The sequence below is a fragment of the Corvus kubaryi genome, unplaced genomic scaffold, assembly GCF_017639235.1.
Source record: "Corvus kubaryi isolate FWS band 111438036 unplaced genomic scaffold, C.kubaryi_AGA036_p1.0 37392, whole genome shotgun sequence".
Lineage (NCBI taxonomy): Eukaryota > Metazoa > Chordata > Aves > Passeriformes > Corvidae > Corvus > Corvus kubaryi.
In genome coordinates, this window is record NW_024581131.1 from 13,874,584 (window position 1) to 13,977,580 (window position 102,997).

General features: G+C 45.1%; 5 protein-coding genes and 1 long non-coding RNA gene across 10 annotated transcripts; 3 read left to right on the forward strand and 3 right to left on the reverse strand.

The window, feature by feature from the left end:
• The first annotated feature begins 395 nt into the window (after positions 1-395).
• LOC121669441 (embryonic protein UVS.2-like) lies at positions 396-15,508 on the forward strand. Its single transcript, XM_042038394.1, has 11 exons — positions 396-510; positions 664-688; positions 1,586-1,723; positions 3,031-3,148; positions 3,697-3,875; positions 7,527-7,608; positions 8,524-8,651; positions 10,367-10,482; positions 10,911-11,136; positions 12,232-12,350; positions 12,916-15,508. Exons 1-11 carry the CDS (start codon positions 442-444, stop codon positions 13,144-13,146), a joined length of 1,431 nt encoding a protein of 476 aa, XP_041894328.1. The 5' UTR covers positions 396-441; the 3' UTR covers positions 13,147-15,508.
• On the reverse strand, positions 10,173-17,415 carry LOC121669445. Its single transcript, XR_006017770.1, has 3 exons — positions 17,084-17,415; positions 15,273-15,342; positions 10,173-12,470 (listed from the first exon to the last, which is right to left on the reverse strand). It is a non-coding gene; the product is annotated as an uncharacterized LOC121669445 (long non-coding RNA).
• Positions 17,416-17,586: 171 nt separating this feature from the next.
• ZFYVE19 (zinc finger FYVE-type containing 19) lies at positions 17,587-35,595 on the forward strand. 2 transcript variants are annotated; one of them, XR_006017769.1, is made up of 12 exons: positions 17,587-17,804; positions 18,358-18,479; positions 21,096-21,149; positions 21,666-21,826; positions 23,037-23,182; positions 24,071-24,185; positions 24,732-24,941; positions 25,434-25,513; positions 26,205-26,315; positions 27,722-27,864; positions 29,260-29,427; positions 34,268-35,595. XR_006017769.1 is itself a non-coding variant. In XM_042038395.1 (11 exons), exons 1-11 carry the CDS (start codon positions 17,751-17,753, stop codon positions 29,330-29,332), a joined length of 1,269 nt encoding a protein of 422 aa, XP_041894329.1. In that variant the 5' UTR covers positions 17,587-17,750; the 3' UTR covers positions 29,333-29,791. The 2 variants fall into 2 exon arrangements, 1 of the variants encoding a protein (XP_041894329.1); XM_042038395.1 differs by lacking the exon at positions 34,268-35,595 and having other exon boundaries at positions 29,260-29,791.
• PPP1R14D (protein phosphatase 1 regulatory inhibitor subunit 14D) lies at positions 34,576-41,298 on the reverse strand. Its single transcript, XM_042038396.1, has 4 exons — positions 41,116-41,298; positions 36,902-36,997; positions 36,684-36,716; positions 34,576-34,684 (listed from the first exon to the last, which is right to left on the reverse strand). Exons 1-4 carry the CDS (start codon positions 41,296-41,298, stop codon positions 34,616-34,618), a joined length of 381 nt encoding a protein of 126 aa, XP_041894330.1. The 3' UTR covers positions 34,576-34,615.
• Positions 41,299-49,964: 8,666 nt separating this feature from the next.
• SPINT1 (serine peptidase inhibitor, Kunitz type 1) lies at positions 49,965-68,686 on the forward strand. Of its 4 annotated transcripts, XM_042038530.1 has the most exons (11): positions 49,965-50,121; positions 50,304-50,776; positions 58,342-58,493; positions 59,894-60,032; positions 61,147-61,317; positions 61,988-62,014; positions 62,938-63,063; positions 63,982-64,032; positions 64,805-64,975; positions 65,661-65,717; positions 66,752-68,686. In XM_042038530.1, exons 2-11 carry the CDS (start codon positions 50,347-50,349, stop codon positions 66,946-66,948), a joined length of 1,521 nt encoding a protein of 506 aa, XP_041894464.1. In that variant the 5' UTR covers positions 49,965-50,121; positions 50,304-50,346; the 3' UTR covers positions 66,949-68,686. The 4 variants fall into 4 exon arrangements, with proteins under 4 accessions (XP_041894464.1, XP_041894465.1, XP_041894463.1 ...); XM_042038528.1 differs by lacking the exon at positions 49,965-50,121 and having other exon boundaries at positions 50,136-50,776; XM_042038529.1 differs by lacking the exons at positions 49,965-50,121; positions 63,982-64,032 and having other exon boundaries at positions 50,135-50,776.
• Positions 68,687-87,082: 18,396 nt separating this feature from the next.
• On the reverse strand, positions 87,083-94,043 carry RHOV (ras homolog family member V). Its single transcript, XM_042038673.1, has 3 exons — positions 93,641-94,043; positions 90,250-90,308; positions 87,083-89,922 (listed from the first exon to the last, which is right to left on the reverse strand). Exons 1-3 carry the CDS (start codon positions 93,834-93,836, stop codon positions 89,482-89,484), a joined length of 696 nt encoding a protein of 231 aa, XP_041894607.1. The 5' UTR covers positions 93,837-94,043; the 3' UTR covers positions 87,083-89,481.
• Between the last annotated feature and the right edge of the window lie 8,954 nt (positions 94,044-102,997).

Here is a 102,997-nt window from a genome sequence, read left to right on the forward strand (position 1 = left end):
GCAGGGTATCTCCTGACAGCAAGCTACAGAGTTACTATTACAGGTAGTCAGTGTGGATGGATCAAAGAGTTCCTTGAGATGGAGTTTTTCTGTCAACAGACTGCTGCTGGATATCCTGTCCCTTGGTCAGCAGTGAGGGGACCTGCAGCAGCTCATGGGTTCTTCTTAGAATTAAAGATGAGTCACTTTAAGGTTACTGAATTTTCTTTCCTATTGCTCCACTTCCTCTGTTTTTTAAAGATAAATAAGAAATGAGAGCCTGGAAATTCTCTTGAGAGGTCCTGCAGCTTGTTTGTTTTGTGAAAATACTTCTTGTTATTTAATTTTGTTACTCTTGTTAACAACAGCAGGAGCTTTCCCATAAAACTTGCCCCAAGTAAACTAATCACAATTTTGAGAACTGAGCTGCAGAGCAGAGAACATTATCTTGGAAACTTGAAGATGAAGTACTTTTTTCTGCCAACTCATTTAGCATTTCTCTGTAGCTTTGCACTAAGTAAACCTGTCCAGGTGTGTCCCTGCTCTGGGATGTTGAGAATTTACATTGCTGCTGCTGAGTTGCTCTATCTTAAAATTAATTAGAAACTCTTACTGCTGTGATTCTACTTGATAGAAGTTTTCTGCTATGGAGATGAGCATGTACTAAATTTTTTTTTTTTCCAGATAGCTACAAGAAAGAATGACTTAGGTGAGTTTGATTGTAATTATTATATAAATAACTACAGGTTTTGGTGGAGCTGCATCTGTATACCTCAATATCATTATTTGGTATATTTTTCTCTTTGAAAATGTTTTTTTTTCCAGCATCAGTGGAAGACAATTCACAGAACTCAAGTGTGTTTAAAAGTCACATTCAGTGTGATTTTTTATGTTGTTGCAATAAAGAAGTTAAGAAGAATTATTGAGCAATTGCTACATGAAATGCTCTTTTCCATATGTAGCCCTAGAAAATCAGAATATTTTTCACTTTGTTGTCTTTCCTTTGTGATATATAGCACTTTCCTGTCTGCAATACCCAAGACTGTTGTAATTTTTTGGCCTAATACCAGATCCCTTTTGTCTGTGAGAAATGTATTCCCAGTGTTTTAGAGTCAGAACTGAGGAGCATGTCACAATGTCTCATGTCAAATTCCCAGTTAACTTGGAAATTAACAGCTTGCATGCATTCAATATGCATGATAAAAACAGTACTCTCTTTTGTATGATTAATACTATTTTTACAGAGGTCAGTTATGATTTTTCTTTAATTCCATAGGGTCTGATGAAGAGAACAATGACTTATAATACTTAGCATTCCCCTCTGAAAGCTCCCAAAGCTTCGTAAGCTAAAATTTATTTAGTCACGACTTTGATTACAGCTGCACCATAACATTTATATTAATACTAAACTTTTCTATCCAGGAAGCAATGCAGACCTAACCAGTCTTAGCATACTAATCCTTCCTCACATTATTAGGAAATGAACTTCAGTGAAAGAAATTTCCAAAGATACAAAATCTTGGTTAGTGTGTACCTCGTTTCCCTTTCTGCACATGTATTTGCCTTCTCAGTGCCTTGTCTGTTCTTTATTTTCTACATCTGCCAGGTAGTGAAATAGCTGTGTATGAAGGAGACATCCTCTTGAGACGAGGGCGACGCAGTGCAATTAACTGTGAGAGTTGTTTATGGCCCAAGTCACAAGATGGACTGGTCAAGGTTCCAGTTAACATCTCTTCTGATTTCTGTGAGTGTATGTAAATGGATGCTCTAAAGTTAGCCTTGATTTTCCAGACCCTATGTTCCCTATTATTTTATGTTTCTGTGGCATGCACCAAAAGCAACCTTTGCACAAGCGAAATTTATTGACACGTCTCTTTTTCTATCCTGTTTGCCCTATGGAAGTTTGGCTTAGACTCCAAACAGATCACACTAAAATATGTGGTTACTTGGGCTATAGTCAGGTAATTAATTGTAATTTCAAATATTGGCTTGTTCCCACTAGCTACAATGTACTTTGATATTTAGAAAGTACATTAGAAGAAGCATAATTTGTTCACATTATGAAAGTATTTTTGTCAAAATTACCACTAGGAGCATGTTTTTGAACTCTATCATTTTCTTTCAAATCTCTCCTAAAAATATTCCCACATTAGAACCCCTGTAGAGGCAAAAATGGAGGAAAAATCCTTGGAAATATTTTTTCCTTTGTTGATTCCCTCTAGTCAGTCAATAGCTCTGTCCTGTGCAAAAGGCTGCAGGAGTGAATTCCATACAGATCCTTCTTCAAAGATCTTACCTTGAGAGAAAATGGCATGGAAGTGAAATACAGCCTGAGCCTGATTCCTGTTCCTCAGGGAAAGGAACTGAGAAAAGCCCAATCTCTGTGTTATCTAGGCTGCTTCTCTGCCCATGTGCCTCCAGAACTGTAGTATGTACTCTTGTGAATAGGTGAGGGCTATTCCCTCTATCTCCCTCTCTCCAAAGTTTAAATATTAGGAAATTGAGATATGCATCAGTTGTAGATGATTCATAACTGAGGAAGCCAAATTAGGCCAAAATGTTCCAAAATAGATAAACACTCTGATCTTTATTTGGTACCTGAATAGAAACACTGTGATCTTCAGAGCCTTGGCTGTCTAAAGTGATTCCAAGGGGGCTGCGGAAGGCATTTGTTCTTTCTGATAAACAAAATAGGGGTTTGGTGCTTGGCTACAATCAGCTGGCTCATTTGGGATACTTTAGTCCAACTATTTGTATCTGAAACTCTCTCATTTCTTCTCTTCTGTCTAATGGAAGGAACAATGCCAATCATTTGCTTTCCACCAGCTGTCTCCTAAATAATATGCATATGGGATAGGTGTAATTGTTACACTTCCCCATAAAAGTCCAATCAGTCTGAAGATCTCTGAATGTTTTGTGCCCTTTTTTCACTATACTTGTATGATAAAGAGCTAATGTGTGCTGTGAAGTTTTAAAGCAATGCACCGCATCAATGCACCTTGGTTTTTGATTAACCAAGAAAGATTTCTCCTGGCCCCCTTCTCTTTCTAGCAATAACAGAGAGGTCTTGGATTGCTGATGCTTTGCAAGAGATCTCCACACTGACCTGTGTGCAATTTGTAAATCGCACTACAGAAAAAGACTATGTGTATGTTGAACGAGGGCAGAGGTAAGCTCCTTGTCTCCTGAGAGTGGCAGCACTCAAAAGGTGTTTCAGATTCTTTTCTGGTTTGTTTTGGATTTAAGTAATTGCTTTTTTTAATCCTAGCAGTAAAGATTTAGAGAGCAAGTGCAATTTTTAATTTTTCTTTAGATATACTGGTTGTTACATCAGCTAATAGGCTGCAGGAATAAATATATGTGTGTATTTAAAGATAATGGGGTGTAATTCAAAATAAAAATTTTTCTTAATTGTTATAAAAATTTAAATAAGTAAAATTGTTTCAGGTTTTTGCTTAACACTTTATAATGCTTCGCCTCAGTTTGATATAGCCAATTTACTGGTTTAAAATTTGCCATCATCATCACAAAGGCTTTATCTCCCTCCCACCATGTCATTTGGCAGCTTTCAGAAGTCTAGATATCTCGTGCCAGTGACTATTTGCATGTCCCCTTCTGTGGCTGCGTATCTAGAGAACCTTCATGACATTATCAATACATCTATATATTTGTATTTGCTAAATGTGATCCTTTTAGCTATTGATTGCTTGTTCTTAGCTGCTGGTCGTACTTTGGAAAGATTGGAGGACGTCAAGCAGTGGGCCTGGTGAAAAATGGTTGCATGGATAAAGGAGCAATTCAGCATGAAATGAACCACGCTCTGGGTTTCATCCATGAACAGGCACGGAGTGATCGGGACAGGTTTGTCAAGATTATGTGGGAACACATAGTGGCAGGTATGTCCACTAAATCGTAAGAGAAAATTTATACTTACAGTTAAAAGAGAATGTTTCTCCTTTAACATTCTCCTTTAACAGTCTCCTTTAAAAATGCAAAGAAGAACCATGATTAATGCTGGCTGAATTGCAGCAGCAGCAGCAGCACATTCAGTGTGATGGAATTTCTTGTTCAGTGTTTGTACTAAGGGAATTTCTGTGGCTACACTTATGGCAGTGTGGCAGATGCAGCCTAAAAGTAGCTCTACGTTCTTATTTTGATTGCCATCTTGAGCCCAGACCCCAAAATACCAAGATCATCAGGAATACAAAATGTTGTTGCAAAGACTTGGCCAGGAGGCAAGACTATGGGACCCTTAACTGAGGGGGGAGGGTGAAGTGTGACATTCGAGATCATGTTGGGGAATCACACAGCTCTATCTTGGGAAAGCCACGGAAATAGGGGCAGGCAGCCAGTAGGCATCTCGGCAGTGAGTGAACTGCACATATCCTAAAATGTGTATGAACAAGAGACTCAATGTGGAGACATTAGATACACATGCAACCATTAGCATTTGCAAAATTTTGGGACTTGGCTTGATGTGAGAGGAAAGACTGCAATTATTTTTGTGGACAGGATCACATACACATGAAAAGAAGGAGTCATGGGGAGCAATTGGACTGGTAATTCTGTAGAGGAAAAACAAGTGGATACTGTTTATGGAAAGGAATGCAGAATGAATAGTCTGGGCATGTGCCCATGATCTGTGTGCTGGGAACATGGGCTCATATACAAGAGCTCCAGGCTCTGGGGAGGAAAGGGTAGACAGAATGGCAGGAGATCCAAGGGAAAGTGAGAAAGTGGTACATAGAAGGAAAATAGCAGAAGAAAGTATGCAGGCAATCACTTGTCTGATAGCTGTTAGAGAGCTGGGCAACCCATAACAATTGTAAAAATGCCATAGTCTATTTAGTTCATTATAGAAACTAATAGTAAATGAGGCTGGACAATTGAATACCAAATTCTATTAAGTCTCTTCAACAAATAAGATACTCAATTACTCAGTATCATGCACAGCTGAAAATATATCCATCTTTTTCTCCAGATGGAACTTGATTGTTTTTATTGCAAATTCCTAACACACTGTTCTCCAAACTTTCTTCAGCTATTCCCATGATATCTTAAGTAAATTCCATTTGTGTTGTTCTTTACTGAGGTTTCAGCTCCAGTGTTAAGGTGTAATTTTGCTGTGAGTTGTTTGCCATTGTACAATAAGGGTGTGCCATGTTTGAAATGTTAGCACAGGATGTGCTAGGAAAGAGAAGTTGAAAGCTTGAAGTTACATATACTAAACACACATCATCTTACACTAGTTTTTCAAAGGGAACTCCACAGATTCAGATGTCATAATTCCTGAAGGATACAGATGTAACCAAGCTCTGATTCAGGCAGTGTCATGAAATGATAAATTGGGGGAAGAGGTAAAGAGGACAAGGCTATGCCAAAGGAGATGAGGTATATCATCGGTGTTTTAAGTGTACGCCATGGGTGGAGAATGAGAGATTGGTGTGGCAAGGGAGTCTGAATGCAGAGTGTGCAGCTCAAGCACTGTAGGGAAGAAATGCAAAGATATGCAGGGAAAAGGAAATGGAGAAACAGTTATGTTTATGGAGGACTGCTAATGTACATCTCATGTAAAAACATGCTGCTGTTAACAGTGCTGATGGCAGAGCTCCCGCTGACCTTGGTGGTGCAGAACTAGACCTGAAGACCTTTTCCAGCATTCCAACTCTCACACAAGCTGTTTTTCTCCTTCCAGGACTTTTGTATTGTAGATGTTTTCTGGGTTTTGTTTTTATCCAGCAATTTACCTTGGAAGCCATCCTACTTCTTTGTTTTGATAAAATGCAGCCTGATCAGTTGCTGTCCACTTAGCTACTTGAAACTCAGCTTGTTTTTCCCAAACTTTTGGGAAAAAAATATATTCAGAGTCTTCAGCCGCAGTTTCCTTTGCAGCTCTTCTGAGTCATTGCATTTATATTCTGGCAGAGGTAGATTCTTTTCTTTTTTTAGAGTAGAAAAGATGGGGTGAGTCCCCAAACGTGTGTAGGTCTAGACAGACAGATCTCTTTGGCATGTGATGAGGTAGGTAGTAGTTTGCTGGCAGCACCTCAGTCCAGCCAGGATGCTGTTGCTTTTTCTTTATTTAGCAAACCAATTCAGCAAAGCACTTCTGTGCCAAACAGTAGCCATATGCTTCAATGTTTCACCACGTTTGAACTGTGTTCTCTGTTCATCACCTCAAAAAAAGCTGCACACTTGCTGATAATTCTTTCTGAAGTCAGTGTAGTAGATAAGAGCGACTGAGATTAAAACAGAGTCAGGAAGTCCAATGCTGTTGAGAAACAGTTTAAGCCTTAACTGAGTTTTAGAGCTATGAAAAGCTCCAAATTCATGTTTATCCCCAAATTTTCTATTAGTTGGGATTTCAGATCTTCTTTTTGCATCTCTTAGCCCTCAGCCCAGGACCAGTCTGAACAACATTACAGGCTGAGACTTGCTCTGGTTGCAAGCCTGCCAGCTGAGTTGTGTAGACCTCAAGGATGTCCAACTCTGAACTCCTGTCCAGATGGTCTGTGGTTTACAAACACATTTGTAGTTACAATAATGAAGGTACAGAACTGGAAAGGAGTGCTCAGTGGTTAGGGCTTTAGTCTTAATGCCAGGCTGACTGCATTCAGCTCCCTGCTCTGACTGCTTGCTTGCCTGTCTTACCATGGACAAGAGATCTAGGATGTAATTCATATTCATGATCTCCAGTCCGTGAGTAAAAGAAGTGCCTTCTTCACATGAAACTCCCTCCAACTGTGTCTCTCTTTCTTTCCCTCTCCTCTGACTATCCTGGAAGCCTTGAGGAATAGTTTCATTGCCTAACTTGAAGAAATAAAGCTAGGTGACATGAAATCCAGTCTCTGTCCCTGGGCCCCAGCTCTGTAACAGTGTAACACTTTCTTATCTCATATTGGCTTTTTAAAGCTAAACAGATGAAAAGTGGTAAAATGCTCAGCAGCTATTCTGACAGAATTTGTTTCTCTGCTTCATGTGAGTCACATCACTTCACTGTAGTCACTGCTGATGGGTTTGACCAGAGACAAAGCCACAACATGGCTGGTAGCATGAACTCTGGGGCAAGTAACAGGTAAAATGTATCCCTTTCTTTTGTGGCCTTATAACCTGTGGTGGAAGGACTCAGCAAGACATCACCCATGCATAGCTCTGAATTTTTCATCTAGGTGGTCAACTACATTTCCCTCTCAAGGGATGGATGCAGCTTTGGGGACATAGGTTGGATGCTTATAGTATTCAAGATAATGCACTGAAACGTATTTGGAGACACGCTAATGAAGATGGACAGAGGAATACTTTTGCTTGAAGAGTAAAATGTATTCATTGATTATATCAAAACTTATTTGATTATATTCTGAAACCTACTAGACTGTAAAAATGGTTTTCCATGGATTTCAAAAATCTCTGGTGGTTTTGATAGATCCAAGATCTCATGAGAACACGTATTAGTATCCTATGTTACTTTCAGGATTATGACAGCAGGCAGTGTACTATTAGAGCAGTAATAATTGTTCTGACTGAAATGTTGCTTTCCTACCTTACAGGGGAACAAGGAAACTTTGGGAAAATGAATTCAAAAAACCTGGGCCTTCCCTATGACTACTCTTCAGTGATGCACTACGGCGCGTAAGTTGTTTGCTGAGATGTCTTTTCAAAGGCACAAACAGCTTTCAGATCTTCTGCTCAGATCTAGGAAGGAGTTGCTCTGTGCAGGGAATGAGTTTTGCTGTTCATTTAAAATTGAGTGCATGGACATAAATAAGGGTGAGCACACTTCCTTTGTCAGCAGGATTCTTGGAAAACAAGAATTGATACGGATAGAAACAAAACATAGGGCAACATTTTCTTCCACTGTACTCTTGTCTCTTGCTAAAGGTCTTTGACATGGCTGAGGCCCAAAGTCTAACTCTACTGAATCACTGATCTAAACCAATTCTGAAGTTCAAATTGTTTTGTAAACGTAGTAACAGCTGATCATAGACAACAACATTTAAGTATACAGGCAAGAAAGACGGAATTTTTTTATATCACTGAGATATTGTATGCTGCCTTATGTTAATCTGGGAACACTGTCTAAGGTTGCATTTTAGTCCATAATGTCAAAGCTTGTATCATGTACCTTCTCCTTTATTTCCACAAGCAAGTAACAATTTCTGAACAAAATCCTGAAACAAAACTTGACCAGCAGAAGGCAGGAAATTGCAGATAGCAAATAGACCATTAGTAACTGAGACAGAACTATTTCTGCTCCTCTGCCTCAGGAACCATGAAGGTGGGATTCAGTCCATTTTGCTGGGCATTGGTGAAAGGCCTTTTCATTCAGGACAGTGCAGCTTTTTCTGCTTGCTTGCTTTCAGCTGCTGAACACCAAATATCTGCCATGCTGGTCCTCTTCAGGGAAGACCACCTGGTCTCTGAGAAGCTTCTTGTCCATTTCCATTTAAGTTGTGTTTATGGGGTACATAGAAAATGATTATACAGTTAGAGAACTTCCCTGTCTATGGAAAGCAATCTAGAAATGTGATTTCCTTGTTTCTACAGGTATGATTTCTCCAGCGCTCCAGGAAAACCAACTATTGTACCAGTTCCTGACCCCTCTGTACCTATTGGGCAGAGAGAAGGGCTGAGTAACTTGGATGTAGCTAAAATCAACAAGCTCTACAAGTGCAGTAAGTGCTGTAGATAGAAGGCATGTGAAGACACCTGATGTCTGTAGGCACTGACAGACGTCCCCCAAAGGAACGTGGCCCAAGGTCCCTTCAATACATCTTTCTCTCACCCTGTAACAGGAAACAGAACTGTCCCTGTGCTGAACTGCTGCCTTCTTGGCTTGAATTATTTTCAATACTTCACTCTCATTTTCGGTTATCCCCACCGCATCCCTGCTCTTTGAGATAAACAAAATCCATCAAAGAAATCATGGTTGCTACCTCTGTCAGATTCTCATTCCAGGAAAGCTCTGAAGGTTGCAAAGCATGTAAGCTCTCCTCGGCCATGAGTATAGCTTAGAGTCATGTGCATCAGTAGGGCCAGCAAATTTGTGATTTCTCTTAATTACAAAATGACTGCAGGGCTGTAAGCACGGGTGCCATTCAGCCTGATCAGAACACCTCTGAGGAGAAAACCATAGGCATTTTGTATAGATATCTACTTTCTTGCCACATCCATTTCTTAATTCATCCCTGTGGTATCTTAAGGTCTAGAAATACCTAGCATTCTCTGTAAACAGGAACTCTTGAGCTAAGATGCACAAAGCAGCTGTAACATGCTCCTGCAATGCACAGGTTTTGCCTTAACTCCCAGGACAAAGGCTAATTGACTTACATGGTATTTGACTTTTCTGGGATGTTATTCAATTAATTTCCACCAAAACAGCTAGAAACATTAAAAAGACCTAAATATTAATGTCCTAAATTCAGCTCTTGTGTTAGAACTTAGTTAAATAATTAGCATTTAGAAGGAATCAGCGTTCCTTCAGTGGGATTGTTAGGTACAGAAATCATTGCTGAGTGGTTCCTCCAAATTCGCAACTGCAGATAAGACAAATTTACAAATTAAGTGTCTCAAAGATAGTGATAACAAGTATCTAGTGATATTTATTCTTGACAGTGGGGCTGGGAATGAATCACACTTCAATACCTTTACTATGTAATTTCATAATTAGATCTGTATGTTTTGGAAGGAAAGGACTAAATTTAAAAAAAGGAGAAAAACTTGGGGACAAAAAAACCCACAAGAAGTCTGGTTGTCTCAGGAAGAGCAGGGAGCAAGAGAAAAATGTCATAAATTCCTATGAGCAGATGTCATATATTCATACTTTGTAATTTGGGGAGTTACATAAAGTGCAAAAAATGAAGATGTAGAAAGACAAAAGACAGATGAGATCAGACTTTGTATACCGGTTACTATGTCAACTATGTAGGTTGGCTTCAGTGCTCTCTGTTAGTGTTTTCCCCCAGTGACTACCTCTCTTTGCTTTGACAAAATCTTGTTTTCAAACTTGATGTTTGCACACATTTTTGAATACACACAGCTGCTGATGGAAATTGATGTACTGCTGTCATTGAAAGTACTTCTGTGATTGAAGTTAAGGAAGTTCTCAAAAGATCCAGGCCTTTTTTAGTAAACTAAAATACGTGAGTGAAGCCCTATTGTCTTTAAATAAAACATCAGTAGCTGAAACAGGTAAGTACTTTACCTACCTTTATTTCACTTGCAGGTTTTCAATGGCTTTTACACAAGGAACATCAAAACAATTGTAAGCATTATAATTAATTTATACAAGCTTGACTGCTGCAAATGGTTGGAGAGACTTGTCAGGCATTTCAGGAATACTTTTGTGCAGTTTTCATTCTCTTCAACACTGTTTGGTTCTTCCCTTCAGATTGCTGTAGCTCTGTGTTGCCTAAACCCAAAGGCTCGTTCTCCTCTGTCAATTACCCATCCCCATACCCGAACAACAGCAACTGTCTGTGGTTGATCCGCATCCGTCGAAGTAAGGTAATTTTTATTCGGAGAAAAAAGGTTTGACCCACAGTATCCAGGCTACAAAGCATTATTTTGTTACCATGAGTAACCCCTGGGAGTCAGTTTCATGGACCAAGACATTTATTTTGTTACTCATTGAATGAAAGTCTCAACAATTTTCATAAGACTTAAGACTATTAGAGGGATTATTCAACTCGATTTTTATCCAGTTCAGATTGGATGGCTTTTCAAACACAAGCAGTAGTGAAACATCAGTCTCTGGGATCTCAGTACTAGGATAGCTAGGTGAAATTCTGTGCTCTTTTCATAAAGAAAGTAAAGTTTCAGTAATACATGGATAGTAAAATGAATATGAAGGTTCACTTCATATTCAAGTAGATAGTTTGAGACTTTTCCTGTGTATAACATTAAACCCAACATCTGCTTTTTTGTTTCTCAAGATTTTCCTGCAGTTTGAGGCTTTTGATCTCCAACACTCCACAGACTGTTCTTCTGACTATATAAAAATTTACAACGGGAACAGCAAGAGCTCCCCTGTCTTGCTGGACAAGTACTGTGGGAAGGGCCCACTGCCCTCCTTAGTGGCATCTGGATCGACAGTGCTGGTAGAATTTGCAAGCGATGAGAGCATTACAGCCACAGGATTCAGAGCCTCCTACAACAGGGGTATGAACACTCCTTTACAAAGCTTCGAGAACAGCATTAGCAGTATTTGTATGGAAGAAGTGTACATTTTTACTATACCTTACAGAGTGGGTCTTTTCACTGTCATTCTTTACACTTTCACAGCAATCGGAAAGGCAGAAGGCCAGGCAATGATGGGTCTGAAAGTTCACAGGAAGCAGAAAGTGGGATGTTGCACGGGCCTCGTGTTAGTAATCCTGAGATCCCGCTCACATTCTTCTGAGAGCTTGTTAGACTTCTTCATATCTCCAGAAAAATGTCTTTAAATAAAAACAATGCAATGACTGAAATTAATAGGAGCAGTGCAGCCAAAAAGCACAAAGACTGCAGAACTCAACAAGAGACCTCACCCAATGAGATGCAAAGCCAGTATCTTGGCAAGATGTTATTTAAGGTTTTGTGGGATTTTATGCAGTGGGAGAGGTATTGACCTTGGGTACCTTACACTTTCTGAATTAAAAGCTTTTATTATGTACACGAAACACAGTGCTTCCTGTAATCGCTTGAGGGGTGTCTTTTTTGCAAACACACAAATGCATTATGGACTGCCAGACCAAATTCTGTTGTGCTGGGACATGCTTTCAGCAAGAAGGCAGTAGCCCAAAATTGCCTTATTTCAACTGAAAATCCAAACTTCTTTAAAGTATAAATTGAAGAAGTCTTAGAAATGTGTTATTTTTACTCTTTTTGCTTTATTCAGTTGAATAATTTCTAGAAAGCACTAGATCTAGCTTGATATTGCAATCTTGAATGCTTGAGCTGGTTCTTTTCTGAAGGGCAGTTAGTGCCATGAGAATGCTATGCTAATACATAACAGTCGATTGGAAAGTCAGATACAGCTTTAGATGCAGCTGTTCCCTGTCCTCCAAAGATTCTTTATCAGACACGTTTCTAGTTCCTTCGGTACAGCTGCTGATACAAATACTAAGTGAAGAAATAAAGTACTTCAGCAGCAGATTTTCATGGTAGCACATTTTTTCTTGGTTTGAAGAAATAACAGAGTAGGGTGTAAGCAAGCTCATTTCTGCTGACAAAACGCTCTTGTTAATATATCTGGTTCTCTCCTTTACTCCTCAGTGAATTGTGGAGCCACTTTCAGAGATTCAAAGGGAGTCATCACCTCTCCAAACTACCCCAGTAAATACCCCAAAAACCGAGCATGTTTCTGGGTCATCACTTCTCCAGTCGGATACAAGGTAAGGCACAGATGAATTCGTTTGTGGGTTTCATCACTGTTCTCTGATGAAGCCTCTGTTTCCCTTGAAGAATAAGAGCTGTGATGTCACTTTTTCAGCAGACATTCTCAGAGTAAAAATCTGAAAGCAAAAATTCATTTTAAGAATTTATGCTGGATCCTCGTATCTGAGGTGCTTAGTAAGGGAAAACCTTTACACATGCATGTGAACTCTTATGAATCTAGCCTGTACCAGCAGGCTTTGTTCAAAATAATCCCTAGGTAAGAGCTCCCACTCGAAAACTGAAACATCACACAGGTGCTGTTTTTATATTTCTCTAGAGGAAAGAATGTGAAGCGTAGAAGATCAATCTTGTCCCTTGCTTCTCCTTCCAATCCAAATACTGATGAACTAAGCAAATATTTTGCTACTAATTTGCATTGCCATATGGGATCAGGATGTGGTGCACACACAGAATAAAAAGTGGTGCCTGCACACAAGGAATTTAGGCAATTTATTGTTAAGAAATGGGTAAGAGGAAAGGTTGTAACCTGGAAGCAAAGTGCTTTGGTTGTATTTTCTCCAGATATCTCTCAAAATGTTATCCTTTGACCTGGAATATAGTGACAGATGCATCTATGACTACTTGCTCATACATGATGGAAGCCGCCCTACATCACCTGCAGTTGGCCCTTATTGTGGGACAGAGAAGGTTGCAGACTTTACTTCCACTGGGAACTTTGTGCTGGTTGAATTCCACACTGATTTAGTGTGGGAGTTGCCTGGATTTGCAATGAGTTATACATTTGGTAGGTAAATACAATACAGATGGGGTTTGAAAAACACAGAATGAGAGTAAGAGTCCAGGTAGCCACAGGTCAAAGTCAAGATGCCACCAATTTCAGAAAAAAAAGTATAGCCTGATACCTTTAACAAGCTTGAATTTTGACCTCTTAGTCTTAGATCTACAGTGGTGTTAATTTGCATGGTGAATCAAGGACAGAAATGTTCCTGCCCATGGTATGCTTCTCCCTGAGACTGTATGCTTTTTATTATAATATTCTCATTGCTGGTGTTGCATGGCCAAACACAACAGTAGAGCTGAAACTATGTAAGCAGATTTTCAAGAACTTCTAGTGGTAGAAACTGGGTCCATAAAAAAATTCAGAACATGGCTATGTAGTAACTCTAACCTGTATTCTAACAAATGCTACTACCTAACCTTAATGTGCATTCCAGCATACATACAGAAAAATCTTCAGACACATTTATTTATGCTTTGAAGCCAAGATCACTTATACAGTTTATATAGGCACCAGAGCTTAGCCTGGAAATAACCACTTGACACGGAACAAGTGGTGTCATAGTACAGTATGACATACAGTACCTCAAAGATTTGCACTACTCCTCTGCGAGATGAACCAGGTCAGGGAACAGATTTAACTAAAGAAACTAAAGTTAAGAGTGGTAGGAACAAGCAGTGAGGAAGAAGGAATGGAATGAACCTATTGCTGCCCCTTTGCTGTGGCCTGAGTCAGGTATTGAAATTGTCCAAAAGGTATTACGACAATATTTTTTAAAAATGAGGCCTGAAAACCTAATGCAAAGACCATTGAATGTGCTCTTTGAGAGCATTTTAGGTGTGAAGCACCTTGTCTGTAGAGAGAAATCCTCCTCCTCTAAGGAGATGGCTGGAGCTGAGAAAGAAATCACCACTGTAAACACCTAATGCTTTGCCTTGACTTGATGTATTCAGAATTAAATGCCAATGCCAAACTGGGAGACGCCAAACTTAAGGAAAAATAAAAGATTTTGCTAGAATTATGCCTTTGTGAAGAAGAGCATGTAGAAAATGTCAATTTGCTTTCCTGGTGCAGCCAAGAAAATTTTGAATTATGATTACTTTGTAGTGGCAGGGGGAAGGGGCTTAAGGATCTGTAACGTTTTGGTTTTTAAGCACTGGTTAATTTTCACCCACAGAAGAATGATAATTGATAAGTTGTGGACATCAGGGTTTAGAGCTTGCTTGCATTGTGGTGGGAAAGTGCATGCACAGCAGGCAACAAATATTTGTATTTCTTACAAGCTCCCATCTTCTGGCTATAAAAAGTATTCCCTCATTTAATTTGGTTCACTATTTAGATTGGCACATTTTTGGAGAATGTAACAATTTCATCAGCATGACAGAAAATTAAACTCTACTTCTATTTTTAACCTCGACATCAGACTGTAAAAATGCTAATTCTTCTCCTTGAGCCTGAGGACTTTCATGGAGGTGCAAAAGTAACAACCCTGTGATAACTCTCATTGTATAACAAAGTCAAATGGGTCCCTATTTTAAACAGGCAGTGCTGGACAGCTTTGTAACTTGAGTATTACTTTAGATTCCCCTCCCTTGGTCTGATGTGGAGCTCTACATAGGTCCAATGTTTTAGATGTTCACCCATATTTGGTAAAAGAGCATGAATAGCACATTCAAACAGCAATATACCATATATAGGAATAATGGTCTTGCAATTTGTCCCCAGAAATATGGTTTTAAGTAGGACATTGCCCATGTATAAATATTATATATAAATTGGCTCTTAACACTCATATGCTGAGCTACATGAATTTAGAGTAACCAGCTAGTAGACACAAGGGACAATATAGTCAAAAGTTTGGGTTTCAAATACCACAATAGGAGGATTTTCAGAAGTTCTAATTAAAGTTCAACACTCAACACACTTTTGAAATCCAAAATGTAAGGATTTAACCTTAAAACACAGAGGTATCTAACAGTGATGAATATATGCATTCCCATAGCTGTACATAACTCATGACACAAACAGGTATTACCTTAACTGTGTACAAAACCAGATGTTTTTAAAGAGAAACCCACTTCCACAAGTCTGTGTGTGTGGAAGAAATAAGAGTGTTTGTGTCCACGTATTCCTTTCTTACCTGCTTTGAGACTGTCCTGGTTCCTACTTGGGAGGCAAATCAGAGCCTTTGAGTACTATGATTTTGCTGTCTGTAAGGACCAGAACAGAGATCTGTCAATTACTGCTGCAGGAGAAAAAACAGCCTGGAATAAAACATTACAGAAGCACGCAAAAATGCGCTACTCATAGGTCTTTTTTTGTGTTTGATTTAAAACACATTTCCCTTACATAAATAAATAACTGTGGTTGAGATGACACTTGCTTGCATGACTACAACCCCGGTTACTGAATCATAGAATAGTTTGGGTTGAAAGGGACATGTAAAGGTCACCCAGTCCAGAACCCTGCAATAAGCAGTCATCTTCAACTAGATCAAGTTGCTCAGAGCCCCATCTAACCTGACCTGGAATGTTTCCAGAGGTAGGGCATCCACCACCTCTCTGAGAAACCTGCTACAGTGTCTCACCACCCTCACTGTAAAAAATTTTGTCTTTAAATCTAGTCTAAATCAACCCTCTTTTAGTTTAAAACCACTGTCCCTTGTCCTTATCACAACAAGCCCTGCTAAAATGCTTCTTCCCATCTCATATAAGCCCCCTGTAAGTACTGAAAGGCTGCAGTAAGATCTCCCCAAAGCCTTCTTGTCTCTCGAACAACCCCGACTCCCTCAGCTTGCCCTCATAGGAAAGGTGCTTAAGCTCCCTAATCATCTTTGTGGCCCTCTTCTGGACATGCTCCAACAGGTCCTTGTCTTTTCTGTGCTGAGGACTCCAGACCTGGATGCAGCACTCCAGGTGGGAACTCACCAGAGCAGAGAAGCTATAACTAGGTAGGACAGAGAATGTACAACTTACTGTGCAACAACTGAGTTTGGCAAGAAGAAGACCTACAAACCAAAGACCATTTAATCTCTCCTGCTCTTCAAATAGAAATTGAAAACCTTATAGGCTAAGTCGTCACATAGGATTTTATAATCGAGTTCGCTTTACCATGGGAAACATCTACGGGCAATAAAAAGAAATAAAGGAAAGGCTGCTGCTGCTTTGCTGCCAAATGGCCTTCGGCTCAGGAGCTGGAGAACGGCGAGGGCCGGGCACCCTCTGGCGGACACCTGTAGGGAACGGGAACGGGAACGGGAACGGGAACGGGAACGGGAACGGGAATGGGGGCGGGTAGCGCTTCTCCTGCAGGCCGGTGAGAGGGAGCGATCTCCTCTCCTGCCCTGGGCACGGCTCCCAGCTCCATCGGCAAATGCAGCCGAGGCGTCTGTCAGCAGGGAGGCTCCGTTTCCTGAACGTGATCCCTGCCGCGCACCCCCGCTGATGCTGCTCCAGGGATAGGAAGGTTTCTTGGGGTCGCTTCTTGTATTTTCTCTTAAAGAGCGGCACTCCACATTCCACCTGTCAGTCGGTAGGTTGCACTGTAACATTAAGATGGAAATCTTCTGTTCCTGTTTTCCCGTTGAGCAGCTCAATAGCAAAGACAGTGAAGCCTTTGAGTTTGTATTTGTCTCGATTCCCTGCTTTTTGCCTACAATACCTGGAATTTCCGGGTGGTCTCTAACACAATTGCTGGACAGGTGCAAAGTTCAGAAAATTGTCTTTCTAATGTCTTTTAACATTAAAAAACCTAACCAAACAAAAACCCCAACAAGCAAACAAACGTCAAAAATGAAAGATTGAGAGGGAACCCCCATTTTTTCCCTTTAAATTTAGCTTTATTCAGATATTAATGAGTCTTACTTCCTTGAATAAATCAGTTTCCTAATTTAATTGTGTAGATCTTTACAACGTGGGGTTATATATTAAACTGGAAAGAACTCAAATGTACCTGCAAACTCACGCTGTTAACAGGATGACTCATATGCACTCCGTGACTCTTTTCACAAACACTGCAGGACACCAACGCCTGAGGGCAGGCGGATCAACACTGACAGAATGATGGGCTGGAGTTTTGCGGTTCAGCTGATTCTTGCTCTTCTGAACCAGGATCTCACCACAGGTTTAGAAAAAAAAAAAAAGAAAAAAAAAACAAACCCAGAGTAGCTTGAGCACAACACTGTCAGCCTTAGAGAATACACTTTTTTGTTTTATTAACACCCAAGCACAGCTAATTCCCGCAGGGACATGGCGCCTCCGGCGGGGCCGAGCAGCAGCACCAGACTGCAGGTACCACAATGCATCGCGCGGTGATGGTAGCCCAGCCGGCCCGGCATTGGGACCGTGCGGAGCCCTGGGCAGTGTAGTTTATTCGCGGAGATCCGCCTGGCGTCTGAAGGCGGGCGGGCGGGGCAAGGGACTACAACTCCCGTCGGGCCATGCGCCGCCTGCCCTGTGTCGAGGGGACGGGAGAGTGCTCGCCGCGGCTCCCTGCTTGTGACAGCCCCCTCGCCTCCGATCCTTGGCCCTGAGGCAGCCGCAGGACCGGGGGAGACCATGGAGCTTGGCATAGCGGGGGTGCAGCGCCGTGCCTGAGGGCGGGCCGGGGCGGTAGCGCCATGGATAGCCGCTGCTATGGGTGCGCGTGCAAGTTCTCTGTCTTCAAGAAAGAGGCAAGTCCGGCTGCGGGGGGTCAGGAGCGGGCCGGTCCCGCGGGTGCCTCCCCCACAGTGCGAGGGGCTGAGAAGGGAACGGGGAACTGCTTCGCCCGGCGCCGAGACACGCTTGCTGGCCAGCATCCTGGCGTTGTTGTCCTTGCTTACTGAGCTCTCGTGGTGCCTAATTCCGATATGTCTTCAAATATGGGAAATAACTGACCCAAAAAAAAAAAAAAAAAAAAAAGTCGTCATTGAATGCCTTCCCTCTAATCCAGGATTTTGTCATGGTCTCAGACAATTCACACACACACTTAGTTATACTGTGGGCTGAAGTGGTGACTCAGCTCCCAGCAGGAGTTATGTGCTGGTACTCCAAGGCTCTTAAGTCTCCATATCTTCAGCAGCAGCTGGTGAAACAGTTCTGTCACAAAAAAATCAGCATAACCCCAGCATTATTTTTCGTGTGCCTCGGCACGGGCACTGTGCCTGCATGCGGCCCGGCAGAGCGGTGGGAGGTGTGTGGTGCCGAGGTGGTGAAGCCTGTCCTGCCCCTCTCTCCTATCTGCAGTGTGGCTGCAAGAACTGCGGACGGTCCTTCTGCTCGGGCTGCCGGAGCTTCAGTGCTGTTGTTCCCCGCTGTGGAAACACTAAGCAGAAGGTGTGCAAGCAGTGCCATGGAAAACTGACTGGGTAAGACAGGAGTGTTCCTTCATCCAAAGACAGTTTCCCGGTTTTTTTCTTCAGTTTGCATTCCATGCGGTGTTGCAGATTTCTGCACGAGAGCTCTGCCTTCTATATGTGCATGGATGCCACCTGGACCCCGGAATTTCAAGATGGGACATCTCTGTTGTTATATGAACCGTACAGTCCAAAAATAAGAATCAGGATTTGTGCCTGTTCTCTATGGTGACAAAGTAGTTTGAAAGCACAAGGTTTAAATCTTCATGGATGGTCACTGAATTCCTGTGGGTAGCTTAACTAGATGGGCTGAGGTTAAGCCACACTGTGGTTTTGCCCAAAAATCTACACCCCTATAACAGTTCTGGCAGTCTTTTCAGATGTGTAGTAATTGAGTAGCCTGACAATAAGATGTTCAAAGTGTTATTACTTCTGTGGGCAAACAGTGACATAAATCCTCCTTGTTGAGGGGCCTCTGCTATGTGTGGCCTGAAGACATAAAATTTTGTAGCATAAAATCTATAAAATTTTTGCTTTTAAAAGAGAACAGAATTATTTGCAAACATAACCTGTAGACTTCCTGTTGAAAACAAAGCATGTAATTCAGTAGCAGCAGGATTGTACATGTGAACAAGCAACACAAGAACACAGGTGCACACCAGAATCCCTCTGTCAGCCAATTCTTCTGTCTCTTTTTTCTCTTGCATTTTTCTAGTTTCTTTTCCTCACTTTTCTCCTATAGCAAGGAATTTTCACCAGCAAGGGGGGAATTTTCTGGCTCTGCAGATGTCTAAAGGAGGAGAGCCTCATTAGTGAAGGTCTTCATTTTCATGGGCTGCTGAAAACAGTGAAAGACAGTATTTAGTCTTTTCAGTTTTGAAATTTTCTGATTTCCCTTCACAACTTCAGAGCCATTAAGAAAACAAGGCCACCTTTCTTAATGTTTCTTCTGGGTCTTTTTTTCTCATCACTTTAATATCAGCACTATAGAGCTACAGCAGAAAAACAATCATCCCTGACTGGATTGCAGGTAGATTATAGAGTCATAGAATGGCCTGGGTTGGAAGGGACCTTAAAGATCATCTATTTCCAACCCTTGTGCTGTGGGCAGGGACACCTTCCACTAGACCAGATTGCTCAGAGCTCCATCCAACCTGGTCTTGGAACACTTCCAGAGATGGGGCATCCACAACTCCTCTAGGCAACCTGTTGCAGTGTCTCACCAGGCTCCAAGTAAAGAATTTCATTCTAATATCTAATCTAAACCTGCTCTCTTTCAGTTTAAAACCATTGCCCCTAGTCCTGTCACTACTTGCTCTTCTAAAAAAGTCCCTCTCCATCTTTCCTGGAAGTTTCCTTCAGGTACTGGAAGGCTGCCGTTTGGTCACCCTGGAGCCATCTCTTTTCCAGGCTGAATAATCCCAATTCTCTCAGCTTTTCCTCATAGGAGAGGTTTTCCATCCCTCTAATCAATTTGGTGGCCTCCTCTGGACACACTCCAACAGGTCCATGTCCTTTCTGTGCTGAGGACCCAAGAGCTGGATGCAGCACTCCAGGGGGGGTCCCATGAGAGAGGAGCAGAGGGGCAGAACCCCTTCCCTTGCCCTGCTGGCCACGCTGCTTCGGATACAGCCCAGGACACAGCTGGCTTTCTGGGCTGTGAGCACACATTGCTGGGTCATGTCCAACCTCCTATCCACCAGCACTCCCAGGTCCTTTTTGGCAGGGCTGCTCTTGATCTGTTTGTCACCCAGCCTGTGTTGATACCAGGAGTTGCTCCAACCCAGGTGCAGCGCCTGGCACGTTGTCTTGTTTAAAACCTCATGAGATTCCCAAAGGCCCACTTCTTGAGCTTGTTGAGGTCCTTCTGGATGGCATCCTGTCCTGCAGGTAATACACATAGGCTGCAGTTCTGTAAGGTGCATGTGTTGTTCTTCATGCAAAAGCTTTCAGAATTGAAGCCTTAGAACTTTGGAAAATGTTCCAACAATGTTGAATTCAGTTGTTACTATATGAGCCTTAGCTGTGATTCCGAATAACAAATAAAATGTGCTAACTACCTTACGTAAGTGTCTAGTCTCTCAACCTGAACACAGCAAAGTAAAAGACAACACATTTTTGTGGTGTGCAGTGTTCCAGTGTTCTGGTATTATGATGGTGGTTATATAATAACTTTTGTAATGCTTTATTTTGCTTGTGCATTATATAATTCTCTGTTTGTTGCATGCCCCAGCTCCTTTCAGAGTGTCCTGCTGCATGGAAGCTAATTACACTGGGAGTCTTCCCTAAATACTCCCTACCTGCTCTCTAAACTGGGAGGTGCAGGCTGTGGGAGGCAAGGGTATTTCAGCCCCACCTCCTTTGGATCACTGGTGACCGTATTAAATCACATTCTGTTCAGATGCAAAATAACTGGACCAAAGGACAGAAATGAAGGCTCCCGCTGTCCTGGGCAGCTATATTATCTTAATCCCTTTCATAAGCTGATTGCTCTCAGTATTAATGAGGTTAAGAAAGGAGCTATACCAAGAGGTCAAGAAACACCTACTGATTCCTCTTGAGCTGAGACACTAGATGATGAAGTATTGTCAGTATCTTGAGTTCAGAGAAATGGTTTTTGTTTTCCAGAGATGGATCTCAAAGCAGTTCAGCAAAATGGTCACCACCAGAAAACTACAAAAAGTGAGTTGCACTTGCCAAGCAGTTCTTTCTACTGCAGACAAACCTTTCAGGCCCTGGTCTTCCCCTGTCGATACCAGCAAAAGTGGGGCTTGCAATATGGGTATTTGCATGTTCAGAATTAGGTTAAGGATGGAGCTTTTGTGTTGCTGTTTGGGTTGTTAGTTTGTTTGGAGCAATGGGGGGAGGGAGGGCGGGGGGTATGCTCTTTTGAATAGACTCCTGAACAGCCACTGTCTGCCATTATCTGTGGCTGATCAGAGTTGGCTTGGAACCAGGAACCTTGCGGTGAAATGTTGTCTCCTGGGAAGTAGTGACAGGTGTGCTGTTCTTGTTTTCCTTAAGTTTTCCTTACTCTTAGGAGTACCTTATTGTGCTGATACTGGAGAGAGCGGTTTAATTTCTCTTCTGCACTGACATTGTTCAAACAGCCTCTTGAGTTCACAGAGGATGTTTTCTTATCTCTGCGTTAAAACCCCTGTTCTCAATTGTCATGTATTTTTTTCATCCTTGTCACAGGCGTGTAGCAGCTTTTGAAGCTAAACAAAACCAGCTGAAAGACCAACAGAAGGCAGCTGCAAGACCCCCAGGTCAAGCAGGCTCCAGATACCAGGGGCTCACAAAAGAGGATAGAGCTATTGCAGAGAGACTGGAGAGGCTCAGGGAGGAAAGGAAACCGAGTGAGTTTTAGAGAATACCATAAATACCTTGGGTGGGAACACTACTGTTTGGGAAACAAGAAACCTGGAGGGAGAGGGAAGCACTGGGCTTTAAGAGGCTGTGATATTTGGGGAATGAAGGCTTAAAATAGCACAGAGCATCCAAGTCCTGCTGCCACAATGGCCAAGTTCTACAATGATTTTAGATCTATGTTCCAGTTTCGTTTTGCTTCTTGGGGTTTCTCTTGCAATTACTACTCAGTTTTGGGGCAGTATCTTACCCGTAAAATCACTTTCTTGTTTTCCATAGTTTGGGGTAAAAACCTGTATCAAACCCACTTGGAGTAGAATGAAATGAAAGTCTTTGGCCAAACTATTTTGAAGAAGATTTCCTGTGAGTCATTGTCTTGGGCAACAGCAGTTCCAGCCTCTGTGAGACTATGTTCTGACCAGCCTTGTCTCACAGAAAAGGAAAAGGATTCTGATCCCAGTCCACAGCTGTCAGGTTCTGGGACAGCCTTGAGGTGCTTGCGTGAGAATAAACTATTTTAAACATTATATGTGGCCTCTAAAAGAAAAAGAACACTCTTCAAGATGGTTACCAGGTTATCATAGAATCACTTAGTCCAGCTGTTAACCCAGCACTGCCAAGTCCACCACTAAACCATATCCCAAAGTGCCACATCTACACAACTTTTGAATACCTCCAAGAATGGTGACTCAACCACTTTCCTGGGCAGCCTTTTCCAGTACTTGACAACCCTTTCTGTGAAGAAATTTTTCCTAATATCCAATCTAAACCTCCCCTGGAACAACTTGCAGCCGTTGCCTCTCATCTGTTATGTGGCAGGGGAGGTTTTCAGACTGATATGGCTAGGATTGCATTAAGAGATGTGGGACCAATGGACTGAACTGCCTAAATGATACTTCTCTGCCTGTCCCTAGAATCCCAAGTCAGCTGATTGGCTGATGACATCACCGTAATACTTTATGGCTAGGAGATAAACTGTGAAGGAGGCAAGGACTTGGAAGAAAGGGATAGCAGTTAGCATCAGGGTAGTCTCTGAGTCACTGCAGTATGGCCCCTCATTCATGTCAGGGCTGGGTGAGGTTTTGCTCAGGTGTTCAGAGTCTGATTCTAGAAAGAAATACAATTTTAAGAAAAGAAACATGTAGCTTTTTGTTTTCAATAACAGAATAATCTCCTCTCTTGGATTATTGTGAGTTGCAGAGTCCATCCCTACTCAGGCTGAGATCGAAGCTAGGCTGGCGGCCCTGAAGGAGGATGGCCGGGGACCTGTTCCATCCACACAGGAAATGGAGGACCGGTTGGCTGTCCTGCAGGGGAGAGATCCTCCTTCCCAAGCTCCCAGACCTGTAAGCTCCCTCAGCTCTTTAGTCAGCAGTTTATTCTGAGCTGACACAGTAACTGATGTCACAGCATGTTAACCATTCCTCCTCCTTCAGCTTTTTTGTGTTCAGGTAGCTTCCTTCAGAAATCTCTATTTCTTGATTGTGTCGTTGCTCCAGAAGCAAATCACCAGCCTTTACCAGTTCACTGCTTCAATTTGAATGCAACATGTTCCTTTATGCCACATGTAGTTCGTGCGTATATTTTCAACAAGATGCTAAAGTTTTTTACTCTCAACTCATTTGTGTACCTGAGTGGTCATAGTTTTTCAGAGCTGTTTGTGTTGGAGGCTTATCAGCCCTACCTTCTAACTACATCTTCTAGTTATTACTGTATACCAGCTGGGCAGAATCCCGTTACGTTTTCCAGAAATGGAGGCCCAGTGTGATTTGTCTGAGGTTGCAGAGGAATCAGTTGGATATATGCCTTGAAAGCCTGTAGAAATGATCTTGTCCCCCAGGATACCATTTCCTTGTGGTTCTTTTTCAGCTGCATGTCCAGCTGTTATCATAGGTCTCTGTGGGGCTGCTGGCTGGCACTGTTGAGAATGGCACTTTGTTTACACTGGAGGTAGTGGCAGAGCTGGAGTAGGGACCCAGCAGCATGTACTCCTACACATTCAGCACCCCTTTGCCTTGTTTGGGTGACTGCTCTTAGAGCCATGTGCATTCAGCACCTCTGAAAATGAAACCCTTACAAATCTTACACCACAACTGTAAACTGAGATTCTCAATATCAGTGGAGGCATCTTTGTATGCTGCTCCCATCTAGGGTGACCTTGGTTGCCAAACTTTTCCTTTGAGTATGCCACTTTCCTCTCATTTGCCTTTTCCCACACTCCCCTGGTTTCTTAGGTACACCAACCTCCTGATACCAGAAGCCTGGTCCAGCAGACAGATGACCTGTTAACTCAGCTGTCTGAGGAGGTTGCCATTGACGAGCATTACAGACCAGGAGTTCAGCCTCAAGGTATGTTTTGGCTTCCACAGACCTGTTTATGTCTAATATATATGTGCTATGCTGAGAAGGGAATATGTGCCTGCCTCCCTGTGTGACTTCCAGGTGAGCTGAGTGTCCAGTTTGTCCATATCTTCCCCTTATGACCCCCCACACCGACCAAGAGCAGCCATCTGGGTCTCGGTGTCTTTGCTTGGAGATGGTTCCTTCTTGTCAGGCTTGTATTTTTCAGATTCTCTGTTTCTCTAAGGTGACTCATCCCTGGGGAGGAGCTGTTGCTACTCCTAATGCACCTGTGCACTGTTCCAAAACATCAGAATCTGGCATATCATTATCTTGCTGGCTGCAGTGCTTTCTCTGTAATCTCACTGTAGGCCACAGATCAATTCATTTTCTTCTCTTCATGTACAGCGGGGATCCTACTGGCATGCCTTTTCCCCTTGTTATCCAGTTTCATGGAGAGCAGCAAGCTGTTCCCATAGCACTGCTTGTCATGTTTTCTGTGCCCAAGGAACATTGCTGCTGAGTCACCAGTGTGTTCTGTGTGTCTGTCTGCAGCTGTTAGTAGCCAAGGTTTGAATGATCTCAATCGGGAAAGTGAAGATTGTGTTTGCCCTGCAAATCTGGACCCAAAACAGCTAGAGGAAGAGAAGAATAAACTTCTGGCAGAAGCTGCTGCTGAGCTGCGAGAAGAGAACACTAGGCAGGAAAAGATCCTACAGGTTGCCAAGAGACTGGCAGCACTCAAAGGCGAGGACCCAGAGAAAGGTGGGTAACAGATGAGAATACAGTGCTAAGAGAGGAATCAAATTGGTACAACAGAGTAAATTCTTTTCTGGGTGTTTAGCCATTTAATTCCTCTGTTCTGCAAGAAACAGACTGAGATTTGGTTCTGTCTGCAAAGTTGTACAGGTTGGTTTGTCATGAAATCAATATAACAGATCTAAGTTGAGGGTAAAGGCTGGAACCGAAAGGTCAGACTGCTTTGTCTTGCACCCTTCTTTGGGATAATTCTAGCATGCTCTGATGAGGTTAACCAAACTTTTAAAACCAAGGCTCTGGTTTTGGTGAGGATCTTTTCCTTCTCTCTTCCAAGTATTAAAAATAAACAGTAACGTCCTTTTTGAGGAATCTGCACCATAAAAGGTTAGAGCCAGAATGCCACAGCCAGCTCACATCACAAAGAATTGTCTCTGGTACCTAAGTGGGCACAAGGCTTGAGGCAGGTGTGGGTTACAGTCACATTTCTTACTCCTACAGTTACTCTGGAAACCTATAAGCTCCCTGACAGTGATGAGGAAGTGACTGAGGAGGAGGCCATTCGCAGAGTGCTGAAACAGGTCAGAAGTGGCAGCTGTGGCCTTGTTTTTCTTCCTCTTGGTTATGCCCAGTGTGTGTGTTACCTGGTGAGCACAAAGGATGTGTTTCTGTTCCTGAGAAGAGTTTCATTCCTTACTTTCCTAGTGCTTTTCCAATACTAGCTCCCATGGGCCATTCTATTTGACAGGCAATTGACAACAATACTTAGTCTGTCACATTGTCTTCCTCATTCATGCTTGGTGTCTCTCATGGTCTATGTGTGTCTCCTGTATAACCCCACTCTGCTGGTACTTCCTCACTTCTTGTTCTGTGTTTTTCCCCCAGCCAGTTAGAACATGGATGATGAGATGTTTGCTGTGTAGCTCAGCTTACACCTACATTTCTCTCTAAAATGTCTCTGAATTGTCTTGCAGGCAGACCTGAGCTTGTCTGATATGTCACATGTGTGTGATTAGAATGATGCTGGGGGTCTGATAGCTGCACTGCAGTGTGTGTGAGCTGCAGACCCCTGCTGCTGCAGACTGTCCACAATGGACACAGAGTGTTCTGAGTGCAGAGTGAGCTTACATCTGTCTGGATAACACCAGCTGCATTCAGAGTTGTCATCTCCTATTACTGCGTGAGAGCAACAAGCCCAGGAAGTTTAGGGCCTAGAATGAGGCTCCCAGCTGTGTTTGAAACAAGAGACTTCTTGCTTTGTGTTGTTGCCAGCTCACAGAAGAAGCAGCCCTGGATGAAGCAAGTGGATTCAACATTCCTCCAGATCAGACCACCCAACCAGGACCCTCACAACAGAACCTGAGTAAGAAAGCAAAGCAAAAGGTCAGTGAACTGGTCAGGATCTCTTGAATTGACATCTTGAATGTTCCAGGGTGTCAGGAGAGTACAGTTCTGCAGCAAAAGTTTGCTGTATCCTACGCTTGATGCAGAAAAAAAATTAACTAACCAGTTTCTCCAGAGCAAACAAGCCAAGCAGCTTCTGCAAGGCTGACCAGCTCTGAGCTCAGCTGTGAATCATCCTTGTACTTTTAAAAGGAATTGTTCCCTGGAATACGATTCCTTTCAGGCTGGCTTTGTGCTGAATGATACAGCGTCAAGCAAACCAGGAGAAGTTGGTAGACACCTCACAGTATGGATACTAGACAATTATACGCACATATACATATATAATTAGGTGAACAAGGCCACGGTGTAGTACCATACAGCCTGAACCAGAGTAAATGGGAAGTTTACCAGTGCTTTCAGCATGTGCAGAATAGAACCTCTAATAGCATTCTACTGCCCATGTTTTCATATAATGTCAGAGGAAAGAATTAGTAGCAAGATACCCTATGCTCAGAGTGGATTCTGGCCTACTCTGGAAATATATACACAATCTCTAATGTGTATTACAGGAATTAAATGCACCTGTGACTCACAGGCACCTGTCAGGCCTGCTCCCAGTGGCAGAAATGATATAATTATAAGCATTATCAAAAACATCCATCTCAGCTATGACACCTTGCATTTCTGGGATTACTGATGTAAAAGATAATGTTAGAAAAAGACTGTGTCAGGAAGCTGCCTTTGCCAGTGTCCAGGCACTATGATTCAGTGTGTTTTCAGTTCTACAAGAGTTCTCTGTAAGGGAGAAGGAGACCATAGTTGGCTGTATGGAAATACTTAGATTATGATTTCAGAAGATCTTTTTGCCCCAGCCTCAGGTACATATGAATAGTAGGGACCTTTTGGCAAAGCACTTCCTTTGTCCCACAGTTTTCTTTCTACAATAGGGAGAAAACAACGCCCCCACCTTGGCATTGCTTTCCCTTCCTACACAGCCCCTTTCAGCAAAACTGCTTGATCTCCTGCTTTTGCAGCAGGAATTGTGTGTCACATGGTATTGTTGGTAGTGCCTGCCAGAAGATGTGGGCTCCATGCCCTTAGCACAGCACACACAATGTGGGTGTCACTGCAGACACTAAATGAGGCTGAATACCTGTTTACGTTCCAAGCAACATAGATACAAACTCAAATTCTAGCAACTACTTTGGGTTTTTATTTAACAATCTAGATGCTTATGGAGCCTGTCCCTGTGCTCTGGGCAAGTTCCTGTCACAGGCTTACGATCAACAGGGAGTAAACTATGGACCGTGGGACAGGTCACTGTGGCCATCATGCATTACAGTTAAAGTCCTTTATTGTCTGTGCTGGGGTTTGAACTGTCTCTTGTTTTCTGTGTGAATTAGAGCCACACTCCAACCACCCCAGTTCTTGCAAGGGCAGATGATAGTGATGAGGATGAGTTACCCTGGTGCTGCATCTGCAACGAAGATGCCACTTTGCGCTGCCATGGCTGTGACGGGGACCTCTACTGCCAGCGCTGTTTTTGGTGAGTATTGCAATTCCTCTGGGTCTGAGAGGTGGGTCAGAGGTAAGCTTGGCCCCTTTTGTTTGTTTTTCTCATTGGGCAAAAAAACAGGCAGTAGGAGGCAAGATTTGAGGAATCCAGATTTGAGCTGAATGCTAGTTGTTACAAAAATACTTTGTGTGATCAGTAGTTGTCCCAGGCTTCAGAGACTAAACTGGTCCTAGGCAGAAATGCTTCAGTGCATGTTTGGGCACATTGTCTGAGTGTTCTCTGGAGCAGCTGATGTGCTGCAATCCGTGGGATGGGATAAATGAGACCATTGTTCAGTGACTCCTATGGCTTGTTAATGCCATTGATGGATGACCTGGGCTGAATTCCCTTAAAGGGGGAGATCAGATAGTATAAATTCCTGAGGCTTTTCTTAGGTTGAGATTTTGCAGTCTTAAATCATATTAAAAAAATCTTTGTTGAAATATGTATATGTGAACCTTTTTTCACCAGTCAGGCCTTTACAAGACTTTACAGCAGCTGTAGTCTTGGTTCTTAAACAAGTGTAGCTTGATTTTTGACAAAATTTTCATGTCTCAGATTTGGAGGGTTAATTCCTCTGCATACAAAGTTCTTCCTAACAGGTTGTGTGATTTCTCTTTTCTCATGCCTCAAAAGTATTGGGTAGTTGGCTGGGTTCTCAGATTAGTGCTGGATGACATTAAGACAGCAGGTTGCTAAAAATGTGGTTGGGGTAATAAGAGATGCTTTTGTGCATATTCTCATGTTTCCTGTTGTAGAGAAATACAAATGAAGTGGGGGAAAACCATATGTAAATGTTAAGAAAACATATGATTGGGAGTGTTAGATTATTAAAAACAAAGCATCCAAACCGAAGTATCTGACAGCAAACATCAGGAAAAGCAGATTTAACAGGCCGGCAGGTGAGTGTAGCAGCTGCAGATGCAGGCTTGTGTCTTACTCAACACTGCCTGCTCCTGAGTGTGGTTAAGACAGCTGCTAATACACTGCATTATTTTCAGTTATTTCCCAGAGTTTTCTGGAGGAGACTGTAATTTTGTCTATTGGCACAGTTGCTAATGTCCCTGGAATCACAGACATAGTGCTGAAGATGAGCCATTAGTTACATGAATCTGTTCAAGAGGGAGAGAAACAGAAGGACCTGTTGTCATTTTCAAATCCAGCTGCCAAGGATGAGCAGACCTTCCCATAAAGCACCTCAGAAATGTCTGTTACAAGCGAATATCTTAGGTAGTTAGTCCACATGGGTACCAGGTGGGTCCTCACAGCCAACCCTTGGGATAAGTTTCTGGTTAAGGGCTGCTGGGAGATACCTTGTGCAGTGGCTAAGGGTGGGTTCTTGGCCTGGGTATTTACTTCTGACTGCTCTTTGTATTTGCTTCTTAGGGAAGGCCATGAGGAGTTTGACCTGAAGGACCACCGCACCTCCCGCTATCATCTTCCTTGCAAACAGAAGTGATCACACTCTTCATGGGCAGAAAAGGAGCTGCAGAATGGGAAAACAGAGGAGCCGGCCAGATGGGAAGAATCCAAGTGGATTTGCAGCCAAAATGGGTGATGTTTTGGACAGTTAAAGGATGTGCTGTAATCTGAGAGAGGCTTGGAGGGCATGTGACTTTGTCTTCACAAGTATACCTGAGAAGTGCAGGGTTTGCTGTGCATGCTCGGGGATAATTGAGGATTTGGTATGAGGAGGTGGATACAAGTCCATAAATACAGATGGTAAAGCAATGTGGGTAGCAGTAAAGATGTGTGTTTAAGGCAGTACTGACTGGCTGATAAATAACCTCCTGCTTTTACTAACAGCTTATACACTGGTTCAACAGGCAGCAAAGCACTTTGCACTGAGAAAAATGTCTGCATTGTGATCACGTGTGTGATGAGAACTTACAAAGCATAATAAAAATTATTTACAGAGGCCTGTGGTTAAAGTCTCTCCTGAAAATGCCTTATAGCCCTTTACAAAGTGTTGCTTTCTTACAATGGTATGTTAGTCGTAGTGTCAAGTGGCTTAGAGAAAGAAATGAAGAATAGTGAAGTCATCAAAAAGGTTCCTGTGGCGTCTGGAAAAGATGCAGGGCAGTGTTGCTCACTGACTTGAAAGGAAGGATCCTTTAAAAAGGTAATCAGCTGCTGATACAGTGCTGTGGCCTGCAGTGGCTGTGCCAAGGTCACGTGGTCTGTAAGAGCAACATGTCAGTCTGTAACAGTTGTGTATTAGTCTGAAAGCAGGATTTGATTTTGTTTATTATTTGGTCCCCAGTAGGGTTAAAATGTCACCTGTGTGATGCTCATTCTCTGGTTATGAGAGAAGCTCAGTTGCATATGTCCATATCCCTCCTGGCAAACAATTCAGATGCAAGTGGCACTTGCAAGTGCCTAGAACACCCAGCTAAATTTACTGTAAACAGGCTCTGTTATTCCATCAGGATGACCTCTTTCCAAACAATGTGACTTTTGAGAGAGCTCTCTAAGGTTGGCAAATTCCAATTGCAACAAAATAAAGGATTTGCCCTTGACAGGGAATTTCCAATGAATCTTGCCTGTCTGGTTTGACACTGCCACTCCCAGCTGTCTGCCTTGCCCCTGTGCTTAAGGTCACTGCCTCAGAGGTGAAGTGATGAAACAGTATTTGCCTGCACCTCTGTCACCTCTGGTCAGAGGACAGCAAATGAATTAAACCACTGTTGAAGGTGGGTTTCTGCTAACGTGCTGCTCTGGATCAGGCTCTTCAACAGAAACCTGATTCAAACAATGTAGAATAGTAATACACAGTAAAAATGGCAAGCATATGCAGCAGTGCCATCAAAACCTTTTCTTAGGAAGGGGTGGCAAAACCTGACTTCTGTGGAGATCTTCTTTCTCCTGGCAGTCCTTGCTTCACCAATGACTGTCTCTTTGAGACAGGTAGATGGGAAAACTACTTGAGTTGTTCTGATGCAAGAGCTCACAATTAACCCTGTGTTACACAAAATTTAAGTAAGTTACAGCTCTGAAGAGCTTGCAGTCTTAAAAACAAAAACAAAAAGCTGTTCTTTCTTTATGTTATCATAGGACTGACACTTTTTCATTGCTATTTGACATGGGTGATTAGTCTGATAGTAAGACAGCCCAGTTCTGTCTGAGGTTAAATCCTTTATGTTTTACATATACAGGGGAAGGTGCAACTCTCTGTTCTTATTTCTCTCCTAAGATTGATCCACTGCTTTGGGCTTCAGCCTGTGTCTTTTCCAAGCAGTTAGTAGTAATTTTATTTCTTGATTTACAGCTTCTGTTTTTTTTAATATCTTAATATGAGTTGGTGTGATACTTGCAACATTTTGAATGCTTCATCAGCCACAACCAAACTTTGAGCTCCCTTGCAGTTAGGCAGCCTCTGTCATGTAAGCCCTGCCCTGTTCACATCAGTAGTGATGGAGCAGGTTGCAGTCGGAAGCAGTTTATTTAGATTCCCAGATTGGTTTCTGTGGGGCCATCCCAAGGAATCCAGAAATGCACCCAACCCATTACCTGAAATAGAACTTAGTCATACATGGAAGAGTCTCTTCAGTCATACAGACACATGCTGCTGCTTTCCCTGCCCCACTAATGGACATTTTTGTGGCTGCTGCACTTTCTGCATGTAATGGGCCATTTTAGTAGTAGGCCAATCACTTTCCCCTGAAGAGCCATTCCCACTGTAGCTGCTGCCTCAGTGAACATGTAGGAGGGGCAGAGGGGTATCCAGATAGCTGTCTGCAGGAAGCACACCTAGCTGAATCTGTGTTGTGAAAGAGGAATGCTGCATGACCTTTAAGTGGGCAGTGCACTGTTAGCTGTGTGCTTACTCCCTATCCTTGTCTTTGAAAAGGTGCTGGTAAACAAAGATACTGGTAATCAATTCCTGACAGACCAGATCAACTTCATTCAGCTGTTCAAGGACAGAAGACAGCTTGGCATCTTCCAGAAAGAGATTCAGCTTGTTTGCTCTTGTCTTTGTAGCAAGTCACGAGGGACAATGAGATTTTTTTTCCCTCTCAAAATGTTTTGTATGTGAACTATCAAATGTAGGCTCCACTTCAACAAGAATTCAAATTAGAAAAGCACATGAACTTTCATACATTGAGTTATCTTGATATAATCAAGAGGGCAAAGTACCTTTAAAGCAACATTCTTAGATAGTATCTACATACTTACGCTAGTGGTGGTGCTGAGAAACAGCAAAGTTAACTGGAAGATGTTTGTAAAAAATTTTTTTCAAGCATTGATTTTAATCTATCCTTGTGGTCTAGGGTGAGAACACCCAAAATGTAAATAAAACCAAGTATGAGTTACTACTGTTTTAGAACTAAACAAAAAAGAAGTTGCTCTGATTGCCTTATGTTGCTTTTTCTTTTGCACCAGTGAGCTGAGAAATCATCTACCACGTTGCCTTGCTCCCCTGGTCTCACTGTGCTCAGTTGAAGTGCTCTCACGTATTATGAGAATTCCTTATGTGTCAGAATTCCTTACGTGTCAGAACCAACTGCACATGATAGGGTCTGCAGCTTACTCCTTTCCTGCTACTTGCAGAATAAGCACAGAGACAACTTCTGTCTAACAGAGTTTTCAGTACCTGCTTTTTCTTTGGTTCTAACAATGTCTACCTTAAAGCATAGACAAAAATTCTTTTTGCATCACTCCATATTGAGGAAATACAGAACAATGCCTAGGGGGAAGAAAATATTTCTCTTGGGCCAGAGGAGAAGCATGTCATGTCTTTGTGCTGTTGCAGCTCAGCAGAATAAAACAAAGCCTGTTGGTAGGGTATGTAAGTAATGTGGACTCCTATACTACTGTGCTGTAGCTAATTGCATCTCTAGGACATTTTGCTCATGGCCTGTCCACCTAGATCTTCCACCTGAACTTCTGTTTGATGCTAGTCTGTTTTTAACAGTGCTTGGAGCTTTTTGTCAATATGCTGATCCCCTTTCTCAAGGGGTGTGATACATGAGTCTTAGCAGGTGTCATCCATAAACAGTGCCAGATCTGCAACCATTGCAGCTCTGGATTTAATTTTTTTGTTGTTATTTTACTTATGAAGTTGAGATTGCAAGAGGGTAGGCATGTCCCACTAGCCCCTGTTTAAGCCAACAATCATGTTCCCAGGACTACCATACATATATATTGGATCTGATAAAGAAAGATCATTTCTCCAGCCTAGTGGGTGAGGCTTAGGACATCTTGGAGCAGCCTTAGAACAAGACATGAGCTCCTCGGCTTGCCAGCTTCCAGTCAGATACAAGAGCAGCATGTGAAAGGAAGCAGGCCCTTACAGTTGTTACTGCAGCTTGGATTTTGTCCTCTCTAAGGACACAACCCACAGTTTGTTCACTGACATCTGAAAAATAGGAGGGAAGAACAAGATAATAGTCATCACTCTGCTACTGATAAAGATGGAAAGACTAATGCATTTAAGATATTACTGGTCCAGCCCAAGAATCCTTGTCTTTGTTAGCTAACCTGCACGTCCCTCTGGTTCCATAGTTGATCCCTTCTGCCCCTGGCTTACCAAACAAACAAAAGATGTACACAAAAGCTGGCCTTGAACGTACTGCTCCATAGGAGCCCCTGTGGATGTGACTCAGACTCATCTCTTGTGTTTGGAGACAGGCATCAGCGTAGGGACAGGGCATAATGTGAGAGTGCTCTGCCTAAGCAATCAGCCTCCATTTGCTGTCTTATTTCCTAGGCACATGTGTCAGGTTACTGACTTGCTGAGAGGCTGGATGTAGTTTCCTCTGTGTTTTTCCAGGCAAACATTAGTTGTAGCCAGAAGAGTTTGTGCAGTGAGATACTGTGTCCTACTTCCCTGCTCATTTGTGAGACCAACCTGTCTACAAAAGACTTGCTTCAAGATGCTCCCTGAAGGGAAGTTGGGAGCAGGTATTTTTTTTGCTTCAGTGTTTCTTTAGTATCTAAAGAGAGAGCAGAAGCAGGCAGTGCATGGCTGTTTTTCTCTGTTTTAATATAAAATAAGTATTTTTCCAACATCTCTTTAAACTAGGAGAAAAATCATTCCCAGACCTTGTTCCTTTAGAAAAGGCTTCTAAATCTTAAGTCTTAAATTCCACAAAAAGGAAAAAAAATTAGCCATTAGTCTTAGCAGCTGTTTCACAAATTTCGCCTTAAGAAGACCAGGTGCACTCAAAAATTTTCCTTCCATCCTGCTGTATATTTTCTGTCCAACCTTCATAAAAAACAGAGGCTTAGTGAGACTTAGAAAGTATGTGCAAAGCTGTAGCGTCAGGTACAGCAGTAACAGGCAGGACATCACAGTTGGGTCCCTGCCAGACTGAAATGAGGTGGATCTTAACAGTGGCTGATTTTCCATGGTGATGAATTAGTGCTAACCAATGCCTTGTTTTCCTTGCAGTGGACGGAAAAAAAGAAGTCTTGATGAGCTCCTGAGAACTGTATTCAGTGCTCCTTGACCAGCATGGAATTTCCTAGAAGAATCTAAAGGAGGGACATCTTGTCCTATTCCTCAGGTTAACACACTCTTTAAGAATCAGGAAAATGTCCAGTCTAGGTCCCTGCTGTGTGTGTAGATCTGGAAGGAGTGGAGACTTCAAACCACTGGTACAAAGTTCACAAACTTGATGATGTTTCTCAATAACAGTAAGTCCTAAACATATTCAGAAGTTCTGTCGCTGGTCCTGGTTTTTGTGAGGAAGATACATGTTTCCTTGTAACCAAAGCTGGGTGTTCCATGTGAGCAAGGTCATTTCTTCTGAGGATTGGTGACTCTCCGGAGACCTCTCAATCGACTAAGCAATTCTGTAATGAAGTCCTACAATAAGAATTGGTTCAAGAAGGATGTCATATTAATGACAGCACTCACTAGCCCAAAGAGTACTATGGTGTTTCCATCATTCCCACATTCACCCTCACATTGAGCAGAAGACAGAATTTTGATGTATATTGAGTAAATCTATCTTTTAGCTTAGGAAAGAAGAACTTGTGAGGGATGAGAAGGGTCTAAAAGCTCCTCTACTTCCCTTCCCCTCTCTCCCCTTGGAATAGCCATGTTTACTTTCTCCTCAGGAGCTAGCCTGCCCCTCTTCATCCCAGATACCTGCTTTTCCCACCATGAGATGACCTCAGGATGCTATTGTTCTCTTTTAGATTCCACTGCTTCCTGTTGCCACCATAACCTCCTGCCCACTTCTGCTGCCCTCCCAATCTAGGGCAAAGCAAGCTGTCCCTCTTGTTGAGCCAGTAAAGCTCCATGGTGTGGATTGCAAACCATCCTGGAGCTGTGCCAGTTCTACAAGGAAGTGGCTGGCAGAGAAGAGGTGGAGCAAAACACGTAGGACTAATGATAACATTGAATAGGGGTTGAGGACAGGCAGAGCAGATAGATGAGCAGTTAATGGAGATAAACCCTGAATACTTTGCTGACACAGCCAAGGACTATGAACTAAACTGGCCTATCTGGTTATTCCAAGCAGAAGGCAATGTGACTAGTGCAAACTTTACCCTCTGCATGGCAAGTAACATCACCATGAAGAAGTGTGCAGCCTTTCTTACCCAAAGACATAGCTTCATGTTCTTGTAATTAGGCAAGGTCACTGGAAGTATTGCCGCTTGTTACCATTTGTACTGTGTGGAAGCCCAGCTTCCTCATTTAGGTGATCAGAGGTTGCCACAACATGCTCTGGAAGTAAATGCCTAGGATCATAAATTCCTTTTCAGTCAGTCCTTTCAGTTTCTTGTCTACTTTCTCCATTTAGGTTGCTGTGATCTTTCAAGGGGACTGGATTCAAGATCCCCAGGGTGAAAGGACATGTTTTTGCCAATGGGGCAGCAGTATCTGTATTCAGCAGGTACTGTGCTGTCCACAAGACACTTTCATGGCTTATGACTTCGCAGAGCAAACTCTCTTCAGTTGTCACTCTGGGAATGTGGGATTCTTGCCTTAGATCTGACATTCAGACACTCTGAAAACTATTTCTATACTGCCAGCTTTGTTGAAACTCCTGCTAGGAGAGTATCTGTAATGATTGCTACAGCCCAGTTTAACTTCAGTGATAGTCATGCATTCATCTCATGTTCTGTTTGTTCGTCACTGCACAGCCACATCAGCTTGACAACACGTGGAGTCTGATGGATGGTGTGCAAGCAGAGTGTTCACATGCAGTGCATGTGGCTGAAGCAGTGATGGGGACCCCATTTTGCACAGATGTACAGTGCAGCAAAGGCAATCCCTGCGTGGTGCACGCACACAATATTGCCTCCAGTCCTCTGGACTAAATTGTGATTTAACTGTCTAATTCAAAGTCAAAACTTGTAAAGTTCGCATGGGGGGGAAAAAAAAGCCCTGCATAAAACTAACCTACATGGCTACTGCTCAGCAATTATCTGCCCAGTACAACCTATGGGCCATTCTACATTCTTGTCACTTATAATCCTAGAGTGTTTTAAGCTAAGAATGCATTTAGTTAACAGTGTAAAAAATTATGTGAGCTATGTAACTGTCTATGGCTTTTCTACACTGAGGATCAAATAGCAGCTCAGACTGATCAGCTTAGGATGTCCAAAGCATGGAAAGAACTTCCTCTGATTGTAAAGCATAGTTCCTTACTTGCTCCATGCTCTGCCTTCAGCTCATCCATGTGCATTTATATGTAATTTTACAATCACAGAATAAAGTGGCAAACACCTCCCATTATGATTAAACAAATCTGCAGCACAGTAGTGTCTTGGCTCCTCAGCCAAGCAGCAGCAAAGACACTGTAACAGAGTAGTATAACATGTATACATGTAAATATGTACCGTGCTTCACTCACCTCTGTGGGGCTGGAGCATTCATGGAGGATTTCCTGAAAAAACAAGGAGTTGTCATTTTAGTTTTTTATGAATTGATCTAATTCTCCCCTCCCTGCAAAAAGGAAGGCACAAGAAAGCAGCATGCAACACTGCAAACACCTATTCTCTACTGCACATGCCACTAGTCTTTATGAAGAAAATGTCCCTAACTTAAAGTCACCAAATCCCTCTATCTGACCTGTAGTTTTAATTTCTGTTCTTCATTAGGGACCTCCAGGAGATCTTCAAGATCAATTTGTGGTTCAGGAGCTGCTGCCTCTGTTTCCTCCCTTAGCTAAAAAGAAAAAAAAAACCACCAGAGTTAATTAACCTTCAAACTTCTGAGAACTCTAGAGACCATCTTTAAAGATCTAAGCAGCTGAGTTACAATAAAACTATGCTGCAAAATTGAGGTCAAGATATAAATCATCTCAAAAAAGGGAGGTTCTTATAATGAGGGCATGGATTCCAGCCCGTCTGTGGTGTCTGCTACAGCCACACATCCTGATGTACGTATTCTTCATCTTTTCCAACCACTACACTCAGGGATCATCACCCATCACTGGAAGACCATTTCAAGGATATCAAACTGCAGTGCCATGTACACCAGCCTGTGACACCCTTCCTCTACGAAGAGTTCACCAAACAGAACCCCACCAGGCTTAATCTTAGAGAGGCTTAAATAATAGAAGGAGATTTTATGCTTTTATGCTAATTGCATTCACATACTTTGTATTTATACTAAGGCTTTTTGCAGTAATGGAGAGAAAAACAATTACACTGTTGAAAGACCTAACAATATTTTGCCAGCTTTCTCTAACAAACATGAGAGGGATATGATAGTCTCCTTTAATGTAAGAGGGACCCCAAGTTTTAGTGACTGGAGCAACAGTCTTGTACTCCATGGGGGTGTTAGTTGGAAACATTTGTAAAGTTGATCACAGGCACATTTTAGCTTCACAAATCTCTACGAGGAAAGCAGGCTGTGTTTTTCCAGTGTACTTACAAAATGGATCTTTCACAATGCAACACTAGTGATATTTTGGCATAGTAATCAGCAGAATAAGGTTACTGGGTGAACAGCACAGTACCTGATTGCCAGGTTGTGGCATTTATGGATGTGTATGTAAAACATTAAACAATAAAGACAATACTTACAGGAAAAAAAGAAACTTCTCCCAAGCAGTCACTGGTACCATGCCAGAAAGGAAGTAGAAAGCCTTTGTTTAGCTTTGATACACAGGTGACTTAACAATAAATAAGAAACCAGAGTTAAATATATTCCACTGTGACCCACACAGTGTTTCTTCTTAAAATTAATAGTTTTCATGTGACTGTTTAGAAAACAGGTGTTGATCCAGTCTGACTTTATCTCTGGTTAAGAAGCTAAGTAGGCTGGGAGGGTGAGATATGGTACGAAATCCCTGTGGCTTTTTAGTCCTAGTGTGGATGCTGTTCTGGCTTCCATAGGCAAGGAATCATCTTGAAAATCACAGAGTCTTAGTTTTGTTGCAAAAAAGCCTCATGACAGTAAACATCATAGCATTCCCTTTATCAGGAGGTGATGTTTGAAATAACCTTGCTGGCATTTGAATCTCTGGAAGACACCAAGGAACATTGCAATGCCAAGGGCATCTGGAGCAAAGTAAGAGGTAACAAAGAGACAATGTGATGGAAGTTGATGAATCCAAGGAATCCCAAAGAAGCAGGGCAACTAAATAGTCTTGTCACAATGCACAGAGGAGAGCAGGATGACCTGCTGGACATGCTGGACACCAGGGTGATTACAAGTAATTTACTGTGGCACATGTATGTATTTGAAGAGATCCTATTAACAGTCCCTGACCTGGCACAGCATTATGATATGTAGTTCCTTGTAGCAAATCTCTTATGCTGGCCTGAATATATCAGGAACCAGGGAAATCTGTTGTGCTGAAGAGATACTAGCACGGGCAATCCACTGGCAATCTGTTCCTTTAAGGGCATGGCTGGGCTTCTCACTTGTGCCTGCTGGGATTTTGCAGTAGGGAAAAAAATATCCCCTTTGGGCAGCTACTCTGATGACAGTAAACAGCTCTTAATTCTCTGAAAAACAGAAGTGATAACGTAACCTGACTTGTTTTTCTGACACCTTTACAAGTGTAAAGGTCTATCTCTGTCGACTTCAGCAAGTAAGAGTAGCACATGGGGAGCCCCATCTTGGGTCATGTTATTGGTCATACCAAGTGCTTCTTGTGTGTCTCAGAAAAAAAGTGCCAAAAATCCAGTAATTCTCCAAAGGGCAAGATGTTCTGTTCATCAAAGCAGCAGCCATTCTCCCTGCTTATCTCTGGCAAACCTCAACAGTCAAGCAAAGGAATCTCTGAACTGAGCTACCAACTCCAGGGACAGTCCCTTAAATGCCAGTGCAGGCATGGTTGGGAAGCAATATTGTCACTGCCACTCTTTTGAGCAGCCTTCACTCACAGGGACTACCACACTAGCACTTTGCAGACACACTGCATTTCACCTGCCTGACTGGGTCTGCTGATACCTTCTGTTCCCATGTACACTGTATAATGTTTCATAATGCATTATCAAGAGGCCTAAAATACAGCTGAGAATTTATTACTATCATTTTATAAGCTGTAGATAACAGCTGGAAATCCACAACTAACTTGAAGAGATTAGTCATTTTTACTAAACAAGCTATGTTTGGGAAATCTAAGAAAGTTAATTAACAGAACAGAAGCAGTAATATACTCATTTTCAGAGGAGCCATGCATTTGCAGCAGAAGGAAGGACCCTTTTCTCCATATTTGTTTTCTGCCTGCTCTTTGCATAAGGCATAAATTGAAACAGAAATGAACTATTTTTATCTCTCAACATCGCATGAGAATCTGGTGCATTCCCACAAATACCAAATAGCTAACAGTCTCACAGAAAATGATGATAATAATGATTATAATAATAAAAAACAACAGCAACAACAATAATAAGGACAGGCTCAGAAGCAGTTCCTGAAGTCTGGGTCTTCAGCTGTGGAGGTGACATCATTCTATAGCTCTCAGGCCCAGAAAATCAGCCTGGGCAGGCAAAAATTTCTCTGTACCATCATGGCAATGTGGCACAAGACCCACCTTTCCTGGGCTGTTCTAACATGTCCACTTCCACTGTGGATTGCAATTTGAAACTGCTGATGCTCAGAGCGGAAGACTCTAAGCAATCATCAGCTGTTATTTCCTTGTATCTCAAAAGTGTGCTTAACACTGCGCTGGGGTGCAAATACGGAGAACAGGACAGAGAGGGCTTGGCAGTTCATTTAGTCCATCCCCATCCAGGACATAAATAAGCTGTTTTACACAATTTGTTAAACCCATCTGTGTCATCTGTTGAAGATGGACTGATGGAGATGCTCTGTGAGTCAGGAAAGCTGTGTTCTCTTACTGTATCAGCCACTGGTCTAGAGAGAAAAGCAAAACCCTTAGTCAAGCTATTTAAATGGGTTTAAGATCATGATGTACAATGCAGAAAGCCTTTAATCTTTTACTGTACCACAGTCCAAAGGATTGTGTCAAACACAGAAGAGCACTATTGCTTCTGAAAGCACCCAGCATAAGTGTCATGCATCTAAGGACAATATATGAGTAGAATCTATAGTACAGGGTTAAAATTTCAGTATTCCTGGGCAGTTCTGGAACTTGAATGTCACTAACCCAGTGAAAAAATGCAACAGCTGAAGTAAAGACGTGTACCATTCAGGTATTGGATGTAGGCACTCCTGGATCTTTCCTACTGTGGCAGCTCTCAGGCAGGCAGGAAGAATTTGGGAGGGACTGTTACTGGTGCAAAGGGAAGCTCAGGCAAGGGAGACTGCACTGGGGATTGGTGAAGATGAAGGCATAAGACCTCTACATTTGAGCAAAGAGGTTTTTTTCCATTCCCTGCTGCCAGCAGTGAGTCCAGACACTGCAGTTACAGATACAGCACATTCTGAAGTGTCTCATTCAAACAGCTGGTAGACCCTCACTGCTGCATCAAAGAGGAACAGGGATACACTGATCACTCTAACCCAGCTAGCTTGGATACTGCTCACTGCAAAGCCACTCACCACAAGTAGTTCAGCAACAAGAAGCATCCTGGGTTTATACATCTCTCTAGGTTGTGCTACTCATGCTGAGCAATAGCTACACCCCCTCAGTGGGTGCAACACCAGCCACTCAAAGCCAGCTGGATTGCATCAGTGCAAGCTTTCCTGCCTGCCGACACACCAGTCAGAGAGTGCTGCAGAGGGGGCATGAAGATACCTGCTGAAAGTTGGTGATGAGGAACTATTTCCAGTGAGGCAGAGCCAGCAAACCTCTGTCCCAGCACACAGGGCCTCTAGACCCATTCACCTGACAAGCAAGGGGCTGGTTTGCCGTAGCTACTCACCCGGCATCGGTACAGCTCCTGCAGCTGGGCATTGATCCATTCCTCCAGGTCTAGCCAGCGCTGTAGGTCTTTGCGGTTGTACTTTATGGTCAACTTGCCCAGTTTCCTGTGTGATGATTCCTCCCCAGGTTTCTCTGGCGTCTGGAAAGTCACCCGGGGCAGAGCACTGGAGTTGCTGGCCATCCTCACCACCTCCTCCTCTGACAGCAGGAACTCACGTTCCTCTGGGCTCCCTCACACCTTTTCTCTGTCTCCTTTAACTGAAGCCTCTCTGCAACCAGTGTCTCCCAGCACAAGCTAGTTACAGGCACCAAAGGTGGAAGGCATTGGTGATCCCAGGGGGAGAGCTGGGGGTGGCTACAGGGCTGGGGCAGCAGCGAGGCTCTGCAGGCAGAGTTACAGCCGCAGATTCTTGAGTTTCACCATCAGATGTGCTGACAGGAGCAGGGAGGCAGGCAGAGCTGTTGTAATAACATCTGTTGTTAAAAGAAGCCAAGTGAACCAGGGAATTGATGAACCATGTTTGTTAATATTTAACACAAGTCAGCTCCAAGAGGTGGGGAAGATGGAGGTTTTAAATTACCGTTTTCCTACAGGCATAGCTTACATGCATGTGCAATTCCAGAGGGCTGATCCATACATAATGCATTGAATCCTGCTGCAGTTCATACTCAGTAAACTGCATGCAGCTACAGAGTTTAGCTCCCATTGAGATGGTATATTTGGCATTTTCCAGCTAAAGCACTGGACCCAGCACAGATAAGAAGCTGTGTGGAATCAGGCAGTTCATCCACTATTTTACAGCAGTAGGTCAGGAAATGACACTGCAACCCAAAGCTGGGCTCAGCAGATACATTTCTCGTTCTGCATTCTGTAGGTTTTCTCCAGCTCTCTCAAAAATTTCTGTAGAAATCCCAGTGACACGAATTTGAAATTATTTGAGCAAGGAACCTCCAGGATAAAAGAAAATATCTGTGCTCATATTAGCTAAAAATTACAGTATTTGATGTGATGGCACTGCGAGGGAAGGCTTAACTAGGGATATAGCACCACCTCCTTCCCACAGAAAAGTATTCGTGGTAAACAGGTGTACCTGCTGAGGCATCATAAACTGCTATCAGACTCTATATTATCAATGCTTGGCTTGCAGTTCATTCCTAACTGGTTAAAGGTCTGCAGCATTATTGCCCTATACCATTTAGAAGGATATGTGTGAGCAGTGCAGTTCAGAGGAACATAAATCAGGCTGGCTGTGTTTACAGGGTGCCAGGACACTGTCACACCTCTTTATTCAGCTGTTCCCAGAGCCCTCCAGCAGCCCACCCAGGGAGCTGCCCCACCTCATGGACAAACCAGCTGAGACCCTCCACCATGAAGCAGATCAAACACCCCCAGTCTCATGATTCATGTGGAAAAAGCAAGTAAGCCTCTGCTGCCAGAAGCCAAGGTATTTCCTGTTTGGAGGCGAAGAGCTAGATAAGCCAAAGAAAAAGCAACCAACCAATCCTTTTCCCACTGAAAGGTGCTGCCAGGCAGCATGAGGCAGTCTGCAGAGGAGCTGGTCTCTGGAAAGCTTGCCCAGTCCCCCACCACAGTTCTGTCCCCAGAGGGAAGGGGGTACAGCCAGCCAGCAACATCTTGTACAGAGGGTGGTAGAAAAAACAGCAGGGCCATTACAGCCCCTCTTTTCATCCTTCATGTGAGGGGAAAAAAAAAAATCATTTTCAGATGGGAAATTCTGCAACTTGCTTTCACATACGTGAAGAATGAAGTATTAAGGTATACCTGAAACTGATATTATCTCCTCTGTTTTTCTGACAGCCTATCAGAAGATAACTGTCAGCTTTTTAATTTTAGCAGCTTTACCCATTTTTCCTCACTGCTTGGCTGTATCCTCCCTCTAATCTCACTCCTAAAACTTCCTTATTTTGATCAAAGTTACACAGAAAAATCTGTGTTGAGAGGCTCATTGCATACTCAGTGACTGCAGATTCTTCAGAGATTCTTAACTAATGGAAACCTGGCAAAACCCATTGAACTTCTTATAATGCCTTTACAGCTATTGACTTTTCAAAGGTTAATATGGCCTAAAATGGGCAGACATTCACAAGGTAAGTCGGGACCAAAGGACACACACTCAGGTGACAAGTTCTCGTCTCCAAATAGAAGTGCTCTATTTTCATGTTCAAGGACTGACATATTTGAACGAGGAAAACAGGGGGAAAACTGTACTTCTTTGGTCCCAAGAATCCACAAAGAATTGGCATTAAGACTAGAGAAAGAGGACCAGACTTAAAGGAGAAGTTATCTGTTATCACTGAGTCACTCCCAATATCTGCAGTGGCTGAAGGGCTGGCAGGGAAGCCCCTCCCTTTCATGCCCTGTGCTGACTCTGGTGCACTCTATTCAGCAGTTTAGTTAAGCTCTACATGAAAGACGGGCTTTGCCCTGTTAATATTCTGCCATCATGGCTGAATTTATGAAGCAGAGGATCCAGAAGTTACAGAGAGCTGTGAGAATGAGGGAAAAGGGAACATAACCTGCTCTAGTAGCTCTTCAAACAGCTTGAACCACTGTTGAGTTGTGACCTCACTTGAGCTGAGATGCCACATCTGAAGAGGTCCACAGGGCTGTACTCTGAGTAACAGAGTCACGCCATGGCCTGTACTCTATCCACAAAGTAACAAAAAAGGGGCATGAGCCCCTTGTGCCTTCGTGCTGCTCGATCAGTGCCACCCTACAGCTGAACAAGACGTTCAGAGGATGATGTCAGAGGCCCTCTCAGGAAAGCTGTAAGCCAAAATGAGCCAGATTACAGGATGTTCATCATACTGCTTTGGCTTATATCAGCCTTGTCATGAATTCTTTGTAATAAGAAGGTGGCAACATAGAAACAAATGTTTACTGATGAAGCAGGCCTCCTCCAGTAATAAACTATTTTAATCTATGATTAAAGAAAGAGGAAGAAGCAAATCCAGGGCAAGATCCGTCCTCGAGGGTGTGGTAGAAGTTCCTGCAGGCACAGGACTGGGTGCCTCATTCAAGATAAGGGATATTGTCCCCTTGAATGAGGCAGCATCTCCTACAGGTGCACCAGCCACCTGCCAGTGCTAGTAAATGCCAGCTGCCACCAAACAAGAAGCAGCTTCAAGACTTCCTTTGCAGTGCCTCACCCCATCCTGTCCTTTGCTTGCATCAGAGCAGATTCACATGGCCAAAGGGACAGAAAGACATTCACCATTTTATTTGGACAGGATCTCAGAGATCTCAGGCATGGCTGGGAGATGGTATATTATTTTCAACCTAGTTATCTCTCCCTATAGCCTCAAGCATATAACCTGGACCACAATTTCTGGAGTGAACACACATACTTGGGCAAGTAAGTCATCTAATCAGACAACCTGTTTTTTCACAAGAGCTGTGCACACGTAAGCTCCAATGGACCTCCTGCTATAGCTGCTTGTGATCATATCCTCTGCAAATCTGCATATCATTTATGTTGATGAATAAAGGGGGTTTAAACATGGCCAACACATTTGAATTGTTAGACTGAAAGAAACACTATGCCTCCATCTCCATGTGGGTGACCTGGGGTTGCTGATCCTCCAGGCCTACCCTAAAAGTGAGGTGCCTCTGAAAGGAGGGGAGGACTCAGTACTGTGGAGCTGGACTTCTATGACTCTCTATGGTGCCAGAAAGGGCCACCAAACCAATGAACACAGGCATCATAGTGCCAAGCTGCTGTGACACTGATCCAGGCAACAGAGCATCCAAGGCCATGAGTCAGATTCAGTTACACTCCTCTGTTCTTGAAGCTAGTAATCTCCATCCCACACCTGTGACCTATGCTGGTGCTTTTCTCTTTCTTCCTGAGCTGATGACTGTGGTGTGTTCTTAATAATTCAGCAGGGCCTCAGCTCATCTTTCCACAGAACCAGGTTGGCCCCTTTCCCTTGAGTCCCAGCTGAGAGAGGAACATTTCCCTTCAAGACAGCAGAAGCCACTCTCCACCTGCTTTAGAAAATTATCCCTTTCCCTGTGGTTGCAAACGTGATAGTTAACACAAATTAAACCAGAGAAGTCAGCAGAGGTGACTATATCAATACTACAGTGACACCACAAGGTAAAGAGGTTTTGGACCTTCCTGGGAACAGGAATAGGCACAGAAAAATACTGTGCAACAAGAGAATGTAGCCAGCACTGGAGATCTAAAAAATCCAGAGCCCTAACTGAGCAACCCCAGTACACTCAGCATCTCAATGTCCATCATCCACTTTCCTTATTTCTCAGTGTCTCCATGGAAGCATGGAAACGAAAAAGGCCCAGGGTTCTAGTGTGAAGAGGGAGAATACATCACCTCTCACCCTAAGCTCCTGGAGACTCAGGGAAGCACACTGCGATTTCCAGCTCATATAGTCTCCAGCTTCATGTGAGAAGTACTACCACCTTCCCACCAACACAGGCTGAGGAGCCACTACATTCTTCAGACCGGTGTCAGTGATCAGTCTTACTCCTTTCTCCTGACAGGCTCGCCTTTCATGAGGCACTGAAAGGGCACAGACAAGGAATAATGGCAAATGCCAGAGGAAAACATTTCCCAGTTTGACTGATTGGCCCAAAATTGAACTGTTTGGCACTGTCTCAGAGAATAGAGAGGTCTCAGGAATAAAGAGGTCAGGCAAACTGGCTTGCCCACCTGCCCTCCCTCTGGCCTCTGTTACTGGCAGTCAAGCAAAGCATAAATGCTAATGTCTCATCAGCAGTTGAGAAGGGTAAATGAGAAATAGTTGTACCTACTCCTTTGGCACACCAATTTTCCTTGTCTGTGTCCATCCACAGACATCCTGGAGGTAGCAGGATGAGTAAGCATCTCCACTGAGGAAAGAGACCCCCTTCCCCTTGAATACTTAAGTCATGCTGACAACATGAATTAGATACCAAAATAATTATTTGGGGATCTTTGAAAACGTACCCATGTTGTTCATTGCTCTCCCTCATTAACTCTGCTCTTTTCCTAGAGGAAGAGGCCTGAGGCACTGATACCATGATCAATGTTTTCATGTAGCACAGAAGTTTCAGCAAGTCTTTGGATGGTAGAGTTGGAGACAAGAAAAGCACTGGCTGAGTAGTTGAAGGGGATCTTCCTTGTTTTCCAGCCTGCTTTCAGCATTTTAGGCTTGCAGAGGCTGTACAGCTCTTGCACCAAGAAGTTTATTATGACCCAGTCGCCCTGAAAGGGTACAGTTATATTTGCAGGGACTGTAGTACGCACACCTGCAGGGAAATTGCCATCTACAAGCAGAGCGGAGAGCAGACTTTCCCAGGAGGCACTAGCAGCTGGCCTGAAGGTGTTGAAAGAAGATTTGTGGGGATGCAGTTGCTGTAGGAAGTAATGGAGAAGGAGAGTCTATAGGGAGCCCTATGACAAATCCTATTCCACTCACAGGTGCTATGAAGAACAGATCAAGTTGTCTGTGGGAACTTCAGTGGGAATTGTAAGTTTATTCTTGTTCCTGCAAATTGAAGATTCTTTGCTTCACATTTCCTGACCTATCTCCCTGTAGAAGCCTAGCACAGACAGGACAAAAATGATACTTTATTCTGTAACCAGTCTAGACACTGTTTTCCCTTCTTCTTTTCCCAGTGCTCCTGCCCTTAAGGGTTTACCTTGACCAGCAACATTAAAATAAAAACCAGTGCCATGAAACTGTAGACAAGAACATCCACAAAGAAACAATATACCCTCATTGTAACTCCCTTCCTCAAAGCTACCTCGATGCAGTGGAAATGGCTCTTAGGAGGACTCAGCAGCGTGTCATCCTTTCTCCTGCTTTGTTCCGAAGGACCAGTGGTTAGTCATAGCCTGATGAGATCCCTTCCTGTCTCCTTCCTTTGCCACATCTTTGTGCCGTCACTTGCATCCGGATCTCACCCCTAAACCACACCAGGAGGTTTAACCTGAGGCAAATGCAACAAAACAAGCAAGCAAACCTGTCTCCCAAGTGTTAATTACACACGGAGTGGTTCCCAGGTAAAACACAGCAGAATGGATTTGCCTGCAGCAGCCGGTGGGACAGGCTGCTGTGAGGAAGTCATTGCAGATGGTGATGCCGTGGAGCTGGGCTGTGCAGCGGGGCAAAGGGGAACCTGAATCAAGTTTTCCTGATTTTTCTGCCTGTTGGAGTCACTTCCTCCTGGAAGGTGGGCATCCGGTTGCCAACAGGTGCTGTGATCTCAAGAGCAATCACACAGAAAGAAGGCAGGTGATGGAGGCTCCTGCACTGCATTTGTTACAAGGCATGCATGTCTAAGACCTCTTTTAATCTTAGTCAAATATTAAACTATGATGTGGTTTACCCCCTGAGTCATCCTCGGAATGGTTATTTCCAGACTGAGAGCAGACACTTCAAAGACAGACAAAAGTTAACAATGACTCACTGTTTCAGGACCCCTTAAAAACACTCCCAAGTCATAAAATCACACACCCTACTTTCCCTTCACACTAACATGAATAATACATGTCTCAGCTGCAGCCGTGGGAATTTATTCATTTTGCAGAAGATGAGGGCTGTAATGGGATTTCAAGGTTAGGAGAGGAAAAATTGAGTTACCAAGTTGGAAGAAGAGCTGCTACCACAGAGAGAGGTTCCGAGTAGAAATCCTTGATCTTGAGCACAATCTCAATTAAAATTTTAATTACTGAATCCCTCCAGAATAAACTGGGCATTTTTAGAAACTGTGCTACCTTTACTGAATATACTGAATAAAACTATAACGTTTTATAAAAGTATAAAGTGACTGTAGAGACAGTTAGGGTAAACAGCAGAAAACCTTGCAGCAGAATTTAGCACAGCCTTCTGCTGATAGTAAAAGCCATTAAGAACCCCTATTCTAAAGGCTAGGCTTCATCCTTTTATGAAGGGGCTCATCCTTTCATAATTTTTTTTTTTAAAGGGGGGGGAGACATTAGAGATGCCAATCAATGAATCCTCCCAGCTCTGTGTCTGCAGGAATTATGTTACTCTTATATTGCTAGGCACAAGCAAAAGAGACATCATGTCCCTCAGGTTTGCAGGAAAACTGTGACAGATTTTGTAACACAACACTACTGCTGAGGCAGATTTAGTTATTGCCAGTGAGACAAAAATACTAAACTGCAGTGTTTAGACACAATTCTGCCAGTGTGGATATCCAAACACAGTCATTGGTTTGCTGTGGGGTCAGCTGCTCCCTGAGCTCCCTGCTCCTGTGTCAGGAAACTGCACTGAGCCTCACCTGGCTCCACTCTGAAGGCTTTGAATATGTATCCAGGAAAAATCTCTTCCAGGTTAAATACAAGAGAGAGCTCCCAGCAGAACATCTCAGGCAGTGCAGAACAGAAGAATGAGACAACCTTGTTGTCATTTTTATTTCTCCTGCATATATTTAAGTGGTCAGCTCCCCCTTTACTGCTTGCATGGTCTGCAGGCAGGTCCAAAAGACCTGATTTGGAAATGGAGTGGGAGACACCCATGCTTCTTCTGACAAAGATTCATAAATCCAGTGAGGAAATCAAACATCTCTTTACTCTGCAGACATGCATGTTTCCTCCTATCCATTTTCAAGGGGGTTTTTTATACTTTACCACTGCCAGATCAAAGCAATCCCCTTTTCCTAACAGATGTCAGTACTATACAAATGTCAACATCAAGCCATAGAAAGTCATGAGAGGTATGGAAAAATAATATTCCCACAATATTATCTTCCCATGGTGCTTGTGACAGCCAGGAGACAGGAAACATGTCTCTAAGGACTCTCAAGTATCCTTTGAGGATATAAAAGGCTGGATCAGAGGTACAGAAAGAAACAGCAAGAATTGAAATGCTGGACGCCAGAATGATCCCCCAAACCACAAAGCCAATTGCTGTTTGATACATAACTGCTGCTCACCACCTCTTTCCAAAGACATACCACAAAATGCCATCTCAGATTTGCTGTTGTTATTTTAAGTGATGAAATATTTCATTATAAATAATGTCCAAGCAAATTACCAACACTCCCAGCTTTCCTAAGCACAATGACAGAGGGGTAAGAGCAGTTTGCCCAGGGGTATTAGGACTGTTTACAGACAGAGGGTGTGGATGACACAGGTGTATGTGTTGAACAGAGGAATTTGATCGTGGATCTGCAAGTAGAAGCACAAAGGGGGAAAATACATGGATAGGCAGCCTTTGTATTCCCATGACCCCAAACAGCACAGTCCTGCAAGGCAAGGGCACTACAAATGGACTGTAGCTAACCTATATGAGATTGAGGAGAACAGTGAAATGCTGCTCATCAGTGGGGGGTGATTACTTAAAATTTCGCTGCTGTGGTAGCAGGGGTCCTGCCCTCAGGCAGCCTCCAAGTATGATCCCAAGTGCTTTCACTGAAAAAAAAAAAATATAGTGTCCCAAGAGCAGGGAATTCATTATTTCGGGATGTCTGCACTGAGCACAAAACCTCTTGCAGTAGCAACGGCGGTGGGCACTGCAGATAGGGCTGCAAGGCTGACTCGTTTGGGTTAGCGAGACACGGGCTAATGGTGCTCCGGGCCACTGACCACACCGGAGCACAAGGGCGACTGCCACAGGACACAGATCGCCTGCTTCCCGGCTTTCAGTTCCTTCGAAGCATCCTTAGCACGGGGGTGCAGCTAGCACCCAGCAGGTGGGATGCTCGTCTGGAGCGCCTGCCCTCGCACCTACGGGAGCGAGAGAATCGCTCTCGGCCCTGTTCCAAGGGGAGTAGAAGATCGTATCAGCTTGTCTCTCCTCCCCTTCCTCTTACGCAATTCAGTATGCAAGGGAGTGACTTGATTTTTTTTTTTTTTTTTCTTCCTCTCTCAGGGAATTGGTTTTCACTTCCTGCGCTCGCCGTGCCTTTGTCTCCGCTGGACGCAGCTGAAGGCGCACCTGGGGGGTGAAGGCACAACGGGGCGGCGGGGACACCCCGCTCCCAGCAGCAGCTTCAGCGGAGAGCGCCCAGGTGGGGGGCTGGGAGCACACGCCTGGGGATGAGGTGCAGGGTCAGGGGACACACCGGCTACCTCGGGGAGAGCCGGAACCCAGAGAGCAGCCTCGGCCATGCTCCGGCTCCCTCTCGCCCCGGGTTGGCATGCACTTGAACGCCGTCCCTCTTAGCTTCATCTGTCTTCTCCCTTCCTTTAGGAAAGGATTGAAGTCTCAAGACAGTGAGAATCGGGGCGCTAAGATGGCCAGAAGGAGTCCGGGTCCATGGTTTGTGGCCTGGGTCTGCTTGCTGGTGGTGCTGGACTTGGGCGAAGGGCAGAAGGAAAAACCCTTCGGTGAAATGTGCCTGGAGGACTTTACGGCAGGGCTGCCGGATTGGGTGCTGGATACAGACGCCTCCGTCCAGAATGGAGCCACCTTCTTGTCGTCCCCCATGGTGCATCGGAGCAGGGACTGCATGAGAGCCTGCTGTAAGGACCCCGCTTGTAACCTGGCTCTCGTGGAGCAGGGCCCGGGCTCGGAGGAAGACCACATCCAGGGCTGCTTTCTCCTCAACTGCCTCTATGAGAAGGCTTTCGTTTGCAGGTTTGCCAGGAAGATCGGCTTTCTCAACTTCTTGAAGAAGGACGTGTACGATTCTTACCTGGCAATGCAGAATCGCAGACCTAGTGGTAAGGTGCCCGTAATGAATCCCTGCAAGCCGGGTCTGGAAGAGCATTAATGGTTACTGGTGCCAGCTCCTGTGGCCATCATATGAGCAGCAGTGCTGCCAAACGCTCGGGGTAGAGCGAGGCTAAAGATGGTGTTTCTGTATTTTCCTCTGCCACAAAGGTTTTCCCAAACCCTGATACTCATTTAAGATCTGTGCCTCAGTTTACCGATTAGTAAATGAATAGGGAAATGCTCTTTAACCTGTTTGAAGCAGGTGGAGTGTGTGATTACCAAAGTCTGAGATTTTGCTACTTGGCAATGTAGAGAAGAAGGTATTGTTTTTCTTCTCCCTTCCCCTGGGCCTTTGAGGTTGGAAAGTGAAATCCTCTAAAAAGCTACACATCACCAGGTTTTAAAGGGCAGCATTAATCTCTTAATTGCTCAGGGGCTGGAGGCAGGATGCAATCCAGTTACCTTTATTTAACAGCAGCCTGGATGGTGAGGTGCCTCAGTATTGCTCTGCTTGTTGGGGCTGGTCCCTGCTGCTGGAAGAGGAGGAGCTGGGGGAGGCTGGTTATAAAATTTCCCCTTTGGAGGTGGGTTTCTCTTCCCCAATCCCTGTTTCTCTGCTCTAAAAGATTGCACGTGGACACAGAGAGCCAGGTGGAAAATGAAGTAATCTGAAGCTGGCCACCTGTCACACACTCTGCTCTCTCCAAACTCTTGCAGCATGTTCAGAAACACTAAAAACACAGCAGTTCCTCCTTTGCCCCCTCCTTCTGTGTTTTGACTGAAGCCTGTCAAGGCTGGCATGTTTCTAGCCTGGCTGGGACTTTGGCAACCATAACTGGTTTGTTTGTTGATCGCTGGTCAGGGCTATTAGGGGATATCTCTGTGGATAATCCTCCTCACACACCCTCCCAGCCCACCTCTGGGAAGGAAAGGATCTGTGAAGATGGCAAGGGGAACATCCAGGTGGGTGCAAGGGCTTGGGCTCCATGATGTGAGCTGAATAGGTCTTTGATTTTCTGCTGGGTTGTGCCAGCCTTGTGGGTGCTGGAGGTGGGAAATGGCACCAAATCCCACACTGACCACTTCTCCATCCTGGGTAGCAGTGGGGGGGTTTGCAGCAGGGCATCATCACTTCTCTCAAGCAGCCCTTGGGTGTTGCTGGTTTGAACAGCAGTGTGGCAGAAGTGGTCCCCCTGGTCCTCTGTCCCTACTTGTGGCTTCCTACTGGATTTTAGGGCCTTTTGGTAAATGTGTCTTGCTGTTTCAGTAGTTCTCCTGCATCTCTGTTCCAGGCTCAAAACACTTTTCACAGGAGCTGCAGTTAGGGAGGAACTGAAGGCCACATCACCAGCACTGGAGGTGGCATGGCGGCAGCCGTCTAAACTCCTATATGCTTTGTTGTAGGAGGAAAAGGGAATGCATCATCTCCAGTACATCCTGATTTCACAAGATTAGATTAAAATACAGTGGACTGTTGAGCAATTCAGTCTCTTTACCTTTGTGGACCAGTGCCTCATACAAGAAGATTGCAAGCCCCTCCTCCCTTGGCTGGTCCCAGGGTCTGGCATTCCATGTGTGCAGATCTTTAGAAAGTGTCCTAGGGTCACCAACCTCTCTGTGTGACCAGCAGTGACATGTTTGCTAAAATATGGCACCGAGCTGCAGCACTCCAGCCACCAATATGCAGTTTCTGTCTTGCAATCCATCCCTAGTGCTCCTTTCACAAGTCCTGGGATGGCTATGGTGAAGCAGAAAGACCCAGGAGGGCTTATCAGTGAGAAGTGAAAAGCACTCCAGAAATGCAGTTCGGGTTACTGTGCCCGGAGGCGGCCGTGCCCCTCCTCGCTCACGTGGGGCTTGCGCCTTGGACTGCTGTGAGTGTAGGAAGGGCTCGGTCTCTTCTACAGCCGTGTTTGACCCTCGGAGGATGCTGGTGCCAGGCGGGTCTCCAGCTGGAGTGACAGACTCTGGGCAGTTCACCACTGTGTATTTGGATCAGCCTGCGATGTTCGCGCTGTGCTTTGATAGGAAATGTGTTTCCCTCCTCTCTGAAATTTTTAGGCATTGTCTTTGATACCAAAAGCTTTCTGAATCACCTTGAATGACACTGGAGGGCTAGCAGGCAAAAGAGGCGAAGGGAGTTACCTTACTGGAGAAATAGCTGGGTCTTTCTCCCCACAGCAGTTGATGAGACACTTAAGAATGCAGATCTCCATTTTGATTCAGATACAAACCAAAAAAATCCAAACCAAAACCCCAAGCCCCTCCAGCCATGATGCTGGAATTGGGTCCATGCAGGACCTGTCTGAGCAGGAAGGTGGATGCCTGGCTGTCACTGAGGGGGAAAAGAGGAAGGGCACAATGGGGCAGGTGCACGAGGCTAGGTGAAGGAGCCTCTGGGCACTGAGCATTTCCACCTGGCAGCATAAGTAAACTCTAAAGCAGTTTTGCTTCCGGACCTTTTGGGGATGCCTGAAGAGGCCAGGTGAAACAAGTGTTAAAGGAAGCTGTTTTCAACATGTCAGGTCTTCCTCCCAAATGTTCATAAGCAAAAAATCTTGGCCCAGGTTTTGGACTGGAGACAAAACTGTGTAGTTTTCATGCTGTTGTGCTGTATCACTGTTAAAATGTGACGTTTTGTGACTGCTCTGGAGCCAAGGTTATTGTTGGCCCCCTGATTCTGGCTCTAAGGGTCTGCAGGAAGCTTATCTGCTGCTTTATCATGCATTCCTTTCCTCTGTGTGCTGCTGTCAGGTGTCCTAGGAGCCTGTACCTGTGCCACTCTTCAGACACCCTCTGCAATGATAAGAATTAAATGCATGTTTTTTCTAGTGGAAAATGAAATACCCAGTTAGTGATCCCAGTGGGTAACATTAAGCAAAAACACACACTACTACTACTACTACTGCAAGGAGCAGACCTGTTGAATTGAGAGGTTTATATATGTTTAGGAGGAGACTAGGTAGCACCTGAAAGAGAGCACACAGCTGGGGGCTGCTGAATGGGCAAATTTAATCTTGGGGTGTTTCTGGAGCCTGATGGAAGTAGCTGAAAGCTGGGAGAGTGTTACAGGGAAAGCGCTGTGTATTCTTGCAGTGCTCTTGCTCAAGCATCCATGGCAAGAGTGTTGACAACTGAACACAGGAACAGGAGTACCTGCTCAAACTCACTGTAGCCACTCTTACAGTGTTATGACTTCAGAAAAACCTGTGGTTACAGGCAACGATGAATTCAGCTGAAATCTGGGTTCTGCACATCTCCTGAATGTATTTTCAGTATTTTGGAGAACAAGAGCTTCTGAGTTCTTTGTAAGCTGGTGACGATATCTTGGTACTGTCTCTTGCCTGTTCCAGCTAATGTACAGCCTGAAGTCTCTGATGTTATTGTTAAAAGGCACAATCTTCTTAAATGATTCCTCAGCCCGAACTTTGGTGCAAGTTTTCTGTGTGGCTCATCCGGGAGGGGCAGGCTCACCTTGCACTTTATTGGTAATAATGGAGCCCAGTGTTTAAGTAACTAGCCCAGCTTATTCTGGTCTAGGCAAACCAGTTTTGGGTGTGAAACTGGAAAATAACCTCCCTGAACCTTTGTACATTTCTTGAACTGAACCTTTTGTGGTTATTGTGAATTGCTCAGTGACAGTCTCTTCCTGTTGAATGCAGGGCCTGTGAGTGGGAGACGGGAAGTGCTTGGGAACCACAGGGTTCTGATCAGATATGTCTGCTCCTGCCTCACCGTGGAGGGAGATTTGCAGGCTAACACTTCGGTAGTGCATTCCAAAAGGAGAGCTTCCCAAGAGGGAAGCTCATCCCTCCTTAAATGTTTGGTCCCATGCTGGTTTCCATTCTGTGGACACAGTGCAACTAAAATGAGCAGCACTGGTATCACAGCTGGGGTTGAAACAAGTTCCCCCTTGGCTGATGCCGTTCAGCCCTGAGCTGGCTGCTCATCCTCGAGCTCAGGCCAGGAGAGGGGAAGCTGCACATTCAGTACCCACACCACAGATTCAGAGGCTAACGTGTACTGGAAGGGTCCTGGAGGACCAGCTGGTCTCAGGTGAGACCAGCTCCTGCTCAGAGAAGGTGATGAGCAGCTTCCACTCCACTTGCTGTGCAATTAGTGTTTGGCATGCAGCATTTACTGAAGTGGCTACATCATGTCTTGTCTCCAGAGCCCGAGTCTCCTTAAAGAGACTGGAGGTACAAACCAATCTTTGCTATGATAGCATAAATACTTGTGGCAGAGTCTTTCCCTCTGCCTGCTAAAGCAAATAGGACTGAGGAAGGATGGAGAGAACCTAGTGGCAGCAGCACCTTATGTTATTCTGAAAATATAATCCATTCAGTCATACTGTATTGTTTTCAAGAGGTTGTGTTGACCTGCTGTGTGCAGCACTTATGAACCACTACAAAAGCCTCTAGAAACTAATGCTGAGAGCTGCTTGGCTGTGCATGAGTTGTTAGAAAACTGTATGGCTTTATCATGACTGTATTTTCTGCCCAGACAGGATAAAGCCCTAAAGAAAGAGCCTGTATTTCTCTTTCTCCAGGCACTATATTGGGTTGCCTTGTTTCTTTCTCTCTCTTTCCACCTCAGGCAAATTATAGTGTGGCAGTAGTGTCATCCTTCATTACCTCTGCCTGTGGAAATGGAGAGTTTTCTACTGTGGATGGGTGAGAAAGCTGTTCACTTCTGAATGAATTCCCTGGAAGCAATGCAAGAGCAGAGCTTTAGCATTTGTGAGAAGAGCCACACTGCTGCCCATCTGCTTGTGCAGCAGACAGGTTCTGCTGGCTTCTGATGCTTGAAATCTCCAAGGTCCTGTGTCTCATGGGCGCTAGAATTTGGGTGGCCTCATTTTTGCTCCCGTCTCTGCTCCTGCCCTGATCAGTGGCTTTTGTCTCCAGTGAGGTCTTTCCCTTCGTGGTGCCTCGAGGTCCCCAGTGCAAGCCCCACTTGTCTTGTTTGCAAGTTGCTCCTGCAAAGGCAGTCAGCAGTGGGCTGTAAGAGCCCCTTAGTCACCATGAGAAAGCTTTCCAGCTCATTCTAGTGACAATCTCAAATCATTCTGAGGTATTTTTAAGCATTGCTTTGTAGTCTCAACTACTCAGGGTGTATCTGCATAAGCTCTGGAATGGAGGAAATCTGGTTTTTTATAGATCCCAAGGGCAAAAGCTAATATCTGAGTTCCAAAAGAGAAAAGCCTCCAAACTGTGAGCTTTGCAAGTACATTCTGCCATGGGATTTCACTGATGCCTGCAGGTTTGCATAGCGAGGTCCCTAGTGGGGTCTCTCCCCCCACTTAGATGCTTACTTTTGAAGCCTTCGTAGAAATTTATTATCTTTTAAATTCCTGTTCCCCCATCAATTTTGGTCCAAGTTCACTCATTAGAGGTGAAGCTAGTCAAGCCACTGACTGCATGAGCTTTTAAACGGGATGAGATTTTTTAAAAAGCAAAAATCAGGGTCTCAGGCATGAATACGGTGTGAGTAATAAAACTTTTTAAAGCAATTTGGATTTCCTCTATCAAGCTTTCCTCTGGAATCATATTTCCCCTACTGATGTGCTATATAAATGGAAGTGGAAATTGTTGCTTATGAGGTGACTCCAGGAGCATGTTTCACAGTAAAGAGCATGCCACAGAAGCATCATAAAGCTTTAACCTCCCTGTTAATTACAGAGTTTTACAGCAGAAATTTTCCATGGTCAAAAGAGCATTATAGCAGAGGTAACTTTCATTTTTCCTACAGACTTTCAGAGCAAAACAAACTGAGTGTAGAGTCTCCCTTGTACAAGCAGTTTGCTGATACTCACTCTGGCTCAGCCAGCACTTTGGTTCTGAAGCTCAGGTGGAAAACAGCCACGTTGCCAGGGAAGGCTTCTTACAGTCACTGTGGCAGAAATATTCCAAAGTCACTGAACTTTCAGGCATCCTAAGGAGAAAAGGGATAGACTTGAAAAATAAGTCCTTAATTTCTAGTGAGCATTACTCCTTGGCAGTCACCATAGATAAAGAATACTCTTGACTCTTGTTCTGGATGTGAGGAGAGTCAGTAAATTTGGCTAATCAGAGATGGGAACTGGGGAAGTTGCTGACCCATTGAACAGAACTTTTACTTGATCACGCAACCCACGACCTGAAGTAACTAGATGTTTGGTCTGCAATTTTTTGTTTAAAGTGTTCATGCTTAAAAATGTCAAGGCGTAAAACATGATTTGGAGTCATGAGTTAAGGATCAGCCTTTGTGTTGTTGAAAAACTGGTCTTTTCCTTGTGCAATTGCACCCACCTACTGGGCTCACCCTGGCAGGACGGTGGCAGGGAGTAGGCTGCCTTTCTCCCTGGCAGGCTCGTGGTGTTTGCCTAGCAGGAGTGGCAGGAATGCATCCCTTCTCCAGAGCTTGCAGTGGTGTGTACAAGGGGACAAAAGAACTAAGTGGCCTGTTTTAATGTCAGGTTTGTTTATACATATACCTTATATTAAATGTCCCTTCAGTAGACTGCAGCAACAGTCAGCAGCTGGGATCTGAATTCAGATACACTCAAACAGGAAATTAGGAGCAAGTCTGCAACAGCGAAAATAATCAGCTAATGGAGTAATTTTCTAAGGGGTTTGGACACTAATCCTCTTCTTCAGTCACAGTTGATATAACAGTGTAATGGCAGAGTGATTTCTATCTAGCTTATAAATGATGGTTGGTGCCTTTACAAAAGACTCAGGTTGAACTGGAACACTGAGTCTTGGACTTGGTACAGGTGCTACCAGGTGGAGTTTTATGGGCTGAGCTATGCACAAAGCCTGCGACCAGAGACGTTCAGGCCGAAAGGAGTTATGAGTCAGGCTCAATTGTGTCATTGTATAGGCTGTTCTTGCTGGCAAGGGCAGGGATCAGTTTTCATCTCTTGTACTTAGAGTTTGGAAAAACATTTAATAGATTGTGGAAGTTGCTTGTAAGCTAATCCATGGAATGGTACAAAAATAACAATCTCATGAATGGTGTTTTTGTGCTGTTTTAAAGGCATGTATGTCAGAAAGTGGGGTGGAAGATGATCTGGAAGAGAAGTATTTCCCATCCAAGTCTCACAGTGTGTAGCTCTGGCTAAATACATGAACACAGTGCTTAAAGAGAGTGATAGGAATGATGAGAGTCAGGTCCACATTCTTCAACACCCATATTGGGCCATCTCCCTAAGAGAAGGGTGGAGATTGCTCTGTGCTGTTCTGTGAGGATGTGGTCCCACTCTCAGAAGCACAATGGCTGTAGCCACGGGGCCACCCTCTTATGGTGGTTCCTGTGGACAGAAGTGCCCAGGGAGCCAACTGGCTCAAAGGCACTGCCGTAGTGGGTTGTGGACTTAATAAATCAGTGAGGGCAGTAATAACAGTACTGACTGCCTGTTGCTTGCTCAGGCTGCAAGGAGCATAGCTGTATAAAAGTGTTTTCCTTTCAGCAGTTGAAGTCTGGATTGATTTAGCCTGGAATAATCCCCCTTCCTTGTTTTCCTGTAGTGGAGACAAGGACTGGACCCTTTAGCCTCTTACCCAAGCCTTGTTCTACATTTCTTCTGCAGATGACCGTCCTCCAACAGCCCGTGCTGTCAAGGACATGAGGGTACAGCCGGGGGAGCCAGTGATGCTGAGAGGCACAGAGAGCACGGATGACCATGGGATAGTCAGCTATGAATGGAAACAGGTCCTTGGCGACCCCTCTGTGGAGATGAAGGTAGGGAGCTGCAGGAAATAAGCACCTTGCTCAGTGTCACTTGTGGTCTGCACTAGGTTGGTCAGTCAGAGCTCTGACTTAAAGGTCACCTTGTCCTTCCCTCTTCAAGCCAGTCCACCCAGGAGCCTGTTCCCAAAAACTATGGAGCACTCCTTGTGGTTGCCCTCCTCCTCTCGCACACTATTTGGAAGTGGCATTTTTGGCTTCACCAGGTCTCAGACTCCCTGCATGGGCTGCTGTCTCAAGCCTTCCTGAGCAACACCTGATCTGCCTTAGGTGGGAGCAGCTGAGAGGGCAGAGCTTCCGTGCAAGAGCTGCCTCTGGTTCCAAGTTCCTGCAGTTCAGTGAAGGGCCTTCTCTTAGTTCTACTCTGTCCACTTCAGTGCATTTCCTCTTCTGTCTCTGAACAATCCAGCCTCAGGCTCTGCTTTTGTTCTCCTGGGGCTTTTCCTGGACTTTGCCTCTCTTGAAAGCGTAAGTTCTTCTTCCTATTTTATCTGAGCTGGAGCAGAACTCATGTCTCTTGTCTGGATCCAAGATCTCTGGGGTATGAACACTGCCTATTTGATAGAGGCTAAAAGTGAATTGTAGCTTTAGAAGAACAAATTATTTCTTTTAAACTTCTGCAAAATGCTTTGAAAAGCCATGGGGCTCATATGGAGTTCTTGTGGCACCTTTTGGAAGAATTATGAAGCAAATGAGTACATCAGGCCCACAACTGATTTTGAACATCAGCAGTGACAAACTCTAGAATGCAAAGGGGTCTGTGTAATTCAGCAAGTGCTCCTTTCTTTTTCCCTTTGCCCTAGCCCGACCAAAGCAACTTTCATGGAGGGAGGGAGGTCCCCTAATATTATGCTGTATTAACAGCATTAAAATGATGTATGGCAAAGCTGTGTTCTTTTGAAACCTAATCAAAACCAGGGATAGCATGGAAATGAAAGTCCAATTCTGTTGTAAATATAGAGGAAAAGTTTGTGTCAATAATATTGTAGCTTTCGCTTCTGACAAAACAATTAAATACACCTACCTTATTCCCTATGTGCTAAGTAAATGATTCATAATAGGTTTTAAGTTTTAAAAAGTAAAATAAAAACTACAGGTATTTCTGTCCTCTCCAATGAGTTCTATTTTCCCTTGTGCTTTCACAATGCCCCAAAACATGAAATATCTAATTATGCTTGTGATACTTGTTCCTTCTGCTATTCCAGCTGGGTACCAGTCCATGGGTTTGGGGGGATTGTCTAGCACTGAGACATTTTTCATGCCAGACATCTGCTTGAACATTTCCATCCAACCTCCATTCTCCCTAATGCAGGAACATGGACCTTGCATAGCTTCAGTCACTCCTTCCTTAGAAGTACTTTTCTCCTACATAAGCCTTTCTTTTGCATTCTCAGAAGCATGAAGAAGATCAGGTAGAAATCTCCAACCTCCAGGTGGGAACTTACGTCTTCCAGCTTACTGTCACGGACACTGCACAACAGCAAGACTTCACCAACATCACCATCATGGTGTTGAGCTCTGAACAGACAGAAGGTGAGCCTGAGCCCACACATATCTACCTGGAGTCCTCGAGCCTGCTCTGGCATTACTGGTGCTCCTCTCAGAGGGGTAGATGGGAGAAGAGCACAGCCAAGACACTGGACTTGCGTGTCGGCTTTTCCCAGTGAGAGTCTGCACTACTGCCTTTCACCAGTAGTGGAAGGTCTCTGAATTCACAGTGATCTATTTTGGGGTTTTTGCATACTTGTGCTGGAGATGAGGCCTGCAATAAGCCCATCTGTTCTGCCTGTCCTTGCTCTCTACTGGGTGACACCAGAGTGGATGAAGCTTGGGGTGCAACTGAGGTTGTAAAACAGGAGAACGTGAAAGGTCCTGTTGACTCTGTGGTTTTGCTGTGACGGCCCTTAGGTTTCAGGGTAGGTGGAGTCGTCTGCAAGACATTCAGTGTATCTCCGGGTTTATTTATATTTTTTTTTCTTTAATGACTTTGTTTAATCATGAAAATGTTCAGCATTACAAGTGTATCAGAAGTAAGGAGTTCTTGGACAAATGGTTGACTAGTAGCTAAGCAGGGGATGTCTTCTCCTACCTCAGGCACCATAAAAATATAAGAGCAGCCATGTCAAGTGATGCTAATGGTCTGACCAAACTCCAATACACTGCATTCAACAGTGTGCAGAGGTTGGTACTTTGGAAATAGTGTGAGAACATGACATGCTATCAGTGAATCTCTACTATGCTTGACTAATCCCCAAGGATTTTGCAGCTGGGAGATTTTTTTAAGCAGAAGATGGTGTCTTCATGTTTAATAACCATGTATGAATCCCTTTTTGACCTCATGTAATCTTTGAAAAGCAGCAACCTCCTGAGGTAAGGAGCTTCACAGCTTAACTATGTGCTGTGTGGAGATGCAGCTCCTTTTGTTTAATGGATGTGACACCTTCTAATTTGGTTTTGTGACCCTCCCTTTCATATAAAAAAATTCAATCCATGATTCCCTACTCTTCTTCTCCATGTTGGTCAAGATTTTATAAACCTTTCAGACATGTCCTTTGGAAGATTTTGTTTGCCCTCAGATATACAAAACAGAAAGTCTTCCAAAGGACTGACCTAACCCCAGACCCTTTTCTGTTAACTTTCTTGATAGAGCATTGTTTGACTCCGAAGAAGGTGGGCTGGTGTCGGGGATCTTTTCCACGCTGGTTTTACAACCCAAGCCTTCAGCAGTGTGAAGAGTTCATTTTTGGTGGCTGCAAGCCCAACAAGAATAACTACTTACGGGAAGAGGAGTGTGAACTTGCCTGCAAGAATGTCAGAGGTGAGTCCTTCAAAAACCCAGCCCCGTCTTTCTCATAGGGTCGGGATGACCCTGTGGACAAGTACTGCAGCCTCTTGGCTGAGAGCTAGTTACAGCCCAGTAAGCTGAGGAGACTGGGCTAATTATGGATGGGCAGTCATTGTCTTAAGCTGCCAACCTATCTGACCCAGCTCCTGAAGCACTGGCCAGTGTCCCTGGTATTCCTCTGGCTGCAGAAGCCCTCACCAGATCTTTGTGTCACATCTGAGACCTAAATTCAGAGAGCAGCATTGTGCAGTTGGGGGCCAGAAGGGCTTTACTCCCAAAATGAAATTAATCTCCCTCCTTGGCACCCTCAAGCCACTGAGAACAATTTACTGCTGTTCAGATAAATGGGCTGAGCCACTGCCAGGCCCATTGCAGTGTACTGCTTAAAAAGCGATGTTACAGCCTTGGAAAAGAAAAACAATTTGGAAATGGTCTAGCTCGTGGTGGGAAGTTCCCCTGTGCTCCTGCAGGCCTACCTCACGTGGGTACAACTCATCTAGGTCTCTGAGTGGCAGGCATCCATATTTCACCTCCCTAATCAGGGCTTCCTTGCAGAAAACATTAAGACAATATAAAGGTGATCTTAATCTGACAAAACAATGTGGTGGTAAATTTATTTTTATTTTTCCTCTTGTCTCTTCAGGTTCTGTTGGTGGGCGACAACAGCCAGGTGAGTCTTCCATATGACAGTTCAATCCTATGCAAGCTTGGGCTGAGTGTCTCATGTCCATTCCTGTGGCTTTTGATTAGGACTCAGTCTGGAAAGTGAGGCACTGGAGACTAATTTCTTTACTAAGCCTTTCCCTTTCATGTCATAGGATAATTTAGGTTGGGGATTACCTCTAGAGGTCATCTGAGCCAACCCACTACTCAAAGCAGGTCCAGCTTTGAGTCACATTCTGTTGCTCAGCACTGTATCCAGTCCAGTTTTGGGTATCTCTGAAAAAGGAGACTTTACACGTCATATTGTCAAACTGTACCAACGTTTGATGACCCTCATTATAATTTTTTCCCCTTATACTGAATTGCTTTCCCTTGTTGCAACTCCTGTCTGTTGCTGTTCATCCTATTACTGTGCTCCAAAATGAGTCTGTCTCCTCTATAATCTATCTTCTCCATAACTTCATGCTAGGTCTTGTGCTCCAGCTCTTGCTGAGATTTACTCTTATGCCAATGTCTTTTGTCACTGGGGAGCTCAGAACTGGGCACAGTACTCAGCACTTGGGACCACCTCTGGAGCAGAGAGGTTTGAAGCTCTTGCAGCCCAGTGTGCATGTTTCAGTTTGGCTTTCCTAATTTAATCCGCCATGCTTGGGTAATGTCTCCATATTCTTCCTGAGTAGCTCATTCTTGCTTCCACCTGCTATGTACTTCTTTTTGAGAGGAAGCATGGCTGTTTCCAGAACAATGTTTCATTTATAAACAGGAATTTTTTTTTTTTTTTAGTCTAGGGTGGCACTGAGGAGAGACCTTTACCAATCTGCCTTGTTTCTTGTTTGCCAGCCCTATCAGCAGCTTTTAAGTCCTTCCTAAAGCATCTGGCAGGGAGAAACAATGAATTTTAATGAGCTATCTGAACTGTTTCTGATGCAGTATGCAATGGGAACTGTCAGCCCCCCTTCTTCAGATGCAAGGATGGTTGCTGCATTGATGCCTATCTGGAGTGTGATGAAACTCCCGACTGTGCTGATGAATCGGATGAGATGTACTGTGAACGATGTAAGTACTTCAAATTCTGGCTCAGACAACTTACTATCTGCTCAGGAATGGGTCCAATGTAAGTTACAGGTGCTGAGTCAATGCCTATTGGTGTCTTCTGTTCTTATCTCCTGACCCTGCATTATCTTTCCACAGTATTACATTTGCAGGTTCTGCCATTTCCTGTATCCTTGCTGACTGCAAGAGATGACCTTCCTTCTGTGACGTTTCCTGCCTCTTAAATACTCTTTGACTCTCTTCTCTGCACCTCTCTGTAAGACTTCAGGCCTGTCTTCCCCCTTTCAATATTTTTCTCACTGAATTACCTTACCTGCTCTCTTGGAGTTGGGAAATGGGAAAGGAAACCATTATTTTTTCAAGTCTGTCTGGTGGCACAGTCCCCTTAACATCCTGTTATGCTAACATAAATGCACAGTGGTGAGATGCCCAAATCCACACTATCTCCTCCCTTCTTCCATCCCTCCTCACCTCTTCTGAATTCCCACAATCTCTTTCCTATGTGTGCGTGTTTTGTTGCCTTTTTGGATTTTCAAGCCTATGATTCATCTCTCTTGCTCTCTCTTATATTCTTATAAAAGAGCACTAATGCTCTTTTATACTTCTTAAAACCTGGAGTGACTTTTCCCATACTTCTTGATGGAAAACAAAAATAAGAAAGCAGCCTTTGTTTTCCTTAGTTTTGTCTCTATATCTGTGGATTGGAAATTGGGAAGAGTTTCTTGTTACTACATTTTATTTTTCCCATGTTCCTCTCATAGCTTTGAGATATTTAAGAACATCAAATGGTATCTCCCTTTCTCTGGCTTGTGATAGCAAAAGAATGTACAGGAAAGCTCTGTCTGCTCATGTCTGCATGGACAGAGGCACTTCTTTTCAACTGGTGAGAGAAGTTTTTAACATGAAATGTTCCCCTTGCAGATGCTCGTGAGTTCAATAGACTGCAGAAAATTAATGTCACACATAAGCAAGGTACGTACCATCCAGAGCACCTAGGCTGACCTCTTCCAGCTTTTGGTTTTTCCTTCAGCCTGTTGTTCCATGGTAAAACTACTTCCCTCTGTAAATCCAAAACCAGGTGTAGCATCTGGGTAGTCCCTGTACTAAAAATGAGCAAGGGCCTCTTCTCTGACCTCGAGGACAGCTGTTGTTAGCAGGCTTTCACTCCTGCCTAAACTTTTTCCATCCAAGTAGGTCTCATGCATGTTGCTTGCTGGCCTGTACAAAATTCTGCAGCATGTTTTTTTGGAAATAGTGCAAACCAAAGCAGTGGAGGGGACACAGCAAGGTCTGTGCTTGATCCCATGTCTTTTCCTTTTTTAAGTGTAAACAGTGGACCTATCACTGGGCTGAAAGAGTATATTCCAAGTCACTTAAATGCAGCTCGGTTGTAGAGGAGACCTGAGCCAATCTGTGGTTTCTGTGTGTCCAGGCTCTTCATGTTCCCTTCTGCCTCCCAGGGATGACAGGTCATTTCTACAGGGGAGTGAATCCAGGGTTTACCATGACTGCATGGCCTTATGCTCCTTTTTCTGCTTGCTGGTTGGATTTATGGCAGGTGGCAGCTCACCTTGGCACTGCCAATTTGACCAGCTGGCAACTGAGCAGTGGGGACATGAGAGCCACTGTTGTGGCTATGGATTTCCTCTGCCATGGTGCTTGTGCTCTTTTGTTGTGAGCAGAAAATTTTGCTGCTCTGGGAAGACACTGCTTGGACTAAAGCACCTCTGCCTTGCTTTGCCAGGCCACTGTGTGGACTTGCCTGATACTGGACAGTGCACCGAGAGCATCCCCCGCTGGTACTATAACCCATTCTTGGAGAAATGTGACCCCTTCACCTATGGGGGCTGTGGTGGCAACAGCAACAACTTTGAACAAGAGGAAGAGTGCATGAAATCATGTTCAGGCATCACAAGTAAGCATACATAGTGAGGACTGGAATTTGACTGATCAAACTGGGAAAATCACTTCAGATTAAGTTCTGTGGTCCCAAAGAGGCAGTGCCTTGGGAGCTTTCAGTCAAAGCTGCTCTGCTCTCAAACCCTGGCCATGACCCACAGTGTCCTTCAACACAACCAATGGCTTATGGGGAATGGTGGATCTGCAGCATCTTTCTGCAATGCAGCCTGTCATTTCCCAGAGCTGGAAAGCATTTTGGGTGCTGATGTTGAGAAAGAGACAGAGGATGACAAAACTAACCAGAGATGTGATACATCTGCTCTGAAGAAAATCTAACCTCCTAGCTTGGCTCTAGGTCTCCCCAAGTGAGTGGGGAGAAGTTAAGAAAATCCTCAATGACACATACTAGCCTGAAGTTTTAAACAAACAAGAGAGAGGGTTACACTTGGTACATATTGTTTTGGAGGCCAACAGGAAGAATTCTGCCATACTGTATCTGTTAAGAGGCAAACTACCTCCTTGAGCTGCACTGGGCCTCACAGCCTGCCCTGAGAGCTCAGTACCGTGGCTGTTGAGAAGGGGTGCTGTGTGCATTCAGTCACTTCAGAGCACTGGCTATATGCTCCTCAGAAACCTGTCTTATCCCCTGTTCCCAACCTTCTTTGTAAAAGTTTTCTCCCTTCTCTGTGTTCCCAATTCAGAAGCAGATGTCATTGGCCGAAGATGGGAATCATTTGAGTCCCAAACTGCTATCTTAAGTGAGTAACAATTCTCCCTCCAGATCTTTCTTGTTGCTTTTCCTTGTTCTGAAAAATACTTTGTCTTTCCTTGCAAATAGTAGTCTTCTCTCCCACACCTCTTTTGAAGCTGGGGGAGCAATGTGGGATTTGTGGGATGCTGGCAGTGGCAAGAGACACTTCTGTGCACTGTGCAACTGTGGTCCATTTTTTTCCTGTATCTGTGACTCAGTAGCTCATACAGACACTCCTGTTTTTCTTTCCATCAACTTGCATGAATGTTCCACTGTTCAACATAAAAAATGGGAAGTAAAACTCTTCCTAGGGGCCAATTTCACATGAGGGCTACTAACTTCTACAAGAAAGAAGACTTAAGCAGATATATGAATAATGTCAGGTGCTAGATTGTGGGGAAATGTGATGACCATATACAACCTCTCTACAACATTAAAAAAGCCCAACGCTATTGAAATACAAGTTCTTTAAAAAATGCCACATTAAGGTTATTGTTCTTAAATCCTAGAGAATGATTTAATCTTTAAATTCACACCATCTTGCAAATGCATTGTCCTTGATTGTCTCCGCTGATGCTGCAGGGTTTTGGTTGGCTGGAGAGCAAATGCTCATGCCACTGCTAAGAGCACTTTCCCACAAACTCAGCCTATCCTCCATAGCTCACTCCCTCAGTGCTGTCCCAGCCTGGAGGTGCCTTCTGTGAACACCCCTTGGTGGCCTCCCTGTTGAGGTATGACACAAGGCTGCCATTGCAAAAGGATTTGATATTCCTAGGGTTGTCAGTGGCCAAGCTTGCCAAAGTCACGGAGCAGCCTTTAGAGGGCGTGGTGTATCTGGGAAATGATGGGAAATACCTTTTGGGAGAGACAGGCTGGCTGTGCCTTGGCCATACCCTTATGCCATGCAGCTGTCACCTTTCTTCTTTGCTGGTTGTGCAGTGACCACCCTGTTGTCATGCCTGCTGTTGCTTCTTCCTCGCCACTCCTGCTGCATCAGATCTTGTGTAGCATCCCTTCTAACATGTTCACATATCCCTGCAGGTGCCTTTGAGGTAGTGATTGCTGTGCTCCTCGGGATCTGCATCATGGTGGTCCTGGTGTTCATTGGCTACTTCTTCTTGAAGAAAAGGAAGAAGAATAGCCACCGCCGTCAGCCTACCACTGCTACCAATTCAACCCTCTCCACCACAGAGGACACTGAGCATCTGTTCTACAGCAGTGCCACCAAACCAGTCTGACCTACAGCTCTCTCTCCAGTTCAGCCCTGGGGCACTCCCCAAAAGTTCTGGAGTTCTGTTTTTAGACACAGGTCTGTGCCTGAAGGACTCGTTCTCTGTGAAGACATTTGGAGCATCAGGCCAAGATCTAGCTGTGATTTGGCAGTACTAGTATTTGTGATTGTCTAGGCTAAACGGCTGCTCTAGAAAGCGAGGAACGGGGCGCATTCTGCTGCTCTCTGACATCCATCCCTTCCTAGCCTCAAACAATCCAGTGAAACTCTGAATTACACCTTTCTTCCTGCTCAAACCCAGAGCACAACTTTGCTCAACTTCCTGAAGGAGCCTGGAACTGGATCTGTGTAGCATTCATGTTGGTGAATGGTGCAAGCTCACCAAAGCCAGGAATTTGTTTTCAGTGTCACTTTCTTCCATTCAACCTTGTATTTTCCTCCCCTTCTCCCAGTCCTCTGCAAGGTGCCCTGCCTTGCAGCAGTCTACCTGCTCATGGTGCATCTCTTGAGGTCTGTGGGATTGACATAATCAGCCAGACCTGATCCAAGGGCTCTGTGACACTCTCCAGCAGTTCCTGTTTTCAAGATGGACAGAAACACCTGCTTAAGTCACTAGGCTTTGCTTTTTAACAGAAAAGCACACAGAGTTTTTTCTGCCTGGCTGCTGTGTTTCAGTCTCCTGTGTACAGTACATGCTCACCATTTTTCTCTCTGTGAGTTGCCCTGGTTGCTTTTCCAGTGTTCAGTCTGAACCCAAACACATTGAGAAAATATCTATTTATTCTCACATGAAGTAAAGACCCATACTTTTCCTGCTGATTGTGCAGGAAAGGTGCAGTTTTGATTTTACTGCATGCTCCTCTGAGCACACAGCCTGACTTGAGTCCCTGGCATCTCCCAGAGCAGAGGAGTGGGCTGGATATCACCAGTTAATGTCTGCAGGCTTCCTTGCTCCTGCTGGCTCATCCCTCCTGGTACAAGATGAGCTCAGCCCAGCCCCAAGAGGTCCAAAGCTCATCTCTGGCCCCAAGGCAGCATGTGAAATCCCCGCTTTGGTAATGTCCTGGTCCCAGTCCTGGCCTTATGTGTTCCTCTATAGTCTGTTTGCAGTGAGATGCTTCTGAGCTCTGTCCTGCAGCATCTGCTGGTCCAGGCTTGTACCTCAGTGAGCTGAGGATTTCTGTTGGGGCAGAAGAAGCTATTTGTGAAGTGCCTGATGTACTGCTGGCTGTAGGGCTGGCACCAAGCTCTAAACTTCCAGTGCCTGGTGCTCTTGGAACACTGCTGTGAAGAGAGAGGAAACCCTGTGTGTGTGTTTGTGTGTGTGTGTGTGTGTGTGTGTGTAAGAAGCATAAATCTATGTACAGACTTCAGTTTAAATGTTTGGACTCTTTCAGGGCCAAGGGCAGAGTGGTTCTGAAATGCTCTAGTAAAGCCATGCCCAGCTCAGGACCTCTCAAGTGCAGTGGCAGGAGAGCTGCCTCCTCCCTGGGCTGATGCCTGGGTGGAAAGGAAAGAAACTGCTGCCCAGAGCCTGCTGGCAATCTGGCTGCATGCCTCTCCTCATCACAGGCATCTGCCTCAGCGTTCCTGGGGCTGGTCAGATTCCTCCTTTTCTGTCTCGTATCATTTCTTCCATCTCTTTGTTTTTCCCACAGCCTATCATGGCCTATGCAATAAACCTAATGTCTTGATTTATTTTTTTGCGTGCTCACTCTGATAATAAAAAGGAATTGTTTGTCTTATCTGGCTTGGGAGTGGTGTCTGAGGAGCAATGACCCGCAGAGGGGGCAGGTATCATTCCCATGCCTGCTATCTCGCACCCTTTCATCAGCCCCGACTGTGGTATCTCGGGGGAGAGCTGCTGCAGCAGCAGTCCCATGGCGTGGGGAGGGCTGGAAGCGGGGGATGCAACATATGTGGATACCTGAATAGGAAACTACTGCATGAGGTGTTCTGGGAGCAAGATTATTACCCACTAAGTCACCCAGAGAGCAAGGCAGGGTGTAACCTGAAACTGGGTTCCAGCTGGTCAGACTGGTTTGGGCTTTGGGTCTGAAACCAAAAGCAGACACTATTCTTCAAACAGGAGTTGCTCTAACTGTGTCTTCAGGCTGGTGATCACTCAAGAACTGCGATGTAAAGTCAGCTAAATGTAACTGGCTAATTGGCAGTGGGTTTGTACGGGAACCAGGCGGACCAGCCCTGCGCTGCTGACCCGGCCACCCTGGCTGGGCCTCCGAGTGCTGCTCGAAGCAGGAACGCCTTCTCCCCGCACTCTGCTCTGGGCTGTGGGCTTTGCTCTGTCATGACCACGCACTCTACACCAGCTCTCCCATCCTGCCATCTCCAGCTACTTACGGGCATAAGTGCAGACATTATCTCTCCTGTCCCCTGAAGCGCTGCCCCAGGAGCAGCTCTGCTGAGGCCGGCTCAGCTCGGCCGATGGGGTCAGCGCTCCCCTCCCGACAGTAACCCCTGGCCTGGGATCGCCACCTGAAACCACGGCTGCTTCTCTTCACAGTCTCCAGAGAGAGGCGGGTGCGTGCTTTGCAGCCTCTTTCACTGACACCACACCTTTGTGTCCCCTGGGGTTGGACACAGCCCCGCTGGAGGCTGCGGGTCCGGCCTGAGCCCTCCCCTGCATGGCTTCTGGGCCCGCACCCCCCGAGTCCCACCTGCCTTCAGCCCCTGCACGCCCACCTGACACAAGGGCTCCTGCTTCCCAGGAAATCTCAGCTCTTGGAAATTTTCAGATGGAAACAGGAGCCCAGAGTTTGAAACTTCGCAAAATGAGAATCCCACTCCTCAGGCGCCAGCGGCGAGGAGAGGCTGCCTCGCTGCCTTACTGCCCAAGCAAGAACAGCGTTCGGTGACAGCTGAGCCGCCCCACTGCACTGGCTGTGCCGATCAGGGAGCACGTCCTCCATGTTTCCCAGCTACCAGGAACACGCAGCTGTGTGAAGCTGCTGGCTGGTTTAGGGCAGAGCTGCTCCTCCTGGTGTGGAGCTCCTGGCGTGCTCCCCACTGCTGCTCCGCGGTGCAGGAGGCTCCGAGGTCTGGACCCGCTCCTTGTCCTTGCAGTGTGTGCAGACAATGCCTTCCCCACCGAGGTCAGTGTTTTCCAGGGGGTTGTTCGCATGCCTTAAGGAGCCAGGCTCCTGCCAGGCCCCAGGAGCTGCTGCCCACCGTGCTGCCTCACTGAAGAGAAACTACTCTCCCTTCACATTGTTCAGTCTGCCTGTTGGTGGCTTCCACCTCTGCAGAAGGATGACCATGGAGCCTCTCTCCCCTTCCTGACCAGCAAAGCTGTTTAGTCACCTTGCTCCGACTGTCAGGAAGGAGGATTTGCCTGAACTTTTGGCTGAGATTATCCCCAGCAGGCTGGAGGGGACCTCGCAGGGTTTATGTGGCTACTGGCCTGGATGCAGGAAGCATTAGCTCACAGCTAAGTATCATTTCTCTCCGGCTTCCCTGGGGCACAATGGCTCTGCAAACAAACACAGCAGCTGCCCTGATATGACAAGGGCATATGGCTCCACAGTGGCAGGCCAGAATACTGTTCCACACACAAAAGCCACAGTGGGGTGAAACCTTCTGATAAGTTACTTTAACCCTCAGGCCTCATTTATTGCCTAAGGAAGAAATTATTATGGTTTTGAGACTGAACTGTTCATTCTGGTTAAAAAGAGGAGCTCTAAAGTCAGGGGAAAGAAGGAACAGTGTTGTGTGCAAGCTCTGCATAATGTAAAGACAGATCTTGAATGTTATTTCTCCCCGCCTTACTTCAAGCATTAGGAATGACTAGACTTGCTCCTACTGCAGTGTGCTTTGAGCTCCTAAATGGATCACATGCAGATTTGAAGTACCATGTCTAGTCCAGCATGTGGTAAGCAAACCTTGCTCACTAAAATAATGCCTGTGTGAGAAATAGCTTGTGAAAACTTTCCAGACAGTCTTTTTTTTTTTTTTTTTTTTCTCCTCAGATAAATGGAGAGAGAAATTGGAAATGCTCTCCCTTGGTTATTGTAATAGCTGATAGTCACAGAGAAATACAGTCACTTCTAGAAAGTCTAGCAGCTGTGATCTCTTCTGCAGCTCCTTAAAGGGCATGAAGGAACCTTTCTTCCAGGAAACCTGGCTGACCAGTAAGTGTTTCCTGGGCAAGGTGCCACCTGAGGCAAGGTGCCACCAGAGTTTCTGTGGCCCTTATTCAATAGTTGCCTCTCCAAGATGTCCTCATCTCCAGCTGTGTCAGGAGTTTTGAAACTAACCGTCAGTTCCTGTAACAGCTTTAGAAGATTTTGCAGAGGCCACCCACCGTTTAATTACCATCTTCTCCAAGTTGCCCAGAGCCAGCCTAGATGAGAGGATATACAAAATGACAGTGAGCAGCTGATGGGAGATGCAGAGGAATAGGAGCCCTGCTGAAGCCAGCCAGGCGCTCCAGTAAGAAGGGAATTTTTCCACCCATCTCAGTGCATACAAAGAGCCTGTGTCTTTGTTCTCTGCCCTGACACACCTGACCCATATGATGGCTGCTTCAGGATTGCTAAATATATTTGTGAGCAGTTGAAGTAAAACCCTGGTCCAGAAATTTGAACTGCTGGGACTCCCCCAGCCAGAAAGTCTTCTCTGAATGAAACTATAGTGCCCTTCTCATGTAGGCATTGTGGGAGCCCTTCCCTCCCTCAGGGAGGCTGCAGGGGCCCCAAGACTTCTGCCTCCAGCACGGGCTCCGGGGCTGCACTGCTGCATTTTTTTTCAGTACGGGGTATTGGTCACTCAGAGCAGCTGCCTAGGGTGGTTTGCTAGCTCCTTTTGAAATGTCCACAAGAGGGGGCAGCAATATCTTAATATCCCTCTTGGTGTTGCCTTGGACACCGTACTGTCAAAGCAGCAGGGACAGTGTGGACTGCTGGAGTTAGTGCTGAGGTGTGAGATGTGAGACTCTACGAGCTCCATAATGTGCAAGGTCCTGTTCCCTGCCTCCCCATCTATATTATGCTCTAAAATTATGGTCCATATTACCATACTCCCTTAGGTCTCAAAGCATCATATCCACCTGCAAGACAGGGGAGAGCTGGTGCAACATTCAGAAGAACAGAGAATTGACTTAGGGTCTCCCAAGCCTCTTGTGGGTGCTCTCTGCCCTGGGTCTCCTTCTCTTTGGTTGTGTATGGGTTACACAGAGCTAGGCCCAGCTACTGAGGTCACCAGTTCAGCCCCAAAAATTTGTCAGAGGGACTTTAAAAAAGAAAAAACACTTGGGTGCTTCTCTCTCTTTATCTATTTGGATCAGCTTCCCAGATTTTTTTTTTTTGCTGACTTCTACTGCTCTCCCCAACATACACACTCGTTTTGAAAGAAGTAAGAGATTTTTTTTTCCAGTAATCAGAGGAGTTCAGGCAGTAGAACCTTCATTTAAACCAAAGCAAGCCAAAACAGTTCTTTAATAGACTGTCATCAAATTTGGAAGCTGGCAGCTTTCTCTTCCAGGCTTTGCTATACAACCCTTCCCTGCAAACCTATATTAGAGGATGAAGGGGCATTTGTCACACACTTGAGGAGGCTCAACAGCTCTGGGGAGCTGTGGGGTCATTGCATGGACCGTGGAGCTCTGCAGGCGAGCAGACAGGAGCTGCCAGCAAGGATGCAACGCTCTTATTCTAATGTCCTCGCTAGAGGTTTTTGGTGCATGGAGTTTCTGTTAAACCAGTTTGAACTGGTTCTCTCTCATATTTAGAAACTATCCCTGCTTATGCTGTAGAATTACACCCTGTCAACAAATTTTCCTTTCCCTCTCCTCTTAGTATTTTGGGATGGGGGAGCTCTTCTCCCCTTTGCCCCAAAGCCTGGGCTAATCTGTCTTAAATGGAAAACAGATTTCCTCAGGAATCGCCTCTTGCCTGCCATGTCTTCTGCTAGCTGATCCATCCACTACTCCTCTGCTGCTCAGCCATGCAATTTCCATCCTACTTCCATTTATCTCCCCATTCAGCAACTAAGGGACTGACCAGAGACAGAACCTGTGCGGAGCCTTAGGTAAAGGGAAGAGCTGGCACAGTGTGTGTGCCCAACACCATTCTTCCTATCACCTTGTATATGTGCATTCTCGGCCAGGGAGGCTTTATCTTCTCTCTTTTCCCTTGCATTCCCATCACATTACCCTCTTAAATATGCAAGGCTGTAAAACCCATGCAAATAAGTGGCCATCACGAAAATGAGTAAGCATCTGGAGGGCTCTGCTTGGAAATAGTCAATGTACCAGACACTGCCATTTGAATACTAAAGCGTTTTGTACTGGGGGAAGTTCCAGTGTTGGCAAACCCTGGGGCAAGTGGGTGAGGTCCAGAAGGAAGTCCAAGAACCAAGAAAATAGCTATTTGTTTTCATCAGTATTTTTTCACCACTAGGCTCCTCTTTCTCCACAAGGCCCTGGATTCAAAGAACTGATCTAAGAGCTCTCAAGCTGTACCTCACAGCTGATGTTTCACAATCCACTGCAGCTTCTTCCAGAACATGTTTGTCTCTGCACTGGAGGTGACCTGTGCCCCATCAGGTGGGCAATGGTCTTCATATTGCCAGGTACCAGGCAGGTCCATTTGGTGGGACAGGCTGGAAGGGACATTCTGTTTCTCTGCTAGGTGAGCTTTCTGCTGGGCTGTCCTGGCCCTCTGTGTGGTGGGAGCCTCCAGCCAAAGGTGCAGGACAGGGTAGGACCCCTGGGTGAGCAGCAGCCTGCAGAGCAGATGATGAAAATTGAGCCCAAAGGAGCAGCTCAGCATTACAACTCAGTCTGTCCTACAGCTAGCCCCTGCTGAAGGAGTATGCTGATGTAGCTTTCCTCACATTAGCACTGCTCCCCCCTGAAACATCCTGGAAAAAAGCAATTCACTTTTCAGGGATCTATTTTCTGCTAGTATGGCTCCTTGAGCCTACCCCCCAGGGCACCGGCTGAAGCACCAGCGCTGGCAGAAGAGAACCTACGGGAGCGTGGCTTGGAGAGCATCTCTGAGGGAAGCTACCCAGAAACCTCAAACCGTACCCATCAGTCCTGACATTTCCCCTAGCCCCGTATGCTCTGGCTCTACCGTGCTGGACTGAGGCTGTAGGAAACTGCATCCAGGTTCTGTCTGTTGTCCTGCAAGTCATGCTGCTCTCGGCCCTCCCCATGGTTCAGAGAGCTTTCCCCTGCACTGTTTGCAGCAAAGCTGGTGTTTGGGCAGGCAGTTTCCCTGCTGTCCTGCTTTGGCCCGCAGTGCTGAAGCTGAGGGAGCCCAAGTGCTGCCCTAAACTGCCCTCATCTGCCCTTTCACATGGACCCACAACCTCATGAAAGGCTCCTGCTTCCCCCACGCCTCCAGGCTTTCTGCAAATTGCCTCATCCAGCTGCTGAGAAAAGGGGGGTTTCCCAGCTTTCTTTTCTTCCCCACTATGTTCAGGTTTATGTTAACTGTGTGTGATTAGCCAGCTGTGGGCTGGAAACTCTTCTAAGAGTCTGTTCCAAGGAAGCCATGAACAAGCCAGGAAACAGTGTTGGTGAAGCCCGCACATAAAACTGCAAAAGCTTCTCCCTTGAGCCTGGATTTCTGCAGCAGGAGAAGCAGGCTACAAATGCCCAGGAGTGCAGTATCAAGTAGAACCTGTCTTTGGGGGAAAAGTGACCACGTATTTTGCATAAGTCACCTGAGACAGCAGGCCAAATATTTCCTGGCAGGGTTGTGTGTGTGACCATGAGTAGGTCAGGAGAAAAGCCTTTTTTTTTCTTCAATAGTTCTGAAGAGCTTGGCAGGTTTCTAGGCTGGAGGGAACCAAGCCCTGTGTCCCTGCTCCCTTTCCTGCACTCAGGAAAGTTTCTCCAGAAGTTTTTTGTGGCTGAGGTGCTCTCAAGTCTCAGAAAACCTGTAGATTGGGTACCTGAGCCTCCCTTTGCTTGCTGTCTTTGTCAGGAGCAAAGCAGAAATGCATAGTGGTTGTCCCCAAACCTTGAGAAGAAACTGAGGAAATGAGGATGGCAGAGAGCACAGGATGCTTGTCCTTCCCTGGGACATAACTGTCTTTCCTGTCTACCTAATGCCCTTTCTACTTCATAGCTCTTAATGGGTTTTCCTTCTGAGGTGGCTTAATTGATATGTAATTAATGAAATCCAGAACAGTTAATCCCAGTTTGTAATTGGCTTTGGAGTATGCTGTTTCTGCTTCAAAATGGAGAAGGGTTTGTGTGCCCATCTGTTTGCTGTTTTATTTGAGTGCTGCCTCTTCTTACCAAGCTCACAGTTTGGTCAGATCGTACAAAGATCCTACTTTGTAGGGTAGGAGAAAGGCAAATGTTCTGGATAGGGAGGGTCATTTCTCTTCTGCAAAGAGGGGATCACATTAAACTGCAATGACTTGTGGATATACCTAGTCCTGTAGCCAGGGCCTCCTCTGCCATCCCTTTCAGCAAGCAGATGTACCTTGAGGTGTGCTGCAGAGATTATTGAATCCTCCTCTGTCACTATCCACTTGCGTCCCCAAGTCCTGCAATGGAGATGTCACACGTGGATCAGCATTTCCTCTCCAGAGCCACTTCTGGTTCCTGCACATGAACCTGTGGCAAGGGCAGTCAGCTGACTGGCACGCTCACTGCAATGTGTCTCAGCCACCTCTCCTCCACAGGAACATGACCAGCAAACAAACCCCATGCTCAGTGCTGCTCAGCACCCCAGTTCCCACTGCAGTCACTGGGCAGACTGGGCTGTGGTCAGGCGGCAGACAGGTAGAACCAGTACCTGAGGCATGACTGGGCTTGTTCAAAGTCTTAACTTCCTATTGCTCCTTTGCCCCTCTCCCGTTCACTTTCCCATAAACTCTACCTTTGTTTGACTCTCAGCACACCCTCCTTTCCTGCCCTTTTTTTTTCCCAGAGACTTCTGATACGCTTTGCAAGATGTCTGGAACTGCCAGACCATGCGGCACAATCCAAATATCACAGCATCAGGCAGGAGATAGCATCTTTCTCCAGTTGCAGAAGCATCATGTCTCTCTGTATGTTCCCGGACACTGTAAACTTTATGCACCAGATGCAAGGGTGTCAGGAAAGGAAGTGGTAATAATTTTTCCCAGTTTGAACCACTAAGGAAATTTTTGGCACTGTGCAAAACACTCCAATAGCACTCCGGGTGGGACAACTGCAAACTTTGTAGAAAGCTCCATGGGAACCCTAATGATTGAGAATATACCTGTCTGTAAAAAAAAGCATGCCTCTGATTCCAAGAAAGCCAGCTTCAGCTGAGTAACAGTGAAATTCAAGATAAGGCAATGTTCATCACAGTACATCCACACTGGGCCCACACTCCAGCTCCTATCTGTGGGCGATGTCCAGCAATTGTGTGAAGGTAAAAACAACCTGGCTGTTTTCTCGCCCAGCCTAATGGTGCTTTTTAGCAAATATGAACCAAACTGTCCTCTCCAGAGTGCCTTTCATCTTCTTGGAGCAGACGACAAAACAACTCCTTGAAATGTTCAGAGCTTGACTAGCCACCTCCTTGTGACCAGACTGCTGCTTATGTGACATGGGTTTGGGGCTGTCTGCTGAGACGTTCTGCTCCTGGTATCTTGGGTAGATTTTTGTGAGTCCAGACCTGTGGGGGGGCAGAGTCCTTTTCCCAGCTGAAGCAGTAAGGAAATCAGCTCTCTGCCCAGTTTTCCCTGGAAAAAAGTGACGATCAAGATCCCAGGCTCCCTAATAAGGACGCTGTTACAAGGGAAAAGATGATGCATGGTGCATCTTAGAAGTGGCCCCTGAAAGCAATGAGACAAACCATGCTTGGTTCCGTACCAAGTCTATGCTTGTTTGTGCTGCAATTAGAGTGGAGTAATGCATGTTGCACATAGTACAGTCCAAATTTCTCATAGAGATGAGTGTTGTGGAGCTGGGCAAAGCTCAGGAGCCATCCCCAGAGTGATTGTAATTGTGAGGCACAGCAGTCCTTTGAAACTGCTTTTGAATGCAGGGCTGGAAAGGGCCTCCTGACTCATATCCACTTACCTTCTATTTTTTAGACAACTTTGTCATCTAGTTGTTTTCACAAACAAGACATGCTCAGTCTCCAAGGGAAGGGGTTGTCCTTACGGTGTTCCATCTGCAAACTTCTCCAGAACCTCCAGGTCCTGTGATGAAAAGAAATCTGTTTTCTAACCTGTCTTGAATTTTGTCCAGCTCACACCCATTTAATTTGTGTCCAAATTTGTTCTTTTGTTTAAAAAGCTTCTTTTCTACCCCTACCATAAGGAAGCTGCAAATCTCATGAAGAGGCTAGCCAGTGTCTATGTCTCAACTTCTCCTTGCAGTTCATCCCAAAGTGCAATATGTGATGGTTAGAGCATTGGATTTCCTAGCTCCATAGGAATAGCAGTGAATCTCACAAAAAAAGAGAGATTTCAGAAATCCTTGGGGTGTCTAAAGAAGCTAAGACTGCTGATCCACCCTAGGACAAATTAGAGGGACTAGCCTGCTGTCCAAGCATCCCTGTTCCTCCCAGGCAAGGGTAAATATCAAAGAGGATTCTGCCATGGCCTCTGACTCTTTCTAAGTCCCTTGTTTGCCAGCCATACTTGGCCAAAGTTTCCAGGGTGAGAGGAAAGCAAACCTCTTTGTTTTCGTGACAAAATATATTTTAACATAGCAAGATCTGTTTGCTCATTTAGTTTAAAAGCCTGTCTGTTTTCAACCTCCCAAAACTCTCAGGAAGCACCCCTGCCCCTTTGCAATGCCTCTCCAGTCCCCAAGCCTTAAAGCCTTGCAGGTTGTCGTTGCTGAATTGACACAGCTATTTAAATCAGGGATGGGGACTCCACTGATGCTGTCTGCTTCACAGATACAAAAGAACCCAGCTCTGAGGAGTTTAATAGCTGATGCAAGCATGACCCCATGCCATCTAAACCTCCTGGAAGCAAGTCAGATTGATGCTGTGCGGATAAACATATCAGCAGCTGAGGAGCTGTGCACAGTGCGGCTCCCATAATTACTAACTCTGGTTCAAAGGCTTTTATGCAAAGGAACAATGGGCACCAAAACAGTTTTGTAGCCTGTTATGCACCGCAGTGTTTTGCTGTGATGGAAAGGCTTGCCCTGTCAGAGAAGCCTGCTTTTCATGTCCCTGTCCTCTTCACAGCACAGAGGTAATTCCTATTGGTAAGGAGGCTATTGTCCACCTTTTAAGAACAGAAGCCAGGGATGTACATGCTGGCTAAGAAGATGAAAAGAAAAGGTTTTAGTAAAAAGGGAAGTGCCAATCAAAAAAATGTTCTTCTCACTGCTAATCTGTCCCTGTTATGAAAGGATTTCCCTGTCACCAGCAGTGCCTGAGATGGAAGTGACAGCTCATTTGTTTTGCCTTCACTGCCAGCAGTGAAGCACATCTGTGCATGTCATTAAGTAGCATGCAGAAGACATTTACATTTTTTCCTCATGTACATTTTTCCTCATGTCCATTTTTCCTCTTTGCTCACTGAGTTGAGGTTCTACCTTTGAAAATGAGTCTGTGTTCAGCATCATCTGGAAAACTGTCGGATGTGAGCTGCTGCCCAGCCAAACCCTGCCATCTCAGGGTGCTCACAGGGCCGCTCTCACCTACGTCAGAACTGGCTTCTTCTTGTGCAACTCTGCAACCAGCCATGTATATTATGACTGGGCAGCTTCCTTCCATCCAGAGCAGTATTTACTTTGCAGTAGAATGCTTTGTGTAAAGCATTCATGCCCTGCGCACTCAGCAGTTCTGAGGCAGGACTCTCTGAGGCAGCACCCCACACATGGAGTGAGTCCCTCCAAGGTGCTTTCCAGCCTTTGTGAAAGGCAGGCCTTTTTCCAGTTCCCTGAGTTTCTGAAAACTCTGACCCTTCTACACAAAACTAGATCATCCCTTAGAGTCTTTCATCTCTTTACTGGGATGTAGTTTATTTTCAGTCAGTTGCTTTCCTTCCTCCTCCTTTCTCCTTTTTGACCCCAGAACACCAAAGCAGCATATTTGCACAGCAGCCAGAGGTACAGACAGTGCATTCATGTTATTGCAGAAGAGCAGAATTCTGTCCTAGGTGATGGACTGCTTGGAGGGCAAGGGAAGAAGTAAAAGGGCAGTGACCCTCACTAAGTTATCCCAGCAGGCCCCTAACACTCGTACTTTTCCAACCTCATTTCATAGCCTGGCAGGTGTGATGTGAAATGCTCTGCTTCCTGGCCAGCCAGAGAGATTGTGCTGGAAGTTGTGATGGAAGTGCCATTTTAAACCACCAGACTTTTCTTGCTCTCCTGCAAATGCTTGCATGGAGCGTGGAGCTCTGGAGGTACAGGCAGGCTGGTGGGCCAGGGCCACTTGAGTGTTTAGTCACAGTCAGGATGTCTGCGAGGTTGACACGGACTTCAGTGGTAAGGACGCCTACAGGCGACATTCAGGAGTGTGTGTTGGCAGGCTGAGCTGAATAACACATGGATTAATTAGTAACAGCAACATAGTATCTACTTCATATTGTGCATAATACTAATTTCCACTTTTCCTCCAAGTGCTGCAGCTTGCTGGAACTCCATTTCTTCTCTGGGGCATATATTTATACTGTTTTGCAATATTTCTGGCAAATAGTCCAATGCAGATTTTTGTTATGACCTACATTGAACCCCAGGATTTCTCTAGGACAGAAAACTTCTCCTCTAGGAAACCATGAATTCTTTCTCTCATAAATGAAAGAAGCAGCATGGTGTGTTCACCTCTGAGAGATCTCTTTTCCCATAGACACAAGGGGTCTTGAAAGGGATGTGCTTCCAGCCAGGGCTCTTACGGTATCAGAGCTGCAAAGGATGAAGGTGCCACTTGTTTCTTTTCATCAAGAAGGCGAGAATCCTGGAGATGACTGAATCAGGAATGGTTAGTGTGGTTGGGTTTCTCCAGGGTTCATAAAGACTCACTGCTGAGAACAGGCCTGTGGTCCAGCAGCCCTGGTTGCATTGCAGTGGTTATCACCAAAATGGGACTGTTCCACACAAAAAATCTATTGAAAAAAAGATAATCTATCAAAGTGTGAAAATACTGGTTAGATAATTCCCTTTTATCAGTTACACTGAGTGAGATGAAGAGACAGGTATGCAGAGTACATGAGGCTGTGTAGTAGTTGGGGCTTGCTCCCTGCCAGGAGAGTTTCCCAGGAGTAAAATGACCAAAGGCAACAGCTGAGGTCTCCAGTCAAAGGAGATGTCTGGAAGAACCTTGCAGGGGGAAGCAATCTTGCAATGAGTCACCCTAGGCTCAGGTCTGATATCCCTGCCTAAAGAGGCAAAGGTAATTGCCTCTGATTAATGCTGGCAAACTTCTGTGAACTCCAATGAGGATACGAAAGGACTGACATGCCTCTTTGAGATGGGGGTAAGATAGAGTACAGCCAAGTGTGGGAAGAAAATTAAGCTGAGATGTAGTTTTTAATTTTTTAATAAAGCCATGCTCTAGAACAGAGGGTTGAGAGCAGGCCTCGGTCTCTTCCTATTCTCTTATGATCCTTGATGTATAGAAAGCAGTTTAGGAAAGAACAACCCAGGATTGCTGTAGAGTCCCATTTGTAAAATTTAAATGCTTGTGCTGCCCCCTCACCCTTTTCTGCTCAGAAGCTGTAATTATTTGGACCACAGATGTAGCCAGAGATTTCCAGTGGATGCCAATAAAACATGGAAAGGCAGCATCAGTGAAGTCAGCACTGATATTTAGCAGAAGAAAAACTGCATCTTTACTGGCTATTTATGTGGATGAGGCAGGAAGAATGCTGTACCCCACAGTGTGCTGTTTCCTCTTGATGAGCATCGCGGGTGCTCAGCAGCCCCACTCTGGTCTCACCTCTGGAAAAGGGAGAGGGGAATGTCCAAGCCATGCCTGACAGCAAGTGGCAACAGAAGTCTTTTGTGCCCCTTGGGTGCATCTTTTTGCACCTCAGTTGGGAGGCATGGTGAGAGCTCGGTGGTGGTGAGCTCACTTCATCCAGCCACGTCAAGTACCGTGACAGCAGCACAGACTTCAGCGTGGCTTCACACATGACTGCCTGGGCAATCAGCTGCTTGCCTAAGACCTTGGCCTTCTTGGAAGCCTGTGCTGCTCATCAGCTGCTCTTGTCTATTAAAGTCTGCAGAGGTGTCTCAACAGTCAGAATGCTTCTTCCTCCTCTGCCCATCCTAAAAATGATAGACTCAGAGTGGGATGCTGTTTCTCCACCCATAATTAAAGCTAGTTCAGAGTCTTGTTCGGGAAGAGTTCCTGCTGCTGCTGGGCTCCCAGACTTCCTGTGTAGTGTCTTCTCATCCACATGGGCTGTGGCTCTGCTCAGATAGCTCTGCCTGTGCTACAGGCATCGCACGGAAGCAGCAGAATAGACATGAATGTCCCACATTCTGCTTTTGGGTCCATCTCTTTATTTCATCTGGGGACTTGATAGCTGTGTGAAGACACCACATTTCAGTCTTCCTCCTCTCCCACCACATCACCAAGGTGGCATATGCATTATTTAAGTAGCAATAGGCACAGAGCTTCCTTTTAATCATCTCTTAACTTTGCGGACCATAGGATTCATGTTTCCTTCAATGGCACTAAAGTTTGGAGGCATTTGCTCTCAATGAATACTGAGTTTCTCTCTTAATTACCTGAACCCCAGAGCTGGAGGTATAACCAAGAGAGTTTGATTTTCCAATTCTCTCTGGAAGTTCACAGAAGACAATAATGGAGACTGGTGTCTGGACACATTTCAGGACTCTTATCCCATTTTGAGGACCATGAGAAGAAGCATTGTGATGTTCCTGGCAATAACCCTTCTCCTGCTATGGCACCCTGTGAGTACCAGTTAATAAATGTTTATCATACCCCATGGAGGGGAAGGAACTCCATTTTGCAAATGGAAAAGGGAAGTCATTCACCCAAAACCACACAGGGAAATGATATTAAAGTCTGGGATAGCATTTCCAGGTTCCTGATGACCTAAATTACATTTAGACTTACCTTCTCTCTCAACACCTAATGCAGTGTCTTTATAATCTGAAAAGAGAGGTTTGGAGATAGTGAATAAGTGCACCGCATGTAAAGCTAGGATACTGCTGTTCCTGGTACTCACAAGGCAGGCAGGCATTGCAGGAAGTCCTCTTCCTCCCAAGTTATGGTTGTATTTTTTTATTAGCTCAGAGTCCCTGTATTTCAGGTTTAGCATCCTTTGACAGGAGTTTTGTACATGTGAGACTTTACTGTTATATGCTAATAACTTATTATTCTACAAATCTATTTGGCTTACAAGAAAGAAATCAAATCATCCTGCAGAAGATATCTCAACATTAGATATCCTCTCCTACCCTCCCTTCAAATAATACGCTGCTGCCCAGATATCAAGGGTAGCTGACATCTTTCGTCTGCTCTATGTTATTAAAACCCCTTAGCAATTGGAATGAAAATTCCTCTGTGCTATATATAGCACCACGTGCACACATGTGGATAGTTGTACAACTATCCACAGCTAGGAGTACAGCCTGGGTACCCACAGTTTGATCTTTATGGTTTGGGTTTTGCAAGCCTTTTTTTCCCCATGCCCACCAAACCTCTGGCTGGCTGGTGGCATTGGCACTCTGCGAGAAGCCTGCTGCTCTCCTTTCCTGGCAGAGGTTTCACAGGGTTTCAAAGTCTCCCTGCAGTGCGGTTATTAAAGGCTTTTGTTTATCTTGTGAAATCTGCCCACTGAATGCTGACACTGACTGAAGTGCTGGGAGAGTTTCCCTGACTCTTCCTCTCGCTGTCTCTCACGGGTCTATTCCCATGAAAATGATCTCAGGTGTGCTGTGCGTCATCAGTCTGCCCCGGGCGCTCCCTAGCTTATTGGCAGGGAAGATGAATGCGCTGTTTCTGAAGCTCTGCCCGTAGCTGGGTCTCCTGCCTCAGCGCAGTGGAGAGCCATCCCAGCGGCTCCGGCCACGGCAGGCACCAGCTGTCCCCAGGCACACGCTGCTCCCCAGGCACGTGGCCCAGCAAAGGGCTCCCTGCAGGAGAGCAGCTGGGGCTCTGCAACACCGTCCGAAACCCATGTGCACTGCTCGGGCAGCATTTTCCCAGCCTCCCTCCCATCCAGCCCTGCAGGGATACAGCCTCTGATGGGAAAACCGAACCCTCCCACGATGAACTCTCCTTCAGCACGTGATGCTGACTTTCCCTTTTGGATGAGAAAGAATCTCAAGTCTGTAGGGTTGAGGTGTTGACACTCATTCCAGGTGAGATCCCAGCTAGATCCTTGGCAGATTCCAGCTAGATCCCTGTGTCTCTGCTGCCACTGAGCTATGTAACCAGGTGTTTACCTGGAGAAGCAGAGGGTTAAGCTTGGTGGCAGGGTGAGATGCTTACAAGGATGGTGGAGGAAGGGGCAAACTCACGGCTTGAGTGCCCTGAGCTCCCTGCAAAGTTTAACATTTGTGATGGCACCACCAGCACAAGCGTTCTCATGTAGGTAACTGCTTGGGAATCACCAGTGCTGTCCCCACCAGAAAATTCCACCATGCCAGCAGCACAATGATGGCAGCACAGCCACGGGAAGGGGGCTTTGCTGTCTGTGACTGATTTGCTAGACTGGGCTCTCTTCCACAGGAGGTCGAGCTCTTCCACCCTCACCACCAGTAGAGCCAGGTCCCATGGGTGGGCTCCTGTTGCCAGCTGGGGGAGCAGCAGGTACGAGGCCTGGCTCTGAGGCTGCCACTGCAGCGCTTCCTTCTCCGCTGAAAGCCTGGGGAAGGTTTCAGCAGTGCCTGGCTTGCTTTCTGAGAAAACAAGGAAAGAGAGCTTTACCCTAGACCCTGGGAAGCCCGTGTATTTTCATTGTATTTTAATTTTAAGAGATTGTCTGCCCCGCCCAAGATTATCTCATGGGAAAGAAAAGCCTGGCTCAGTGACTCGTGGTGAAACTTGTCCCCGAGCCAAATTTCTTTGCACCTGATGTTCCTCCATAGCAGCAGAAACCAGAGTATTTCAGTTCACAACAGTGCCCTAGGGGTAGTGCTGGGGATAAGGGGTTGGAGGGGGAGGATGGGACCCACATCTCCTCCTGCTCCTCCAGAACAAGTCCTGCAAGTTTGGATGCCGAGCAGCTCAGTCTGGGAGCTGGAAAGGGCATGGTGTCACCCTGGGAACGAGGATCACGTGGGGCTGCAGCAGAGGGAACCTGTCTCAGGGATACGTTGAGACATACCCTGCTCTCTTGTGCAATAGGTCTTTGCAAGTACAATGCTGTATTTACACGGTGGGAACGGAGAGCCCAGGGCTGGACTCTGCAGAGGCATGAGTAAGCAGCTTCCAGGAGGCCCAGGTGCCAGCTGGGCCAGCTCTTTGATTCCTTTTCTGGGAGCAGATGCAGACTAAGTGCTGGGTCTCAACCAGCATTCTCCAGTACAGGAAGGACAGTCTTAGAGCCATATTGTAAAGTTCAAGTGGTTTCTGTGTATAAGCGCTTTATCTCCCAGGCTTGCTACAGAGTGATTTAACATGGCTCAAAAAGAGGCAATAATGATGTAAAGCAGACCCAAGATGTACAAGCAGACCATGCGGCCAAGGACAGCATCCTGGGCAAAGAGGACTCTCAGCAGGATGGAAGAGCAGCAGTTCAATTAACACACAGGCTGTGAGAGAACAAGCATTCCTTGTGGTGACAGCATCTGTTTGAGCAGCGCCTCTGCTCTCTTCTGCTCCTCTGGTGTTCCCATGCTGCTTTTTGAGAGACTACAGAAAGGACCATGGGAAGGGACAAATCTAGCCCAAATTAGGAGCAGGAAGGCATTAAGAGCAAAGTCGAAGCAGATTACTTACCTGCCACTACAGCTGAGAAAGGTCAAACCAGACCCTGCTTCCAAGCTGGGCCTAATTGATAAATAATGTTAAACTTGGAGCAATGTGAAGAAAAAAGCCAGTTAGCACCTGAGGATTAAATTGCGGAGTGTTAAGAAAGTGATAAGGTTGTTAAAGCAATCACTCTCCTCTCAGGAAATGGGGGGGAGGATGCCATTCCGAGGTAATTGCATTTCAGCAGGGTTCCTCCTGCTGGATTTATGTCAGCTCCTGACCTGGTAATAGGTCAGCCTGTCCCTTCAAAGTAAATAGGATGTAACCTACAGGGCATAAAGATCTCCAGAAGGACTTTCAGACTTGCCCTTCTGGTGCTGGAAGGAGGATGTGCTGAGTCAGATGAAACTTGGTATTACTTTGGGGATTAATTCCCAGTCAGGGTTCAGTGGAAGCTGAGGAAAGAGTTGTTAGCTGGAAACCTTCTTGGCATAGTTAAGCCCATTTAAGGTGTGATACCTACAGAAAAAGGAAACTAAAGAGTCCTTTCCATACTGTATCCCTACTGTTGCTGATATCCAAGCTCAGGTCCTTTGGAGATGGCAGCTAAAAGTGGCAGCAGGCACACTGGCTTCATGTGGATTTACACAATATGGTGTGTACCTGTACTGAAGTACTGTTACCTATGCTGGGTCTCAAGCAGCATTCTCCCGTACAGGAAGGACAGTCTTCCTTATCAGTTACTCAGCTGGATGCAAGGATATGCAGGAGTCTCTTATCCAGGATCCAAGTCAGAGCCCTGAGCAAGAATGAAGGTACTAGAGAGTTTCTACCCTGTAGGAATGTTGGTGCTTTTAGCATTTGATGCTGAGCTTTGTGCTATGGAGTAAGTCAGATCAACTAATCATAAGGATCCTTTTTGGCAGAAAAGTAAGCAGCACTTGTGAGGAATTGTGCTGGCCTAGCAATGGACTGGGCTAGCTTCACCCAGCCTGGTGGGGTGGTTTGTTAACAACAGTCTCCCAGGAACTCCTCTGTGCTCTCAGCATCTGAAAATACAGGTTGGTCAAGCAGCACTGCAAGGCAGAAACAAGCCCAGACTCTACCAAAACCGGGTAGTAGCACAGATCCAGTACTGCACTGTAAGAGGGTGAGAGCAAGGGTTTAAAGACACCTCGGGTGGCTTTGGTAGGAAACTCCATTTAATGAGATAGATTCACCCCCACACCCAGGAGTTCAGCTTTGTTCACGGATTTCAGGGAGTTTTAGAGTGCTTATTGTGCATATGACAGGATATGGCTCAGTGGAATGACTCACTCCCTGTAAAGTTAATTCACACTTTGCTGCTATTTCCATTCACAGGTGCTTCTGTAAGATTTAGTGCCAGGAAGCTACAAAGCTGGGAGCCAGCTCCAAATATTCCCACAGGTTACTTTACATCTAGTAAACAACAGTCTATAGAAGGATGGTGTGATTGTGGACTTGGTAAACAACCATGCCCCCTCCCCCCCAAAAAATCCAAACAAATAGTAAAAGTTCCAACAACCTCCTCACCCAAAACACAAGTTCCCAAATCATGTTTTATCAGCAGTAATTTTCTATTACCTTCTTAATTTCTGAATTTGCTCATTACCTCTGCTTCATTGTTTTTTGTCCACTTTCTTTCCTAGCTCTCTGCTGAACCACCACACTCCTCCATCAGCAGCCTCACTTTCCAGCCCTCTGACTCTGGAGCAGCTATGGGGCCCCAGATCTGGACAGGCAGGAGCCCTGACCTATCTGTAACACTGAATATAGGGCTAAAAGGGTGAGTCCTGTGAGCTGTCTTGCATAGGGCCTTTGCATCCTATGTGGCACAGGCAAAATATTTTAGCACTTTAGCAGTGTTTAATTACCAAGGTAAGTTGAGTAAAGCTGGTCGCTAAATTACCCATCAGTCTAATGACAGAGCAGCATGCTGTTATTAAGGCTCCAAACGCAAGTCCTACATGGGCTTGGGTCAGTGAGCGCTAGGAGGGCCTCCTGACTGGTACCTGGATGGTGGCTTCTAGGGAGAGGCATTGAAAGCCTTGGATATTTGCTACTCCATCCCCCTTGGCAGCCTCCACGCTGAGTGGCTGCTGAGGTAGAGAAAGATTAACTGGGGCAACAGAAGGAACTTGGAAAATTTCAGCTATGAGGGGATTTTTACCATCACTAGTGGGGGTTAGGACATGGACTGAGAAGTGGGGCTATTTCCCTCTTATACTTATTGTCAGTAAAATGGAGTAACTCCTTCTCCATGTTAAAGCCCAACCTAGTTTGCACTGACAAAATTACAAACACAGATTGTGGACATTAAAAAAGTTTATTTGATCAAATTTTAGACACAACCAAATAGGAAGAAAGTAGCTCTCAGTACAGTTTCTTTTCCAGGATGAAATAATCCCTGTTTCATACCAAGCTACTGCAGGACAACCCTTGCTCTCCTAAGCAGGAAGGAGGCTGGTGTTCTTTCCACCTGTGGATTTGCTCCCTAGGGATATGGCATGCTCTTTGGCAGGTCACACCACAGCCCTTGTTCTCACAGGCTAAAGAAATGTGTAAAGACCCAACAGACAAACTGAACTAGTGATACAGCAAAGGTGCCTGTACAGGTAGGATATACACACAGGGATGCATTGCTGAGTGAGAGCTTTGTTCAGGAAGTGGTGTCCTACCTAGACCCACGTCAGACATGTCACTTCTAGCTACCGCCTCTGTGCTCACCATCTCTTAGGACTCCTCACTGGACACAAATGGCATTTCAGCTGGAGGAGTCCTTTCAACATTCAGCTCATTTTGCTGCACCATCCTTTTAAGGTGTCTAAGCCTTACCCTAGAAGCAGCTCCAAGGCTGTGGGCCACTTCCATTCAGAGGAAGACTTCTCCACCTCTTTCATCCTTCAATACTGCCCAGGGAGACAGCAGTCTTGTCTCACATCCTGGGGACTACATCAGCTGCACTACAAAACCAGATGGCTGTGAGAGATGTTCACAGGCATTTGTTTGGAGCCACACTGCATTACTCGCATTTGCCTTGCTACAGGCTCACGAGCTCGCCTATGCTTGATTTTGGTCTAGGGCAAACCATCCACAGCTATTTCTCTTTCTGCCACATTACTCCAGAGTGTCCTCAAAGTGATGGGCTGTGGCCAGATGCAGAGAACCCCCTGAGTATTGAAAGCACTGCTCGACAGACCTGTCACACTCCCTGCTACATAAACCAAAATGAAATGTCTCTGCAAAAGAAAGATTTAGAAAATGATGCAAGTTCTGTAATAAAATATAATAAAATGTGAATAGACTCTCCAGGATATTAATCCCCTTAGAAACAGGTGAGAGGGGAAGGGAGTGAAACATAAGGAATAATTTTCTCCAGCATAAACTTCATGGATTTCCTTTGCTTTTGATTTCAGCAGATCAAGCAGTGACTTTTAGAAAAGGGAAGCATAACAGAAAGAAGCCCTGAGTCCTCCATTCCTGTTCTGCAGCCTCAGGAAGAACAGTACAAGGTAAATTCCATTCTTCTGTGTAGATCTGAAATGGAGGATTTTACTAATGAAGAGGAACTTTCTCTCACTACAACCTCCTCTTTTTGATTCAGAACTGAATGTACGGAAAATATTACTTTAAAATTCATATCACTAGCAAAATTTTCAGGTGCCTAGAAGTTTCCCTGCATATTAGCATCTCAACTAAGTAGAATCACAGCTTTCATTTAACAACATTCATTCTTCTTTCCTTCTCTATCTACCTTTCTTCATTCCATCTTTTTCCTTTCTATTTTCTTCCTTTTCTTATTTCTCTCTCCATCTCCATTTGACCCCTCAGTACTGTTATAAACCCTTTGCTGACAGTTTTGTCTCTCCTAGACAGAGCCACTCATCACTGTTCCTCACCTCTTCTTTCTTTCAAAACACCACACACACAAAAGGCCTTTCAAAGTTGGTCCCCAAGTCCACAACTACCTCTTAGGATAGGACTGTAACACTGGCACCCAGTGGACTAGAGAGTCCTCTCAGAGAAAGTTTTGCTCAAAGTATTACTGTAGCTTCCAGTGCATTTTCTCTTCAGCCTGCCAATGGCCTTTATTTAGGAAGTACCTTCTCAAGAGTACTCCCAGTACAGGGCCTGTAAGAAAGAGTGCTGCTTTTTCACAGCCAAGTGAATTCTACCTATTTTGGCAAATGGAATCAGAGGGGGAACCCAAGTCTCATGTTACAAACTCTGCACCCCATGCCTGACCACATTGCAGTTGCCTGTAACTGCCCCTGCCCTACTCTCTGCCATGCCTGTAAATCAGCCAAAACACAGGCTGATTTCAAAAGTCCCTCACGTTTATTATGCTGCATCAGAACACTGAAAGTGTATGAGCTTAAACCAGAAAACTGTCATTTTGAACAATGTAAGGAACCTGCCTGTTCTAGGGTACTGAGTCTTGGTGTATTAAATGCTCCCATTAGTCTGGGACACTACAGACATGTCCAGCAGGTATTAAAGCTGCCTGGACCATTCCACATCTCAGCACAATGGAAATCTAGTTCATGTCTCCTAGGCATCTGATACTGTACCCAGCAAGAGACAGGTTTCCAAGCCCAGCAGCTTATCATACCCTCCTTGCTGGGGCCATAGGAGCAGTCACTCCAAGAAGGTGCAGAGCCAATACTGGCATTGGGTGTTTCTTTTCCCCCTCCCTCAAAGCAGCTTCAGACAAAGCAAAAGAACTTCTTCCAGCGGCACTTAGAGAGAGTCTTAATGCCTTTGGCGGTCATCTTCTTTTCCTGACGTGCCTTGTGCTCAACACCACTGACAATGGCCATGTCAAAAACTTCTTTAAGGTTCTTCTGGGTCAGTGCTGAGCATTCCAGGTAGGCTTCAGCCCGGATTTTGTCAGCTAGACCTTCTGCCTGAGGCCGGGGCACAGGCTTCACGTGGTAGCGATCCAGGCTGATGAGGACATTGACATCGTCCCGCAAGTCTGCCTGTGTCCCTACTAGCAGCACCGGTGCCCGGGGGTTGTGAGTTCGTATCTCAGGGATCCATTTCTCTGTAATGTTTTGGAAGGAGCTTGGGTTTACCACACTGAAGCAGACAAGGAAGACATCGGTGTCAGGGTAACAAAGAGAGCGCAAACAGTCAAAGTCCTCCTGCAGAAAAGGGAGGGGGGGGAAAAAAAATCATCACTGGACTGTTCTTCTAACAGCATGATGCTGCAGTAGCTTTTCCACAAGTTAACTAGGATAGCAACAGAGGGAGGGCATTGTGCTGACTTTGTGGCCATACCACGTTTCAGACACAAGTTTCAGAATTGAGGGCCTCTGTCACTCACTTGTCTGTGACTGCCATATCAGCAAAAGGCTGGTGCTCAACTAGTGCATTTCTGTTCTTCCCAGTTAAGTACTGCCTTCCTCAAAGCCTGAAAACAATCCCTGTCCCACAGGACCAGAGCTGACAGCTGCTTTGATAGAGCTTACCTGTCCAGCAGTGTCCCACAACTGAATCCGGACTGGGGCTCCATCCACGAGGACCTGCACTGTAGCAGAAGTAGAATAAGGATGAGTCTAAAGCAGCTGGCCAGCATACACACGTACGCTCATACAGGCTTTTCCTGAACGCTCTGGTTCATACCCTGCTGAACAGACTCACTGAAGTCGCTCAAGTCTCCTCCCAGCTGAGCATCCTCCCAAGCCTCACTAAGACTGCTGAAGCTTGCACTGGAAACATCAAGAGAGCTGCAGTAGACCTGATTTTGTTAGCTCTCAGGTGTTTTGTGTTCTTCTCCAGAATTTTGAAAGAATAGTTCCACATTACTGGCCAACTGCTCCTCTAGACAAGAAGAGCCCTTAGCCAAACGGTTCCCCGAGAACCACTTGTTCTTCTTCCACAACCCAAGAAAAAAAGATAAGGATAAAGCCAGAGAACTTCAGCAACTTGCTTCTAGCTCCTTGGCCAAGCAAATTCAAATCAGTGTCCATCAAACAAGCTATTGGAGATTTTTCCCATCCAGACCAGAAATCTGGCCTTAAAAAAATGTTACGTGAGTGTCCTAGCTAGGGAAAAACCCACCTTTGTAATGAACAAGGAAATATTAAGGAAAGAGTGATGAGTGAAATCCCTTTCAGAGACTATCCACATTCTGAAAAACTGCTGAGTTACACATGTAAGGTTTGCTCCCATTTCACTCCCTAATCACAGTAAGCCTTCATGTGGTATCAGCTGACTCAGACTGAGGGCTGGCAGGACCTCTGATGGAAATCGGGAATGAAACTGTTAGATGTTTAAGTGCATAGACACCACAGAGATTGGCTAGGAACTGAGGAGAGGGAAAAAGGGGTTGTGGAGCTGGAAATCACTTGAAAGTCCTGACAAAGTGGATGGGGCTGTGCTTGGATGAATAGAGGCAGACATTGTGGCTATAGTGACAATGGCTGGCACTTGACATGAACTAGCAAAACTCCACTGCTGTGTGCAGGGAGGAGGCTTTATTGTCCTTTTCATTAAAAAAAAAAAAAACCACCAAAATCAAAACAAAAAGCCCCCCAAAACCCACAAACAAAAAAATCTCCCAACCAGAAGCAGGATCAACCTTTTGTGATTATTGAAGTAATTCACCAGGTGAGAAGTGACAGAAACAAGAGAGTTTAACACAAGCTTTTGGAGGTGTGCACTCCTCCCTGAAAGCAGTCTGGAGAAAAAAACAGAGACACATAGACAAAAAGATGAACTGAAGTTTGGTGGGAGACTGAGCCTGGAAGAAAAATGAAGGGGTGGGTCTGTCCACCACAGTGCCACTCCTCGCAGCATAGCTGAAAGTCATTGCTTCCTTGTGACTAGGAAACTGTTGGGTTGTTACCATATCTTTGCCCCAGAGGAGGAAGAGAAACCTGTTCCTCATCAAAGAACTTGCTAGATCCTGACTTGATCTTCAAGGCAGCAGGCATTTGCCTTTCTAGTATCTGGTTTTCTCTGTCTCACAAGTGCATTGAGAGAAGGAATTAGCATCTCTGAAATGTTTTGCCATCTTCAGAAGAAAGTCACCACATATATTACCTGCTGCTCCAGTGTTTGCACAGAGTTTCATCCCATCTGCTGCTAGCCTGAGCTATGCTAGCAGCTCTGCAACAACCCTCTAAATACCGCCCTCACAAGGTCCACACCCTCGGGATGAGGATGGATCATGGTACGATAGAAAAGGGGCTGGCAGAACAGGATAGCCTGGTGGAGAAAGGTCACCGGGTCCGCATTTCACTCAAGGCTGCTCTACCTGGCAGCGACACCCAGCAGGAGGTAGCAGCCAGACAGATGTATGTGGCTGGGTCACTGTCCCAGAGACATTCCCCTAATAATGCGACACCTTCTCCTATCTTGTTATTGGCATCACAGTCCCGTGACCAGGATTAAGGTTAGAATGTAAACTGCTCAGTTCTGCCGGCCATTACAATGGCAGGTCTTCCCCATGAGTGAAAGGAATCGGGTTGAAATTTCTGAAGTGGATCCTGAACCATAATATGTGACTCCAGGAAGGGACTTTTTTCAGGCTTAGAATAGGGGTGGGAAGGGAAACTTGTTTGTTTTTCCATTTCCTCCCAATAAGCAGAAAGTGAACTTCACAAGACACGTATTTAACGGTTTTGATTTCTATCAATTACAAATCCTATGAACCTCTGAATTCAGACTTAGTACTTGGACATCCAGACTGGGACTAAACCCATGTGCAGCTATCTTCAAATTACCTGCTGTTAAGCATGGTATGTCTGCAGTCATCCTGCCTTCACCTTTCTGGACCATTTTATTTTGGATTTGCCCTTCCAAAAATGTACAGTCTAATAACTACAGTAATTTTAAGCCTCTCTTAGTCTAATCCATACACTTCAATGTAAAGAGAGCAGAGAGAGCAGTAAGTTTTCCCTTGGAGGACTCATGATTCCTTGCATCTGTTCCCAAAGGGCTTCTAGACTCTGGACAGCAGCATGTTCTCAGTTCAGTTCCTTCAAGTGACAGTGGAATAGCTTGGAGAGGGTCAAGATAAATCAACAGCTCTCAGAGTGAGCAACTGGGGGGACATTCAGACAGACAAAACACTCCCTCTAAGCACCCCTAAAACTATGACACATTAGATGCCTCATTCCTGGTCTGACTTGAGCACATCTCTAATCTACCAATCTACATTGTCAAGTAGTGCTGTGTTTCTTCATATCAAATGAAGATAAGGAATCTTTCAAAGGGCTTTTTATTCTCCTGGGGTTTATATAGAAATTGGAGCCCAAAGGAAGAGGAGTGTATAACAAGAACAAAGATAGCATTTACAAAAGTGGAAACTAATGAGAGCGCATCAGCTTGCAATTCTAGCCAGACTTATAAAGCTCTTCAACTTTTTGACAACCTTTGTTCAATGCTAACTTCACCAGACAAGTGAGGGAAAAGATGGTTTTCCTGAGTATCAGTTGAAGCTAAAAATCACAGTGTTACACTGTAGACTATTTCTGAGGCTAAAATGACCACAAACAATACAAAAACCTAAGCCCCCTTCTATTTAGTCATAACAACACCACAAAACCAGGAAGGTGCTCAAGTTCATAGAATTTGCAAACCAACTCGACACGTATTGGGTTGACACACCTGCAGAACGGAGGACCTCCACCTGCTAAACCTCACAAAACGTCGGAGGGACTCGGTCCGAGTCCCAGAAATGCCTCGGGCTGTGTGCCCGCAGGCTGCGCAGCCCTGCCCGGGGCAGCCCGCGGCCCCGGGAGCGCTCTCCTCCATCCACCCCGCTCCTCCCGACGCCGCGCCCCGAGGTTTCGCTGCGCCAGACTGGATCCCCCCGGCCGCCCCGTGCCCCGCGCAGCCCGGGCGGGCACCTACCGGAGAAGGTGTCGAGGGCGGTGGGCTGGTACTCGTCGGGGTACCCGTTGGTGGTGTAGCTGACCACCAGGCTGGTCTTGCCCACGGCGCCATCGCCCACCAGCACGCACTTGATTCCCAGCTCCGGGCCGCTGCCCCGGGGCGGGCTGTGTCTCCGCAGGGCGGGCGCGTAATCCAGGAGCTCCTGGGGAGGCATGGCATTGGCACTGCCGGTGGCACCGCGGACTCGACAGGGCTCAGCGTGGGGCGCGGCGCGGCGGGGCCGCTGCCATGCTCCTGAGAGAGGGCTGCTGTCGGGGCTGCCGTGCGGGGCCACCCTCTCCAGCCCGCCAAGCTTCGCTCTTCAGCACTACACCTGCCACCGTGCGCACAAAACCAGTCCCTATTTCCCTAGTCCCGCCCTGTCCCGCCCCGCCGGGAGGTGGCCGGGCCCAGCCCAGCCCTGCCCGGCCCGGCCGCCTCCTCCCGCCGCCGTCCCGCGGGCGAGGGCCCCGCTGCTGCACCTTCACGCCCCGCGATGCCCCCCGAGCAGCGCCTGCCCTCAGAATTTGGGCAGGTGCCACGCCGTGCTCTGAGTCGTGGACACGTGGGAAAGCCGCGCTCCATCCATGGTGCCCCCCACTTCCTTTTCAAAAGAAGCAGCTCCACTGTCCCATTTGGGGCATCTGTGATTTCTGCCATGAAATCAGGACAGAAATAAAACCAACAGTGCTGGTCAATATTGTGAAGGACAATAGAAAACAAATGGCCAAAAGTCATCACATCTGTTAACTATGTGATTGCCATTACTGGATTCCTGGGACCCAGCCAAGCTGTTGTTACCCTTTGGCAAAAGCCACAAAGTGTATTTTCTCAGCTGCATAGACAAGTGCAGGAGTTCCCAGTCTGCTGTCTGCTTGTCATATTCACCTCTGGTAGCTCACACACCACACTGTGCCCTTGGCAGCTAAGAAGACAGCTCCATCCCTGCCCTGAGGAGCTCCCTGTCTAAAGAAGTATGACTAAACAAACAGAGGAGTGGGAACACACCACTTAAAAGGAGAGATACAGCCACACAATCGCAGCCATCATTGCACACCAGTGTAGCACCTCCAAGTGATTGGAAACAGTGGAGGGATAGTATTAATGCCTGCAATACCCAATATGGCAACATCAGCTTTGAATGTGGAGCTGCTTCCTAACGGAGGAGCTAAACTCAGGTTGTCAGTGAACACCACTCATTTAATACCATGATGTCCTTCATGGTGCTCTCTGCAAGGCACACCTGTCTGCACTAGGCAGGTTTGTGCTGCAAGCAGCTGCTGATTAGCAGTTCATGAGCTTGTCTTGCTGTAGTTTGCATCCATGCTGAGAAGATACACAACTAATGTTGAACTTGAGAAGAAATCTTTAAGTCAGCCACAGTCTAGAATGCTTTTGCCTGTGGTTGACAGAAAGTCATAAGCACTGCAACCCTTCAGGTTCAGTGGACAAAGCATGTCCAATCTTGGAGACAGCCAACAAGCTTCCTGAGAACAGCAAGAAGGAAGTTTTCTCTAGCAGTTTGCTTTAATAAACCCCCGTGTTTTTACTAGGAAAACCCTAAATTTCTACAGCTACAAACAGTGGGGATGGTATTAGAAACTAGGCTGCTGCTAGGACATGTGCCAGATAGTCTTGCTACAGCAAGTGGCTGCTATCTCAAGGGACTAGCTTGCATTAGACTGGCTTTTTCCAGTGCCATGCTCTTCAGTGCTAGTTCAGAGGCAGGTGACAGCTGAACTTCTCCAGAAAAGGCAGAATGCGCTGGGGCAGGCGATACTCCGCAGTGTGAGGTGTGGCTGTGCCTCCAATGGGACCAGCAAGGACATGCTATACTGCAGCTGGGACAGGCAGCACAGCCAGCGAGGATCTTGCAAAGCTTTTCCAGTGCATTTCAGACACTGGCTGACATTCTGTGAACTATGACATTTCCATTTAATCAGAAGAAATGAATGTAAATGGGGGATTATTCACCAAATTCTTCACTGTTAACAGGGGCAAGAGATGAAGAGAAGCTGACAGTTCGTGTTTCCTATTTGCTGTTAGGAATGGATCTCTCTTAAGAAGATATGCTGTTGCCCCCCTCCAAGCATCCAGCCCTTTTTCTCTTACTCTTTTCCTAAAATCCCTTCCTTCTGTGCCTATGCTCTTTTTTCCTTGCAGTTTCTGCAAGGGAATGTGGTTGACACACACTTAACTTGTCAATGAGCTTAAGTGATTTTTAATCTATATTTAAACTAAGTGATTAAGCAAACAGGGCAGCTCCCACAGATTCGTTTCTCAGGTCTTGCCTTGGTCCTGACATCTAACAGAGAATGCAGGTTTAGTTTCACAATGCAGCGAGGAGTCAGATATTTTGGGTTTGCTAGATTTTTTTATACAGTTTTGGCTTTTTTGCAGTGAAAGTCTGTCCTATTCCTTGAGCTGCTGAACCGACAGCCCTGGGGACTGGCTCTGCCTATGTAGGTAGCAGGTACATTAGGAGAGCCCCATTGTGTGCTGCTTGCCTGACATGCTCCTCTGCCAAAATCAGCTGTGCCTGAGTGGGAAATACACAGTCTGCAAGGCTGTATTTGGCCTCACTCCCAGGAATTATAATTAGTACAAATTATGATGGTATTTCTCATGATGGGAATTCCTATCCACCAGGAATTAAGTGCAGAAGATCAAACTCTTTCCAGGCAGATCAAATATAGATTTCAGGTACTGTTAGTGTCTAGCCATTACTCAGCCAGGCTGCACTATCTGAGGTGCACAGAAAAGCTGCTCCATTAAAGTGATTTACAGTGGAAATAGATCTCTGTGTTTAGGCAGTGTGTGATTGTCACCACCAACCAAACTTTATACAAGTGTACAAAGTCCTGTTATTAAAAAAACCCAGTTATTTAGAGGAAGACAATTCCTTTTATGCTCATTTCTATTAATTATAATAGTTTTTCTCACCTCTGCTGCAGCAGGAGAAGTCCATGTATAGACCAAATCAAGAACACTACATAAGGCAATTTGGATGAGGAGGACACATGGGCTTGTCCCTTGTGGGGACAAAACTACAAATCAGCTCAAACTCTTCCACATAATTTCTCTTCTGAAATGCAGTGTTATAATATTGGGAAATTTTGACACTGGGCTTTTTTGCAGGTAGTGGTCCTGACTTTCAGTGTCTCCTGAGCAATACTTGACCAACAACCTTGTATTCTGCTCTTCTGACAACACTGTATTCTGCCTCCCTGGCTGATATTCTGCTCCTCAGTCTTGTCACAGAAAGTCACTGAGTGGAAGCCACTATCATTTTTGCAAAGCCTAGCAAACTACTCATGTTGCCTCAAAAAAAGCATTACATGTTACAGGAGGTGGCAGTTTTAAAAATAGCATGGCTCCCTTCTCACCAAGGGAAAGGAAAAAAATTATCAGCCCCTCCTAACATGGTAGTGAGCAAATCCAGCCTTCAGCGTTACTTACCTTCATTTGTACAAGAGGGCTGCCTATGTCAATATGGTTCCTTTGCAAATGGTGCCCTGGGATCACATTTCTGAGTCCATTCACAGTGCTGCACAAGAGAAACCCTAAACGATGAGAAATGGGGGCACAGTGAGAAGAGGCAACAATCACGCACAGGGCAGGTGGGTGGGGATCTAGATTGAGAGCGGGGCTAAACTGGAGTGCAGGTGCCAGAGCAAACTGGATCCCGTGATTTCAAGAGACACTCTGAAGAAATCGAGGTACAGCCGCTGCCCGGCTGGTCGAATTCGTAATTGCAAGCAATGACACAACCAGTTCTGAGTCACCTAGTGTTTGTCATGCACCTGAGTGTGCATCCTCCCTGGGAAAAATCAAGCTTAACTATAATTACCACTTAAAAGGAGTGACAGACAAAAGGGTGAAGACAAGAGCCCGAGTCTGGTTTTCCCGTGTGGTGTGCCTCGTCTAGTCACTGCAACCTGCAGGAAGTGATGTCAAACGCTTCTTTGTATCATTTTTTATCAACTTCGCAGAGTCAGAAACAGACACAACACAAAGCCAGTGAAACATCGGGCTGTGCCCATTCACAGAAATATTATGACAGGAGAAATCCAAGGAAGAAAGATTCTAGTACTTACTTTCCTATATAAAGATTTTGATTGGTAGGAACTCCATAGTTTCTGAGTCTACAGCAATAAAAATGCTTCACTATTCTGTAGCAGCTAGTGGATACTTCTGGTGTGAACTGGAGACGTGTGGTTTTGGAATGTCTTTGGGAAGAAAAAAAAAAAAAGAGAGAGAAACAATGTTAGGATACAGCTCCCACTATCCTGACCTCTGAACTACTTCACTGCTCTTTGGAAATAAAAGCAATGCCATGGGAGATGCACAGAGATATTCTGGTTCATCTGTTCACTGTTACTCTTGTTAAATGTGGAGGCAAACTGCCACAACAACAATATTATACTACATTTTCAGATTAGAGAATAATAAGTTTAAATAAAATAACAGTGCCACCAGCTTAAATTTTTTTTACAAGTTTTTCTTACAAGTTCCAAAGGAAGACAAGCGCTGTATTGTACTAAGCCCCTTTCTCAAACTCGACTTCATCTCCTATCTGACTTGCTTAGGAAGTAGTCCTACCTCTCAGACATTCTATGAATAATTTAGAAGTGTGTTGCCATCTGCTGGAGAAAGTACATCTTTTAATACATCAACTGATAGATGTGAAAGAACAGGCAAAGTTTAAGGCACTCAAAGATTCTTTAAATCTGAAAGAAAAACAGCAAATTTCAGACTGAAGACAGGTTGGAAGACAATGGTCTGAGCTGAATTTAATTATGTCACTCAATCAGACACTTTACGAAAAAAGAGGAGCTAACTTTTAACAGGAATGGGTGAGGGAATTAGCAAGAGAAAGGTGATAAAGTTCATATCCCCCCTGTGAAACAAGGAAAGGCAGGCAGTTAACACCAAACAGTGAAGGGCTGGGTTGAAGAGGGATCGGAAAACCATAAAACGCTGTAAGATCACTGTCTCTGGCAAGTTATCAGTTTCAATTCTTGAGCTTATTATTTATGGATCTTCCTTGAGGATCCAAACTGAGGGATTAGCCACAGGGTGCTGGTGATGGGAAAAAGGTTATCTCACTGTAAAATCACCTGTCCTCTGGTGCTTTTTGTGCATTCTAGGACAGATGGGTTACGCCTGTAGGGTTTCCATGGGGGCACTCAGTGGGTTTACAAAGGGCAGCCTGCTCAGGAATGCACATGTAACATCAACAGACACTGGTAGTTCACTTGTGGGAAAACTTCTTAAAGTGTCAGGGGAACCATGGTCCGCAGGTCTGCAATTGTTGTTCGAGCATAATACAGTTCCACCCTGTGTTTACTGGTCTGCAGGAAGTCTGCTTCTGACAATGGGTTTGAAGACCTTGCGAGGTTGGTTAATGGTTAGGAGGTGGGCTCTGCAAGACTTTGAGCTTTGATCTCTTCCAGGGTAAATTATAATGTTGTATGGCTCCCCGTGTAGGTTCCAGTTCAGGTTCTCATGGGTAACTGAGATACCCAGGATACGCAGTCACTGTAATTTTTTTTACTGCATTTAATCTGTACATAGCATTCAAGAGGTCACTCAGAAACACTGTCTCTTCACTTTGGGAGAAGGTCTCTTGATTGGGTGGGGGACACAGGTATCTGCAGCACTCTCCTCAAAGCAAGTACAGGGGTGCCTCATAGCCTGGAAGTATATTACACCTTTGTTGGTATCTTATGGAGACTGTTCCATTTAGGGAGTTACCCCTATTTGCCTATGGCTTTTAAGAATACAGGGTATTTTTTATACTGATCACTGTGAAGGAATATTCTATATACAGTGAGCTGGAGTGATGATCAGTATCGTCTGTAGTGGAAATCTGTGAGGAAGTCCAGGGTTTAATTCAGATTTTGTGTCACCAGGTTCTGCCTGTACTTCTTTCCACAGCCACATCTTCCTGCCCTCTCCTCTGCACCTGCATTCATGTTTAGATCATGGATCACAGAGTCATCTGCTGCGGGGCAATGAACTGTCTCACTCTGCAGTCATATATGCACTGCTGTGCACCAAGTGGGGGCTGGACAGGGCAGCCAGCAATGAGACAGCGTTGAGGAAGACCAGATTTAGACAGGGTTAATCTTCTGGGAGTCTGGACCTTGGACACATTATATGTTTGTCGATGTCATTATCTAGAATTACCTGTTCCTCTAGGCATCTGAAGAGAATAACATGCCATGCAATACCTAGATGTTGATAGCTGTGTCCACAGCTTGGAGAAAATGTTAACTGTTTAAGTCAAAATTACTGCAAATTGCTGCAACTGTGACCAAAGCCACACCAAAGCAAGACAAGGATTTAGGTTTCCAATCCAAACATGTTGCCAAAATCTCCTAAATTCTCTTGCACGAGTACCTCTTATAGACTTACACCACTGCTACACGCAAAATGTAATCATCTGATTCTCCACACATTCCTGGTGAATCAAAGAGCTGATAAATCTTCCTTCTGCAACCCTTGCTCTTCCCTTCTTTTCAGAATACCAAATCTTTGACTGTAGCACTGGGGTATAATTATTGCACATGTTTGTAAATTAAATAATCACAGCATCTGATACTGCAGATGGATGGAACAGGCTTGTGGGCTTGGGTTAGCTTTCAGCTGATGTTTTATTTCCAAATAAGGGGAAAATCTGGCTTCCAATTTAACCACATTAAAATCAGACACAGGTTTCTCATGAGGTATCAGCCCTAACAGGCAATAATATCTGCCAGAATGAGAACAGAAATCTCTTCCATTTCTAGACCTGACCAAGGAAAAACAGCTTACAAGACATGGCCTGATCTAGGCTTTGAGTGGAAACAGACCACAGAGCTGGATGCTGAGAAACTTGTGCACAAATTTCAATTTAGGCTAATATCCAGATAGATTTCAAGACAGTTTATTTCCCCCTTACCAAATAACCCTTCAGTTTTCTACTGCTAAATATATGATTAAAAAGAGAAAAAGCAGAAGCATCACTGTTGAAGACAACAGGAGAAGACCTCATCTCAAATGAGGCGTCAGACTATGCTCACCCCTGTGACATAAACACAAGCTGAATCTGTAACCAACATAGAGAATTGTAGGATGCTCCAAGGAACTAATTATCTCCTCTTTTTAAGAGAAGTCAGGAACTTCTTGGTTTGATAAATCCTGGATTTGGTACATCTGAATGAAGGCTATGATTGGTGACAATTTTTGCAGAGGAAATGAAAGCTCTAAAATGTCCTGTACACTAAAGGACAGTGTTTGAACAAGAACAAAAGGATTCAGACTAGCCACGGCTTATGTTAGACTGGAAATCAGAGCTTGAAATCATGAGAGTGTTTGGAACAGGTATGAGCTAGGGCAGTCAAGGGAAAAAATACCCACATTATCAGACAGAGCTTGACAGGAATAGAGAAAGGACTATATGATGTGGTATCTACAAGCGTGGGAGAAGGCATCTGATAGTCCAAGAAGTCCCTTCCTACCTCATTACCCTAAACCTAATGTAATCTGTTTGTACCTTTCGAGATGCTGAAAGAGAACAGTTGCTGCTTATGAAGATCAGGATGATTAGACAGCAAAAGAATGTGGTTTTGTTATTTTGGCTCAGACCTGCCACATAAAGACGGTAAACAGCAGAGGCTGGGACTACTGCTTGCAGGCAGGCTAAGTCAGCAAAAGCTATGTTCTGTTTTTAGCAAAGCAGGCAGAGGTGACCCTGTGGAGGCGTGCCATGGGAGCCTCCAGGAACCCAGCTAGTGTGGGACCTGCATGTCTGGCTCAGCACTGGGGAGAAGGCCTGAGGCTGAGTGATGCAGACCACAGCCCTAGTTTATGAGGGTGCGGTGCCCAGTAAAAGGGCAGAGAAAAAGGAGGTGTAGCTTTGTGAGAAGCCAACCACATGCTATGGCTGCGGGTGGAGCCTCACTGCTACCTGATGTGCAAACTAAGTTTGGGAAGACCTCTTGTGTCTTGTAGTGGATCCCTCTGTGTTGCAAACTGTCCTGTACCCTGTGAGACATTTCTCCATTGCTTCCAGAAAGTGAAGATTAATATGCTGTACATAGTATAGTCACAGTACAGTGTACAGCACACATGTACATCTCTATTAATTTTATGTAGAATGAAACCCGAAGGGTTGTGTAAGAGACTAGTCTTTTTGTTAATGTCATTGTTATAAATTCTCCTAGTTTAAGCTAGAGGCTAAAATTGTAAATAACAATTGTTGGCACACCAGAACAAAAGAAAACTCCAGGTTAGAAATACTATTTAGTCATACAGAAGCTGGGTCCATCACAAAAATCTGGGATAAACTTGCAGAGCAAGTCTAGCACAGTTCAAGGACAGCCTTGTGCTGGATTCCCTTATGCTGTGCCACAATGATCATTCTAGTGATAAAGCCAAGATTTTGTTACCCAATGCCAAAAGAGCCACAATACAGGAGTTTTTACAGAGTGTTTTAAACCAGACAATTCCTAGTTGCAGTCAGTAGAATTTCTATGGCAATCAGCACTCATTCTAGTAGGGCACACTGCTGCGTTAATGAGGTGATTTTTCGCACTTGTAGCTGCACACAACAGGACTGTGTCACTAAAAACTGGGAAAGAAAACTTTCAAACTGGAGTTACACTTTAGAAAGCCGACACTACTTCGTTACAGTGCCAGGTAGATGGGGGTGGGGGTGTCTCTCTGCCTACCATGCGCACTTCTGTTACTTATTTAAAATTTATTATATGAATATGTATTTACATTCCAAGAAGTTTACACTTATTTCCAAGAAGCCTTGTACATATGCTAATTAATTTTGTAGGTTTTATTACACATGCTGATGTATTAGGGAAGAGGTCTCTAATGGTCCTGTGGGATGGTACCCCACCTCTTTTTAGCCTTCTTTGGTGGCAAATACAAGTTTTGATGTTTGGCATGGTTCTATCATGTTATATTCTGCAACAAAACCAGAGCGTACAACCCGCCTAGAGGAACTCCTGGTTATTACTGGCATACACAAATGCTGGCTTTGTTTATTCGAGTGGGCCCTTTCTTATTTCAACGTAAGCCTCTTGGTATCGGCGGCCAGTGAGCAGAAGCCGCGGGCACTGCGCGGACCGCAAGGCCTGGCAGCAAGGGCACAGACGGATTTGCCATCTCTGGGGAGCATCGGGGACGGGAGGGCGCCGGACGCGGCCCCGCGGCCCCACGGCCAGCGCCACTGCCAGGCGGGAGCGGCCCCGCGGCCCGGCGGCCAGCGCCATTGCCAGGCGGGAGCGGCCCCGCGGCCAGCGCCACTGCCAGGCGGGAGCGGCCCCGCGGCCCCGG

Bases quoted from the DNA above. Each gene is read 5' to 3' on its own strand.
- LOC121669441 (XM_042038394.1), top strand. From the start codon at position 442: ATGAAGTACTTTTTTCTGCCAACTCATTTAGCATTTCTCTGTAGCTTT. The intron at 3,876-7,526 runs GTATGTCCACTA...CCTACCTTACAG, and splicing joins GTGGGAACACATAGTGGCAG to GGGAACAAGGAAACTTTGGG. The intron at 8,652-10,366 runs GTAAGTGCTGTA...TCTTCCCTTCAG, and splicing joins CAACAAGCTCTACAAGTGCA to ATTGCTGTAGCTCTGTGTTG.
- ZFYVE19 (XM_042038395.1), top strand. From the start codon at position 17,751: ATGGATAGCCGCTGCTATGGGTGCGCGTGCAAGTTCTCTGTCTTCAAG. The intron at 21,827-23,036 runs GTGAGTTTTAGA...TGTGAGTTGCAG, and splicing joins CAGGGAGGAAAGGAAACCGA to AGTCCATCCCTACTCAGGCT. The intron at 26,316-27,721 runs GTCAGTGAACTG...TGTGTGAATTAG, and splicing joins GTAAGAAAGCAAAGCAAAAG to AGCCACACTCCAACCACCCC.
- PPP1R14D (XM_042038396.1), bottom strand. From the start codon at position 41,298: ATGGCCAGCAACTCCAGTGCTCTGCCCCGGGTGACTTTCCAGACGCCA. The intron at 36,717-36,901 runs GTCAGATAGAGG...TTGTTTTTTCAG, and splicing joins AACAGAAATTAAAACTACAG to GAAATCCTCCATGAATGCTC. The intron at 34,685-36,683 runs GTGAGTGAAGCA...TTCTTATTGTAG, and splicing joins AATGCTCCAGCCCCACAGAG to GACTTCATTACAGAATTGCT.
- SPINT1 (XM_042038528.1), top strand. From the start codon at position 50,251: ATGCACTTGAACGCCGTCCCTCTTAGCTTCATCTGTCTTCTCCCTTCC. The intron at 50,777-58,341 runs GTAAGGTGCCCG...TTTCTTCTGCAG, and splicing joins GCAGAATCGCAGACCTAGTG to ATGACCGTCCTCCAACAGCC. The intron at 63,064-63,981 runs GTAAGTACTTCA...TTCCCCTTGCAG, and splicing joins TGAGATGTACTGTGAACGAT to ATGCTCGTGAGTTCAATAGA.
- RHOV (XM_042038673.1), bottom strand. From the start codon at position 93,836: ATGCCTCCCCAGGAGCTCCTGGATTACGCGCCCGCCCTGCGGAGACAC. The intron at 90,309-93,640 runs GTAGGTGCCCGC...CTTCTGCTACAG, and splicing joins CGCCCTCGACACCTTCTCCG to TGCAGGTCCTCGTGGATGGA. The intron at 89,923-90,249 runs GTAAGCTCTATC...CCTTTTCTGCAG, and splicing joins TGTGGGACACTGCTGGACAG to GAGGACTTTGACTGTTTGCG.